Source organism: Anopheles nili, chromosome 3 (genome assembly GCF_943737925.1).
Source record: "Anopheles nili chromosome 3, idAnoNiliSN_F5_01, whole genome shotgun sequence".
In the NCBI taxonomy this organism is placed as follows: Eukaryota; Metazoa; Arthropoda; class Insecta; order Diptera; family Culicidae; genus Anopheles; species Anopheles nili.
The window spans coordinates 58440991-58584034 of NC_071292.1; the positions used below are offsets into that span (position 1 = coordinate 58440991).

General features: G+C 47.6%; 7 protein-coding genes and 1 long non-coding RNA gene across 8 annotated transcripts in view; 4 read left to right on the forward strand and 4 right to left on the reverse strand.

The window, feature by feature from the left end:
• Window positions 1–3346: 3346 nt before the first annotated feature.
• LOC128724691 (dolichyl-diphosphooligosaccharide--protein glycosyltransferase 48 kDa subunit) lies at window positions 3347–4819 on the reverse strand. The gene has a single exon (XM_053818412.1). The coding sequence runs from the start codon at window positions 4817–4819 to the stop codon at window positions 3449–3451; it is 1371 nt and encodes a 456-aa protein (XP_053674387.1). The 3' UTR covers window positions 3347–3448.
• Window positions 4820–5933: 1114 nt separating this feature from the next.
• On the forward strand, window positions 5934–8357 carry LOC128724692 (serine/threonine-protein phosphatase 6 regulatory ankyrin repeat subunit C). The gene is made up of 6 exons (XM_053818413.1): window positions 5934–6035; window positions 6121–6237; window positions 6303–6500; window positions 6579–6785; window positions 6860–7641; window positions 7727–8357. The coding sequence occupies exons 1-6, from the start codon at window positions 5934–5936 to the stop codon at window positions 8355–8357; spliced, it is 2037 nt and encodes a 678-aa protein (XP_053674388.1).
• Window positions 8358–10031: 1674 nt separating this feature from the next.
• Window positions 10032–10880, reverse strand: LOC128725109 (collagenase-like). Its single transcript, XM_053818828.1, has one exon. It carries the CDS (start codon window positions 10878–10880, stop codon window positions 10107–10109), a length of 774 nt encoding a protein of 257 aa, XP_053674803.1. The 3' UTR covers window positions 10032–10106.
• Window positions 10881–12869: 1989 nt separating this feature from the next.
• On the forward strand, window positions 12870–14940 carry LOC128725772 (peptidyl-prolyl cis-trans isomerase 5). The gene is made up of 3 exons (XM_053819543.1): window positions 12870–13071; window positions 13500–13627; window positions 14133–14940. The coding sequence occupies exons 1-3, from the start codon at window positions 12994–12996 to the stop codon at window positions 14533–14535; spliced, it is 609 nt and encodes a 202-aa protein (XP_053675518.1). The 5' UTR covers window positions 12870–12993; the 3' UTR covers window positions 14536–14940.
• Window positions 14941–22322: 7382 nt separating this feature from the next.
• On the reverse strand, window positions 22323–116471 carry LOC128724693 (sodium channel protein 60E). The gene is made up of 33 exons (XM_053818414.1): window positions 116438–116471; window positions 98180–98388; window positions 41996–42204; window positions 41114–41334; window positions 40934–41040; window positions 40770–40852; window positions 40602–40693; window positions 38910–39037; window positions 37746–37880; window positions 37406–37600; window positions 37105–37318; window positions 36550–36701; window positions 35813–36116; window positions 35580–35668; window positions 35382–35507; window positions 35132–35302; window positions 34867–35060; window positions 34688–34790; window positions 34475–34603; window positions 33194–33205; window positions 32416–32778; window positions 30052–32305; window positions 29812–29986; window positions 27736–28051; window positions 26744–27019; window positions 26055–26159; window positions 25510–25856; window positions 25107–25434; window positions 24207–25042; window positions 23838–24137; window positions 23460–23755; window positions 23226–23381; window positions 22323–22783 (listed from the first exon to the last, which is right to left on the reverse strand). Exons 1-33 carry the CDS (start codon window positions 116469–116471, stop codon window positions 22323–22325), a joined length of 9120 nt encoding a protein of 3039 aa, XP_053674389.1.
• On the forward strand, window positions 42877–43740 carry LOC128727665 (uncharacterized). The gene is made up of 3 exons (XR_008410848.1): window positions 42877–42940; window positions 43340–43413; window positions 43498–43740. It is a non-coding gene; the product is annotated as an uncharacterized LOC128727665 (long non-coding RNA).
• Window positions 116472–135540: 19069 nt separating the features above from the next.
• Window positions 135541–138598, reverse strand: LOC128725660 (transmembrane protein 135-like). Its single transcript, XM_053819420.1, has 6 exons — window positions 138583–138598; window positions 137541–137737; window positions 136653–137480; window positions 136442–136582; window positions 136206–136372; window positions 135541–136142 (listed from the first exon to the last, which is right to left on the reverse strand). Exons 2-6 carry the CDS (start codon window positions 137685–137687, stop codon window positions 136025–136027), a joined length of 1401 nt encoding a protein of 466 aa, XP_053675395.1. The 5' UTR covers window positions 137688–137737; window positions 138583–138598; the 3' UTR covers window positions 135541–136024.
• A 1377-nt stretch (window positions 138599–139975) lies between these two features.
• The window catches only part of LOC128724694 (uncharacterized), a 9498-nt gene continuing 6429 nt past the window's right edge, over window positions 139976–143044 (forward strand). Inside the window, exons 1-6 of the mRNA XM_053818415.1 lie at window positions 139976–140085; window positions 140149–140701; window positions 140768–141050; window positions 141116–141373; window positions 141459–141617; window positions 141978–142423. Coding sequence (XP_053674390.1) covers window positions 139976–140085; window positions 140149–140701; window positions 140768–141050; window positions 141116–141373; window positions 141459–141617; window positions 141978–142423 — 1809 coding nt within the window. The remainder of the gene's footprint in view (window positions 140086–140148; window positions 140702–140767; window positions 141051–141115; window positions 141374–141458; window positions 141618–141977; window positions 142424–143044) is intronic.

Genomic DNA, 143044 nt, shown 5'->3' on the forward strand with positions numbered 1-143044 from the left:
AAGATTATTGTATGATTATTTTTTTTGTTTTGAGTTAACTTATTCAGTATCACGAAACCAGCTCATTCTTTACCTTCTCTTTCACTCTCCCACCCGCGTAGGTTATAATTTACGAAACAAGTGAAATCGAAACCAATAAAGCCTTATGATATGTTTACAATTGAATTCAGTTATGATTTTGTTCTGTTTATTTTATTTACCATGTGCTCTTTGCGTTTACTTGCTCATTTATGTTAGGCTGCCCTTTAGGTGCGTTTCTTTAGGATTTAGAATTGCATCGCTCAATTGAGCAAGTTTTGCTATCGCTTTAGTTTTTTTTGTACTATCATCATCCAATATTCATGTATTTAGTGAATGCTTGAGGCCGTAATTTTGATTCTGCGACCTGATACTTTTGTTGCCATTGAGATGAGCGATGGCGTTCGATTTAATATCCACTCCCTCCTGCCCGTTTCTTCTTGTTGCAGATGATGATAAAGATGAGCTGTTGTTCTAAAAAGCGCCCGCTACCACGTGCGGAACTGCCGACAGGAATAAAACTAGGCGGGGAACGTAGTAGCGCGCGGGACGACGTTCTATTTTCTTTGCCCTTGCGACCTATGGCGTCATTTTCCTGGTCGTTTCCTTTGCGCCACTAAAAACCCCGTAAATCACGCACAAATTTTCAATTCTCGAAACAAACAAACTTGTACTAAAAAGTGTTCCTGCTAAAGGAAAAGTGCGATCGTACGATCACGCACTTTTTCGCAGTCCGTGGGTTTTTCTGTTTGTTTGTTTTACGAATAATCGTGGAAGGGCCAAAACGAACTAGGATAGTGGCATAAATTTAGCAGCAATTTGCGTTCGTGCTACCAACCATCGTGCTACCAAAGAGAACAATTCATCCGGAAACTGTAAGGTGTTCAAACGAAGAATTTAATGTTAAAAACGTATCTAACTAACCGCACGCGCGTGTGAAAAGCCGGTTTACGTGGCCGAAAGATAAATCTAGATTTTACCACAGATCGCAACCCACATTTGTCGTCAATTGTTTACGTTGGTTGTAATGCACGCGTGCGTATATAAGGACATGCGATCGAACGATCGCTCAAACGGATAAATGTTTTCATTTGACCGCGGTTTCATGTTACCTCTCGTTTATTCTACGTTTTAACGTGTGGCAGCCGGTGCTTCTGCTGGCGTAGAGTCTGGTCAGCAAGAATCGATCAGTTTTAAGTAAATGCGTCAGGGTGTGAAAGTGAGGGAATATTGAACGAACTTCTGAAGTGTCTGGGAGGTATTGGGAAGCAATAAAAACGCGTATTTGTTGGAATGCACTACTTAGCTGCACTTCAGAAGCTAGCAGGGATATGTTAGGGACACATTTGGCGATGGTATTGTCGCTTTTCGTGGAGATTTTAACGCTACAGTACGAAGGCACACATGCTGACGGTAGTAACGGTTAGAATTTAAATGCTGAACTGAAAGAAAAAAATCGGAACGGGCTTGATTTTAGCGGATAAGGTGTAGCACACGTGAACATGGCAATAGTGCAATCATGGAGCTGGGATTTAGAATGTAAAAGGGCCAGATTATGCAGAAGCTAGGCGAACGAAAGAGAGCATTGTTCCGCGGTAGTTTAGAACGGTTAGATACTCCAAAAGGACACAGGCTGAAGGTAAATGGTTCCTGTTCTTTTTTTTTTTGCGCCACCTAATGCACCTCAGTTTCCTGCCCTTCGAAGTTCGAAATAGGTGTTAGCACACACCTAAAAAACGACCTGTTAGAATCCCCGTTCGTATGTTAGCGTTAGCGTTTGTACTTTGATGTTCTATTCTCTATCGAACCGTTGCGCTTCCAGAAAAAGTTGCCGGATTGGTTGCCCGCAGGCTCGATCGACCGACCACAGTTACGAGTTACATGGGAGCAGAGCGGCTCTTGCTTTAATTAACTGAAGCTAGCCGCGAAACACACAGTCACACTAACATATATTACAGGGTTATTTGAATCACGATCGACACGATCGCGGAAAACAAAGCAAAGCTTCTCACAAGGACCTTAGAGGGTGGTGCTGTGAAAGCATGTTTTCGCTCGTCTAATAATTTCTCGTCGTGCGCTTGCACGCAACGTATCAGAACAGGACATTCGGAAACTGGTAGCGCTTACGTATTGTTTGAGGAGGGTGCAGGTAAGAAATATATAATATACATTGAAACTTATACTAGAATATACTTTTAGCGTTTAGTGCATATTTAGGAGGAAGGATTAGGAACATAAACAAATGAAGCAAAAAAGCCACCTCTTTGGCAACATGTGCTGCAGCAGGCCATGGAAACGTTTCTATCGTGTGCACGTCTGTTGTGTACTTTTAATACGAACGATCGGAGAGCAAAAAATGGAAGAGCATGTCATGGCATCTCGATCTAAATCTAAAACCGTTTAAAGAAGTGCGAAGCAAAAAATCTACTAAACATAAATACACGACCGAAAGGAGCACGTGTGCTGTTTTACCAGTTTTAGTTTGTGGAAGGTAAAATCACAAAAAAAAACGTGATCAATTCGAAGTTAAAAATCTTAATCTTCGTGGCACGCGAGCCAATTAGTTTAACCAATCAACGAGATAGAGAGATTAGTCGAAAGTAGGACAGCTATTTCTAAAATGTTTAGTTGGCGATCAGTATTATTTGAAAGAAGACACAAAATTACCGCTCCCTATAGAAGCTATACGTGTAAATAGATAACCCACAACGATTGGCATAATACGAACAGTTTAGAATCACGCACCATCCCCGAACCCAAAATGGCACAAACAGATAGAAGTACCGAATTGTTGTTTGACCCAAACATATCGTTGTTTGCCGAAAGGACGAATCGGATCAGATCGTTCGCAGATGTTACACCTTGTCGTTGGTTACGTTGTACTCGTTATGTTGGGTTCCCTTTTTTGCCCTTGAACCAGCGCGTTAAGTTTTCCATTTGTTTGACGTGCTATTAGGCGAATGATCGTAGACGATCGCAATCAGCAATAGTACCACGCACGCACGGAGTAGAAGCGAGAATCATCGTAGAGTAGCTGCGTGTACATTACGTATCATCCCAGATGTTGTGTTTTCTTGCCAGTTGCAATGCGATAACGAGAGTTAGGTTTTGGCCTCCATCTCACTCCCAGCCTCCTCCTCCCCCAAAACTGTGTAGATGTGCGACGTGGCACGAGGACTCGCGGTTTTTATCTCCAAACCCGGAGCCGAGCGGAAAAACGAATAAACTGAACAATTAAAACCATACTGTTGCATTGGGAAAAAGACTAATAAAGGAATTACAGAATATGAAATAAGTGTTCAAGCGTTTCTATTGTTAAGTTGTTCGTTTATTATGCGACCGTTTTGCGGTTTACAGTGGTTTATGTGGTGTTTTTTCTTTTGCCACCACCCTATCGGTTGTTCGGTTACTTCAACTCGCTATCTCTGGTTTATTGAGACTTCTTTTCGGTTCCCGTAACCGAGCGGCTCGGCTTGGTGCCATCGTCCTTGAAGTGCAGGAACAGGAACGAGAACACGAACATGCCGACCACCATCGAGAAGGCGCTGGCATAGTACGGGTAGGCGCTGGGGATGAACCGCTCGTACTGTGTGTGCGTAAGTGGCCGGACGGATACCTGTGTCGTCGAGTAGAGGTGCGTGTAGCCGATCCGATCGTAATTCACCTTAAACTGGTACACTCCATACACATCCGGGATGCGGAAACGCGCCTCATACCGGCCTCCTCCCACCATGGCCAGGGTCGTCCGTACGAACGGATCGATTCGGACGAACTCCAGCTGCACATCGGTTGCCTCGAACGCCTTCCATTTGCCATCACCGGCCCGAGTTTCGATCTCGATCGTGTACACGACCGGATCGGTCACGGTGTACGCGGACGGGGGCTGAGATTCTCCCTCCTTGTGGTGTGTAACCGAGCGCACACGGATCACGCCGTTTTCGCCAAACACCCACTTGCTGACGGCCATTGCGACGTCCTGGTTGCCAGATCGCGGGTACTGCTTGCCATCCTGCGCCCGTTGTACCGGTGAAAGGAACGCTTCATCGGAAAAGAAATACAGCGAGCCGGAGAAGACGACACGTGCGTTGTTGCGTGCCTGCAGGGCTGCGATCAGCAACGTGCCTTTTCCGACGGCGTGCGGATACTCCTTGATGGGGGCATCCGGTACGTAACTGTACGCGGTGCTCTCGGCCGTCAGAAGCTGTAAGACAAGTGGATTTTCACGATCCGCCAGCAGTCCAGTGCCACGGTACAGCAACGGTGCCACCGCCGATCGGCTTCCAACGATGATGCTCGAATCGATCAGGTTTTCGGGTGAGGCCACAATCGTGGTGTGGTCGCCGGTATCGGACACGTCATAGTTTAGGTGGTCGATGACAGCTGCCTTCTCCTCGTCCACCTCAAACCCGCACTCGGACGCGAGCTCACGCAGCGCATCTCCGGATGAGGTGCTGCCGGCCACCAGCACATTGCCACCGTTGTCGATGAATTCCGTGATGGCTTCCACGTTGATCAAGCCCCCGAACTCCTCGACGGAGGGCGAAAACAGGATCAGATGCTGGTAGAGGAATTCGCCGTACTTCGAGAGGACGAGATTGGCATCGTCGGCTAGCTTGAAGGTGAGCTTGTAGCCCCGCTCCTGGAGTGATTTGAAGAAGATGGAATGTGTTTCCCGGATGGCCAGGTTGTCCAGCAGGACCAGTGTTTCTCCTGGCTCGGCCACCGCCGCCGAGGGGGTGTAAGCGAGCAGGGTAAGCAGAAAAAGGGCCACAAAGCCGATGCACGCACGATTTACCGACATGTTGGCACGAAACTGTGAAAAGAACTCGTTTGACAGCCGACCGAAATCGCTGGAAAAGCGCAGAATGGCAATTCAGCGGTTTGAAATCGGCTCTGGTCACCCTGTTGTCCTTTCGAGGTTTGAGATCAACTTTCATAGCCCACGGTGAAGCATGGTAAACGATCATAATTAAATCATCTTTCTAAAGGATTTTTTTCATGAAATCGGTACATTTTAACCACAACACATGGCAATTTAATAAGGAAATTTATCATTATCCTAGACACCTTTTTTAGTACAACAGATGCGAGGAGCACATGGTGACCTAACCTGCACTATTTCACCACGCATAAGTCAACAGTGTCAAAACCAACGCCAACACTAAATTGTCAAAATATTGAATACAAATAAAATCTTCGATGTACGCCAAAACCGAGCAGACCGTGGAAATTCTGTTTCTTACTGGTAAACAACACGTTCTATGTGGACTTTCCGTGCTTTCGCTCATGTGCCCAAACCCTTCGCCGTGCGGTACCGGTAGAATTTCGTTCCCAATACGCGCGACCACCGCGAAATTACGATCCTTTTCACTTCCGTTCCACATCCGAATCATTGCTGCACGACGCTGGAGAAGGCAGCTGCTCTGCGAAATTCCTTTACGTTCCAACAACCTAGTGGTTGGCCTCTGGCGCTTCCGGGTGGAAAGTGCACGAAGCCGCATGTTGCGGCGCAAGGTGGCCGCTTTTCCCACACCATAACTGTGGGAAATTTTGGTGTGCCTGAATTGTATCCTGTTGCCTGTTGCCGCAGGGTGAAAGGGCACAGACCGTCCGTGCACGTCCGTGGAGGTGGTCGAACGCGGGTTAAGGCGACGAGCGGAACGAAAGGAAAACTGGAATTTCTGCTTTCGTTTCCCGTTGTGGCGTTCTGCGTGCGTGATTTTTGCGGAAAACTCACCCGTTCTTGCGTTTCCGCACTGCTTCTGCGTTTCCACAGGTCACATCCGTTTCTGTTCGGTAAATTTCACTCCGGCATCTGCACTGTACGCATCGTCGAAGGCAAGAGAAACGGACAGCGAAAGCGCACCGCTCGCATGTACGACGGTACAAGCCGCCTGGAGGAAACCCGAACGATCATGTTTACGGAGAAACTGTTCGACAACCTCGGCGTCGATATGATAGCGAGCAACGATTCCGAGGAATCGATGGAGAAGTTCTCGAACAGCATTGGCGGTGGGGTAAGTGGCCTAGCAATGCTTGCTTGACATCCTTCCGCAAGGGAACTAATCGATTGGATCGGTTTTCACCGATTGGATTCCACAGAAGTATCAGACGGTGATAACGGACCTCGGGAAAGCGCTCCTGCAGGCGGCCCGCATTGGCAACACGGAAAAGGTGCACGAGCTGATGAGCCGTGGTGCACCATTTACGGCGGATTGGGTGAGAAAAGCAATTGTACGGTGTTTTGAGGTGCCATTTACTGATTTTTCCCTTCCAAATACTAGCTGGGTACGACGCCGCTTCATCTAGCCGCACGGTACAACCACATCGAGACGTGCAAAGTACTCCTAAGAGCTGGCATAAGCAAGGACTCGAAGACAAAAGTCGACCGAACGCCACTACACATGGCCGTGTATCACGGAAACCTGGAGGTGGTGGAATTGTTGCTCAGCAATAAGTGTGAGGTCGATGCGAAAGACATGGTACGTAATCCCGTAGCTCGATAGCGAGCTTTTCGTGAATTATCCTACCATTTATACACTCTCACCTCTCGTTTGTAGCTGAAAATGACGGCTCTTCACTGGGCGGTCGAGAAGCATCACGATAAGATCGTGGAAATGCTGCTACAGCACGGTGCTGACCCAAACGCGGTCTCAAAGTTCAACAAAACGCCCATCCAGCTGGCGACGGATACGGGTCAATCGGAGCTGGTGCGGATACTGCTGCTCGCGAACCAGATGCGAGCCGCTAGTTGTGAGCAAGTTGGGGTAAGGAACACAATGTCCATTCTATCTACGGTCTCGTTGTTGTAAGTAAACCAACGCGCGGGTTTGCATTCCAGGTGCAGGAAGCCACGGACAGTCTGATGTACGAGCTGCAGCAACACAAGGAGCGTCATTTGGTTGGGCAACAGGGTGCCGACGAGGAAAACGCCGAAGTAGAGGACGCTATTACAATGGACCTAAGCAACGACAGCAACAGTAACCTATCGGTGCACTCCGCCCACAACCGACTCCACAACACGTCCGATACGGACCTTCTCATCGAGAAGGAGGACAGCCTAAGCGATGCCATAACGAACCTGGTGCAAAGCACAAAGGCGGACCCGAAAAACCTCGACTCGACGACGCTGCAGATGCTGAAGGATCACGGCATCACGCTAATGCCGTCCGACGACACCGGCAGTCTCATCACGTCGGCCATCAAGAGCGGGCGAAAGATCGTACTTTCGGAGGCCGGCAAGTTTGCGCTCAAGGAAACGAGAAACATGCACACCCACCACCATCAGCCCGTGCACCAGCTGCACAAGCAAACGATCCACCCGGTATCGACGGTGCATGGAGCGGGTGGCGTGCACCCAAAAACGAAGACAATCAAAATCATCAAAAAGCAGTCCTCCTCGGCCGGTTCGTACGGCGTCAGCATACCTGGCCAGCAGCACCATTCGCATCTGCATCACGTCCATCAGTCGAGTGGGGGAACTCCACCGACGATCAAAACGAACAAGGTCATCAAGATCCTGTCGGCGGAAGAGTTCAAGCAGATTTGCGGCGGCGAGGTGGGGAGCATCAAGCGGGTCCCGTCGTCGGAGTACAAGAAAGCGGTCACCTCAGCTACTGTGAGGTGGGTGGGCTTTCGATTCGAAAGCTGCAGCTTTGTTCCATGCCGCGATTTAACGATGACGGGTTTTTGTTTCTCCTACTTCCAGAGTTCCTATCAACAGTCGTCCGCACGTTTTACCTGCGCCTGGCGGTGGCTTAAGCACCAAACATATAAGCAAAATCGTTATGACTAAATCGGGCCAGCGAATTCCGGTGATGACGGGCAGCAAATCCGGTAGCGAGGTGGTGCAAGCGAAACTAAACAGCAGCAGTAGTGCCTCCGGTTCCGGTAGTGTAAGCTTAGCGAACGGTCTATCGAGCGGGCACAACCGGCACATCATCACCTCCGCGGACGGTGTAAAGCGGCTACGAACGGCGACCGGCATGGAGATCATCTCGTCACTGCCCACAAAACTGCCCCAAGATACGGTGGTATCGGTGGAAACATCTCCATCGTCCCGCGTAGGGTCCGTGTACCATCGCGTTACGACGCTGGGCAACTCCACGTCTGCTAACTCCTCCCAGTCGAATAGCACGACCCCGGCGTCCAGCCTGATGGTCGAGATGCTCGAACGGCAGCTGTTGGAGGTGAAAAAGCAAACCGAGGACCTGCGGAAACAGTTCGAGCTGTCGCAGAAGCAAAACGAAGAGTACCGGACACGGGTGCAAAAGCTAGAGAAAGAGGTGCAAACGCTGAAGCAAGGCAACGCCGCGTCCAGTATGGTCGAGATCATCTAGAAGCGGCCCCCGTTGCGTCCGGTATACTATGCGGAAGCATTGCGGAAGAGATGAGGACAAAACTTCGGTGCCGGGTGTGCATGACCTTAAAACTGCAACAAATACGTAACGTTGTGGCGCCTCCTTGACACAGCTACCTTTACAAATAGCAATAGCTACATCGTTCGCAAGCGTGAAATTCGTCCAGCGTTTGATGGGGGAGCGTATTTCTCTCAGGGAATACTCTGCATCGTGCGTCATGGGTGGCATAACCATTGCCGGATACATAATTTTCTGCTGCCAGTCTTGTGAGCCATAATTGGTTCCTCCTGCACTGAAGAAGCCATGAATCCAAATCGTTACAAGCACGTGCACCTCAGCCACGCCGTCTCAATGAGCTGCCTTTGAGTGCATACTTGTAGAATCTCGGAAACACACCATGAGCCACCAGGAATGACACTAGCTGCATGTACAGGCTGCTTCGTACACAGTTCATCTAACATTCATTGGAGAGGGATCGCCAATCTGGATGTTTTGTGCGACTGCTTCTCTACCTCGCGTGGTGTGAAGACCTCGGCCTATCTGAACGAATGGACAAACGAAGGATTGATTGCAAACACAGGCGACAGAGAGCATGGTTATGGTGCAGAGCATCCCCATCATACGTCGGACATTCGCTTGATCGAGCGACACACAGGAAAGCAAGCTCGATTTCTTCGACCATTGCTACCCATCATAGCGGGAATGCACGCGGGCAGACAAAGGTGTACAAATAGCGGTAGGAAGGGTCTGTCCCGCGTGCAAAAAAACATTGTTGGTTTTAATTAAGCATACTAGAGTATATCGAACCTACTGCTAAGCACGATACACCCACTAAACCCACTGGCAAGTTCGGTTTGTGTTTGTTTGGACCTTTTTGGATTGATTGTTACTGGCTGAAATCGTTTTGCTATTACTAACCGACATCGTGATGCTTTTGTTAGAAGAAGAGAGGAATGGATAGAGAAAAAAATACATAGTGTTCAACAACCGCATTTGGCGAACGAGAATGCAAGCATTCTGCGCCCTACACATACGCTTCATAGTTGATCGGGAACTGGAATGGGTGCGATCGCTCTTGACTTGCTGGGTATGCTGCGCATAAGTAGCATTTATGCTCACGCCGCAATAAGCATAAGAGAGTAAGTGTGGAGTAGATCGATCGCGCGAAAATCAAGGACCCCTCAGCTCAGAGAGTCGTTGCGTTGAGTTTTGTTACTGCGTTTAAAAAGTGTACAGTCGTAAACTAAGATATATCGGTTAGCATGTAAGGGCGGAAGCGAAGTGTGGGGGGCATCAGCGGGACAGGATGTCGCCCCTTTCGCGAGTAGGAGCATCCTGCGATCGAAGTGTATAAGTTGTCGAACGAAAAGAATGAAGAAAAAAATTAACAAAAAAAAACAAACAACCACAGACAGACCGACACACGCTCACAAACAATAATCATCAGCCTTCCTTCGTGCTCCGAAGGGCACGCTACCTGAGCGAACGTTGTCCTTCGTTGTGAGGATTCAACGGAATGATGGCGGATCGGACTGGACCACACGCGTAGACGCGTGGGCCTCAGTTGGCGTGTGTAGCCAGCGGAGCATACGTTTCGGTAGATCGTAAGAGAGATAATAAACAGATGCATTTCATTTTTCTACTAATCATACGTTGTCGGCCGTTACTGCGTTAAGGACACGTGTGGTTGTGCGTGTTTTTATTCACGTAAAAACGGTTAAAAGCGCCTCACAGTCCCGTGTGCTTCTTGACCCAATCCCTGTAGGAAGTGACACGCGAGAAAGCCGCCGGGAAGCCTCGCTCACAGCCCAATGCATGGCCAAAGCTCACCACACCGACCAGCGTCTTTTCGTCGGCCAGAACAAGCGGACCACCAGAATCACCGTTGCAGGGCGATTGTTTCTCATCACCGCGCGCACACACCGTACTCTTGCGCACCACCAACGGGCTGAAGGTTTTGCTGCATTCCACGTTCGTGATGACTTTCAGTGTGGCGTACTGGAGCTCTTGAGCCACCTCTCCACCGGTCTTCATCAGTCCCCAACCGCTAACGACGACGGGACGTTCCGTGTAGTCACTGTTACCGCTCGGAAGTGCCACAGGTTTGACGCGATCGTTAAACTGAACCTTCTCCGGAAGCTTCACCAGCGCCACGTCGTTCACCACGAACAGCGGGTTGTACTTTTCGTGGGCGAAAAAGTTCTCCGACACCAGCACCACCCGGCCATCGTTGGTTTTGTCGTCGAAATCGACCGCTCCAAGATGCACATCCAAGGATTTCGCCTTCTGCACACAGTGAGCCGCCGTCAGGACCCACTCGTCGCTTAGCAGCGATCCACCGCACAGAGCACGCTGTCCGTTGGCCAGATTCACGGTCAACCGAACCTGGTACGGGAACTGACCCAAGGATGCCGTCTCTCCGTTGACCACGCGCACTCCTGGCGCTGCCCGGACGAGGGCAAGCGATGCCAGGCAGGCAAACAGCACCGTAACGGTTTGCATTTTGAATTCACGACTTTCGATCCGCACGAAAACTAAGGAAAGCGTGTTGTGTGTGGCATGCTCGGTCGGGGTTTCCTTTTTATAATCGATGCTAACGATTGGCCGGGTCTTGCGAGAAGCCGTGTCGGAAATGAAGTTTATCTCGGTTTGATAAGCGACGAAGAAGTTCATTTCGCGGGAAAAAGGCCCCGTTTCTCGGGCCGTTCCATGCAGATTACTACGAGACGGCTTGAAGTGTCTGCCAATGCAGTTGTGAAGTGTTTTGTTTATTATCCATTGACCCAATATGATGGGGCACTACGGTGGGATTGCCCGGGTTGCTGGTGGGAAGCATAATTGTTCATAAGGAGCATCCGGAAGCGGAACTGAAGCTTACCGAAGCTAATACTGAGTGGGAGGTCAAGGAACTAGCATGCGGAAGCACCGCTTCTACGCCAAGTAACGTGATGTCGAGGAGGAGGAATGAATATTTCTGATAATCTAAGTTCTTTCTTATGTCTTTAAATTTAGTGGAAAATATTTTCCAACCATAGATTCTTTTTCCATAAATTACAAGTAAGTGAAGAATGCATCAACCAAGTGGAATCTATGTTACTGGAATCTTTATGAGACATTTCTATTGTTAAGAGGTTGCATGTACTTGAAGACCCAGTCATTAGTTGCTGATGCAGATAATACTGCTGATTAATGTAAAATAATCCGAGCCGTCTCGGTAGTAACTGGACTGCTCAGTAGCGGGATTGCTTTTTATTGACTCCATCGTAACGTTGATTTCATTTGAGATGGTCACATGATTTTTACTAAACGGAGGGGTTTTTTCTTGAATTTTTAACATTGCATTCACGTGGAGTCCCAAAACATTTTATCTTTATTTTGCAAATGCACGCTGGTGCATTTAAAAATATCTTGAAATGCATATTTCATGATTTTTTCTGTCGAAAACATTTTTGTAGTAACAGAATTGATCTATCCATAGAAGTTTCAACGGTTTCAACATGGAGTTGCTAGGCCACTTGTTGCTTAATTCAAAATACAGAAGATTGAAATGGTAAAGACTCATTCTTATGGGCAAGTATGCCAGTATCAACTAGTATCCAGCCACCGAAACTTTCCCGTACAACGAAATGGAGTGGTGTGCAGAACTGTGATGCCACGATGTATTCATCAGACTCGCTAATGTTCCGATAGGCTGGTCGTACTGATATGATTTCGGACGAACGAGCAGGAATTTTTTATTCACCCTCATGCACATAGGAGACGCAGTAAAGAAAAGGTGCCAATCTTTGCCCACCATAAAGATCAAGATTAGTGATTGTCAACCGATTTCGTTCGACCACGTGCGCTTCTTGTGTATACTGTACTCTTGTGTGTACTTTAAGTACATTACAATACTAATTAGTAGTAGAATGTTGTAGCCCAAAGTTTAATATCCAAAGTATTAAAAAAGAACAGTACTTAAAATGGCGCCATAAAACAAACGAAAAAGTAAACGAAAATCGAACGACTCTTGCGGTTAGAAATGAAGAATCAATATAAAATAACTAAATCAAATCGTAACGAGAAGACAGATTCAAATGTGATTCAAATTACAATAAGAAAGAGAATATTATTTAACGATATATCTTAGAACAAATCCGTAAAGCAATCAACCTAGAAGTATGAACCACGCTAGAATACTTTCGCAACATTTGTCGTGTTCTGGCTGGGACTATGCTCCCTGTAATAATGTGAAATACTGATGTGTAGCGCATGCTAGTAAGCATATATTTTTACTCATCTAGCAGAGCACATGTATTCAAACAATATAAGTGTTTCTTTTAATCTAAATTCGTATATTTTTTGAAATTTTACATACACAAAATTGCATACAAAATAGCTATGTAATGGCTAAGAAGCATAAAACAGAACCAAAGCATAAGCGTATGTTGCGAGTGCGACACACTAGTGTTGCCCGTGTAGCGCACGCCGTGAAGGGCTCTCCCGCATGGGAACACAATCCACACAATGAAACAACCTTAATTCTTTAAAAAAGCTGCTCGCGTGCAGACGTTGTAATCCGTAGTTCCGTGCTTTGCATTCCTTCTATTTGTGCTTGTTTGTTGGTGAACCAATTATGAAGTTCCTAATTGTGCTAAGCGTGCTGGTGGCCGGTGCATTGGCCTCCGGCGATGGGCCAAAGGTTACGGATAAGGTGAGCCGGCGCAACTGCTGCATTAGACACATGTTTAGCATAATAAGGAAAAAAAAAGAAGCAAAAGATACACAAAACTTCCAACACATCGCGCGCTGGTGGCAAAAATAGCGCCGGCCGGTAAGATTTGCTCACGTTATCGCCCCAACTCACCATAGTACGAGGCGCATGAACGCCCGTAAAATTCATCCCTTCCCGAAGATTATGATTGATGGTGGCGATACGGAAAGAAAATGTCTACGTGTCCATTTGTGATACGCGAGAACGATAGCCCCGCATTCTATCATCATCGCGTCATGATGCCACTTGCCCCTGGGCAAACATCAAGGCACCACAATTCGACATCCTGTTGCCTAACCGGCCAGCACTGTAGAACATGTTTTAATTCAACTTTCGCTCTCCAAATCCCGTTGCTTTCTCGTGTGTAGGTCTACTTCGATATCACGATCGGTGGCAAACCGGAGGGACGCGTCGTGATCGGTCTGTTCGGGGCGACCGTACCCAAAACGGCACGCAACTTCAAGGAGCTGGCCGAAAAGACGACCGTCGGAGAAGGGTAAGTGCTTTTTTTTGTGGAATAAGTAAAAAAACATACACACTCACACACAACTGCTTATCAAATGCGATTCGTCATTTACGGTAGGGCTGGGAAATTTGCATATTTCATTAACGCAATGTACGCGCGTTTCCCCCTCATCATCATCCCACGCTCAGGAGTGAGGTCAGTCACTCAATTACATCCCCTACTGTGCGTATGAAAAGTACGGCCAATGCCGCGTATGGAAAAGCGATCATGAAAGGGGATGGGAATAAAACCGGATGCTGCCGTGACGTGCTCTGTGCCGACGTTCTCGGGTATCTCGGGCTTTCTCTTTATGCTCAGGCTGTTCGCTTATGGAATAACACAAAGTTCATCACCCCCAACGTCCATTTTCCACCCTTTTCCCCCTTCACACAAAATTACGAGATACGCGAAACACTGGCTATTCGATCTCTAGCGATCATTCTATTTGTGTGCATAAATTATTCATTCTGCCTCGACGCGCACTTCGTCCTTCCAGCTACAAGGGCAGCAAGTTCCACCGGGTTATCCGTGATTTCATGATCCAGGGTGGTGACTTCACCAAGGGCGATGGCACCGGAGGTCGCTCGATCTACGGCGAACGTTTCGCCGACGAAAACTTCAAGCTGAAGCACTACGGCGCTGGCTGGCTGTCGATGGCTAACGCGGGCAAGGACACGAACGGTTCGCAATTCTTCATCACGGTTAAGCAGACGAGCTGGCTGGATGGGCGTCATGTCGTGTTCGGCAAGGTGCTGGAGGGTATGGACGTTGTGCGAAAGATCGAGAACACCTCCACCGATGGGCGCGATCGGCCATCGAGCGATGTCGTGATCGCTGACTGCGGTTCCATGCCGGTCGATGCACCGTTTGCCGTCGCGAAGAGCGATGCCACCGAGTAAGCGCATGAGTGATAGAGCGAGAGAAAGATAGATAGAGAGAGAGAGAAAGGATCTGGGCTTTTCTTTTGATTCAACGATCGACCCACGGGACCACAACGACGACGACAACGACGACGACGACGACGACAAAAACCGTTCCCAGTGAGACGGATTAAGGTGTTGAAGAAGACCCAGGAGACGATATCGATATCTATCTGTACCGGGGCGAGCATCTCCAGCATCCTGATCACCACATTCACCCATTGCCTTACGCCGACGATCGCGTCTTCTCGGTGCCGGACGATGTCGAGTGTGGAGGGTTGGCGTTAGAGACGATAGAACAGTCTGTCTGATACTACATAATTCTCGTAATAAAAGAAAGACCAGGGAGAGATGGAGAATATTTTTACGTAAAATTTACACAAAACCCCAATAGCCGACAGTAGTTTTTTCATTGCTTTTGCTGCGCTTTTCCGAAAGGAAGTTTTCCCAACCAGGGGGGCGACGGGTTTCAAGGCTCCAGACTGGCAAATCATTTCGCTATCTCCGCGCGTCATCTTCGTCATCGTGATAAGCTCTCGAGACGTGTAATTACATGCTACCATCCATTAGCTCTGCATCGATGGAACGTTGGCGATGGTTACGGTAAACAGCGAGCTTGTAATGCAGTAATTAATTATCGGTGTAACGCATCTGCCGGTGATCGATGTTTATGGGCTGTACTTGGGTTTGCTGAACGTGCCATAGGTTTCTGTACAATCTACGCACCGATCCATCATGCTGGGCAGCATGAAGCGTGAAACGATTCTGTCCACTTTCCAACCGCACTTCCGGTGGTGATAGAATTTTAAACAACACCTCATATGTGGGATGAAAACGCTCATCTTTCGGCTTTTGTTCTCTGTCCTCCATGCGGGATGACCGGACCAAATAGATCCACTGGTCCGACCTGTTTTCCCGTTCCTGATGCGACACGGGGCGCAATTCTTTTGATTTTTCCCTCGCTAACTACGCACAATCCGGTTAATTATAGCAACCCCCTATCGGAGAGCCGTGAGGCAACGTGGTTGGATCTGCGGGAGGGGATGCTCGACCCCATTGTAAGGGAAGCGGGCAAGTACGATTCAACGCAACACACGACGAGCCCTTTACCTTTGGCGAGTAAATATTTACCGCAAATACGCCGACGGTCTAGGTCAGGGACTTACCTGCAGCAGCTTATGAATGGAATCAGCAGTAGTGTAGGATTGATTGAACAGAGTTACGCTTTTGTTTCGTTATATCTTTTAATATTTCAGGTTTTATTACTCTGTTTTGTTTTTGTTCCTATGTACACCACTTCCCGCGAACTTTTCTTAGCATCTAGCGACATAAACCCCACATGAACATGGGGAGCAGCTGTTTCTTTTTCACCCTCCCGTTGAGCGGCTCCAACGGCTCTCGATCCTGTAACCGATCGGTTCTCAAACACGCTTTCCAGCGCTGCCCTTTTGTTTTTTTTTTGCATCTCAATTTTCATATTTGTATATGTATGCGTGTATATATATATAGTTTTTTTGGTATTCTCTAAATAATTACACAACCTTTCAAATCTGTTTCTATAAATTTCAATAATTTGTCTTCGTTTCATTTGTTATTCGTTTTATTTCCTCGAGCGCGTCGGGTTTGCCGTTTTAGCTCCCTATTTCCTAGCCATTTGCCTGCTCCTTAGCCGCAGTTAACAGTTTGCTTCCGCATACGAACGTTTCTGCTATCCTTTTTTTTTTTGGAACACTTCCTTCCACGAACGCTTATCATTTACTTATCCCTTCACCCCCTTTTTTTGCCTCACGCTAGCTCTGGCTTATGTATAATTTAACAAAATTCTAACTAACTTTCTACAAAGTTCGCTTAGTTGGTTTCCAGCTTTAATTTACCTTATCATCTTAAGTGTTTGTTGTTGTTTGCTGTTGATGTTGCGGTTGGTTTGTATTAATATATATATATAATTTTGTTATGCTTTCTCGACGCTAGTAATGTGTATTATTATTCTGTTCGCTTCCGTTATCCTTCGGGAGCCTACCTTATTGTATGTATTGTATCTTGCTCTGTGTACTTTTTGTGGTTTCTTTCGGTGAACTTGCGTTAAGTAAGTGTGTGATTTGGTAAAATTTTGCACTCCATGGTCGCGTTTTGCTGATTGTTGCTTTCTTTTTTGCCTGGGATGGGACTGGACCGGGATTGTTTCACGTTGTTTATTAAGTGTTCGAGTGTCTCTGTGTTTCAAGTGTCTTATCATACTGCCTTATTTCAAACTACCCTTACATGAGCTTTTACACGCTGGAAATGTTCAGCAAACCGATTGATGAACGTTTGATAAATATCTACGCAATATTGATGGTACCGAAACGGTAATACTAAGTGTTTCAAATTCTGCATTCCGTCTCCATTTTGCTGCCGCTTCCTACCACCTATTCTTGCTCTTTAGCTTCCATGTGCCATTCGAATTCTCGTCGATCATTGGCCGACGGAACGCCACCCAGCTCGATCAAACAGGCGCGCGAAGATCGCCATTTTCATTACAAACACGACCGTATCCATTCTGGGCGCCTCGAAGCTGGCAATTTTTTTGCATCACCACAAACGCCAACTACCGGAAGAACGTTAGAAAGATTGCTATGAGTTGGTTAACAGAACTGACCCACCTTAAGATGGCTTAACCGCTACATAATGCCTTAATCTCACTAGAGTTTTCGCGTTCTTCATCGCTTATCCTCATGCTTTATTGCAAAAAACCGTATAAAACTACGTAACAAGCGAGGGAACGGAAAACGGAATGGAGAAAACAACGCTCGATTTCGATGCGCGATCGCCTTGCTTCCTTATAATTGTGTTGGGGTTTTTCAATCGTGCACGGTGCATTTACCGGTGCATTGTTATCATGTTACCAGCTAGCTCCTATCAACCGGAACCGTTCTTAATACTAGAGACGTTAATGCAACTCTATCGAGGTGTTTAGTAAATTGTTGTTTTTTTTTCTTCTCCATGCGCTAAGTAATGGCATTGGCTTACTCGAATAACTGGGATCGTAAGCGTAACTGGGTTTTGGGTGGAAAACGACTTTTAACCCACGTGCAATTCTCCTCGAACGTCGTGGGAGCAAAGAAAATGTGTCGTTTTTATGGTTTTATTTGCACACTTTCGCAAAGAAAAGCACGACCCTTGTTGTCCGAATGGCAACGGTGCGGTACGATCGAGAGTACACTTAATTGACGTTGCATGTTATCGATCGTTCTCGTCGTGGCGTTTCCTTTTTGAAAGGAACATCCATCGAGATCGCCCGCTTCGACAGTTGGATTATCGCTCAAACGTGTTATGTACAGCAAAAGGGGCGGTTTTTTTTTTATTTTTCGCCGGCTGCAGAAACATACTGCTACGTGCTACGGGGGCTTCTTACATACATAACTACCTACCGATCGGTAAAGTGCGATCTCGCGGCTGGAAAGGTTAACCTGCTTGCGCTTGCCTAGCTTTTGCGTGTGACGGGAATCGAGTGGCAGAAGCCTGAAAGCGATTCTGAAAAGGATGCACCTTCTCGTGTGGAGCAAAGCTTCTTTTCTAACTCACCCACCGTTTGAACCGATCTAAAGACATCGTCTTAAGATGGTTTTTTTTCGGTCAAGCCATTAATAAACCATCCGTGAGGAATCCTCACGACAAGAAGCCGCACCTCAGCGCATGCTGGTCTTCTCGCGTGGTTGCATCTTTGAGGATTTCGTTCAAACCCCACCAAAGAAGCGTTGCTTGCGATCACGGACACGGGACCATGGGCCCGTCCAATTGAAGGCAATCAACCGCGCTTAAACAAACCCGACCTACTCGATCGTACACCGGACACAACCGGGCGTTGATTCGCTTATTTCGGCGCACTCTGGCTGCTCCTGGCGCTCCTGCACTAAGGGTAGAAGATGCCTCTCTCGAGAAGTAGATAATCACGCCAGTACCACTCGGAATTGGCAGCGAAAAACGGGGTCGCCTCGCCGGCGTGCCATGAAACCGCGGGCAGCTGATCCTACGGATGTGAACGATCGTGATCGTCGTCGAAAAAAGGGTCGCAGCATGGGGCAGGCGCGCATTTTTCTTTCTCCTCCCTCTTTCTCTCAGCTGGCGTCCCAGGGCTATTGTCATTTATTGCTTCGTTGCGTTATTGATGGTGAACCCACGTCCACGGTTCCGGTCCCTCCCACACTCCGGGGATGGATCGTCTTATTTGTTTGGCCGTTTTTTTTTCTTTCTCTTCTTCTTCGCGAGGTGAATCGTTTTTATTGCAATTGAGCTGCTAATCTTCGCAAATCTTAGGAGAACCTTTGTTTCTAGCTTGGGGAGCATGCGGCAACGTGGTGATCTACAAATCATGTTTAAATAAGCCTGCAACGTTCGAAACGCAACCGATTCAAATTCAAAACCACCACACACGTGCGTTAGATTGTAAGCGATAATGTGGCTAAATACGCGTTTAACTCGCCTGCCCTAGTTAGGCAGTGCGAAGTGTTGAGTGCGATTTCTATCTAAACCCTCTAAGGGAGGGAAAAATGGGACCAGAACGAGGCGAAGTTTGATCCTTCCGCCGCTTTGGGGGGATGAACTAGCAATAAAGCAATGATGATGCCGGCAATAATTTTCATTTCGATACGTTAAGCCTCTTTCCAGCACTCTCCCACCTCGCTCTCTGTCTCTGACTATGTACACGCAGCTTCATCGCTTCATTCGTTATAAGGTTTTTCTTCTTTTTTTGGTGTATAACTCTTAATCGCTTTGTCACGCGTGCGCAACAACATTCGGTTGACGATCGCGCCTGTGACAAAGCGTAATCAGTGAACTAAAACAAAACCCAACATCGACAACGCAATGGTCGAAACGAAAACGGTTAGGGAGATAAATATATATGTTTATATATATGTTTCATTTGGTATCTGGTATGTGTAGTACTTGTTTTCCTGTTCCTTGCCTCCTCCTAGTTCTTCTAGTTGCTCTCGTTGATTTTCGGGTCGCGTTACTTTCGCCTTTAAAACTAAATCAACAACATTGCATCCCGCCCGGGCTCGTTCGCTTTCCACGTCTCGCTCGATACCAAACGATTGGGGGAGGAAAACATTCACGCCACGGAGGTAGGGGCAATTGGCTCCGTCACCGTGTTTGGTGTAAGATCCTGCCCGATGGTCTCTAACAACTGTAAACCCTAGAGTAGATTTATTGTTTTTCTTCTCGTTTGTGTGCATGTGTTTTCTCATTTTCCATCACCGTTCGTTCGTTAAGCTTTCTTTTCGAATTTATGCGCTTTTCTTTCTCGCACATACTTAATGTTTGCCATTTGTTTTTCTTATTCGTCTAATAATGTTACTCTACCTTTATGCTTTATTGCAATGAGTTTCTGCTCGCTCTCGCTCTCTTACTCTGTTAAACTTTTACTTGTGATTATATTGTATGTGTTTTGCTTGTTTAATAACGTGTTGTAACGTGGTTAATAATAAACGTTCGATTTTCCGGCTTCTCATCCGTCCGTTCGTTTGCACTTTCCTCTGATGCAAGTTGTATGTACAGTATTTTCCTTCCACTCGGCCCCCCTCTCTCTCTCTCTCACTCTCTCTCATCCATCCCACCCGCATATAGCCGCGCTCTATCATATCTAACAACATTTTGGAAGCTGCGATTTGGAGATGTACTGCCCCCATCAGGCGACACAGGGCCGAACCCGGGATGAGGGCATGCTCGGTAAACGTTCCTAAGGGCTAACATGCTGGCGTACGTAACCACTATTTGTCGATTACTACCGTTTAAGCGTATTAAACTTACCAAGTATTCGTTCACTAACCACTATGCACCGCTTGGCGTCGCCGGGCGGCGGCGGGTAGCATAGTGTAAATTAAATTAGTTTTTCATTAAACAGCCGTAATCTGACTGAGCTTTGTTGTATACAATGTAAGGAATCGGTTTCCCTAGGTTGCTGGTTGTTCCTACTCTCGTTGTGGTTTTTTTTTGCATGTTGCGCTGCTTGTTTTTTTTTGTTTGCAAACTCTCGTTACCCTCCTGGTGGCTTGATGTTTTCTTTTTTTTTAATTTTTCATTTATCTCAAAGTATCCTATCAACGGTATGCGTTATGTGCTCTTAATGCTAAATCGCTCTGTAAGTGTCATCATATATGTATCGAGCTATATACAGAGAATCATAATGCATAATGCAGTTTGCCTTAACTTGGTGCATAAGGTAGCGTCATTCTCGGTAACGTGAGGAAGGTTCGAGATGAATTGCGAATTTAATCGCCTTTATTTCTGCCAGCACCGTCCAGGGCGGAGGCAGAAAATAGGTTAGAATATGCACTTTACCTCCGATAATACACGTCGATTCAAACGTTCCCGGGAGAGGGAACTTTCATAATTTCATGCAGGATGCACAGGATAGTACAATTAGCGTTGATTGTGTTCTGAACAATATACCACGGTCGCCATGAGCAAACCTGACAGATACTACACGCCTACTACAGCTTTAGCCGAACGTTACTATGGTGATTAGGCTCGTTAGCTAGCACTAGCAACTGTTAAATTCGATCGCTGGATTCGCTTCGTTAGCGAAATCCCATCCACCTCAATCCGTTCCCATCGTTCCCACTGCTCACTAGTTTGTGTTAGATAATGTGAGAAGTACGTGTAACTAAGAACTGTGAGGAAATGTGAAAAAATAGAATCTGATAAATAGTCATCTCTCCGTACGGGTTTTGATTATCGTGATCTCTTTTGTCTAGTTAAAGTTAAAAAAATCTTCCAGCTTTATCGCTCCATTTCCTAGCCTACTGCTCTGTGGAAACAATCGTTTTCTACTTTTCTCTTTACCTCTTCGTGTCTCTCAAATTTGAAAAGTCTACTTAGTTGCTAAGAAGGACGATGGGAATTAAAAAAATATATCCACATACACGAAAGCATCGGGTAACGTGTCGCACTGTGTGCACTTGATCCATCTCGGTACTACAGACGAAGTGTAATCACAAACTGATATGTAAGAAGTTTAATAACAATGTTGCTAACGGGCCTGTGTCCCCTGGAGGTCGTTCAGAAGGTGTCGGAAGCGGATTCAAATAGAAGGAAATCGGGAAAAAAACACTCACACACTCCGAGAGATGCGTATCCCCTATATCCAGCATAACCTATACGTCCTGCAAATCGAGGACCTCTGTTCCATTGGAATGAAATGTATGTTTGTTGCACTTTTACGTTTTTCTTTGTCAATGCAAATGTTTAACATTAGTGTGTGTGTGTGGGTGTGTGTGTAATCATTTTTTTGTTGGTACATTTTCATGTTGCCCACCATTTTCATGTTATCTTCCATGGCTTACCACTAGCTGTACATGGGATTATTTGTGCCGTCTTTAAACTTGAATTACTTCGTTACGAGCTACGCACTAAGGAGATCAGGATGTAGAGCGATTATGAACCAGGTTCAACTGGCAGGAAGGAATCTTTGGTAACGCCTAGCTTCCATACAACATACCGTCGTTCATGTTTCAATATATGGTAAATTGTAGCTCTCACGCCTTCAGAGATACATCCCGAATGGAAAACCCAGCGCTGGGTAGTTATCCTGCAGCCGAGCACAGTAAGCGGATCGGACCCAGCAATAATGCTGTACGTTCTCTACTGCCACCGGCCACGACGTGACAGCAGGAAAGGATGAAACTTACTCAAAAAGAAGATTGTCAACTGTCGCCTGACGATTTTCCGTCGCATTCCGAAGCCTTTGCTCCGGTTGCGTGTGGGTCACTTGCATCTTCCGATGGTCAGCTCGATGCTCCATCGGTGTCCTTTTTGGGTGTGCCGGCATCCGGGCGGGTTTTACACTCGATTTCGTTCTCGATCTCAACCGTCGTGGATTCAGCTCGCACAAACTCGGCATTTTCCGGATCGATCAATCCACCGGTGGCATCAGCATTAGAAGCAGCCCCAGTACCGGTCCCTGGTTGGCCGGTCTGATCGTCGTAGTCGTAGAAAATGTTGCTCGTATCCCGCGGCAAGTTCACGTCAATCGGTTCCGGATCGATCGGGATCGCTACCGTGCCGTGATCGCGCACGGTCGCATCCTGCTCCGGCGACTCCAGCGGGCTTTCGACGCAGATCGTCACGACGGGACGCGGTTCGCCCTCGAGACCACCTAGAATTTGATAGTCAACGTTGGTGCCAGGTGAAAGTATGATGTCACTTGCTCGGGACGGATCGCGCGGTTCTTTGACTTTGGGTTCGCCTGGCCACCGGTCCGGTTGACGGTGTGAGCCGAGTTTGGTCGTCGCGGGTGTTTCGGTCCGGGTTCCACCCAAAGCGGGGTTTTGGTCAAAGAAACAACACACAACACACAACAAACATACATCGGATACGGATAGACGGAACGGAACAGAGCGGGAGAGAAGAACATAGAAAGAAGAAAAAAAATACACACACATTTACAACAAAACAAAGGTGCATCGCCTTACGATCGGCATGTGATCAATGTGGTTTGGCTACGGAACGTACGGTGTGTCACGTGGTGTGTAGCAATTGAAATTTGGTGGGTGTATAAAACTGGTTTTATATTTTTGTATAGCAAAACACGTACAGTGATGGAAGGAAAGCATTCCAACCAGAAACAAAACATAAAAAAAACTCAACGCACATCAACGGCCAACAACGCGGAGGTCCTTATTGCTTACCTTTCTCATCCATCTCCGATTGGTACTCTTCGCTTTCCCGGTGCACCAGCACGTGGACCAGCGTTTCACCTGGTGCTGGCCCGGTCGGGACATCGGGCGAAGGCTCGGTGACGAGAATACTTACATCAGCCGCGGACGTTGAGAGTTTATCGTCAGCTGGAAGAAGTTTGGAAGCACAAAGAACTGTTAGTGGAACTGCTTTGAAAACGCACCGAAGCTACAAACGATACTCACGCACAACCGCATTACGATTTAGACGTAGAGCACTTTGCGCGGAAAACCCTCGTTCTAGTGGAGGCTTCTTCTTGACGAAGCTAGTGGCACGCTTTGACTTTGGTGTCGTTGGTGGCGGAACTGGTACTTTATCGAGAGACGCAGTTAGCGATAGGTTCGTGTCACTGTCCTTTAGTGGTCGCTTCTGGGGTTGCGGCGATGAGGTAGACGTTTCCTCGACGGCATCCTGGTGTCTCAGGAAGAACGGGAAGCTGTAGAAGGACTTGCGGCGCTGTGACTTTAAATCCGGGGAGTCCCTATGGGGTAACAATCGGGATCAGGTCGATGTTGAGCGATAAGGCAGTACGCAGGATGTTGGGGAAATTAAATGAATCTTACTTCATTTCGAGACCGTTCGAGTGTTGTTGCTTAACGTCCTTCACCATGTCACTGGTGCCGGACACCAGCATTAGCGGCAGGTTGAGCCACGGACCCGCCAGCTCGCTCAAATCGGACGCATCCGACGCTCGAGAGGACTTTCTCGACGAAGCTCGGCTTGAAGTGGCCGTTCCACGACGGTGTACCTGCAGATGAAGGAAGTTTAGCGCAGAGAGCTTGCTCTGCCATCCACCAGGGCTGGAAGTTTGGGTGTTTTCTTCGTCCATCGACATCGGGGAACGCTCTCGTTCACGCTTGATTCTGGTAAAAGGTGTACAATTCAGTATAAAGCTTTAATTCTGACGCCTGAGACAAAGCAAGGTACCTTACCTCAAGTAATCACGCCAAGCGGTTTGAATAGTTTTGGCTGCCTTCTCCTGCCGTTTCCAAATGCGCGTGGACGATACGATCTCCAGCTCTTTGCGGGTGGGAAACTGCTTCTTGAACTTCTGGTCCATCTGATCCTGAAGCTGCTTGAAGTTGTCCGTTTCCTCCACATGCCCGAGCACGTGTTTGACCAGCGCGTGCAGAATGTCCAGACAGTGGATCTTGTTGCCCTTCGAGATGGGCAAATTGAACGACACCAGCGCTACCGTGTTGGGTTTCGGGATGCCAAGCGGTGGATCAAGCGACGCAATAAAGTCCGACAGCTGATTGAAGTGTATAAACTGGCCAGCGTGGGGATCGTACTTCGACCAGCGAATGTAGAACATCTCCAGATCGTCCTCGACGATGCCGATCTCCTCCTCCTGATGCGCCTGGTTGAAGTTCTCGAGGATGATGGCGATGTACATGTTGATCACGATCATGTAGCTGATAATGATGAAACTGGTGAAGTACGTGATGGCCAACAGTGGATGGCCACAGTCTCCGTTGATGGAAAAGTCCAGCGCCAGTTCGCAATCGGGTGGTTGGATCATGAGCGATTCCAACACATCGTTCCATCCGGCCGAAGTCATTAGCCGAAAGAGAAGCTGCATGCTGCGTCCAAACGTTTCAAAGTTGACCATGTCATCTAGGGCGCCCTGTTGCCGCACATGACCGAACAAGGACATCCCGATGATGGCGTAGATGAACGTGATCAATGCCAACAAAGCGCCAATGTTGAAGAGTGCCGGCAACGAAACTACCAACGCAAACAACAGCTTACGGATGCCCTTAGCCGCCTGTTGGATGACAAAGAAAAACGCTCAGTAATATTCAAGGAGCGATAAACCGATGGATCTTTACCTTAATCAATCGTAGAATACGTCCGATACGAAAAACGCGCACAACGCGAAGCAATGTCGGTGAGATGGGCAGATCGATCATGATGTCCTCCATGAGAATGCCGAAGATCGATGCGAGCACCAGCAGGAAATCGAACACGTTCCACGGCACGGTGAAGTAGTGGTAGCGTAGACCAACAATTTTCACGATGGCTTCCAAGCCGAACACGGTCGTGAAGAAGGCGTTGCTCACCTCCAGCACGAAGAATACTGCATGCGGTTGATCGTAATGCTCGATACCCATGGTGAGCATGTTTAAAAAAATCAGCACAAATATGGCGATTTCGAACCTGCGAATGAAATCAAACAATCCTTATATCCTTTTCCCCGTGTATCGAGTTAAAAAAGGGAAAAGCTTCTCTTACCGTCTCGAGTTAGAGAGATCGTAGAACATAGCGAGGAACTGATTGATGGGACGTTTGATCACTTTCTGGGGTTTCTTGCGACCGAGCTTCTTCATCGCCGTGTAGTAGTGCTTCTGCGACTCGGTGAGGAACATCTCTAGCACGCCGCCCTCGTACTTCTTCTTCAGCATATTGAAATTATCAATGATAACTCCGATGAAGAGATTCAGCGTGAAGAATGATCCACAAACGATGAATATAACGAAGTACAGGTAGGCGTACAGGTTGGCTTCCCGTTGCGGTTGCAAATCGACTCCACGTGCGTCGACGGCATCGGCCATCACTTCCATCCATCCTTCGAAAGTGGCCTAGTTTCATGACATTACATTACACGGCGGCAGAAAAAGAAATTCGTGCGAAATGATGGTTAAAGCAAAACAACTATGAACCAAACGTTGGATTGTGTAGCAAGAAGATTGTCTGTTTCTAGGAAAGCCACAAGATTGGTGGACCAAAACTCGTAGTGTAAGAACGTAAAAACGGGTATCGAAAAAAGTCATACTTACAACTTGAAACAACGCTAAGTAACCCATTCCGACGTGATCGAAGGTGATCTTCGAATTTACCCAGGTGTAGTTGAGCGCGTAGCATTGCCACTTGTCATTGACGATCTAGAAGTACGTAAGTCGGTAACCACGGCAACACAACACAACACAACAAGAAACGGACAAGAAAATCGCAACGCAACGTAACCAAGGAGTTGTTCGTAGTTTAGCAATGAAAAAACCGAAAAACAACCGACGTAAGACGAACGAAGAAGACAAAATAAAACGGAAGATGTTAGAAAAGGTAAAATGGAATGGCGAATTAGAAAGGGTTCGGTTCGATTTTGGTGAGATCGTACAAAATTCCCCCGTCATTAGCACCAGTGTTAGCAGTAGCGGCAGCGTTCATGACAATGATCGTGGAAGGATACGTGTGAAATCGTGACTGAGGAACCCCGGGAGGTACGGTGGAAAACACGGGTTCGAGGTGCAAGGAGAGGAAAAACTGCGAGGTGGATTTTCGCGACATGATGCGATAGCAGATCTCTCTCATTCGCCCCTATTTCGATGGAGATAGCATGCAAAGCGAGTGCAGCGTGTTGCAGCCCCCCCAAATGCTGGTGGGGGCGAGTGAACAACATCCAGCGACTCACACGACAGGACTCGCCGGATGTTCGCCCGCAGGATCGGACCCGCACCCGCATACTTACGTGGATCGGCAGAAGATCGCCGTCTTCGTCGACGCACTTGAAGAACTTCCCGCCAAAAAACTGCACACCCATGATCGAGAAGATCAGCCAAAAGACGAGACATACTAGGAGTACATTGAAGATGGACGGTATCGCATACATCAATGCATTCACTACTATTCTCATGCCCTGCCAGCGGGAGATCGCACGCAGGGGCCTTAGTGCCCGTAGGGTTCTTAGCGAGCGTAGTACTTTCAAGTTTTCGTTTTCCTCGATCAGCAGCGAAAATACGGACACCTGCGAAAGAACCGGTAACGTATCAGCTGGCGAAGCAGCGAGAACAGCAGCACCGCCGCCTCAAGGGAGGAAGGAGAGTTTCGTTTCTTGCAGCGGGACACAGTGTTGTGTGGGTTGGTCTCATCAGCGAAGAGAGAGAGAGAGAGAGAGAGCGGGTGTTGAGAGATAGAAAAAAGGACACAGGTTGCACAGTGCGCAACAGATTGCCTTTGAAGCCTATCGTCTGCTGACTACGTGGAAAAGATAGCCAAGGGGTTGATACACTAATGTGTTTTTAGTACGCTAAATGTGGTGAGTAAAGGCTGAAGGAAAAACTTCCACACTATGCGGAGTTTTTATGTCAATGTTGCTGTGTGCATAGGACTACAACGTGTAATCATGTGTGTTAGACAATACAGTGTTCTGTACAGGGACATTTTCACCATTTCGTGGAAATGATTGCTCGTGCAAAGTCGTGAATAAGGGCAATTGGCTACTTCATTTATAGTTACATCGTAGATGGCATCAATGTTTGCTTTCTACAGCCAAGGACATAAAATGCAGTTTTCATTGATACAGTGAAAATGTGAGTTACCACGTAGTGAGTCAATTGGTGTGATTAAGGATAAGAACAGTTACAGACAAATGTAATAGTGGGATTACAGAAACAGATAGGGAGACAGACAGAGAGAGAGAGAGAGAGTGAGAACAAACCGGGATGTCCGGGGAATACATACGAATACGATCACAAAGTCCAGGATCGTCCAGAAGCTGGAGAAATACTTGGTAAACCCCAGCGCGATCCACTTCAAGAACATTTCGATGATGAAGATCATGCAGAAGACGAGATTCGTCCAGTAGAGGATACGCTTCAGATCCTTGTTCTTGTCCAGGTGGATGTCCTCGAAGCAGAGCGTTATGCTGGAGGCGAAGATCAGTACTAGCACAAACCATTCGAACGCGGGCGTGTCGACGTACTGCAGGATGAACTGCCGAAATCGATACCACCGCTGCCCGAACTCGGTCTTGAGACATGCGTCCCAACACTTGCACCTGTACCGCGCGGTGGCGGCGTAGTCGAATGGAGAACGGAGGAAACGAAGCTTGAGTAATGGCGGCCACACGGGCGACGCTTGGTTCGTCGTGCCGGTGGTGGCCGGTTCCGGTCTACCCGACCCGGGTGTTTACAGAATTGGATGCATGCGAGTGTACTGGCAGGTCTAAGATACATCGTGAGGGCACGACACAGATACCGGAAGAGGGGAGCTTATCTAGTGGATCACACAAAAAACGTTACACATCGATACACATCGAGGGTGGAGTGAGGGGCAGTCCTCGATCGCTGGTACCGAGGACCGCAGACGTGTGTGGGAAAGTTGTATGCAGATGCTTTGTACTCTGTTATGATTTGCGGTGATGTGGAGTGTGCTGAACATGCCTACATGGGCTCCAGCTATAGCCCAATCTACCGGGATTATGCTGAGGGGCACGCTATGTAACGGGGTTACTATTTAACACGACATAAAGAACACGGGTTTCGCGGGGCTTTTTCCAATCAGTGTACAGCAGAATGCTGTGCTTTTTGTGTGCATATCGGGGTGTCTTTCGTTTGTTAGTTTTGTAAGATATATTGACATTTAATTTACAAAAATACCTTTTTTGTTGCAATGTTTTTAATTTTTTTTTATTTTACATGCACTTGATCTGTAATTTTAATAAAGTTGTTTGTTTTTTTTTTAACATTTAAAAGCTGTACGTGGCGTGCATAGGGAAAAAATTTTATAGATAAAAATATCAGAAGGAAAAAAAATCAAAATAGAATGAACCTGTTTATTAAGACAATATAAGTTATGATACAAGACATTTCAAATACAAACATATCAAAAGGATCACAGGAATAAAGAAATTCTCAAAAATTGCATGAAAAATACTCAAAAATACAAACAAAAATCGTATGTTACACAGTTCGTATCTACAGTTCCTGCTTTTATACAACGCGATTGAAAAATTGGTGCAAACATGCATCATGATCAAGCAAATGAACGAAGTAGCGTCCGCACACACACACGCACTCCCAAGCACACATACACACGCTCGGACATCCACAGTGTGATCCACTGCAAGCCCACACACATTTCGTAGGTCGAAAGGATGTGCGGTACCGTGCGAGTGAGAGAAATGCTGTAGGATTTCATGGGGTTCCGAAAATCGGTAGCAAATCAATGTGGTTCATCATACGTGCTCTGTACCGTCACTCAGATCACAACATGCTCATACTGCTCGCGCCGTGTACTGGAAAAAAACATTCAATTCCTGATTCCATCGATTAGCTCTCGGGTGCAAAACGTGCAGTTCGCTTTTCCATCGTGTAGTCAAATGCTATTCGACTCGGTATGGTACAACAATCGGACAAAAGGACATGTGGAACGAAAGGATGGAAAACGTGTGAATACGAGAGCGGCAAAAAAGAAAACATAAATTAACATCAACTCAAATGCAAACTCATTAGCCTAGAAAGTATGATAAACACTCAACAAACGGATCACTTCGGTTAACAGGAAACAGCTGAGAACGCTGAGAGTGTAAAATTCAAAGGAGCAGTTAAGTGTTCACGTGTCTGGTGAAAGTAGGCCGTTTTGCATTCTCGCTTAAAAAGGAAACATATAGAAACAAAACACACACGCACGCCCACACACGCACAAGGCGCAAGGTGAACACACACACGCACACACACACACACACATAGAAAATCCGGTAATCCACTACGTTTGAAACATCGAGTAAGGGGTAGTGGACCCGCCAGCACTACTCACTTTTCGTAGCACTTTTGGGGAAAGCAGTCTTGCGGTATTTTCGGTGCCTTGCGCCGCCCGAAACTGGGGAAAGCCATTGGATCCTCGTAGACACCTTGCGAGTTACGACGACCACCGACGGTGATGTCGTCCACGTAAGACACCAAACAGTGCCAAGGCTTTCCCGCGAGGTTCACTGAAAAAGAAGGTAGCATTTATCATTCACGTGGCCCCTCGGGAGGAGGCGCGTCGTGTACTCACGTGGGGCATCCGAGTCGTAGCTTTTGTAGGGCGTCCGCTTGGGTGTTACGTGCTGGGAGCCATCCTGCCGCGAGGTGTCACCATACGTGACCGTTTTCTTGAGTGGTGCCTTCTTATCGCCGGTTTGATCTTCCGCAGCAGGTCCTCCAGTTTGACCGGTCGGTACCGGACCTGCTTCCTGGCCGATGGTACGCTGGAACTCCTGGATGCTGATCCCGAACTGGCGAGTACCCTCGGTTAGCGCTTGGTTGGTGTTTTCCACGCTGTAGCTGCTCTTCAGCGATAGCGTCTCGAGCCGATCCTTGGAGAGATTCTTTCGCGGCAGCTTTTCGCTCGACACCTTGGGCAACGGTTGCGTCTGGTGTTCCTCTTCATCTCGTGCCTCTTCGACGCGTTCGATCAAGCTCAACCGCTTGATGCGATCGAAGCTGCTGTGAAAGTCGTTCTTGCGGCGAAACACGATCGGGATCGTGCTGATGTTACTCGTTCCCAAGCTAATCCCATTGCCGCTGTGTGAAGTAGGTTCATTAGATGTTCCACCGCCGCTCGTTGAAAAGGGCGCTTGAAGTTGATCGCAGAGCTTCTTGATCTCAAAGCCCATGTTGAACTCCTCATCCGTGATGTTACGCTGTTTTTCCAGGCTACGCCTCTTCGAAGCCTCACTGCGGTTCTGCTGGCCACTTGCATCTGACTGATCGGTAGTGCCACTGCCACTACTGCTGCCACTGTTCCGATTTGCGGCACCACTCTGCCCGTGAGCAACTCCTCCACCTGCTTGAGGTGCGCCTTCGCCACTGCGGTAGTTGCACACCGTGCTGGACTTAGGACGACGAAGCTTTACCACCTCCTCGAGGATCTGCGGTCGCACCGGACAGCTGTCGGAGTTGCGACGCTCGCGTTCCGGCGATCCTTGATCCGTCTGTGACTGACTGCGGCCCAGTGACAGTGACTTCAGACTCTTCAGCTCCGTATCGAAACTGTGAATGATCTCGTCAAACTCGGACGCCTTCACGAGCGATTCCTTATCGTCACTTTCCCGCCGTGACTGCAGACTGCCGTTGTCGATCGCGATCGTGGGACGTGGTGGTACTGGTGGCAACACCGGGTGCGGTTTGCTGCTATCGACCTGCGAGCTACTAACGCTTCCACCACGACGACACTCGAGAGCCTGGAAGATCGAGTTCGAGATGCTACTCAAGTTCGACTTGAGGCTCCCGTTCGAGATCTTCCGATCGGGCGAGTAGATGACGTCCTCCTTTCGCGAGTGTCCACTATTCATCAGCAGACTCTCGGTGTCCGCATCAACGATCGCGCTGCTGAAGCCAACGGTTTCGCTGAAGTAGTTGTTGCTACCGTCGATCTCGTCGTTTAGGAACTGAAACAGTTCCTTCTGCTCGCAGTTCAGCAGCTCGTCCTTTAGGTTCATCTGGTTGATCAGCTCGTCGTGGTCGATCGAGAGCGTGTTGAGCGAGTGATCCGAGAGTCGGTTTGCGGCGGCGATCGCTTTCCGCAGACTGCTGCTCGTACTCGGTGATCGTGGATGCCCACCAGGACCGCTGATCCCCATCAGCGGCGATTGTGTGGCCGAGGTCCCGAGCGAAGGTGCCTGGCTGGTGGTTCTATCTGCTACTAAAAAATGATTATCCTCACGTCTAGGTACTGCGGGCGTTGGCGGTTGGATGAGCGAGATGTTGCTGTTCCTAAGATAGGTCGAGCCAGCGTTCAGCACTTCCTGCATCAGCGGCGAGTGGCACTTGGCGGCGAGTGAGTTCGCGAGGGACGAACTAGCGCTCGACGTCTTGGACGAGATTTTGTCCAGTGACTTCCGATAGCTTGGCGAGCGGTTCAACAACGATTTCTGGTACTGCAGGTACGCCTCATCGTACGGTTGAGCCGTGTCAGCGATGTGCATCGACTGATCGTTTGGATCAAACTCAGCCGTCGACAAGGGTGGATAGTTGCGCAACTCCACCGACTCACCCGGCACGATCGCACCCGGTTCGTCCTTGCTTTGCTGCGTGCCGAAACCGGAAGACATTTGATGCAGGATCTTACGCTCCACGTCCGTGATCTGTTGCTGCTGTGGACCTCCCGGATGCACGCTTGATTGCTGCACACTGTCGTCCCTTGGCAGCGCCTGATCATCCATCTGCGATACCGTCTCCTGGCTGCCGGAGATCGTCCTCAACGGTCGATCCTTGAGCGGGATGTCGTAGCAAAAATCCGACCCAGACACGGGACGGTTCAGGGACTCCTGTGGGAAGGCATGGATAAAATCATAACGAACCGAGGATCAGCGAACGCTACCGAGCGTAAAACAACAGGCATTCCAATAAACACCGATCGCACTGGGCGCATGCTTACAACAACTTGAGGTCGGTCCTCTACCTGATAGCTTTGGCTATAGATTGGTCCGCCCGGGATGCGATAGTCGGCAGGTACCAGGTCTTTTGGCAAACTCATGTACTTTTGCTGCTGGTGAGGCTGCTGCAGATCGGTTGCCGGAAGTGGCGGTCCTCCGGGTTGCAACTGCTGCAGCTCGAGCGTCGTGTGTTTGTGCTTGTGCTTCTTCTCTTCCCGCTGCTTGATCACGATCTCGTTGACCAGCTGCTCCAGCTTGGTGTTGGCGTAGTTGTCGTTCTTCTCCTTGTTGGCGTTGCGTTTCTTGCGCACGATCGAGCGTATCCGCTCGAAGCTACGCGCGAGCTTAGAATCCTCGCCAACTTCCTGCAGTGCGGAAGCGGTGAGAGTAAGCCCGGGGGGAAGATACAATTGATGGCATGATAGTTTACATTCGCAACAAAAGAAAGGGATATTTTATCGGAACTCGGAAAGAAAACCTTGCTAAATACAAAACCGACTACATCAAAAGGTTCTAAGCTACACAAACCATAAATCTATGTACAGACTTTTTGTCACTACTCTGTTGCATACACTAGAGCAAAGTTTTCATCTACAGTTCTATGCATATTACAAACGAAACATAGCATTACAAAAGAACCATCTTCTAACGATCATCCAACTAATAACATCCTCTAGATCGAGTACTAGAACGTCAGTGCTACTAGCATATTTGGTGTTTAGCGGTTGCGGAACTTCGGGAGGTCCTCGCAAACCGGTTAGTGGAAGTTTTGGAATTTACCTGCTCGAAACTCTATTTCACATTGTAATACAAACACGCACACGCAGGTGGTTGCACGCAGATGCAAGGAGTCGTGCACAGTGACGAAGGTACAGGTTGTGGTGGTACGGAAGGATCGTAGGTAGCAATAGTACAAGTTGTTGGTGTTTGCAGTAGTTTTGGTAGTAGTAGCAGTAGTAGTAGAGATAGTAGCAGTTCGTAGAAGATAGTGGTTGGAACACATTGGCACAGTTACAACCAGGCAAACACAGGCAAACCGGGCGCGGGTAGAAGGATATTTTTGGTTTTTTTTTGTTTGTGGTGAATTTCGATGGAACAAGCCAGTGGTGGCCGAATTGGCGGTGATGTCGATAGTAGTGTTGCATGGCATTGTATGGTGTGGTGTTATTTATTATTATTTTTTTGTTTGAAAGTTGTTTTTCAATGATGCACAAAATGTACAAAACAGATTTCGTTCGTTCGTTCGATTTTTTTCGGTTGCGGTTCAGGGCCATCGGTACAAGAACAGGGAAGAAGTTGGTCGAGTAGAGATGTGGTTGGGTATGAATTTTGAAGAGATAAGAAAGATATATACACACATATATTGTTACACATATTTGATCGAATTGCAGCTTGATCGGTTTGATGGGAAATTTGCATATTTAGTCGAGCGGATGAAGCGGCGACTGTGGTGAGTGTTGTGAAAGTGTTTGACCTCTTGCAGCACGAAAACACACGCTAATTTGGTGTGGGAAAGCATGTGTCGTCTACGGAAAATATTATGTTGTTTTTTCTTTTTTTTTATCGCACGAGAAAAAGGACTTCGCTTTGTTGCATATTTCGCTTGCAGCTTCTAAAATTAGCGCACGTGCCGCTTGTAAGAGCGTTTCTCGAACCATTTCCAGTGTAACTATGAGCGGCTCTTATTTGTATTTATGCAAATAGGACTGTGTGAGGGTGTTGTGTTTGTGTGATTTCTTGTGAAAAATATTGAGTGTTTTTTAACTCTGTCGGCAATGAATGATAATGTGACAAATTCCATCATGAGCTAACAGCATCGTACGATCAAAATTGATCGCGCGGGACCTATATGCACTATACATCCAGGATACGTACACTAATACACATACATACACGCACACACGTACACACAATGGTATCTAGGGACACATACAACTAACATAGAGCGCAAAATGCATGAGACAATGGGAGCTGGTCGCCGAAACACAGTATGAAACACGGTATGAGGTGATGCACAGATATCCTTACTATATCCTTGGCGTGGGTTACGCGCGGGCTTACCTCCTTTTTCGATTTTAACTCTTCCGAGTTGAAGCTGTTGAGCAACAAGGCCAAGAACAAGTTCAGAACCATAAAGTTGCCCATCACCAGTGCCGGTAGGAAGATTGCGAAACACGACGATGCTCCCTCCTGCAAAGCATTCGAAAAAAGGAGCACACCGAATGACTTCCGTGCAGTTTCGGTTCGATCTACTTGATCATGCAGGACACGTACCTCTTGTTCCGCTCGCATGCAATCCCACAGGGGTTCGATCCACTCTCCGCAAAGAATGCGAAAAATCATCATAAATGAGTGAAAAAAATCATTGAAGTTCCATCTGAAACGGGCACAAGTAAGACAAGCGTTAAACCCTTCCGCAAGATCGTGCGCTGGAGACGGACGTTGGTGCGTACCTTGGCACCGGATCCGGTGCAAACTTGTCCGGAGTGTAGTCCTTCGAGAACAACTGCATGCCGATAACAGCAAAAATATAGATAACAATCACCAACACGAAGGTAAGATTACCTAAAGCACCTATTGTCGATATGATAATACTTAGCAGGACCTTCATCGTGGTCCATGATTGTGCTAGTTTCAGTACCCGTAACTGTGGGGAAGGATAAAAAAACGTGTTTTTATTACTTCCATCTGCTGGGGTCTTGCGCTGGGTTTACGTACCAATCTTAAACCTCGTAACACCGTCAGTCCCTCTATCAGCTCGAAGATCAGATCGAGCAGACTAACCGAGACGATGATCAGATCGAATATGTTCCAACCGCACAGGAAAAAATCCTTCGACAGTGCCAACACCTTCAGTATACATTCTAGAGTAAAAATGGATGTAAAAACCTACGGGCATGGGCAAGAAATAGAATTAAGGATAACGAGCTCATCTGTGTGTTGGTTTTCGAAACACCGATTTCATTACCTTATTGCCAATATCCAACGCATCGCGCACGTTAGCGTTCATCCCATGGTGTTCTAGTGCTAAAAACATTGTATTTAAAACAATACATACTGTGATACCTAGCTCAAACAACGGATCTTTAACAATCTGAAAAGGCACGAGATAGAAACAGGATAAGATGGAGCCATTTTCAGCACGAACCTTACGCTTCCTCCGTACCTTATATAAACAATTTTGAAACTGCAACCATCCCTCGTAATCGATGCAACATTGAACACAGCTATCACAATTTCTATCAGGAAGATCGTCTTCTCCATTTCGGGACCAAGTGCAGGGTTTTGGTTGGTTTTTTTTTTGCAAAAAGAAACAACGAACGAATAAACACAATCAGTGTAGCGAAGCGTCCGGAAACAAAGCATCCTTGCCCTGGAGTAGGCCTCCCCCTAACTTACCTAGTACAACAATTTGAGATAAGTACTCCGGATGGAGACCGTACACGTTCTGCTGTTTGAGTTTCGCGAGATTTCCGTTACACTTGATTATCCTAACCTCCCTCGGTGATAACGCGAGCGTGACGGGAGTTACTTCCCGCTGTTGCTGTTGCTGCTGCTGGTGTGTTTGCAGTGGTAGCGTTAGATGAGCCTGCGGCAGTGGTTGCTGCTGCTGCACGGAAGGTTGAGGTTGCTGCTGCTGCTGCTGCTGGGCCAGCTGGGACATTGGATGCGGCCCGTGTTGTTTGTGATGTGGGGCGGCGGTCTGGGAGCGCAATTAAAGAGCAATCACAAGACGCCAACGGTATGAAATGGGGTGAGTATGTTTAAACGGAAGTCCAGTCGGTGAGGAGAACATGCTGGCCAAACGGGGGGTTTTGCAACGTGTCTTAGCAAAAGCACCAATTAAAACGACCGGCAAGATGGACGATGGACGTGGCCATTACAAGACACCTCCTTACAAGTGCCAAAACCCCCCACGGGTATAATGGAACCCAAGTGAAACGCGACCCATTAAGGAGTGGAATGAACGAACGAAAGGATTTCGCCGGGCTGGCACGGGTTGAACAAAACAATGAAATGCCGCCCCCGGGGGTGGGCCACGTGTGTGAATGGGATGAATGTGTGAAAAATGATTTGGCCCTCGAGAACCGTGCAGCTTCTAGCTCGGGTTACCACTTGAACCGTACTTCACGAACCTGCTCGCTCGGATCACCGGTAACGTCCTGCTCCTCGTGGTCATCCACGACACCGGAATCGTCCAGTGATGATTCCCGGTTGGCGCCACCCTCGCTGGCGTTTGAGCTTCCCTGACGGCTTGAGAGCAGCAATTGACCCCGATAGTTGGGTCCTGTTTCGAGGATGAGAGAGAGAGAGAGAGAGAGAGAGAGAGAGAGAGAGGGAGAAAAATGGGTGGACAAAAAGGACACATTTTTAACAGTTGCTTCCACTAGCAGCAGGTCAAAAGGACACTCGGGATGTGATAAATCACATCGCACGAGTGGATAATTCGAGTTTGGGACGAGGACAGTTTTTATCCTTCCCCTTCACAGCGAGATTGATGTTTTCATTAATGATGATTGATGATCTGTTATCGAATGGGTTGTTTTTTTTGGAAGTGAACGCCAAAAAAAACACTACTTCTTTCCACTTCATGAGCTGGAATAAAGCATCTAGAAGTTATTTCTTTCCTTTCTACCGGAACTTTTAGCTAACTCAGCTAGACAGTTAGATAAGCTCCGAGACAAACTTACCCAAAGGATGCAGCGTGTTATTGTTCTGCTGCTGTGCTTGTTGCTGCTGTTGCTGTTGTTGTTGTTGCTGCTGCTGCTGCGGCACCGGTGGCGTCGGTACGGATGGACCCACGGCAAGGATGCCCTTCGTCCTTTGCACGGCCAGTGCCTGCGGACGCACGATGCTGTGCCGTGGGCTAGGACTGGGACTTGGCGTTACGGAGCGACTCTTACTCTGTCGAAATCGAAAGCGAAACAATCGAAGCGCGTTACTGGCGCGTTCCATTCCATTCACACAAAACGTGTGCCTTTTTCCACTCACATGGTTGTTTCCGTTGCCTTCCTTGCCCTTTTTCCTTCGGCGCGTTTTCTTGCGCGAGTAGGACGCTAGCAACACGCCCTTCCGGGCATCGATTTTCTTACGCTGCTGCTTGCTGAGCTGCTTCACGTTCAGGCTGGCCGGATCGAAGCTGAACGTCGAGTCGTCCCGGTGATCGATAAGATCCTTGCGCCGCTCCTGTATTGCGTTCAATCGAGCAGAAATGTGACATCCTCGTCAAACCGCCGGAACACGGCGTGGAACTCAAGCAAAAAAAAAAACAACACAAACACACACACACAAAGGAAAAGGAAAAAGTGGCGGAGATACGCCAAATATTTACCTCCTGCGTTATCTCGGCTTCCTCTTCGTAGCTCAGCGCCACGACGGCCAGCATCAGATTAATCAAATAGAACGAACCGAAAAACACAACGACCGTGAAAAAGGACACGCTCATGGGACCGCACGTGGCCAGGACCTGCGAGTGGAGCATTGGAAAGGGCAAACGCAGCGTTAGCATGCAAATTTGGGGCTCCGTTCCGGGCTGCAAACGGGACATGGCAGCTTGTATTTATTTTCGATAGCGAATCCGTGCCGCAGGATGCTTGGCGATTGTGTGCAGCATTAATATTGCCTTCTAGCGATTGTCTCTCGATCGATGCTAACGGTTGGAGCATTGTGTGGAAACAAAAAAGGAAACCTCGAACGCGGAATGACACGGGCTGGGGCGCGCGATGTTAAGCAACAACACCAAAAGTTAAACACTAGCAAAGATTAATGGGCTCCGAAGCGCACGGCAAGCGCAGACAAATTGCTTTTGCACAATCCCACAAGCCGGTCGGGTCGGGCCGGGGTGGAGGCAAAGATGAAGGATGGCAATGCGGGTGCTGGTGTGTTTAAAAGGGCCCAAGGCAGGAGAGCAAAAGAAATTTTTTTTCAATTCAGCTTCCACCGCAGCGAACGACCATCCGTGGCGTTATCCCCGGAGGCTCGGGGCTGCCGGTGAAAAGTGTAAAATAAAACATTGGGCTTTTGCTTCGAGGCTCAAATGCTGGTGCCGGTGTGTGTGTGTGTGTGATACATTGAGGGAAATAAATTTCACTCCCGGGATCGGCTCATCCGCGGGTGGGCCGGATTTCGTCTTATTATTTGAGGGAGAACGGCTTATTCGCCGGTCCGCGAACGCTTTCGGGTGCTTTTGGGCGATTTATTTCCGCATCCTTGCGGTTGCGGTTTTGCATTCTCACGGCGGCAGCTCAGCATGGGGAGGGAAAAGGCCAATATTCTTGCACTGATCCAACGCGTTGCGGAAGAAAAACGAGTCTTAATAAAGCCCATTACCCGTGGCAGGATAAAAGCATGCGCTAAGAGAAAGACACATACGCTACTAAACGATCCTACCGCTGGGCCTCACGAGCGAAGGGAAATAAAAATAAATAGCAAGCTTCATGTCAGCAGCACGAAATGTTAATGGTATCGGTCAAAATCGTGATCCAAAACGTCTCACCATATTATATACATTCTCCCAGTAGTCGAGCGTGATCAGCTGGAAGGTGGTCAACATTGACCACATGAAGTTGTCGAAGTTTGTGTAGCCATGGTTGGGATTCTCCCCGATGCAGAGGCACGTGTACTCTGGAACGACAAACGAGGTACGAATTGGAGAAGGTTGCTTATCAAATCAATTCTGCCCGTTGCTGGAAAGGATCCGATCACCCCCGGGGGTGACGATGAGATGACGACCTTTTCACAACGCGTCGAGTCCGCGCACTATTGTATGCAGGATTATGGGTTACGTAAAGTTTGTGACCATCTTTGCCCTCCTGCAGTGGCCCGTTGCATTATACATGCGCCCGAGCGGACGAGCCGTTGTCAGCGGATGCATCAGCCGCCTAATCGAATGGGTGATTGGCTTGGGTACACCGTCGGATCCTCGTTACCGGTGCACAATCGGTGTCGGGACGGTATGCGCCTGCATGCTAAAGGAGTGAATTTTCAATAAATAACCGTAAACATTCATTGAATGCAATGAGCTTCCGGTGGCTTCGTTGATGTTCGCCAGCGCTCGTGGTTCAGCGCGCTCGATCCGGTTCCCTGGGAGTTGTAATTCGATCGATCAACTGCAATCTGTGTGCGAGAGTGTGGGCCATCATCCGACCGCACCCTGGTGGCGAAGGATTAGCTTCGTACGACGGCAAACGACGAGGATGTAGCACCAGCTTCCGTTCCACTGCCGATGGTGAAGCCAAAATGTCAATTTCGTTGATCCGTCTACCAGCTGCTCCGTCGTGCATGGGGAGGTGGGCGTTGATGCACACATACTACACCGCAAGCGATTTATTTGTCCACCGGATTCGATAAGGACACGGTCGAGTGGGAAGCCGGTAAAATGCGGGGCCGGGCAATGGGGATGTATGTTTTGCATTTTCAATTCTTCTTTATCGGTTTGATCCACCGCTGCTGCTGATGCTACAAATATGCATTCGATTTCAAATGCAAAGCTTCGATGAGCGTTAGTGCATGCGGGAAGGTCACACAAACGGGACGTTCCCATCCGAGATTGATTTTGTAACGATGCACCAGCTTGGCAACCGGTCACGGTACATTCTCTCACGGGAACCGTTGCGTTGTAATTTGATTTGTTACCCGTTTCGTCCTTGAAACGTTGCCGCTCCACATGTCATCAATTAGTTTTTCCTCCCCCCAAGGCGGTGGGTGGTGGGAGTTATAATAAAAGCACTTCTCCGAGATGCACTGTCTTGTGGTCGACGGGAGCAAGGACATTTCAAGAAAATCGTTCCCAACATGATGCACCGGAAAAGCACCGAGCGAGTTAGCTAATGCGTCGTTCGTCCGGTCTCTGGACGGACATGGTGAGATTGAATTCGTCCGGGTGATGGTTAATTTTTTAGACCAACTCGTAGGTGGAGTGTTTGATTTCTAAACACGAGCCGTTGTTGTGTGGAACACATCGTCCATTTCCCGATTGGAATGTATGTAATTTAACCGCAGGAATTATTCATTCATTTCCTCCCAGCATCTGAGATTATGCGAGTTCGATTTGTCTGACATTGTACTTACTTTTACGCTCTGCTGTATTTCAACTATGTGGTTTAAGCACTTAGTAAGGAGCAATAAAACGTTTCCGTACCGACGCGTTTCTATGGGATGGTTCATATTAGTGGGATTTAAAACATACCTGGTGGACAATGACGCGCTCCAGTGAGATTCCCGCACAGCATCGGTAGATCTTCTTCGTCGTAGATCCAGTTTTGCGTATCGTTGACCCACCTTTGAGGAGTTGTTTAAGTAAAAAGAAGCTTATCCCTTTGGTGCGCGAAAAGTATCTCCTAATATTGATACCTACATGTACCATTCCTCGTGGGTAACGTTCGTCCAGTCGTTTGGAAGATTTTTGACACACTTGTTTCGCAGCTCCCCCATGTAGACCTGCAGAATAGAAGTAAGATACGGGTGTGTTGTGAAAAAGAGTAGAAAAAGCTACTATTTTTTTCTACGGCAACATCTCACCTGCAGAGCAAATAAAGCGAACACCATCAGGCAGAAAATGGTCAACGTCATGACCTCCGCCAGCTGCTTGAAGGAATGCAGCAATGCGTTGATGATAGTTTTCAAACCTTACAGGGCGGCAACAGAAAGAAGAATGGTTAATGCTTTGGTTGCTTCTAATCACAATCACGTCCTGCTTACCCGGCATAATTGAGACCGTTTTGAGTGCCCGCAGGACACGAAACGTTCGCAAACCGGCCAGATTGCCGACATCTAAGGCTATCGTTGCATAACCGCTGGTTATCACTACAAAATCCAGCCAGTTCCATGGATTGCGTAAATATGTATACTTATTTAGTATAAAACCCTTAGCTATCATTTTGATTATCATCTCGGATGTGTAAATTGCTAAAAATATATACCTAAAGGGAGGAAAAGAGTTTGAAAAAAAGTAAATTTGTATGAGCGGAATTAATCATAGTCCACGCCAGCGGTGTAAAAGTTTGCCCTTTCGGCGTGTGAAGTGCATCGAACTTGTGTCATCAGTTTGGCAAGAGTATCTAGAGTTATGATAATCATAAAACGAAATTCGAAGCACGTTTCTTTTGAGCTGCAGCGTCTACTCTTGGCCAGAATGCAGCTAATATATTCGTAATGCAGTCAGAATCGAGTCAGCTACGCTGAAGCATTGAGAAAGTAATTTCGCGTTGTCGTAAGACATGCTCCTTGGTTCATGAACGCTGTTGAAAAGAGTAATCAGCTGTAAAACCGAATAATGGTACCGGTGATGGCACGCAAAAATTCATTTTCCTGCGACCGGCTAAGAGAGCGATGTCCCCGAAACCCCATTAAACGCGTGGTTATCCTAGGGCCATTCCGCCAAGGATGCAATTTTACTGTTTCAATTCATAAAATTTGACTAGCTGCTCGATTGAGCTCCTAGATGGGAGAAGACGTCCTAGATTCCAAACCACGATAAGCTCTCGTCGTGGGAGCGCCATTGTCCCAGGGCATGTTGAATGCAATTCATCTTTGTGCGACTTGGAGAGGATACCTCCGGCGGTATCACGCTGGGGAACTTACTCTGCTTCCTCGATCGTTTCCGACATCGCTAGGAAGATGCAGTTGAACAGAATGGTGGCCATGACGAAGTAGTCAAAAAACTGATTGGTCGCCAAGTAGACGCAGGCACGTCGTGTCGGGCTCCACGGGGTGAAACAGAACAAACTTTTCGTGCCCGTGAACCGATGGATGTAATTCTTCCGAAAGCGCTTCGATACCACGCAGAAGGTCTGTGAAAAGCAAGCAAACAAGAAGAAAACATATTCAGCATTTTGTAAAAACACGACATTTTACTCATTTTTTTTAATTTAGTGATAAAAAATATAGTTATTGTTTATGCAAAGTATTTCTATGGAAGTTCAAAAAGTTTAAGATGAATAGTAAGAAAATATATAAAATATTAAAAAAAAAATAAATTATAAAAAATTTTAAAATGGTCAAAAGGTTAATCATGATCATCATGATCATATTCCAAACTTTTATATTATAGATTTTTTAACATAGAATATATATTTTACGAAACACGTGGCGCATTATGAAAATCGGAGCCATTTCAAATTTATCCTTTGCCGCTACGCGCATGACAGTTTTCGCCGTTAACATTACGCAGGAGAGCCAACATAAAAAATATAAAATTGTGCTCTTCCCAAGCAAAATTAATGTGCTGAATTATTTTTTTGATGAAATTTTGATTTTAGTTACTATTATTTCGAGATAGTGTTTTATGCACATAAAAAGTTTAAAATTAATTTTTCATACACATGCTTTCCAGAGAGAAGGCGCTCAATGACGTATCGCTCATTTCGCCGCAACGCGCATGTCAAGTTTTCGCCCCATTTTGACCGCTGCCAAAGCGCAGGGAAGCCAACCTAGCAAAGCGCAACTTGAAAACTTCCTCTTTCATTCAACGTGTTTTGAGCTGTGCAGACGTAAAATCGTCTTTGCTGCCGTGAAATGAGAGCTAAGGTATTGATTGTTCACAATTTGCAGTGAAAATCAAGTATTAAATTAAGAAAATTGTGTAACAAGTTTCGATTCAGTTTAAAAATGGCATTTCGGTTGCAGTTTTGTGTGAAATTTAGGGCGTTGTTGAAGCGGGCTTGTGTGCCGTATCGGCACATGCATTCAACATGCGGTGTTTTATCTATTTCCTTCGCAATACTTGTTCCATTTTTCTACCAAAAACATACGTATGTTCAATGTGAAAGATTTCCTTTGTACTACCACGATACGTTAGTTTACTTTGAAAGAGAAAAATTTTCTATCTTCGCCGCTCACGCATCCAAATTTTACACGCCAGAAGCCATCTGAAAAAGTGCTCCCACATCTTAACATTGACCGGTTCCCATCATTTTTCTTTTACAGTGGCGTAAGAAGCGTATGCGGAGGTTGAAGCGTAAGCGCAGGAAGATGCGTGCGAGATCCAAGTAAACCCCCGGGTAAGTTATCCTCGTAACCCCAGGTATTCGAAGAACCGGACGACTTGTGGCTTATTCTTGCCTTTTTGTTTTCCTCTTCTCTAGCCGGTATTCGCTACCATACAGCTGCGCGGCGGACCTCAACAACCGGAGAAGTCGAACCAGGGTGGCCGCATTCCAGACACCGCCCGAAGGAAACGATTTAAAATTTCGTGTCCATCCCAGGTGTGTTTGCTCAGACAGTTTGCACTTGGACTCGATGTATTTCGTTCCGAATAAAAGCGAAATGAGTGAACAATGTGCTTCCGGGGACGATGGAACCGGATGAATATTGCTAAAACATACTAACCAACTGATGTGTTGCGGTTTCGTTGATCAAAGAAGGGAAAGAAATTTCAGCCATGCATCGTGGTTTGGGCTAATCGCCAGCAATAGTAATTTATCGGTAGTTGGAATAGTGTCGATCGCAACATTGTGCCCTTGATAAATTCGAAAAATCTATTTCGAGCGCTTTCACTCATAAAAGATTCTGCTAGTTTTTGCTAAAAGCAATATTAATTATCCAATTGTTCTTTGAACGACGTTCTTCGGTAGGTCGTATACTTTAAGGATGATATATAGTTTTGTTTAAAGATCAAAAAATAACACTGTCTTGCTCAACGAGGTACTATAAAAGAGTTCTATTAAAATATTAACGAACGCCGTCTCTGAACTAAGTCTAGGTTGCATTGAACTTGAACTTAGTGTGAATTTAGTCTAACCGCTATCTTTAAGCTATTTTAGTTTCGATAACGGCACCGAGATTCTAATTATAAACTAGAACCTTCAAATATTCACGTTTCAATGGTTGAATTTCGATGAGCTATCACGTTCATTTTGAACAAAAATCACCAATTTTTTCTGCTGCTCTATTTTATATTGGGGTGGCCCCAGCTAATCATGAATGATATTTACATCAATATAATATTTGCCTGAAGTATTTACGATTCTATAAAATCGTGTTTAGTTCAAACATTTCATCTAGAAATTCATGTATTTTTGAATTACTATTCAAATAGCAGTCGAATTTCAAATATCTTTTCTTATATCAAGATGTTAGATAACAGATGAATAAGTATGTGAAGTTTTCGTACCAGCACAGCAGCACGCCTGCTGGTTAAATATCCCAATTTGCAGTTCATTAATATTGACACTCTCTTAATTCCACATCGGCAGATCGATACGGTACGGTTCTGCTGGCCATCGATATCGAGCCCAGCTTTGGCGCAGAATTAATGCTACACTTGATGCGATGAGAATATGTAAGTCCCATCCGCCCAACCTCGCGGCAAATCGCCTTTAACAGTGGTACTTGATTAGGCTTTTACAGCCAGCCTCGATGTCATCGTTACAGCACACGTCCGCACCGGGATCCATCGTACCAGATTTAGCGGCCATCCGGTAATAGGGAGCAAATAGAATGGGCAGCTGCTTCGCGGAGCACACCCTCTGCTGTTCTCGTGCGGACTCCTGTTGGAAGGTAATTATCCTCGCCTAACACTCAGCTGTTGCTGTCGGAAATGATTGGGAGATGGCCTCGATATCGATCCGAGGGGGACCCGTAATGGGTGGAAACGAATGACGTATCGCCCGCTAGGGCGGGGGATTCGGATGAGATCAAACCGCCCGGCACAGAATCCTAAACAAGCAAATTAATGCTTCTTTAGCTGAAGGCTGTTTTTGTTGTCGTTGATGACCGCAGCCAGGATTAAGATCCTTACTTAAGGACCACAGTAGAACAAGCGAAACCATGCCTCACACAGCCCCAGGCTAACATGTGACGTTTAGCTGTTGATTTACTATCGGTTTCATCAATTTACTCACCCGTGCCTTCCGGGAAAGCTTTATTGAAATAATAAACGCAACTGGACCCGGGCGGCATTTTGTCACCCAAGGCGAAAACCCTTTGGATGGTTCTGAGATGTAAATCGTACTCGAACGTGCGTCTCTCGAAACATTCGTTGGAGTTACTTTTGGGTGTGAACAGTCCTAATTTTGCTGATTATTTGACAAGGATTCTTTCTCCGACACAAACGCACTTTGTACGATTTTTCGCCCTGATTAATTAACAGCATTTTGAAACCCGAGATTATTTATCACCCTTGTGCTCACATTCGACTAGAGATTTTGATGAACGCGCACTATACCCGGGCGTAAATTCCATCAGGAAAACTTCGTCCTGCTGCCGAAAGCGTACCTCTCAGTCGCTGGTACGCCGGGTGACCGCAAGTGCCGCATTTTTCGTCACTTGCGGTCGGCTACAATTAAATCCAACGCGAAACAATAGCATTTTCCCTTGCGAAAAGAAACGTTCTTGCCGGTGCGCGCTGACCCAAAGCGCCATTGTTCGATCCCACCCGGTCAGGTTCATTTATTTTCCTTTCGGTGGAAATAACACAGCAAAAGGAAAATGATCAAAACTTTGTCAATCCACTTTGGTCATTTCGACGAGCGTGATTCCGAGAAACCCGGCGGGCTGACCTCACGTTTTTCCCCGATGGGGGTGGTGGTCACTCCGATGGTGGCTTCGGAATGATAAAAAGCAATCTTTCAGACGCTCGTGAGCAGCGGCTTAGCTTGTGGTGAGGATGGGTGAACGGCGCAAGGATGAGGATTGAGAGCAATTTTTAAATTACGTGCTATCAACACGTGAACATAAGCTTCACCTGGTTCGGGCTCGTCTTATGCTTGCCTTCCCATTCAGTAGCCGCTTTCCCATCAGGTCTTACTGAGGGGCCAGCGAAGGAAAGTTCGTCAATGGGTATTGCCCTCGTTTGGAACGCCATTGCACAGTGGGTAACAAAAGCAGAAAGAGGAAGAAAAGCAGCACGGAACATTGTTGGAAATAATTTCTTTCATTGGATAAAAGTTCTTCTTCATTGGTGGTGCTTGACCTCTCGCCTCGTGCAATGTTGGTGAAAAAAAACAACCCAGCCCAGGACGAGTGAACCGACGGAAGACATCCTTCCGATCGTGCGAACAAAGGCACATTAATAAATGAGCAACCAACTAAATCTCCTCACACGTGCGAAGTGAACGCACTTTGCTGTTCGCTGACATATATCGACAATTTTATTCTATTTTTTATCCACCTTTTCGGTCTACCACCAATCATCAATTGTGTAGTGGGCGTGATAACACTTTTACTCATGAACAAAATCTCACAACACGTGGGCTGTAAGCAAACGGTTTGAACATGCTGCCAGGTCTTCGCTCCATTCGAATAGGCCTCTCGCCAAACAAGCACCACCATTACCATCACTATTTAATGGAATGGCCATTTCCCGGCGCATGTCAGCGTGTGGCCGACCTGATCGGTGCGAGCAAAGCAAGCGATTGAAACGCCCGGGCTCTGCTCGGTCGGCCCGGACAATGACCGCCACCGGTGCGCCACAAGTGGCCCTAACTGGGGGGAACCGGGTGTCTGGAACCGGGGAGGGGGAGGTCTCACAAACCCATAACAAAATCTCGCCCACCTCCCGGGGCAGCATTTGCACGGCATTACATTTTACGGGCTTTTCGTTAAGGAGTGCGCTTTTTGCTGGTCTCGTTTGGGGGTCTCGAGCGACCGCCTGTCAACAGCGCCTGTTTGGGTGATTGATATTTTTTTTCTTCCACCCCAACGCAGGGTCGGGCGTATTCGAGCACTCGGACACTCCTCCCTCACACAAAAGGACATTAAAATTCGAGCAGATCTCGAACCGGTCCGCGGACTGGGTGGCAAACATAATAAACCGCTATAAATTAAAAATTAATCCTTGCCGAAGCGCCGACCGCCTGTTTGTCGTCACAGGGTGACGGAAAGGGCCACCCCATGGTGAGGGTGTAAAAAGCTCTTCGTGACCGTGCGGTGAGGTGAAGCGAAGCTTTTTTGGGAGCTTTCGCGGTTCCACGACTTTGTTGTGCGGCTGCACGTCACCGGAGCGAGTAGTGGAAGTAGTTCTCGCCCCACCCCCCAGGTCCGTCCTGAGTTACTGGCGTGTTTTTGCCGCTTCGATGCCTGCATTCGGTTGGAAAATTATCGTAAAATATATAGACTCTCATTTTCTTTTATCACTCTTTTTTTTGCCCACCTCTCACCCGGGCCCGGCCAGCTGCTGCTTCTCTTTTGCGCTCATTCGCTCGACCGGAAGGGCGAAGGACATCTGCGCGCAGCCGGTTCGTGTCGGGTTTGAGGGTGGGAGGGTATACTCTCCCCCTTCCCCTCCCACAATCGCCCTTGCACCGAGTCTAGCGTGTCTCATATCTTCGTTCGTTTTTTACAGTTCTCTTTGCTCCCCCACCCCGAAGAGTGGGTTGGCTTCCTGTGGGTAAAGGGGCACAGAGGGAGCAACAGGAGAAAAAAAGAGAGCTCCAAGAGAGAGAGAGAGAGAGAGAGAGAAACCGAAGTAAAATCGTTACGAATTTTTACCACGGTACCACGCGCGCGTCCGCGAGACGAGGTACACGCGAGATCGGGTGGCCGCGCGCAGGAAACCGGCATAAAGGTTAGTGTTCGCCGGCATGATCGAGTGGAAATCGCCGCGCACCATTTTCCGCATTGTAATGCCGCATTGGCGGTAATCCGACATTAGCCAGCAAGGGCCGCCTCCCCACCCCCCGGGGGGGGGGAAAGGGGGAGGTGCCGGGCGAAAAAGAAAAGCAAGAAACATCGACGAAAAGGAGCGTCGAAATCGCGCCAACAGCGAAACTTAAAAAAAAATGGCAACCAGAAAGCCACCCGAAAGGAATGGACGTTGATGAAATTTAAATGAACGCAAGCGGGACCACAAGACAGTGAGTGAGAGCGAGAGAGAAAAGGCGAGAGAGAGAGAGAGAGAAAGACAGATGAAAAATGAAGGACGAAAGTGAGAGGCGGGTTTTTTTTCCATCTGGCCACCAGTTGGGCGACTGTTTGCATAGGAGATATGTAATTAAAGAGCTTCTTTGTATTCTAATGTTGTAGTTTTGGGGTTTATGTGCCGCTGCTGGTTTACTGGTCTGGTACTGCTGTTGCAGAATCGGCCCTCGGTTCTTCCTAGCTCGGGTGACATTTTGTGTTGGGCAGAAATTTTCCCGACCAAAGCCCACGGTGAGGTGAAGAAAAATGATAGAAACGAGACACGCCACGTCCACAGCCAGTCGGGAGGATCAATATTTGTCTTCCGCAAGGGACCTCCGTCGGGGGCCCGGAAGGGATTGTTCCGCGTTGCCACGATTTGGCTCGATTTCCCGTGCCAGCTGTGGCGTGGTTCCGCCGCCCGTTCACAGCACAATCGCTGGCCGGGTGTTGAGCCTCAATAAATCGAAAGATGAATAATCATTTCTTGAAGCGAAGCGACACGAACGGCGTGGGCGTGGGCTCCTGGGAAGATGATTTGTGGTGCGGCACGCGAAACGGTGAGGGCGACGAGGCGACCCTGGAAGGACCCTGGGATCCGTAGAGCGGACCCGGATTCGGAAAGTGGAACCGGATGTTTGTAATTTATTGCTATTCGAGCTACTCGAGGTCTCGGGTCTCGGGCTGCGACTGTGACGTTGGACGATTGTCTTGGGCGGCCTCGTAGGACTTTCGCTTTCGATAAGGAGCGCAAGCGATACAGGCGACGAGACTGGGAAACATCCCTTTGGTTACTCGTGCCGTTGTCGACCCGAGCAGTGTTTGCTGCTTATCAACGGACACTTCTGTAACGATGTGTAACCACCCCTTTAAGACGATGTTCTGGAAATGAGCCCAAACGATTTTCCGTCGATCGGGTTGAACAATGAGTACTGAAGATCCTGAAGCAGTGTGGCGCAAAATTTAACAAGCACTTCGTGTGAATCATAGATGACCTGCTCATTGCAAACCATTGCCGGATTTGCCGGCACATTCCAATTCGAAGCGTACTTCGAGGTACACTCCGTATGCGGCCTTTCTCGATCGTATCGTTTAATCGAAGTAGTGCTCGAGTTCTCGCCGGAACGTGCCCCATTTGTGGGTGCTGCTTCCAGTGGTGCTTCGGTGGTTCCGTTGGCTCCCGAGGATTAGTGCCACACGCACCCCCCGGGAAACGAGGTCACGATTTGCCCCTGCTCTAGCGGAACCGGCGAGGTTTGGAAAGCGAAGCAAAAATGTCCTCTCGCAAATCGATTAACAACATTCTAGCCGAACCCGGGGGGGCTCGCTTTTTCGTCGGGTGGAATATTGAACAATCGCAAAACCCACCCTAGAGGGCAAGGTTTTGCCACCGGTTTTCCACCGTCACGCTGCTGCGTCCGGGGAATCGATTGGGTTAGCGAACCAGCCCGTGAGCATAATGATGATGATGATGATGATGATGACGATGGCGCGCACGATGATGACGCCCGGTGACGGTCGCTGATAACTGTGACCTGCTGGACTGCTGCCGCGGGTCGGTTGGAGTTGCGTGCTTCACGCACTCGTTCGCTTCGATTGCACACCACAAACCGGGGCCGTTTTGCATGGAACCTCGAGGGGTGGGGGGGTGCCTCGGGGTGACCACAATCGATGAGGGATGCGAGAGCGAACGGAAGCAAGGATTATGGTGTCGGCTCGCTGTGGGTAATAATATTGAAATGAGCACAGGCGGCACGGTGTTGGCTCTAACTTATTCATAACCACGCTGGCTGGTTGTGTGAGCGTTAAGGACATTTTTCCCTCGTGTGTGTGTGTCCGCGTCCGTGTGTGTGTGTGTGTTTGGGAATGGGCCCCTTTTGACCAAAAGGACACCAGCTCCGTCATGCTCCGGTGGGTGCACCGATTAAGGCTGGAATGTGTAACGAGACCGCATGTGTTAAATGCAAGTATAATGCCGATAAAGTTATCCATCTACGTGGATGTTATCGATAAATGAATATCGCTAAAACATGCGAGACGCATACTGCGTTTTTCGGTGTGGTGAATATTTGAATTTGGTGAATACGACGGTGACTTTTCTTTTGCAAAACAATTATAGTGGAAACTCGGTATGTTTATAGCTTTAACTTCAAGGTTTAACAAGGGGTATTTAGTCGCAATCGAATATTTCTTCGTACAAGATTGATTTATGTTCGTGCGAATTCGTTCCACAAATATATTTCCCATCTTTAAACCACCTGTTTGCGCTCTTCAAACCACGCTCTTCAAGTATGACCATCGAGGACGAGGCACTTGACCGTCCCAAGCACATGACGGCATCTTGATGTGATACTTTTAGCTCCATCCAAAGGACACACCGAAGTGATTAATGTAACTGCGTTCGGATCTTCTCGGACACCACCGAAAGGCAGATCCGCGTAGGGTCCACCCTCGGCCGTAGAATATCAATTTCTCCACCACAAGAGACGACGTTTGTCAATTTTCACGTCATAACCCAGCGACGTGTTTGGGAGGGCTCGCGGCCACCACCCATCCCCAGGAGTGATGGCGTTTCTGGCGTCCGTTTCGGTCACATGTGCCACATGGGCGCGTGGTAGCGGACCATAAAACACTGTTGGCCCACCCCGGACTCGACTGTGTCCCGTACCGTGGGTGGGTGTGTTTGCGCTCGGTCCGTGCCGCGATGCCATCGAGCAAACTTATAAAAATATTTCAAGTTTACACTCCTCCATCTCGTTCTCTCATAAAAACCCCTCGTGCCCTCATGTAGGGTGGCCTCGTGTAAGGGCCGGCTAAAAGGTAAAGGCAGTAATAATGTAGTGAGCAAGAAGCAGGAGCAAAACGGGAGGTGAAAAAAAGGAGAAAGAAACTGAACTCGGCGAAACGCAAGTCGTACGTTTTCATAATCATTAAAGTACCGAGCTACTGGCCGGGGTGTGGGTACGTGCTAAATTCGTGTATCGACATAAAAGCTTCGCGCGCGCCGGAAAAGCGGACAGGACAGTTTTTCTTGTTTTCCCTTCCGCTTCCATTCGTTTCCATCGGCTGCTGGGAAAGTTGCGCTGGTTTACGAGCCTAGCGTCACCATCGAACCCTCCAGGCTCACTTCTTTTGGCGCGTTGAAACGAAACGACTCAGGATGATGACGATTTTCAACGCTTCGGTCGCGTGTGTGCATGTACGTACTCGCGCGCGCGTGCGTGCGTGCGTGTGTGTTTGTGTCACAGGTACGAGCTCGTTGGAAAAAACGAATGCGGAATCTGGGGAATGGGACACGATTTTCCATCTCGCTTCATGTCCTGAAGCACCCCCAACCAGCACACTAGCTCCACGGAGCTTGCAGGAGGACTTTTCATTCGGCTTTTCCCAACGCCCGTTTTCCCTTTCGTCGCGCGCGCAGGACAACAACGACCCGTGCCTAGTGGCCGGGTGCCGAGATTTACGATTCCTGAAGACGCTCTCGTGTCTCGTGTGTTTGTCACCGGATGCGTCTTGCTCCTTGTTGGTCCCCTATGCCCCACGCTACCGACGAGCAACGGTTTCAATTTTCACTGACGAATTCGTCAGACTTTTTTTTTGTTATCCGTCCCTGCTTTTGGGCGTTTTTTCGACTTTTGGCTGCCGCTTTACGGTGGCCCGTCGTTGCTGTGTTGTTTTCTTGTCCTTCCAACACTCCCATAGGGCTGAGCCGGAGCTGGCACGCCGGTTGACGAACATCTCGCCGGCACACCGCTGCTGATGGAAAGCTCACTCTAGCTCCGCATGCCAATATGGGAACGCGGGCTTCACCGTGGGTCGGGGATTTTTCCGTCCATCCCTGAAAACGCTGACAAACTTTTGCCCGGGCCGCAGTCGCCGTGCTCTCTCTCGGTGTATAGTTTATTATCCGCACAAAACGTCCGCGTCCCGGGGAAAAGGATCCCCGGCCGGCAAGTGCGCGATTTCGCGATATCACAAAAAACCTCGAGCCGCGCGCGCTCGAGCAAATCTTTTATGTATGAAGTGCATCATTAGTTCGCCTTGTGGTTTGGGGGGAGAGAGAGAAAGAGAGAGAGAGAGAGAGAGAGAGCGGACCAAGGAGTGTTATGGAGGGGGATATCCGGGACACGAAGCCCGTTAGCCGGCTTCTTTCATCGTGGGCGGAGGGAAATTCGTTACTTTCGTTCGTTGAGTGTTTTGTCGTTATCTCCGGTAGCGGTGGAAAGCACAGACAATGCGCTCCGAAGTGGAGGCTTGAGACCGGTCGGACCCGGGGTGGTGGGGTTGAAAGAAGGAACACAATGGGCTCACCCACACACACACACACATACGCACAAACAGCGCGGCCCTCTGATGTACGAGAATGGTACATCAGAAGGAAAGTTTGCTAATGAAACAGTAGCAACAGCTTCAATCACCTGTTATGAGGCATATTCAACCGTCAGCCGAACACGGGGGAAGCGACCAGGGCCGTCACATGCCTCAGCTTTATTTACACAAGTCCCGACAGTTATGTTTGTTAGTTTGTGAAGTTTATTGTCCCGCGCTCACTCCCCGCTCTTGCGTAGGGCGCAGCTGCGCAAATATGTGCCCCGGGGAAAGCACGTTCACACGTTCGCGTTGTGAAATTCGACCGTCGGTGCGACCGATCGGATCGGTTCCGACGACCGAATCGTTCAATCTGGCAACCGACTGAGGACGCACAGCATAGCATCCCCGTTTCACTTTTTACGGTTTCGCGCGCAAATGTTTTCCCTGCAAATATATAATTTTTCACGCAGCCCAGCCGATCGTGGGTGGGCTGTTTGAAAATGGTCGATGAGGTGTTCGTTTTATGCATGCGAAATGAGGCGCGAAATACGCTTCAAAAGACACTTTTTGTGGGCTTTTATTATTAGCGATGGCATCTTGGAAGGTTGGTGGCACACCGCGGCAGCGTTATATTTAGAAGCAATGCTTTTTTTTGTTGTTATCGATTGTTCGATCCATCCGGAAAGGGGAAATAATTTCGGATGGAAATTGAAAGATGCCTTCCAGCGGTTGCGAGAGGAAATTTGCTTCCAATCGCGTGTACGAGATCGAAAAGAAAGTTTCCGGTAAAGAAGAAGAAGCGAAAATACGCCCTCCGCGAGCTGAGCTTGCTCGGGGAAGCACCAGGTGGAAAGGCTTTGCATTTCGTTTTGTTTTTCCAGCCATCGCAAACCCGATTGCTCTCGGCAGGAGAGATGAGAGATAAAACAGAAGCTAACACGCTGTTCGCGCTGCGATGCCGCACTTCTATCAGCTGACTAATCGTGGTTTACCATCGCTATCTCAGGATAAGACGCCCACGCCCATAAGTCCACCGGCAGCTCGCGTGGAGGATGTTCGTTGTGCCAGCACTTAACCGGCTTAACCGACATGTCGCTGTGCTTCGGGTTTGCCTCGGGAGCTGTGCACCATCTCGTCAGGGATTTGCCTGTGATACGTGCCATTATCGTGTCACACACAGACGTATGCCCACGAAGAAGGGCTTGTTGGCGTCCAACCACGCCGATTGGTACCGAGCGCCAATTGGTTTTCGCTTAGCAAACAGCTGACACCGTTCTCATCATGCTTTTATGTGTTCATGTATCCCTTTTTTTTGTCGACGAGCGCCGCGTCCGTTCGCTCACCGTGTGTGTGGAAGCCATCCGTTCCGTACTGGTGGCTTCGTTTGATTGCCAAGCCATCACGTGTGGGTTGCCCGGTTGACACGAGATGTCGATTGCAAAATTTAATCTTCGCTTTGGATTGCATTCCACCAGTAGGGAGTTTTTTTTTGCGCTCCCTTCGCAACAAACTGCGAGTTTCATTCGAACCCGCTCCCGATGGGAAGCTGCAACATTCGGCGTGCAGATATTTTGTCGCAAATCGGTTGGTGGTTGGGTTGGGGGGGGGGGTCGAGTTCTGATGAAAAATTGCGTTTCCACCCACTTTTGCACCGTTCCACACGTTTCGGGGTCGATCAAACGATGCTGACGCTTCCAAAGTCCCTCGATGTTCGCTGACCGACGTACGTTCTCTCTGGGGGCTTCGTAAGCGTTTTTTGGGTGAACCGAGTAAAAACTAATGAGGAAACGTCGAGCACCGGAAAACCACTAACCGAGCGAGACCGGGTGTGGTTCGCATGAAAAGTTGTAGTTTTATGAACTATTAAAAATCGTTCAGAGCGGTGCGTGGAACTGGCCACATAATGCAGGATGACGATGGTGCGCTTCCGGAGAGGAACATAAACAATTCGAACACATCCCGTCAACGGGGCAGAGCAATCGATATCAGATTGGTTGGTGTTGGTTGAAAGTGAGGTATGGCGAGTGGATTGGTACCGGACTGGAGCTGGTGCTTACATGAAAAGGTACTTAATGTTTTACTGCCCACGACCGTCATTGCACTTTTGATGGTCGCCAACGACGCGTCCGGTTCGAGTGCAAACTGTCCGTGTGAGGATTTGTGGTTTCACCATCACTTTATGTAATATTGGCGTGGTGTTGATCGACGGCTGGTGGTTGCTCTAGTTTTTGCTGATTTTTGCATAGGCACCGATAGTGAGCCGATTAATTTATGCGATGGTTTGAAATTCGTTTTAGTGTTTGAACCACGTGCAATAAAACCAGAAGCCGTAGTTGTTTTATCATTGATTCGAAGGCTCGATCGACTGAATAGCTTCAAACTTCACTTAATATGCTACGAGTGTAGCACACACGAATCGGATAAACAGCAACGCGGAAGAGTTGGGGTCGCGTTTGATCGCACCTTGATCCTTTTTGCCCGTCCATGTTACGGATGAAAATGAGAAGGTTAAGCAATATACCCTCGCTTTGAATAAAACATTCCCATTCAGGTGCGAAAAATCAACCCACGGAAGCGACCCTGCTATTCAACCCGTTCTTGAAAGGACCAGCACCCATAGAAATGGGTCCGCTGAAAGGAGAAAAAAAAGAGGATTAAAGAAGCATCTCGTTCACTTTTCAACGCGGTACCAGATCCTTGGTCCGTCATGAGGACGTGCTTGGGAAACCTCGGATGATTCCGATGCGGTTCCGATCCAATACTTTCCACTGTACGCATCCTGTGGCTGGCAAAGGAAAGGCACCTTATTGATATTGAGCAGCCACGGCACGCCGCATAAATCGGTTGTATGTTCACTTATTTGCTTGTCAGCCAGGACCAGGACCACAAAGAGAAAGAGAGTGAGACGACTGCTTCTCATCTAGGTTAACAAACGAGCTGCAGAACGGCAAACGAGGATAACGGAGCTACGCTAGCTTTCCCAAGAGGAACTACGTCAAGTGGTTCTAAAGAATGTTCGTAATCCGCTTAACGGGTTCGCTATCCCACATCGCCACACGATACCTTTCCGCAATGAAAGCAGGTGATTGAGGGAAAAATCAGCTGCGGTTAAAGCCTGGCGCAAAGAAACCTCGAAAGCAGAACCTGCGAGAAAAAAAAAACGGCTCTCCGGCACATATTGTAATCAGACCATTCGTACCGCAACAAGCTGATATTGAATGCGTTTTTCTTCATTCACAATAGCATCAGGAAGGAGGGTAGTCAGCTTAAGGGAGGAACAAAAAAAAAATCCCCACCACATTGAGAGCCCCGAAAATGCCGTGAACGTTAGCCCGGAAGGGTCGTGCTCGGGTCGGGACGTTGGGCAGGGTCGTTCCATATAAAGCAAAGCTGTTTAATGGGAGGAATAAATCTTGATAAAAGATGTGCCCGGCAAAGTCCACAAATCACGCATGCTGCGTATCGTTTTCGGTAGGCTAAGCGAACGTATCCTTTGGCTCGTTTCTCATCAGTAACATTTCCGACTGCTGGTCATAAGGGGGGTTGTGTTTTTTTTCTGCGCGAGGAATTTATGTAAAGAATTTGGGGCCATGCAGTATTGAAATGGGGTAAAATTTACAGGTGGTTCTTTTTCATCGGTGGATTGGATTATTTAACGGATTCGTTAACATTTCACGTCTTTTTCTTACATGCGTACAAAATGTTGTGCTGTGTACAAGGGACCTGATATAGATCAGGATTAATGGCTTAGATGGCGGATTAAGATGTTAATTTGATATTTTATTTCAGGTTTAAAACAATAAAAAACTACTACAGTTATTGCTGTAGTTATAGAAGTTATAAAGAAATCAAATTGTAAATTGAATGAAATCTTTATGTTAAAATAACATACTGTGTTGGTTTGCTATTGAACATATTTTTTTGAAAAATGTTCCATTGTACAAACCACCAGGCGCCTCCATCACATATGAATCGTTTTTAAAATGGCTCTTAGATTGTCATATAATGTTTTTAATTCTTTCGAAAATCTATTGAAATGTGTTAAATTAGCCTAACCTGCTGCTTTTTCAACATATAATGTTGATTGTTTGGGTAAAAATTGGATTCTAAGTATTCTTTGCTGTTATAATGTACAAACCACCAGGCGTCTCCATCAAGAATATATAGATTTTCAAAGTTTTATTTCACGGTTGTTTAAAATCATAAAAAAATAGTAAAACATTTATTTCATACATAAAACCAATCGGATGAAGTCACCGTAATCTCCTACTGATGTTACAAGTGATGATAATTACTACTGTAAAAAGTCTGTTTCCAGTGTTTTCTTAAGCTATCCTCGTAACATCAAGACCGAATTGATTGCATCTTTTATTGGCTCGGGCTTACTGGTCGATTAGTCGATTACAAATGTCTTTTAAGTGTGCACCGTCACTAAAGCGAGCACAAGCAGAGAAAGATAAGATGTTCGATAGAATCAACAGATGTTCGAAGTCCACGCCCTGTGCATGGTTTCCGGCGAGTGGTTTGCAGTGTGGGCTGTCGTAAACGATGATTTAACGATGTGATACTCAAATGAAATGGAAGTCGTTAAAGAACAGAATACTTTGATCGGCACTGTGGTATAAAGATTAAAACCCGCTAAATGATGTCAAAGACATATCAAACATAGCGATTCATGCTGAGCAATTTGATTAGAGTAGACTCCGTAGCATGGTGCTAAGAAAAACCAAGCAAATTCATAGAAACATCCGTGGAAAACACTCCAGCGTACACACAAATGAAGCAACTCGTTTTTTTTAGCTAACGTGCATCAAACCCACAACCAAATACGCTCTGTAAGTTTCGTTTCCTTAGCTTGCCATTTTCCCCGCAGGTGGCAAAGTAAATAATGCACTGATAAATGCGCACGTAAATTAAAAAAGATACCACCCAGCTGCACCGCCATGATAAATGGCAATTCATTAGCTGTGCAAGCGCCAGGCAAGCGCCAAATTTCATTTTGCGCAATGAAGATTTAGCGTTGGTTAGTTAGCTGGACAAAGCAAAAAAGCCAACGCCGGGGGAAGTTGGCGTATTCGTGCCGCTTCAACCCACACGAAAGCGAAACGCGAACACTCGTTTCGTCTAGTGACTTACATACGGAACCGGTAGTACAAAAACGAGAATCGTGAAACGGAATATGGGATTGTTTGCCAACGTTGGTTTTTCTGCGAAGTATTACTTCATCGCGCAAACGCTTGTTTTTATATGTTTTTCAACAGGAAAACTTGCGAATGTTAAATAATACACAACATGCATAACAGAGCAGCATGTTTTGCCACTGCACATACAAACATGTCGTAGAATTTCCTGAATAATAAACGTAATCAAATGAAGGTACAACTCGAGTACAACGTTTGGAAAGTCAAATATGTGCATCATTCCCACGGGCCATCGGCCAGTGGAGCGTTTTCAAATAAGCTCGTTTCGTCAACCGTTACAACGCTGGGGAGAAATAATTTCCAAAAGGATAAGCCAATTTGCAGAAGCAACCAACCGTACGGAACCGTCCACACGGGATGCAGACGGGACGAAGCCCCGTCGTTCGGGATCGCATTATAGTGTGATTCGATTTCCACGATGTTCCACCGTGGGGATAATTGACAGGAAGCCAATGTCGGGCGTAGGAATCGACGCTTTCGCCATTTCCCAAAAGCACCAGCACCGTTCCAGGTGCTCGCGTAAGCTTGATATGGGAGGTGCTTGTAGATCGGAAATGGTTTCGATTGCTTAAAAAACTACTCAAACACACGAGACAAACAGGGACGAACCCGATCGCTAACAGCTAACCGGTCAACAATTTCCATTTCCGGTGAAGGATTTCGGTCCTGCGAGGGCATTTATTCTACAAACAATGCTCCAGCATCCTGCTTCGATGGAGTGAACGAAGCACGGTGGTAGCCTGTTTCGGAAAGACGTTTGCGCTGGAACAGCAGGTCCGGCGCCTGTCGTTGAGTTGTACTTCCGGTGACGACCGGAGGAGCCGGTCAGCTAAACAGCTCCTGCGGGTCTTTCCAGGCGTTCTGGTGAGTGGATGAAATGTTCAAACCTAACAAAGGATACGGCTGCAGGGGAGATTTTGCGCCACAGAGCGCGACAATAGCCAAAAAGGTTGTTGTACTAGCGCTGGTAATTCTAGCAAAATGTCCTTGGAATAGCGAAAATAGACAGCTGAAAGGGACATAAAAATCGAGATTCGCCTAAAAATGTCTTTTCTTTTTGCTGAACCCTCATTCGAAGACACATTACCAAGAGTGCAGTGAGATTTTACGGTCGATTTTACGCCGAAAGGAAACTGATTTCCTGTCAGGGAACAAAAAACTACTGCCCCATTTAAGGAAGATCGGTTCACAACTTTGCTTCTGTGCTTTTCGATCCCTTTCCCGGTGTGTCCCGTTCGGCCGTTCGTACTGGTCGTGCCTTCGTTGCGCCGACCGTCTACTGGAATGGATGTAAGCTAAACATTTTAGCGACATTTCGCCCATCCCACTAGGCCACGCGCCAGCTTCCTTTCGTTATCTTTGCTCAACCACAGGATGCACTGAGGCCCAGCCCATTCGGTGTCCCTTCGTACACACGTCCAAGGGCGAGATTTTTCCACCCGACTACTGGCGCACACCAAACAAAGCACACACATTCACTTATTCATGGGAATGGCTGAAAATAAACTATTAAATTATTTACCAAGCCAAACGGCCACCGGGCAGCTGTTTCGGGCAGTCACAGATTAAAGCCGGACAGCTGCCGATAGGAAACAACGGAATGCCCCCGGGCGTTCGCCGCTTGTGGTAAAATTGAGCAAACAAAAAAAAAAAGAGTGAAAATGGGAGCCTCCATTGCTACACATAGGTTTCGTGGAAATCAAAAAGGAAAGTTTCAACGCGCTGAAATTGTTTCTATTCGTTAAACAAAAACTTGTGTAAAACTGTATCCTACAGCTCAGCAAACTATGCTTTGCACTTGTCGTGGCGCTTCGTTTAATGTATTTTTAGCAGTCCTGGGTTTTTTTTTCGCCGTATCCACCACCCGCACAGGGCTTTCGACATGGCATACGTTTACACTAGGGCCGTGGGGACTTTCGCAAGTCACCAGGATGGGTGCCCGTGCCCGTGGCTGCTAGCTGCGAAGTGACGCGTTTTTCAGCAGCTGTGAAATGTTGGATTATTCATCAGCTCATCGTCGAGACGCGGCACTGGGACAGAGCGAGTGTCATGTTCGACAGAATGCAAAGCGGGAAATAAAACCGGCACGACCGTGGGTCCGTAGGGGCCGTGGTTTTTTTCGTCTCGTCGTGTGTTTCTTCACGCGAATGTAGCGACTGCGCAACAGCTTAATGGGTTTTTTTTTTCTGAGTAGCGACATTGCGACTTGTGTGATTAAAAGCAAAGCGCATGTCATTTTTATTTTTCATAATTAGCGCACAGCGCAAATAAGAACTATCCTGTTTCGTTGCATGAACGCGTCACATAACAACGTTGTGTTTGCTAATTATTTAACGTAATACAACAACAAAAACTAATCGATTAAAATGAACATAACACTACGATGGATAGTTGTATATAATGGTTTGAAATACACTGCGGAGATAAAACGTTACCCAATCCAAACGATGGCCACTTAACTTTTGTCGGTGCGTGCGTTCCTACCCTTTAACTACTCGATCATTTATTAACGACCTCCAACCGATTTCTTCGCGCCCTTTTTTTTTTTTTTTAGATCAGCCTTTCCTGCGTTTCCATATCGCAGCAAAACTCGACGAATCTCTAGCCCACAGATCCACACACACAGACAACAGACACAGCACACACTTTCAGCAAAACAAAATTCGCATGCGTGCCGAAAGCAATTATGGCACGCGAATGGAGAGCTTTGCCCGGGCTGCCCCTAAATGAAGTTCACCCCCAAAAATGCCCAACGGCACGCACCGGGCGAGCGAACCCCGGGGCATTGGTTTTTATAGCCCGCCGGGTTCGCCTTGGTTTTGGGAAGGCTTATACATATATAAACATTTTTTCCCTCCACCGTGTTATCCGGCTTTTGATTTACGCATTCGCCCGTTTTTGTATATCCGTTTCATCTGGCACGGCCTTACGGGCGTCGTGTGGTGGTGGTGAGCTTTTCGTGGGAATCTTACAAACACGGGGTTTTGGGTTCACTCGCGCCCAAGACGGGAACCGGCGTAAAATCACACTGCACAGGTTTGGCCAGATTTTGCGTGCCGTCGGGCGATGAAGCGCTTAATTAGCTTACACCAGCGAGATGCAGGGTGAATTTTCGTTCCCTCTATCGTTTGTAAATCGTAGCTCATTCCAGTTTGAGTTCGTGTATGATTTTGTACAAATGTAAAAATGGCACCCATTATGCGTTGAAACAAGTTCAGCTTTGCGAACGTAAACGAGCAGGAAACGATTTCAAACAATTTTCCCTTTTTCGTGTCGAGGACTTTTTAAAAAGCGGTCACGCGTCTTCTGCCCACCGGTGGAAAACCATTAATCAGTGGGGAACTTAGCTCGGAGCACTTTTATGTCTGCCTTGCTGCCACTTGTCATCATTAATCGACGATGCAGTTCTCATCGGTGCTATTGCAGCCATCGGTACCAGATGCGCCGAAGCTTCCGTTCCGTTCGGCTTAATTACGGTCCGGGTGGCATTCTTAAACGGTGGCCCCTCGGGTGGCTTGAAGTTTCGGGCACGATTTTCCGGGGGCGTCCGAAGTAAATTCACTTTGATCGAGCAACCCAGCCCAGCGTTTCGTGGAAGAAAACGCTAAAGGTCCACGTTGGAGCTTCGCAAAGCCAGAAGGGTGTAATTAAACAGAGCTGGGAGGAAAAAAGGATAGCCGGGAACGACGGAGTACGCGCGAAACTTTTCCTCAAGCAGGTAGCCTTCTGGTAAAGCTCTGGGTACATGTTTTTACTACCCCGTGCCCCAAACCGGTACCGGGAAACTCGGTTTCCTTCGCGTTTTGCCACCGGTGACTGCATCGGAACGACGCTTTGGGCTGGGCGGAATTCAGCAAAGTTTTTACTGCAACCTCTCGGGGTGAAAACTTTCCACTGGGCGGTGTGGAAAAGTTATAATTTATGTGTAGCTGTTCGCTTTTGTTTGCATCGCTCTGTATGCACGGTGCGCATCGTCGTAGCTTATGGACGGATCGGTGCCGTTTGTTGGCCGGTATCTCACTTGCGCCCGGACACGGTTTATCATTTTCCTCGGCTTTTCCGTATCTGCAAGCAGGCAGCGGGAAATGTGTAGCTCAGATTTCCATTAAAGCGTCTGCTCTCAGCATCAAGCGCTGCTTCTGGCTGAAAATTGGCAAGGTCAAAGCAGTCGAACGGTGGCACAAATCTCCGGATTCTCGGTTCCGGTTGGCATTTTGCTCCAGCCAGTTCTCTCCCGGTCCGATCATAAGCGTAGACATGTCATACGAACGGTGCCGTCCTTAGGTGGGTTTGAGTGCGTGCCGTTTCGTGAAATCGTGGATACGTGAAAGTTTTACACAATATCAAACATGTCACCACGTGTGTGTCACCTGATGGGGGCCTGATTCCACAAAATCCCTGTCGCAGCAGCAGCCTTTAGTGTTTTCCCCGGGCACACAGGGCAAGTGTAGGGCCATCGACCAAACCCGACCACTGATTTGGGGTCCGGGAGGACGAATTTAGGGTTGCGTTGGTAACTTTTCAAGCACATCCCGCTACTGGTGAGCACTGGTGAGGAAAATGTTTCAAAGAAATCACCCTCCCGAATCAAATACAAAAAAAAACCACCTCTGTCCCGAACCACCGGCCGCTGTCCGATGGTGAAAGATTTTCTTTTCATGTAATTTGCCCCTTATTGTTGTGGGAGTTAAGATGCGCAGCTTCATCTTATCCGAGGCGTCTCCCATCACTCCTTTCAGCGTTGACGAGGGAGAGAATTTCGTGCACTCTCGGCTGGGAAGTTTGGTGGGTAAGTTGATTTTCCAGTTTTCGGGCCCAGCAGTGCGCTGCGTTCCACAGGCAACACCCAGCGAACCACAGGCGCACAAACTTTCCAAGTGACAACTTGAGAACGATTTAATAAGCCTCTGGGGTCGGAAGACCACCCGGTACGGGGTGGTCCTTTTTCAAGTGTCACAAGACAAGCCAAGTGCGGTTGTGAAGCCGTAGGAATAGCGTTGGCTTTGGACGATCGGCATGGGGATAGTGCGCAGGTGATGGCTTGAAATTGGTTTTAAATTCTGCGACAGCTGGACAGAGCATGTGCCAATGGTGTCGAGCTCGTTTTGACAGGGGAACATTATAATATCACAAAGTAGGGGACCATGGTGAGCGTGAGAAGTTGTCTTCGTAGAAGGAAAATCTATTCGTATAAGACTAGGGAAAAGTTTTCATAAGCTTATGCATATATTTGAAATAAATTACTCATTAAAAGATGATAATTTGCTAGCAGCTACGTTTGTTCGTTTCCGTCTTCAAACGCAAAGCGTAATCTCAGTGGAATGGCACTCGTTTTTTTTTTGGGAAGTTGCATAACGCAGCATCATTAGGAAATCACCTGAAATCAATCATTAGCATATCACCGAGGCATTCGTCAAATTGACAAGCCTACCCCCCCCCCGGGTCCTATCAAACCTTGTACAGGTCCTTTCCATCATTGGCAGCTTATTTGCTGCCTGAAATATGCACATGCAATTACTGGCCCACCGAGCATGGCGTGCGGTAAACTCTCGCGGTGCGACTATTGATCGCTGACTTAATAGGCTAATCATATTATACTAATATTTCACCCGTTCGCCAGCAGCACCAGCCAGCCCACTGGTTTCTCGGCTGCGTTTGTCAGCGCAATTTTCGGTCACCGCTGGCAAGGATGGACCGACCCCCGGCCGACCGTCACGTTCATCGGTTTGTTTTCGCAGTTGACACTGTCAAAACAAACGTCCGCACAGTGGCTACCGCAAAACGGCAACCGCAACAGTGGCGGCAAACGTAGCCATCCGTATGTGGGCCGGGCGTTTAAATTTAATCGTGAAATTTTCACTCCCGGCACCAACAGCGACATAGCCTCATTAATTTTCGGCCCCCAATGTTGCCGCCGCTGGGATGCCGGGAGATAAAAAGGAGAGGGTGTCTTCGCACCTTCCCGTAAAGCTCCACGAATGGAATATTTGCAAAGTGATTAAAACATAACGGCACCGGCGTCGGTTGGATAAATTATGCGCTAATCAATTTATTGCCCCCTGTTCGCTTCCGGCAGGCGAGTTCGGGTGGCGTAAATCCGGGGCACGGGAAAACAAAAAGACACTGCACCCTTTCACCCCAAGGGGGAGTTACCCGTACAACTGGCAGACAGCGTCAGATTGGGGGTTGGCCCTACGCAGCCAGGTTGAATAAATACCCACACCGGTTGGCACAAACGGAAGCGCGCGCTCTTCTGAACGACGCAACGGAAGCGTGCGAAATTGGCGCCGCGTGCGTCAACTACCAAACTTATTCGCACGGACGCAAATTGTGACTGCATCAACACACATTACGCCTCAGCCTTGGGTTTGCGTCGACATGATAAAATCCCTCCCCCGGGAGGCGTGCTAACCCATCGGCACGATTCATTGTCGGGTTGCGCTTCTCGTTTTGTTTTTTTTTTTTCGCTTGCTTGCTTGGGCTTCTTCCTCGTATCGCTTCTTTCGTGCTTTTCACCATTTTCCTGCACCACCGTTTTGCGCGCTGATGGTGGGTCCTCCCCCAAGGGGAGAAGCGTTTTCTTTTGTTTTCGCGCGTCAAGGTTGCGCGCCTGACGCGCCACGCCGCGTGCCATACACATGCACCCACGTGCCCCATCCGACGCCCGCAAGGCACGCGGGATCCCACTGCAGATGTAGTAAATTACGGCAGCGGCTCATTTGAATTCATAAATAATCATTTCCCTCGCGTTGGTTTCTCGCCCAAGGTTCGGGCGGCGCGTATTGACTGCCGGCCCTTCCGTTGACTGCACTGTGGGGAATTAGCTACGCGCCAGTGGCGCTTTGTTGACCTGGCCCAAGACGTGGCTCTGGGTGAGTGGCATCTCGCTGCATTACTGCCGGGAATGGGCATGGGAACGGCGTCCTTCTGTGGCGTTTTGGGTTTCTTTTTTTCACCTCCCAGGATGACGTTGGTTTGCGTTTTCGTACACCAACGCCAGAGGGAAAGCGATTTTGCGTGGGACCGAGAGTACGATTCCGAAATTCGTGTGTAAACATCGTTGGTTATTCAAGATCGCCATCGTTCGTCTGTCAAGGCCCATGCACCCACGGTCACATAAACGCGGAGATTGTGAGCGCCGATAAGACGAAGCGCATTTCGAAAGCGCTGCGAAAGCGTGTACAACGCCGTGAAACATGCACTGGAACAGGGTTTGTGCTTTTTTTTAAAGCACTCTTCAGTGCTGCCGACTGGCCTTGGTCATTTGGATATGAGCCGTTAGTCGTCGAACGTGTGCCAGACATGCAAATAGAGATAAAAGATAGTGTGGCAAGTCGGTAATTTCAGCAATAAGTTGCCCTTTTCACGCTTTTGGGAGGAGGACGGAACATTGCGACCTTTGAACTGTACTTAAGAGCTTAAAAATGAAGCATAAATAAAGCATTTATATTGCTTTACTGTTTCAGATGCATAAAGTTAAAGCATACGCAAAACTTTCATCAAGTTAGCATTGACCATCACTAACACCACTCGAACCGGCAGGAACGGCAGGAACAGCTCGAATCCAAAAGTCAAACATAAAAACACCGAAATGATGCGAAATCGATGAATGACAGCTCCAAGCACATCCGTGGCACGTGTTTGGGATGTTTCAAGTGCGATTAGCCTAATCTTACATCCCGTGTTTGATTGGTCGGAAATTTCTACGCAAACAACAAAACACCCAGGGCACACAATAGACCGGTCATTGCTTTTCGCTTCAGCGCAACGCCAACCCCATCATAGTTCTGTGCCGCGGGGGGGGGGGGGGGCGTGAACGAAACTTCTCCAAAGTCCCTCACATGCACACATACGCTGGTGAAAGCGTGGAAAACCACCGGCAGCGGAAAAGCCTTGTTTCGGCAGCGAAAGGCGATGCCAGAAACATTGCTGCCTTCGCAAACACCCCACTTGCATTAGGTTACATGCTTTACGGACACGAGCCGAAGCGTGAACTTTTGTTTTCCGTTTTTTTCGCTCTCTCTCTCTCTCTCTCTCTCTCTCTCTCTCTCTCGCACTCTCACTTCACCTACTCTTTTAGCTAGTCAAACTTTCACCGAGTGGGTTCCGAATGTCGTCGAAGCTGCAAACCATCGGAAAGGGCCGATGTGTGAAAAGCAGCCTTCAGCCAGCTCGTAACCGGACGAACAACGGAACACGGTGCGGAGAACGTTAAGAGAAAATAACTTTCCTTTGCACAGCCTGCTCCGCCGGCAGGAATGCACGAATTCCGAGCCTTCAATCGGTTGTAAGCAACACTCGATAGCTTATTCTGGGAGGGTTTTTTTTTCTTCTCTTCACTTTCTCCCTCGCTGCTGTGAGTCCTTTTTCCTTTGCACATAAGTTTCCGGCCCCACCGGTAGCATGTGTTTTCTGTGCCCTGGCGGGCGTTTCTTGATTGTTTCCCAGACCGCAAACGTGTCCCGGTGGGTGGCGTTATGATTTCCCCGTGAATGACTATCGGTCCTTGCGCAGCTTAGTGTTGCGAGGAATGCGATAATGCGGAAGAAATATGAAGCTCGATAGTGCCGTCTAGGCCGCCAAGGAAAGAGATCTGAGAAAATACACCTGGTGGTTGGTTGGGCTTACAAACACTTACCGACGGCAGTGGTAATGGAACAAGCATTCAAATGTTGGAAAAAACATCATACCTAGAATGGAAAAAGGTGAAGAAAATTACATCAGTAAAAGGTGTCATTCTAGCTGAAAAAATTCCAAAAGTAGTATTGGTTGAGCAAGTTAAAAAACCCTGATAACTAGACGCTCGAAATGGGAACCACATGGCCCAAGATGTCATTAGGAGCTCATAAACATAATATTCACTTTCTTTTACGCCGTTTCGACCCACCGATTCGCCATCCGTCGGGCCGCGGACGATCAATAATGCCACCGTAATCACCCTCACGGGGTCATTTTGAGCGCAGCGGACAGGCGGATGAACCATTCGGTTGCGGAGTGTCGTGACCAAGCGGATGAGCATGATTGACCACTAAATTCGGTGGGTTCTAGTTTCCCGGCGTACCAGCGGTGGCCGACCGGCGGTGTGATTAAGCCGACAAACGGACGGAGAATTAACGTGGCCATTAGGCAAAAAAAGCGGCATTTCGCAGCCTAGTCAGCGAAAGCAGACTCCGAAGCTGTTAGCACCACAATAAGCAACTCGATCCTGATTATGCGCTGTAGGCGCTGCGGGAGCGTGGATAAATATAAGACCCCATATTCGTGGAACGGAGTTCGCGGTTCAGGGGCTACATTTAGAGATGACACCTATTAGCAGTGGATGCACAAAACTAAATACCATGTCTTTTATCTCGTTTGCTAGTGCGCCTAGCCTAGCCACACAGAAGTAGTTGGAATTTTTCTTGAATTAACTTTAAGGATACGTTAGCAATCCCTGTACAATTTTTTTTTTGGGGATGTGCCTTTTTTCATTCACTCCCTGAATGATGTTATTGAAAAGATAAAAAAAATATCTCATGCCTCCATACATACACCGGCTAATTTCAATAACTCACGTTTAACTATTCGTATTTTAATTAATTTGTCACCGCTTCCGTTTGCTGCAAAAGCTCAAAAAAAAAACAGCACAAAAACCAGTGCTCCCAAAAGATGGAAATTTATCGCCTCCCATCGTCCCCACGGCGAACAGGACATGCGTCATTTTTGCTCTCCTAACGTTGTGCAGCAAGCTCCCTGTACGCATGAACGAATTAACAGCGGGTGTGCTTAGTGCTGTTAAAGTTTTACCCACCGTTGCAGCGCCGTTTGGCTTGCGGTTTGGAACCCCACACGCCGTGGGATTTAGCATAATTCGTACCAGCCAAGCATCGCCGGGGCTTAAGTATGCAAAGTAATGCGACGACAGCGCCGTACCGCGATGTGTTCCGGGAGTGGGCACATACACAAACGAAACGACGGTGGACGCATGTGCGCGAAAATCCAAACATCCGGAATGCGATGGAAACAGCCGGGGTAGCGCGCGACGCTAGTGGAGGAATTTATTGGGAGTGGAAAATTCCCCAACCACCAACACCGACCGAGCCGGGCGTACGGGATCAGGAAATGCGGGATCTCATCATCAGTGCAGGACGAACGCGGTGACCCTAGAGACACACTGCCCGTCCGTGCAGTCGGTTTCCACGGTCCGGATGGCGCATAATTTAAAACGACGTAAATTACCGCGGCCAGTTTTCGGTGTGTGTCCTCCCTTCCCGACAAACCGACCCCGGGCAAAACTGGGCCAAGAGCTCGAGCTAAGCAGTTGAATTATGAAAGCCAAAGGAGCGAACACTGGGATGTGGGTTGGGTTGGGTTGAGTGTGTGTGTGTGTGTATGCCGCAAACGTGCCATATGGTCGCGATCTGAGATGCGTCGACCATTCGCATGCGTGCGGGTGCGTTGGGGATTCAAAAGGACGAACGGGCGGTGATATTTATACGCTCGGCGCTTTAAAGGAACGCGGTAAAAGTCGACCATAAACTAGCACGGGAGCGATAGTGTTACTGCAGCAACTGCCGGTGACATGCTGGGGTGGAACCCATTTTTAATGCGCCTTGAATATGCTACCTACGGCTGGTGTATGCTACCGGAAAGCAATGAGCGTGTGTGTGTGTGGGTGTGATAGAGGGGGAGTGGTTGCTACTAAAGTAATTATTCCACATCAAGGACATTGCTTTTTTTTTGCTGTTTGACGTGTGCGTTAATGGATGCATGTATATATATCTTGAAATGTCCTGAGCGAAGTTTATGACTATTGCTTGTAAATTACAAGCATGTTACAACGGCTCCATAAGGAGCGACGTGAGTAACTCATCAAAAGCGTCCGGAAAAGATGAAAAGTTCGGTGGAAAAAAAAAAACGAAAACGATTGCGGGAAAAAGCTTCCGACAAAACGGGACGAGGGAAAAATATCTTACCCACAGCCAAGAATAAAGTGTGCATCACTTCATTAGGATACAAAGGACACGGCTTGCGGACCGTGCATGATGGTTTCCGGACACTCAGTGGCCTCCTCGCATGCGCCCGTTCTTCCGTTCCAACTGCCCTCATCAATCATGCGAAAACTTTTTTCCCCGGGACTACTGACCGTGTGCAAGAGCAGACCGGTCCGTGTTGCTGATACGCTTTCTTAATTTGATTTTGCTCCATCGGGCCCATGGTATGCTGGGTCATCGCTTTTAGGGCGAGCAACGTTTGACGTGGCAGAAGCTTCCCGGAGGTCACGTTCCCGGCGACGGGAAGACGCAGTTTATTTTGCTTACCGTGGAAGAAAATGGAGGTTCTAGATGAGAGTGTTTTCCACCATTCGAGCTTGAAAGTGTGTGGAGTCGCCAACTAGCAAGCATAAACGGTGTAAAAAAAGGACTGCTTTGTTTGTACGTTTGTCGCATAATATATTGCTTATTGTATTCAGCGACCATGTTGAAATCCATTTTTTACGCCCATTAGCGATCTGTTCGTGAAGCAACACCGCGACTGCTAGGCCGGTACTGCACTGCTCCACGGTCCTGCTCATTCATCATCGACAATTAGCATGTGTTTGATGGCTAATGACATCCACAGCCCGTGGGCCTATTTGCCCTTCCGCGTCTGTTCCGGAGCGATCCGGTCGAAATGCTCCATAAAGAGTCCTCCCACACCACACCGCCCAAACGACGGGTAAGAAAAAGCCAAACGAGCCCGTTCGTTCCTTTTATGGGAGCTTCGGCGTCGGTCACGGTCACGGTGGAAGCATGGGCACATAATTTAACGATCATTTCGCGGTTACTCGCAGCCCATTTTCGGATAGCAGGGCGCATTATTACAGCACGAGCCTTGCGTTGGGGCTGAGTTGCGTCGCAGAAACGGAACACACATTTCCTTCCGCTTTGTTTTAATGCCGCGTTGGGGTGTATTTTTTTTTCGTTGTTGCTTGCTGGCGTTTCATCCGGTGCACCTCATTAAACCTTGCTCTGCAGGGATGGCGCCACAAGATGGCTGCGCTACGGCAACAATGTATCGTTTGCCGGTTAAATACGAGCAACACCGAAATCCAATTTTCCGCCAGCCACCGGCACACCGACTCGTGCTTGCGGAACAATTATTCGCGGCATCCGCTTCGACGGCGTAACTGAATTAGGGCTTTTGGGTGGCGTCTCTCTTGCTCTCTGCCGAACACAAAGCGTCCTAACGAATCTATCAACTCAAGCGACGTGTAAGATGGGTGAACCTTTTTTTTTGTTGTTGCTTCCTTCCTAATTGCAGTCTATTATTGCTCACCAAAGCGAAGCGAACGTTTGGAGACAATGGTTTGATGTAAGAGACCAACCAGCTGGAGCGTAACAAGATATGATATGAAGACTCCTCGCTGCAAACATTTCATCGCATTAGCACAGCTAACTTGCACACACATACCGGGGGTGGCTTGATTTTTGCTGCAGGTAAACGGAAGTGCTTTTGCAGGCCCATCCACTTAATCTAGAGCGCCGTGTAAGCACCGGAAAACGCGCCCACGGTTAAATAAATAATGAAACCAGCTCGTCGAAGCCATAGTTGTTTGTGCTCGGCTGCTCTCGCCAATCCAATCGAAACGCACTACCGGACGATTCGTGATTCGTTTCCAAAGTCATGAGTTTCCAAAATTGTTTGCTACTCCGCCGATGGTACGTGGTGGGTTGATAAGAAAAATGTAGTGCTGCCGGTGGGAGTGTAATGTATATTTAACACAGGAAGCTCATGAATTTTCCAGCGAGACCAGCCAACAGCACGGAAGCAAACTGTGATAATCTTCCTATTTGCTTCCTGCAGCGTAATGGTAAAGCTTTAGGAAGTTCCGATGGTCGTTTCTCCTTTTTTTTTTTTGAACGCTATTCCAAAACTGCTTGGATATTAGTTCCGAAGGATTAAAGTGAATGCTTCAAACTCTCGCAATATACCGGCGGTTCGGTAGCGCAGTAAGAGGCACTTTCTCTGCAGTCACTTGGTCCCTTGGTCGCTTAGCTCCAAATTATTGCCCTCACGTACACAAACATATGCTGTAATCAAATTATTCCATGCACGAGAACAAACTGATTAAAACCGTACCCGCCATCCGTCTGCGTGAGCTCCATCAAACCTAATAAATGGGCGAACGGTGGTGGCAGAAAAGTCCCGAATTGCGCTTTCAGCTGGTTCTGGGCCGCAATGCCGTTTCAGGATGCCGATCTCGCTTACTCTCTCGGTCTGTCGCAACCGGTTAATTCAATTCATCAGCCGCAGCCACCGTCGCGCAGACAAAGAAACAAGGGGGGGGGGCCCGAAGGAAATGCGAACTCGACTCCTGGAGGAAGTTTCCTCGTAACGGTACGAGCCAACCGAAATGCGTCTGCCAATCAGCACCGCATCGAGCTTGGGACAGTTGTTAACCATCGACCGGAGCTTACGGTGCGAGCTCTTGGGCGCGACCATTTTCGGGTACCGCGTGGTCGTACCACCGGAAGTAGATTGAGTTAGTGAGGCGTTTTTGGGTGAGCGAAAGCGAAAACCCTCGCCCACGGATCGGCTCCATTTGGTGTGTGTGTGTGTTCGTAAAATTGCAAGTAATTTACTGCCATCCTATTGTGATGCTTGATTTGCGGTGATCAAAGATGATTGAAACGGGGAGAGACAGTTTAGTTTTACGCCAACGTATTTGTTTCCCTTTACTCTTTGGAACCGGTCGAGATCAGGCTTATTGGAATGGGTTTTTATTTAAATCAGATTATTCCAGAACCGCTCCGGCGGGTTGTAATGATGTTTTATCGAAGTCATTTTGGTCTGGTTTGAGAATTGATGGCACCTCTCACGTAGGAGCTCTTAAAGAAGCGTAAAAAAATACATGACCCTCTACATTTCCCATCAAACGGTCGTTTCCGTTGAAGGACGCCGAAAGGAAAAAAAATAACGACGAGTGCTGTCAATATTGCGAAAGGAATATCAAGCACACATCGGGCCAAGCGTCCATAAATGTACTTTTCCGCATGTCGTAAAATTGGCGAACGGTCTGGGTGAGACGGTCACGGGACCGGGTTTTGCATCCAAACGCGATTCTGATGAGCGTTCGTAATATGATCGTTAGTCGTTTCTTTACTGCGGCAAACGAGACCAACTATTTGTCGGTTTTATGATCAAACAGCGAAAACGCATAGTAAGCGAAGATCGTTGATACCGCGCAGCCATCAAGTAGGCTTTGGGAAACTGCAAATGCTTGGTTATTTATTTGTCAACGGAAACCAGTACGAATGGGATTGTGTTTAAAACGAGAAATGGCAAGCGAATTGTCGATTCCTGATGAGAAAACCAGCTTCCCCAATGTGCAACGTAATTGATGATTGACGTTTTAAATTACATTTAAACGCTTGAAATGGTACGAATCGGAGCACCAGCTCCATTAGATTAATGTTCAATAACTTTTGCTGCGTTCCTTCAGCCACGCTTCACTTGTCCGCACCGCTTTACGGTTGCATTAGTGTTTGCTGTTTGCAGCTTAACACTGTAAATACCCCCGATGGCGGTGTCAAAATCTTTTCACCATTAAACGACAACCCACCGGGTGACAAAAAATGGAAAACCAAGCCGCACCCCGGGCGCGCAGGGGAGGGATGGTGTTTTCGTTATTAGCTTTTTTTTGTGGCGAATGGCACTCCTTGCCGGCGGTACTACCGTCCCGTTCGCCATAAATATTCATTAACATGGCACAGCTCTATTTCTCGGAGAAAAGGCAAAATAAAAACGCCAACACGGCCCCAAACGCCACCAAAGCGAACAAGGATGCCGCGCGCCGGCTGACGCGAAGTGCTGGAAAATGTTTTCCGCGGCACTAGCCGGCACCCTCGTCCGCACTAGCGGCACATCGCCTCGGGACGGACGTTCGGCATCCGGTTGGAGTGGAAATCTATTTCAGACGCGATTTTTCAAAAACAGATCAGGTAATGAAGTTTAATAATATGCAAATTTTGCCGGTCGCTTACACCGGTCGATGCGCGGGTATAGGTAAAAATATGGCCGCGAGGCTAATATGGCGCCGAGTCAACCGGTTGGGCGAAGCGAAAACAATCCCCATTCTATTTTCTCTCGATTCCCACCGGGCGAGGATGATGGATGGAATTGCCAGGACGTAATAGACGAAGAAAAACCAAAAAAAAAGGTCGCCATGTTTATAGGTGGATAATAACCTTATTACGTGATCGGGACCAAATACTGATCAAATATTGCGGAAAAAGGAAAGGTAAAGGTCGCCGAAAAAGGCTGTTTTGCTGTACGCACCATCATACCATCGCACTTTGCGTTGAATTGAGAATGGTGTAATGCCACCTTGGTGCTCGTTTAAATTTGTAATTCAGTAGCGCTCGAGGATTAGGTGAAATATTTTTCCCCACCCGGGTTTTCCATTCAATTACGAGTCATTGACACCAGCAACCGGCGCCTGTTCGTGCTGATGACTGTGCGTGGAAAGCTTGAACCGTGCTCTCGCGCGGTTCTTAATTACAGCTTCCCAAATGCCGTGTTTGCTATAAATTGTACATCCAGCTGCTAAGCCTCCGGTGCTTCTTTAGAGGCCTTTGTATTCCGGAGTGCGGAACGGCACAGCAACAACGCTTCATGCTCAACCTCCCCGTTTCCAAGGAAAACACTTCGATAAATGCCACACCGGGTGGCAGATCGTGCCATCGGAGCCGACAGCACAAGCGAAACCATAGCAGGGCCGGGGAACCGGCTCGAACGGTTTCGATTATCAGCGCCAGTTGAAATCCGTTCAGCACAGCTTATCCTGGAGCGCTCGCAGCTCCATTACCCGAAGCCAATCCTTTTGTGTCGGTTTTCCGGGGTTCAGAGCAAAACCGGCTGGTGCAAACCCCGGCCAGCCCGGCCAATCGAGTGCCCGTTTATCCGACGCTCCGTTTCGCCCGCTCGACGCCCGCATTAATCTGCCAGCCTACGATCGGCATAATCTCGTCGGTCCGGGCTCTGGCTGGATGGGGATGTATCGCCAACAGACGGTATCGATCGCCGGCCGTCTTATCCGGTTACCGGTCCAATAGATTCGGTATCATGTTTACATTCTTACCCCGGGAACCCGGGGAACCGGTCTCCGTGACTTCCGTTTTCGGGAGCTGCTTTGCGAGTGGTCTGGTTACGGGTGAGCTTGTGCCGTTTGTCTTGCTTAGAGAAAGAGAGAGAGAGCAAAACACACACACAAACACACTCACTGGATTTTCTTGTCTTCCTACGCAAAAGGACGATGAGTTTAATCCCATCAAAAGCAAACGAGAATCATGTGGAAGGATATGCTGTTTACTTTTTTTCCCCTAACTAAATACAAATCCCCATGAAAGCTCTGCCTTTCTAAAGCAACTAATTAATCCATTGATTGTGTTTGGCACGACTGCTTTCGAGATTTATAGAAAAAAAAAAGTACAACGACAAACCCGTCGCGCGAAGATGCTTTAGTAATAAATTTAAACCCCCTCTGCATACTTTTACGGTCAATATTTGTAACACTCCTAACCGGCACCGGTGTTATCCGGTGCCATAAATTGCAGCCCACCCACGATAGGCCGGCGATTTGGGCTCCATTTTTCATCTCCAAAATTTACTCCCAACAAATAGCTCGCTCATGGGCGAATCCTCCGAAACAGGACCTTCGCTCGCGCGACCGGCACTATCACAGCCATCGGGGCTGGTTCGTGAACCGATTACTCACAGGCCCCGGGCATGCTGTTTCCCGTTGTTATTGTCACGATAAATATTTCACAAATTTCACCAAAACCCACCCCCGCTGCAGGCGAGAAGGATCTGGTTGGTTGCATCAGGATGCTAACGGCAGCATGGGGCATAATCCACGCTGCGGGACAATGAATGCATCGTTTGTTGGTGAGTTCGCTCGATAATAAATGACAACCAGAGTGATTGCATTCTCGATGAAGCTTGATGTATGGTCGGAACGAACGGAACGAGAGCGTCATTTCGATGCTACCGAGCTCGTTCCGATAGACCGTGCGATGGAATTCCAATCGGTTCCGATGCTGTGCTTTACTCGCAAAGCTCATTAGGGGATAGAATTTTACGCGGAAACAACGCGAACGAGATTAAGTTTTGTTGGTTTGACTGACCGAAGGGATGCTGGGATAGCCGAAGGGATTGCCGACAGGGATCTCGTTTTATTGCTCCGAACCTTACCTCAAATGCGTACCAAAAAAGGTAGCGTAAATAATTGGCGTTTATTTGCGGTGCGGTTGGGCGAAGGTTCACGATACTATTGACGAATTTGGGGGTGGCATTAACATTACAACCCACCCTGTTTTCTCACCGATTGGGCTGGGCTGGGCTGGTGGTTGGAATGATTAATGAAGTGGAGGCGTTATCTCGAAGGAAAATTTTCCCTATAAGGACCACCCACCCGGTATTCGTACGTTCGTTCGCCACCATGCGGCCCAAGTTTGAACATGCAGCGATAGATTGCCCCGGTTGCCGCAATTGAGCAAAACAATATAAAACTCTCGCGTTCGGCCATTAACGCGCAGCAAAATTACACCCAGTTTCGGGGCGCAAGGCAAGGCGCCAAGTTCGCATAAATCACGCGAGTAGGGATTTTCCCTGTCAGCGTGTGTATGATTTAAATCAAGTCGAGCCGCTCGCGCGGACTTCACCGGGGGCGCCATTAGCAGCCGGCAGCAGAACTAGAGTTCAGCACGCTCGTCTGCCCGGGCCTGGTTGGTGATTAAGGCGTAAATCATTCGCGGGAAAATCGATTTCATCTGCGCGCCCGTCTGACCCGAAATGGCTAGCACTCGACGCGAGACGTCGCGGCCAATCGTGCTAGCGCGATTCATGGGGCGCCATTTTTATGCGGCGCGTTTGAGAGACCTCACGGTGGCACCGAGAGGTGGCAAGCTCGAGTAAAGCATATTCTCAACAAGTTCTGCCATCAAAGCTTCGTGCCCTTCAGTCTCTGTGCCGACCGACCGGATTGGCCGGGGCTAGGGAAGAAACCTTCGGCTCGGTTTGCGTCATTCCAGCCGTAAAATGGTCGTCCTTTTTGCCGGCGTGGCCGTTTCGGAGAAGCGGAAATGGAATTAGAAGTAAAACGCCTCCTAATGGGAGCGAACGGGCATACACACCACGAGCGGAATCACTCATTCGAGGTCCGGTCATGGGAGAAAAGTTTAATGTCGATAATTTAATTTAATTGCTTAATTTATCATTTCGAGAGCCATAAGCGGCTATCTGGAGGTGAGAGCCCATAAGAGAAAGAGAGAAAGAAAAGGGCCTCACCGGCTGGTTTTGGCACCTGTATCCGAGCGAAGAGAAGTTCAATATTATGCAACAAGTTTTAGCCATTAGCTACAATGGGATAGATATTTTAAATCATCCTACCGGGTGCCATTGGTTTATGAGTTATTCGCGAAAAGAAACGCAGATGACGCAATAAGTTCGCGCAAATAAAATGATTGGATTTCTATTTTTGGTATTCTCAACACTCGCACACACACACACAAAACACATACAAAAAGCGCTGCATCACGAAACGGACCAAATTGCATTATTTTCCGGGAAAACATCTTCCCATTCGCTCGGCCCACCACGGATCTCCATTGTGCTGCTGCTGTTCCAGCCACCATGGCTCTCGAAAAGGGGAAGAAAATAACATCGTCAAGGACCCGCCATTGAGTCGCCAAACAAAAAAGGACACCGGTGCGCGGTTCACAGGAAGAAACAATGTGCTTATCTCTGTTTGCCCGGTTGAAAAATTGGACGCCCTTTCCGGATGAAGGTCCGAAAGGAACGCGCGGCACGGAAGCCGGCCGAAGCTGTTGCATATTCAAATTTATGCGCCACGGTACAGCAAATTGCGCTCGCTCATTAAACCTATCATGGGGCCAGCAGTACGGCTGGCTCGTTGTCACCCGGTTGTCGTTGCACCGAGCATGCTTCTTTCCGGCGATGCACTTGTTGTGTCATCTGGTGGTTGTGCACTTATATTTATAGCACAAAACTGGTGTCGCGTGTTCCGGTTGCGGCATCGGCATTATTTTCCACAAAACCCGAACGTAGCTTGCAAGATGCAAACGGTCCGAAAGCGAAATAATACCACCGTTTTCAAACACGGTGCACCAGAGCGAACCATTAGCGAAGTGAGAACCTGCTGCCATTCTACCTTACATATTCTCGGTGTAGCGTGTGTACAATTGCAACAAGAGCATCGCTTCTTTAAATCGCCATTCTTTGATAACGGCTAGTGCGGGAGCAACGATAAAGCGGACGCTCTTTCAGTGCAAAAGTAGCAATTCTGAATTCGCAGAATTTTGTGACCGTTTTATTCGTTTTGCTTTATTCCACCAACCAACGCAACATTGTACAAAATTGAAAGTGACGGTGTTGATGATCCGCTGCGGGCTACCAACGCGAAACGCAAGATGTCCGGTCGGAGGACACACACAAAAAAAACTAAGCGTGTAATGAAGATGATTTTTGCTCCTGCAAACAACACCGTGTTCTGCCTGGGGGAAAGCGAACAAATAGCGAGCTGTTGCAAAGCATCAGCTTCTATCAACACCTTGCTGGTTGCCTAAGGGATGAAGAGTTTTTCCATTGATCAAGGAATGACGGAAAAAAACAATTTAACTTAGGTTAGAGGTTTAAATAAAATCCAAAAAATAAATTAAACATTCCGGTACATAGTACAAGCATACTGGAAATTTAGTTTTTCGAACAATAGTTAAAGTCAAAACTATGCTTAACGCGACTTGCAAAATCTATTCACCCACGGTCGGTTGTAAAAGCAAAATTGAATTCAGAAAATGCTGCTCCCTTCATCCAAAAGCACAAAACGCACACGAACGCTCACGTGCGCAGGATACAATCTAATAGTCTCATCCATCATTCCGCAGTCCATCAACGGTGGGCTTTTTGTGAGTGAGATTTGTTCATCATTCAAATGACATTTCCTTTCGCTGGGCAGGATAAACAACATTCAGCGGCATTTTTCGAGCATCCACTGTCCGGGAAAATCATACCGTAGTTGTTTTTTTTTTGTTACCGCACCAAAGAAAAAAAAACAGTACGATCCTGTTTTTACCCATCCTGCCGCTGAAGTGGCCCGAGCTGGCGTTAACAGAATCGTGAATTTCATTCACAGGGAATTGAATAAATACGTTTTAGTTGGGAAGCTTGGCAGGCAAGGGGCAAACAAAAAAAAAACGACAAGAAACAAACCACCGGCATGCCAACATCATCCGATGTCATCAACTATCGTCAACAAGCGAACGGCCAAAAAGCTTGTCCTGGTTAGCCGAAACACACGGACGATCTCGTCCGAGTGCGCAGTCCAGCGGCTGGTAGATAATGCACACAATCAATCTATCAAAACGGTTCGGGCACACAGGAAGAACCTGGCAGCGAGGTGACCATGATACAGGAGCCTGCAACGAACATGCTGCATCTCGCCTCCCGTATTTTGTTGTTGTTGTTGTTGCATATCAACATATCCGGCATGATTGCAATCGGAGGTGGAACACAAAGGACGATACGGTGAAAATCATCACATCGAAACGGTTCGAGGTCGATGCGTTTTCGTTCCTTTTTTTTTTTTTGCTTCCTTTCTCTTCGTTCATCCTTTTTTGTCTGCGTTTCTATTAAACCCGTCGGCAGCCGTGTGTCGAAGCGGTTGAACGACGTGCAAAACCGTAAGCAAATATAGTTGCGCCGGGATGCACATGCGGAAAACTGACGAATGGCGTAAAACGGGGCGTTCCGAGCAGCAGCAGAAGCTTTGAGGCGGAAACCGGAACACACCCGGAACGATAGAGGCGCTTGCGAACTCGTCCCAGCCACCGTTCCCGGGGTGTGCCCCATAAAGGGCACCAACGAAAAGCTGCTACTGACGTTGGATGGTGCGTCTATGAGTTTACCGGATGGAAAGTCCATATAAAAAGCGTCCACCGCTATGCCGGTGCAGGTTTTTAGTCGTTGGGTCAAAACAGTATGGTCGGAAGCTGGGATTTTTTGCATACCAAACAACGTGGAAGCTGCAATGGATTATGTTCGTACGGTAAAATGTTGCATCAGTGCTAGCGCGCTGCCTAGAAAATAGGATGCGGAAGATAAGCTTTTACATTTACCTACATAACCTAGCTTTTGTTTTGGAAGATATTTTTCACTGGGATGCGTCCCGTGCTATCCTAAAGCACTCAATTTCATGCCAGTTAATAGCAATTTGCAAAGTCCCACCCAGCATCCCTAAAACGAGGCCAAAACTCATTGATTTAAGGTCAAAGTTGAGCGGAGTTTGTTGATCAAAGCTTAATTGGGGGGGGCGACGGTTGATAAGCGCTGCCCAGGCCATTTCTCGCTTTCCCCCATCAAGACGCTCGTCACCTCGGCAAGGGGCAAAAGTTTCGAGGTCGAGAACTCGCGTATATTGACACCCAATCCTCGATCTGGGGGACCGAGACTGGATCACGCAAGGGGTTACGACCGAAATTCACCAGCGTTGTGAAGCATTCATCCCGCCGTATCATGCTGTTTTGAGCGCCCTATGCGCTGGGGGTGAGCTTTTCGGATGGATTAGCCCGCTCGGGATTTTCCCCTTCCCACTGGGAGAGTCGATACAACCCATTCTCATTAAAACTGTGCAAAACTGTGTGGCCATAATGAAGTGAGGCGAGTTAGCGCGCTGATTTTAATTGCATCAGTTTGGAATGGAATACATGCATGATTGTGAATTTGCTGATGGAGCTTGTGTGGCTTGTGAACTGTGGGTTCTATCATTCACGACGGCTCTTCTCGATGGTGACGTAAATTAGACTCGGCTCGAACGGGGCCAGTTCCCTGGTTCACACCGACACCGAGGTCCTGGCGCTGCATTAGCTTATGCCACGCTAATGTACGCCCAAGTACGTCACGTTGCACAGCGCACTGTTTGACAGGCGCCTGTTCAATGATGTACGACCGAGATTCCTAACTCCGGACACCGTGCCCTTCGGGTGACTTCCCGAACGACACGCATTCATTAGCCCAAGTCGTCCGGTGGAGGTGGTGCAGAGTCCTGTCACACATGTCACCGGATCTTGTGCGAGCATCCTGGTAGTCTCGGGCCGCACATGTCTCACAGGACACACATTGAGATTTATAACGATCACGAGCTCTCGCGAGACTACCCGAAACATGACCCCCAGTGCGCGTGGCTGCGGTCGGGTTGCCGGTATCTATAAATCATCGAACGCGCCACGGCGCTCAATTTGTCAGATGGCATTTGGCACAGATGAAGGCCGGCCGTGTTTGCGTTCCGCCGGGATCGGGACGGTTTGGATTTAGGGTTCATAAATTCCCACTTCCCGGGTGTGGCGCGCGTGCAAACGGCGAAGTGAAAAGCCGGCCCGCCCCGTCGACGGGTAACAACCGCTTTTGAAGTTTTCCATTTGGATGAGCGAAAAGTGCCTCCCGGTGGTTTGCGATCAGCAAGGTGCTCCGTCAAGATTACACACAGCGAAAGCTTACGATGAAAAATTATGCCCACCTTCGTGTCGTTCGACGTCGGCAAGATCGTCGCGAGCTCGAGATCAGCCAAATTACGGTTCGATGTGTCACTTTGTTTTGCTGGCGTTGCGTGACGGGACGGGCCCTGGAAGATGCGAGCGTTTTCCGCGAAAGAAAGTTCGGCCAACTTTTCCCTCAGCAAACAACCCGGCTACAGTCGTGCTTGGTTGGCGCTCGTTTGCATATGCCTGTGCCTGTGGATGCTAGTGAGCGAGGGCGAGGTGAGAAAAACTTTGCGCCTAACCGAACCGAATCCTTAAACTCCCTTGTGGATGTACGCGAGTTCGCTGGCGGCACACAAAAAGTGACAAGTTTAGGACGCCGAACTTTCGATGTGGCAGGGGCCGGTTAACGGTGGTTAATCCTGTGGCTCGGAGGAGAGTGGCAATACTTTGCGAAGATAAATTAAACCGACATAACCCGGCGGAAGAAACAGCACATTTTTTGCTCAAGTTACGATACGCTGATTGAAAACCACCCTTTTACCAGTCTGCTTTTTGCGTACTAAATTTAGCTTCAGCACACCATTCGCGCGATCATCAATCACACGTGAGCGTAGACACAATGCAGACGATCGCAAACAATATGAGGGAGCTCATTTCGCTGGATTCACTGGATCGTCCCCGGAACGGCATTTTAAATTGCAATCGTCCGAATCAGTGCACACCTAGCGCCTATCGCCGCAGTAAATTGTCGAGGAAAACGCAACCCAACGGTGCAAGTTGTCTCTGCCTTCCGGCACGCAGCCTTTGTGCACTGGCGGCCTTTGAAAGCCGGATAAAATATGAGCAAAGATGACCCCGGAACGTTCACGAGAGAATGCACGCCACCGGGCCGATTCGTGTGGGTCGAGTTGTGCAACAAATAAATCAACAGAACTTCGAGGGTGGACCTACTTCCGATAGGAAACCGAGCAGCCAGAGGGTGAAGGCGTATTGGCGGCTTGCAGCGATTTGTTTAGTGCAGCCGTGCTCGAAACCGGCACACGCACCGGTTTTTGTGTGTGTGAGTCTGTGAGGTAAGCACAAACTAACTTATTAGCAACCTGCAGCTATTTGCATTGCACAAACGGAGCAACTTCGATATGTGGGAAATAGCAGAAGGATGGGAGTGAGACATTGTCGTTTTGGAAATACTACTTCAGCTTAGATGGAGCCCTGAAGTCCTGAAATGGCAGCAGGGAAAGTTTAACTCACCACCCAGCACTGCGTACCGAGTGTCCTTAGCCGGAAGGTCAATGGATCGGGTCAGCGGGACAAGATATGATGCGACATATCGGAAGCGGAACACTACTGATAGCGAAGGCCTGCGCACTGCCACTGCCCGGGTTGTGTGTTGAGCCTTAAGCAGCATCGAAACGAAAGCCACCGCTACCCGAAGGAGCAACGACAACACGAAATTTCATAAAACACTCACGGGGTGGTCTTATAATGTTCATTGTTTTAGCATTCGTAGGCTTCCACGGGCGTGCTACGATATCGCTGGAGCCACTGTGGCGAACCAATTGGAAGCAGCGCTCGCAGATTACCACCAACCAGCTGTGGGATGCTACTTCCGCCGGCTGACGATGCTCGAGGGTGCTTCTAGCTTCAGACAACACTTTTGGTGCGGGGAAAACTTTCGCCTATTTTCATCAGCAAAGTACCCGCTTCCTGCCCGGACGATGTGATAATGAACGAAGGGAACACGTATGGCGCGCGAGAGAGAGAGAGAGGGTGGCTTTCCTGGGTGTTTTCGAGGACCCGGTTCAGTTCCTGGCCCAGTTCGCAAGGCCTACGCTGATGGCGACGATTACGGGAAGTACCGGAATTTCTCGGAATGAAAAAGTAGTCCCATCGGCACCGCCATGCTTTTATTTTGTCGCATTAAACGAGAACCGTATAATTACGGGTGGTGAAATGAGAAACGATGGTTCGTTGGTTTGTTCGTCGCTATTTGGCAAATAAATGTTTGCTACCAACTTGGACTAAGCAGATCTGTTCCGTTCTTTGTGCGGCTGCGTTTAAGGTCCACAAAAACATTCACTTGACCATTTGCGGGGGTCCGTTTGTGTTGCGTTTAATATTTTAAAACGATACCGGATGTGTCCCATCGTCTGTTTTTGGATGAGGTTCCCGGTCATCCTGATTTATGCCGCACACATATCGACGTGGACGGACGGAAAAATGGTATCATGAATTTCCACCTTAATGTCGCTGCATTAACACATAGCATTTTCGATTCGCAAAACCAGCACTGAAGTAACGAAAGATCTAGCCACGATAAAGCGAGACGCATAAAAAGCACGTTAATATACGCTTCAGGACGAGAAAACGAACTGCTCGCCGGGAATGCTCGCCACCCATGTGGCGCTAGTCATTGTTGTGCTTTCAAATGTAAATGGTGCACAATATGTCAACCGGATGGTGTGCGAGACAGGGAAAAATGACGAGCCATTTTTAGCAACATTCCGAAATCTCACACACCGTGAAGCTGATGATGCTCGATTGTATTCAATTTGGGTGCTGCTGTGGCAGACGAGGGTCTGGCGACGGAGTCCTCACATGCAAATGATAGCGTATCTTCATTCGATCGGTTCGGCCAGACGCTTACGGAGCGCTTTTTAAGCAGCCTGCCAGACACCTTTTGTTGCTTCATAACAGGTTCACGGGATGGGATGAGTTTTCATTTCGCAAATGCTTCCCCAATCAGTATAAACAGATTTTTGCTTTCTTTTTCACGCTCGAGACGGACGGAAAAATGGTATCACATTCCTATGCTGGATGTATTTGGGAATTTATCGCACGAACCCGGAGGAATAGCATCAGCGAGCGAGCGAGCGCAAAGTTGGGACAGGGCAAATTGACCACCGAAATTAGGTCCCCAACTTTTCCGATGACTTTCCGCTCCAGGAAACACGCGGTGACGTAAGCGCATCGGAACGGCCGAATCATTTGCATAAACGAATTCATTCACATTTCCCTTCACGGTTCAAACCTCAATCATCCGGCAAACTTCGCGCTAGCCGTACGAGACGACACTCCGGCATTGGGGAAAGGATGGGATATTTCCGAGATAAATTTAAAACATTCCCATCAATTCCCAAATATTGTTACCCTAACGTACCCATCTCAGTCCCGATAAGGAATGGATCCCGGGATAAGTTTTCACCACCTCGATAACCCGTCGGACGGGGTATAATGAAATGCCCAAAGGAATTTCCGGCTACGGTGCGTAAATGTCAAACTTTGGGAAGGAATCCTTTGCTAGGACTTCTCGGTAAAGAAAGCCTGAATAGGCGCTCGCAAGAAAAGGGAACCGTTTGCTCGATGCCCAACCACGATAAGGCCTTTGAAACTGGGAAATTGAATGGCCTTTGTAGCAAAGCGTAGGGAAACGCATTTATTTACGCCTGGTAGTATACAAACTCGGGACACAAATTTAGAAACGATGCGTGCTCTTTAAAGGGGTGTCGCTTTTAGGCCATTTTTCATTGCCCGGGACAGAAAAAGCTGTAACTGTAGCATGCTCTAGAACTGTGCCACGGAGCTAAGCACATGCTTGAAAGTTAATAAAGTAATCATGCCTCGAGCACCGGAAATATCGTTCTGTCAGGTCGTTAAAAATACACCCCCCACCTGGGCCGCTGGTTTAAAGCTATTAAATTACGTCCGCAAATTTCTAAGCCACACACATTTAAATCGTGTTTCACAGCTCACGACCACCGGGGGGCGCATACCTACATAAATGCATAATCTCTTAATCTCACCATCAATCATACCGGCACGATGATCGCATCTCTTACGAGCCCGCGTAAGGCTTACCTGTGTGGGGGGGGAGTGAAAAAAAATATATTCCCAAGAAACCTGAGCACCCGGTCGGTTGATTAATTCAACCGTTCTGACGTACATCCTGCCACGGACAGGATACATAAATCAAAATACTGCTGATTTTCGATTCATCAATATGCGTACCGGCGAACCCGCCCCGCGTGGTGTATCCGGAGATAATATGTTTACCAGATTATAAGGAATTACATGGAATTCTTCGGTGCTGCTGTAATATTTTTTTTTCTTGCTTCTTCTCATCGTTGCGCCATCGCGAACGCAAACACCCACGCATTAAGTCGTTGGTGTGCTGGAAACATCACGTTTCCATCCCCAACAAGCGGTGAAGCGGCGCCCTCGTGGGCCCATGGGGTTTTCCACGAAACGCACCACCGCAACTCTTTTTGTATAAACAAATCACGTTCCGGAGCTTCCGGCAGGAGTGGGCCCGCCTAAGGAAATGCTGGTGAACGAGATAATTGGGTCGCCGCATGTCAAAGTGTCGGAGGTGCTAATGGAGTACGGTGAAGAGAAAAAAGACATCCCCTACCTCAACGTCGGAATCCAAATCCAACGGTGAATGTGTCACACGGTTTATCACGTTTTACGCGCGCGCGCGCTTGGCAGCCAGGGAGGAAGTCGAAAAGCTGTGGCGTAAGATCTGAGAGGAGCCCCGAAATAGAGCGGAAAAGAACGAGGCCATTTTGAAAAATCTTGAGCGGCACGTTCTGCTGTCTTAATTATATTGTAGGCTACAATCTGGGGCGTAGTAGAATGGTGTCGCCGTGCGCATTCTTGCTGATTCATAAATGATTTTGTTTGTGACTGATTGGATATTTTGTGGAACAGCTCGTCGGTATGATTATGCCGTCCTGCTGCAAGTCAGGTTCTAAACCGATCGAAGCGAGCAATAAAGAAAGAGACGAATCACCCACTATAACGAGGAAGCTTAATAACGCTGCTTTCTTTGGTGATGGAAGAGGTTTTCCTGTCACCCACCTCGCACGGGAGCAAGTGACGCAAGAGCAGCCGTTTGTCGCGATCGCTCTTTGTTGGACGCATTCCATTTCCTTTCGCCGGAAGAGCATGGCCCCATAAATGCGACCGGGGCTGTGAGGCTCAATTAAGCGTACATTGAATTAACCATCCGCACAGGTTCCTGCACCCGTAGTCCCGGTACGCGAAGAAAGCGTGAAGAAAACTAAAGCCACCAGACCCATCGAATCGCTTCCTTTCCACCCACGACCAGCATATGCTTTGCAACCGGCCCCACCCGGGTTGATTCGTGACGTCAGTGCACCAGACCGGACATTGCAGTGCCTGCATGCGAGATGCGAAGGGCGTGGTGTTAGGGCCGTAAACAACGATTGCCCGGGTGCGATGAGCGAGAACGGTCCCGGTCGGAACCACCGGTTTCCCAATCGCAACCGGAAGCAGTTACGATCAGATACGGAAATTGAAGCCATCATTAAGTTAAGTACCTTCGCTGCCCAGCTGGTCAAGCGAGCGCTTCGGCAATAAGCATAACGTACGGTGCGATGGGAAAGCGTATCTAAGGCTGAAGCGCATTATGAACGCCATTGTTCGGGGCGGGAAGTCAACGGTTCCACGAATACAGGAAGCCGTACGGTGCCGGTGGGTGCCCTGTGCCACCGATTGCCGATTGTTGGCAGGAAGAAAAGGCGTACTCCTTCGCCAGCCCGAATGGGGTTTGTGGCTGCCTGAACGTAAACTGCGGCCTAATCAATTGATTACCATCACGGCGAGGTGCTTTCCTCATCGTTCACAATAATCTGCCACTCATTTCATCTCTCACAAAACGATTAATAGCGAAATGTCGTGAAGAGCGTTGAGCGTACGCAATCGATAAAAAGCTCAACTCTGCTACTGTTGATTGAATTCAATTAGCGTGCGTTCTCTGTAAGCACACCCAGTTTAAAGGAGGAGGTGATACCAATGGAAATTAATTCTGGTAATATGATTAACTTCGGTAATGAATGCTCTTAATGTAGCAATTATATGCCACCATGTGAAGGGTGCCAAAAAGGGAAATTAAAGCATAATTTAATTAAGTTTGAGCCATGTGAGAAACCGAAAGAAGGAGTTAATTTAACATAGTCGGTAAACGTGTTGTCACTGTCAACTTCATAGCATGCTAGATACGAGTTTACTTGGGGATGTAAACCAAGCTTGAGATATATTGCTAGTGGAGTGACATTTCACGGCCAACACGATGCATTTTCAGACTCAAAAAAGCTCCCGCTTTTGTTGTCGGTGTAGCTTGGCGTCAGTAGAAAGCACACGGCGTAAGACGTAAAAAAAGCGCACCATGGTATTTGTTTTGCTTACAGATTACGAAACGGGATGCGGTGTTATGTTTGTTCATATTGCCTCCTGTGAAACAATTGACCATTTCCATCCATGATGTGCCGTGCTATTGTTTGGGAGCCGGGCTCACGCGAGCCGGTTCCGAGATCGCAACCTTGGACTAAAAACATCCCAAAACGAACCATCCGACAGGACGGCGCTTTCCCGGCTTAGCTTCAGCTTCGAAATAATATCACGCCTGTCTCTCCCCCGTACGGCCAACTCGCCCAACGGGCAGGAACGTGAGAAAAAGAGAGAGAGAGAGAAAGCGTGATGAGGAAATCATATCTCTGCTACATCAACTCGCCTTTACATCACCTTCGTGCGAGCACGCCACCTCACGAAAATCATTTCCTCGAATGCCCCGACCGAACAAAACAAGATTCTCATTTCGTTGCATCAGCAGCTTGCACTGCTTTTGATTATTTTTGCTGCCATTCCGCAACGATTCTGCCTCGGGCCGCCATCGTCCGGGTGCACGGGAGCCAAGGTTTCAATTTGTTTTCCTTTTAGCGAAGGGCAAAAGGAAACGAAAAAAAAACACACACCCCCACCCGTGAGGAGCGAAAAGCATCAGCATCCTCATTCTTCATCTCGCAGCACAAAAAACCGAGGATCCTTCCTCTTGGCCAGAGCGAAATGCATGTGAAAGCGTGTGTGTGTGTGTGGGAGTACTAGCGCGTATGTGTGCGAGCGAGCGTATTAGGAAGCTTGGATGCGTTTCTTTTATTTAACGTCTTCCATCGTGCGCCGTGCTTGCCTGCGCTGGTGTTGCGGCACGCAAAAGCTAGCCTTCGATACGCTTTCCTTATAGCAGCGCGAAGATTCGAGCAAGAATTTTATCTCCCAAGCCCACCCACCGTCAGTACATCACTACGTCGCCACAAAATGGTGGAGTAGCTCACGTAGCGATGTAGGTGTGTGTTGTTATGTGCCGGGAAAGATGGGATGAAATAGAGATAAAAAAAGCACACCATCGCCAAATCGCACACGTTGGCCTCCGGCGTGGGGTTGTCTCATTTGCTTTCCCGGCTGAACCGAGGGTGGTTCCGTACGGTGCGGGCTCACAATCCCGTCTGCCGCTTCCCAAAATTCAAACAGTTTCATATATCTGTTTGCTCACCGGTTGTTGGGAAGCGGCGTTCGGAAGCGCTGGTCGGCAGCAAATATTCGGACCTTCGCAGCTTTTGCCAGCGCTGGGTTTGTGAGGGAAAATCGGGCGCAAAGAAACGATTTATTATTAAAATCTCATCTATATTCTGTAACTGCGCTGTGTGTGCAGTCGGGTGTAACCGACACACGGCTGCCTCGCTCACGTGGCCACACTCCTGCCACCGTGGCTGGGTGTGTTGGTGCGCGTTGCATAAGGCGATCTGGAGGATGAAGGACGAAGCAAACATCGCCGTGATGATTTCGCCCCGGAGCGCTCCTTATCGGTAAGTAAGGAAGCGAATGCTCTCCGATCCGGTGACTACACCTGGCTGGGTGCCAGGATGCAACCCGAAGTTTACAAAAAAAAAGTGCAGCAAAACCACGGATGCACCTCGTTGACATGAGTCTTGCGTGTTATCTGTTGAACTAAAAGTTAATTGCGCTGGCTTTATGCAGCGACTTTTGAAGTCGAAATCTACGTATGCATAGTAAAAGATTGTAGTCTAATATATGTGAAACTAGTAGCTAAATGTGAATTGCCTTATCGTTGTTAAGCCCCTTATCGTTGTTAAGAATTGAAAAAGAAATGAAAAAGCCTTTATCGTTGTAAAGTATTTTGTTAATATTTTAGTTTTGGGGCTCCCGGTGGGTAGTAACATCGCTTTTTAGGAATTACAAAACAAAAACTGCACATGCAACAAGTGAAAGATTGAACCGAAACATTCCACATCTGCTTCATATACTCACAAGCAGCCTATATAACATTATTAACCAAGAAAAATGACTGAAAATATGACATAAAACATATGCTTTATGGCTCTTTTTGAGCTACTAATTTCGGTATTGATTATCAAAACCCTGAATATAACCAGCCAAAGTCATTTATCCTCTCAAAATTCTATTAATTCATTTTTCCGTTCTCATTTTTCCGATACTTTTCATTTACAGCACCCGAAATCCTAATTTCACCGATCCAGAAAAGACAGAAACACCCTGTGACACTGCTGCTGAGCGGAAGAAATTCGACGTTGGATTTCGCTATCCAAAACCAGTAAATAACAGGAAAACATCATGATCCAAGGAGGCTGCATCTAACTGGTACCTCTACGCATGTGATATCGATGGTCACTCAAGGAATGCTTCGAAAATTGCAGATGATTCCTTCTCACTTCCACGCATTACCAAATTTTAATGTTATCTCCCTCTAGTGCTATCAATCCATATCGCCGCTCACTCTAGCGCATGATAATCCACATCCTACATCGTATGTCTTCTATCTTATCGTTCTAAGCGAACTATGAGATAGCGGCATCGATCTTGGTGGCCATAAGTTGTGAGTTTTTAATCAGGTTTTCATTACGTTGCCAATCATAAATTTCATTTTGAGAATAAAACAATGCAAAAAACTTTATATGATGTGTTTCTGTGTAATAAAGCAATGTTTCGCACAGCTTTGAGTATCTTTTTGAACGAAACCAGATGAAATTACACCGTAAAGAAATGCAGTGTCCGTTTGTCGTACGCGTCAGTTCATAGTGCGGTTAGACCAATCACGTCGCTCGAGAACATTCATCGAGGAGGCTGCACGCTCCTGATACTATCGATGATCCTGCTTATATACTTACGCACCCACGTGCCATATGCAAATGATAATTTTTAATTGCCATCCAGATAGATCCAGCATTGCCAAATGGGCCTTCGTACTGGACGGTCACCGTGCGCTTGAATATTCCGCAAAAAATTAAAACGAGGCCCCAAAAAACGGCCCGATTTTGATGGATTCTGGCCACTTTCGTACCGAGAGAACATGCGTCTAGGAGGCTGCACGCGCCTGATCCTATCGATGATCTTGCTGTTCTGCTCATGCACCTGATCCTATCGATGATCTTGCTGTTCTGCTCATGCGCCCACGTGCAATATGTAAAATAATCATTTTTAATTGCCATCGAAAAAGGTCAACCCAGCAGTGCCAAATGTGCCTTCGCCGCGGACGGTTACCGTGCGCTTAAATATTCCGCGAAAAATTAAAACGACGCCGAAAAACGTGCCAAAAACGGCCCGATTTTGATGGATTCTGGCTTCGTTAGTACCGAGAGAGCATGCGTCAAGGAGGCTGCACCTAGCTGATACCTTGGGCAAGCAATCTCGAAGGTCACTCCAGGGATGCTCTCGCTCCCACGCATTGGCAAATTTGATTGCTTTCTCCCTCTAATGTTATCAGCACATATAGTCGATCGCTCTAGCACGTGCTAATCTGCACCCATCTTATTTACCTTCGATCTCATTGCTCTAAGCACACTATGAGATAGCCGTATCGATCTTGGTGGTCATAAGTTGTGAGATTTAAATAGAATTTATGTTGTTTTTTCGCCTTCAAGTATTATTTTGCACGCAAAACGAAGAAGAAAACTGTATGCGACTAATTTCTGTGATGGAATTCAATATTCTCGCTAGCTTTGAATATCTTTTTTGTACGACACCAGATGATATTACACCGTAAATAAATGCAGTGTCCTATTGTCGTACGCGTCAGACCATAGTGCGGTTAGACCAATCACGTCGCTCGAGAACATCCATCGAGGAGGCTGCACGCTCCTGATACTATCGATGATCCTGCTTATATACTTACGCACCCACGTGCCATATGCCAAATGATAATTTTTAATTGCAATGCAAATAGATCCAGCATTGCCAAATGGGCCTTCGTACTGGACGGTCACCGTGCGCTTGAATATTCCGCAAAAAATTAAAACGAGGCCCCAAAAAACGGCCCGATTTTGATGGATTCTGGCCACTTTCGTACCGAGAGAACATGCGTCAAGGAGGCTGCACGCGCCTGATCCTATCGATGATCTTGCTGTTCTGCTCACGCACCTGATCCTATCGATGATCTTGCTGTTTTGCTCTCGCACCCACGTGCAATATGTAAAATAATCATTTTTAATTGCCATCGAAAAAGGTCAACCCAGCAGTGCCAAATGAGCCTTCGCCGCGGACGGTTACCGTGCGCTTAAATATTCCGCGAAAAATTAAAACGACGCCGAAAAACGTGCCAAAAACGGCCCGATTTTGATGGATTCTGGCTTCGTTAGTACCGAGAGAGCATGCGTCAAGGAGGCTGCACCTAGCTGATACCTTGGGCAAGCGATCTCGATGGTCACTCCAGGGATGCTCTCGCTCCCACGCATTGGCAAATATGATTGCTTTCTCGCTCTAATGTTATCAGCACATATCGTCGATCACTCTAGCACGAGATAATCTGCAACCCATCTTATTTACCTTGGATCTCATTGCTTTAAGCACACTATGAGATAGTCGTATCGATCTTGGTGGTCATAAGTTGTGAGATTTAAATAGAACTTATGTTGTTTTTCCGCTTAAAAGTATAATTATGAACGTAAAACAAAGAAGAAAACTGTATGCGACTAATTTCTGTGATGGAATTCAATATTTTCGCTAGCTTTGATCTTTTTTGTACGACACCAAATGATATTACACCGCTAAGAAATGCAGTGTCCGTTTGTCGTACGCGTCAGTTCATAGTGCAGTTAGACCAATCACGTCGCTCGAGAACATTCATCGAGGAGGCTGCACGCTCCTGATACTATCGATGATCCTGCTTATGTACTTACGCACTCACGTGCCATATGCCAAATGTTAACAATCCAAATAGATTATATACCATCATTGCCAAATGAGCCTTCGTGCTGGACGGTCATCGTGCGTTTGAATATTTCTCAAATATCCCAAAAAAGTCCCCAAAAACGGCCCGATTTTGATGGATTCTGGTATCGTTAGTACCGAGAGAGCATGCGTCAAGGAGGCTGCATGCGCCTGATCCTAACGATGATATGATTGTCCTGCTCCCGCCTTGATCACATGGTGTTCTCCCTCGCAATGATAAGCCGATCTACCGTGCTTTCATGTTCGAAAATTGTGAGTGTGTGATAAGCCTGATAAACCAATGGCTATTAGTAGCGAATTAGTAGAGGTAAAAAACTAATATTGATGAGTGGTAGGGTGGTTTAGAACAGGTTACCTCTTCAAGCCATGCGACCCTCTTACGAATCCTGTCATTTTTAGCTCGATTCGACTCGTTTTGCGGTCTCGATTTCGAGGGTTCTTTTTCAGGCCATGTTTTGAAAATGACGATATCTGTTCAAATGAAGACTTTAATCAATCTTTTTATGAGTAAAGCCGAATTTAAAATGTCATATCACTTTAAAAAAATCCATTTGCATTGTCATTTGTAAAAAGACGCAATTAGCAATATAATGCTGCTCAATTTGATGATTTCTCCATACTCGTTGGAGAAAATTGCCAAAGAGATTGATAAATTTTTGACACGCTTCATTACATGCTGCAAATGAACGAATTGAGCAGCTGAGGATAAACTTATCTGCGTTTGAATCACGTATTAACGCGTCAGATGCATTTCCATTTAATGAACGCTGTTATAATCCTTGATTCAATTTGCGAACCGATAACGCTCATGGGTATTCGATAAAGCATCAAAGAAACACAAAACGGGTTACCGACATGGGTGACGTCGAAATTCGATAGGATTTAATACGATTGTACTATGTGTCCTATATGTATATTTCGAGTGGTTAACTTCAGAGAATAAATGAATCAAAAGAGCAGAAATAACTTTCAAATTAATTAAGCTTTTGGAACTAAAAAATCGATATCGAAATACAACTCGTGTAACATCTCCTAGTAAGTGAATAAGCATTTCCCCAACTACAGCAACAGTTGATTTTTTTAAGCGTTTTCCTCCCACCGACGGTCGAAATTCCGCGCGTTTTTTACTCACTGTTCTCAACGACCCTCAACGCCGGGCTTTTCATAGACCATGGATTTTTCATTACACCCACTAGAGCCATAAACTCGAAGCATTGAGTGCTACTTTCGAGTGTGGGTGGGCAGGAGAAGTCCCTGGCACGGGGGGGGGGAACAATTTTTTCATCGCCCTTGCTATCGCATGCCTGAGGTTACTCGCACTCGGCAGTCGAAATATTTCCCCACCAGCAGGCGTTTATTTACCCTGTTTCAAACATGGGCAGCTGTCCGGTCAAAATCCATCGCACAACCGGTCAGTCACGACATAGTTAACCCATTTCGCTGGCCGTGCCGTGAACAGCGCGACACGAGCGACCGTGACACGTTAAGCCCTATTTACCGATTGAAAACCCGAGGGCGAATATTCAGAAAAGCTCGATTCGGCTCTCCCCCGTAAATTGTTAATTACGTCGGAGTTTATTTTTGGAACTTGTGGTGATTACTTGCGGTCAACCTTCACAGCGACAGTTGGCTGCGCTCTGGTGAGTAATGCATATTAATTTAGCCATTTTTGGCACGCGCGAATGGAAAGCCGATTCGCTTCTCCGTGACAAACCGATTCAGCCACGCGGAACAGAACGGGCGCTCTAATAAAAGTGAAAAGTTTTTAAAATTATGCTCATTGCAGTTCGGGTGGGAGTTGAATATGGAGAATCGCACAAAAAAAAACCAACCAAACGTTCAGCAAGGCCTGGGTAAATTAAAACGGCAGTATCTCGGTAGTTCATTCGCTCTGTCATCTAACTTTGTGGCGGCGGATAGAACCCAGAGTAAGTAATTGAAAACATTCACAGCCGGCAGCCATCGAGCAGTAAAAGTGCGATCCTACTAGTGGCGCCACAGTAATTTAAGAGTTGGCATGAAAATCCTGCGCTCGCTCTCGGGTATGTTGCGCGATAAAACGCAGACCATAAACCCGACCGAACGAATGCCGTTCCGTGAGCGATAGAACTTCAAACTAGAGACCTGCCACAAGGACCCCTTCACCGGTGTCCCCGGTGTCAACCTCGGGTTTATGTGTTTATGTCCTCACGGGACCCGCATAGTGTGTCACACGGTGAACGCAATAAATGTGCATGCTCCGAGTGGCTTTCCGCTATCTGGCCGGTTTGTGCGAAACAAAGAATTCAATTTGGAATGCAGCACCACGGGTAGCACATATGGTTCTGTGCGGGCCGCCAACAATGGTGGTGGCAAACCACAAAAGCAAGAAGGGGGAAAAAATATATATACACTCGTGCCATCCGCGATGCGATGAAATAAAAAACACTCGAAAAGGGACACTTTAAAGCGACGTCTATATCGGAAGCGAAAAATTGTGTTTTCATTTCATTTTCAAAACAAACCATCGCACATAATTAAGAATCGCCTAATAGCATGAAAACGAAAAGAAAACCAAACACAAATAAAGCTTTGATGTTTCGGACACTGCGGTATAAAAAGCGGCGCGTGGATTGGGCGGCCATTTCCACCGCCTCACGAACGACACGCGGCGTTCCGACCACCATTGCCACCATCTCGGCCATCAGCTCATACTCACGGCGAAAGGATACGAGCGGGAGAGGAAAAAAAAAATCAAAACCCCACATAATTAACCAAATTATTCACCTCTTGATTCGTTCGGCCGGGCAACGGAACGGTGGTTGGTGAAAATTAATATCATGCGCCAAAAGGTCAGCGTTGAAAGGGCGCGCTCGAATTTTCGACCTCGCTGAGGCTCACGGCTCACGGCGAAACATGTGGTCACGCACCGGCAAAGTTCCAACCCGCGTCGTAGGCACGCAGTTTTGCAAACTGCCTTCTTGCTTTCGCCTGCAGGGACGCTCCCGAAGCAAGCGAGACAGGTGAAATAATGATGGAAAAACGGATTAGGTATCACGAGTGTTGCCCGGGCATATGTAGCTTTCCATTTGGGCTCGCCCTTTCACCTCTGTCCGGGCGCCTATCAGCAACACATTCGGGTGGATCGAACATGGATTCCTTCGAGCAAGGGCCTGGATGAGCCGGTAAAAGCCTGCAGCAGCACAGGACGGCACAGGACACGGATGGGCTAGCAATTATCGCAGCATAATGAGCTTGCTCACCGTGTGTGGGTGATGGATGAAAAATAGCTTCGTTTCGGGAGCGTAGGGTGGACCATCCACTCAAGACTACTTCTTTTTTTTTAACCCTTCGTGCAAGCACCCGTGGAGACCCCCCCCCCCCACATGAACCCGCACAAGGCCCTCCCTTGGCCTATTTTCACGAACAGCTGCGAGAGAGAACGCCATAAAATAATTATGATTCATGCTCACGATGCCCGTGCGCACGTAAGTGGCTTGATCGCAGTCGGCTGTGACGACGCACACTCGCACATCGTGCTTAATTATATGGATGAAAAGTGAACCACCCCCATTAGGCGGAAGCGCAACAAACACACGTACACAGAACGCCGGAACGATCGGTCCGAGCGCGAGTGAAAATGGTGAGGCCATAATTTTTGGAGCTTATTTAAGATGAATCACCCGCACAATAAATCCTCCCGAGCTTGCGGGGTCGATGCGAATTTTATACCAGTTTTATTTCGGTTGAAGATTAGCTATTAAAAGAAATTGGTTAGCATGCCACAAACAATCTCGGACAAAAGCTTGCTTCGGCAAAGTTAAACGCGGTGAAAGATTATAATTTCCCCCGGTAAATTGTCTAAGCCGCTTCCGCTTCAGTTAAGGATCAGTTAAGGAACCGTCCGGTAATCATGGACCACCGCTATAAGCTGCCGTAGTTGAGCGAAAACATAACAAACATTCGGTCGAATTTCTGTTTTCCACAAGAAATCGGTACGATGGTGAGAAAATCCGATAAAAACGAAAGACAACGCAACTGAAGCGCCATAAAAAAAAGGCGAACAGCACATCTAGCGGTTCTTCTCGCTCTACTCTCGGCACTCAACTATCGCCGACTGCAAAAAATAGGGTTTATTTCGTTTCCTTCTTCATTGGCAGTCCATCCTCAGAGCACATTCCGAGATGGCGAAGCGTAGGAAACGAGAGCATTCGGGTTCGTTTAAAATTGACGACGAAAAAGAATCTACATCTGTCTTGAGCTGACATTGTTGCCGAGCCTTGAATGAAGTCGCCAGAAGGAAAGCAATTGTCATTTGAACCTTTTTCCGGTCGAAGAGATAGGAAAAATTTAATCGACAGTCGAACGAAACGACTTCCGCAAACCGGGGCTTGCCCTTTTCGGTGTGTATGGAAGGCTCGTTCGGATTTGCAGCTCATCGAACGCAGTGATGATTGGAAGCAGTTTAAAAAAAATATCATTATATCCATTTCATCCGCACATTTAACAGCCCGTGGAAAAGCGTCTTCGCGCGAGGGTCTACGAGGGCGGCAAAACGAGCAACTGGGCCGATGTGTTCATTAACAATTACTATCGATAGTATCAGCGGAGATTAAGGAAACATTTTGTCGGAAGCGAACCGGTCCGCTCCGGTTGGCAAGCAGGCATAATGAGAGGATATCGGTGGATAATGAAAATGTGATAACCCGTAAGACCCCAATGTGGTTTCGCAAAGGACCGAGTAATCCACCGGCGAAAAGTAACCCGACTGGGAACCCAACGGGGGCAAACTCTGGTGAAGGCACACCAAAAAAAAAGAGAGATAGTGATAACCACCCCATCCGGTCGAAGGGTTCGCTCTCGAGCGGTTCTAGTTTTCCTCTGGACGGGTAGAGTGGAAAGCAAGTTTTCCCACTCGAACACCAACGAGTGCCGGCGAGCCGTTTATGGTGGAAGCATATGTTTCCCTGTCGTTGGAAACCCGGCTTGGCAGGGAGGGATATTCGTTCCTTTTTTTTTGTGTATGCATGTATGGGTGTTTTCCAACTCATAGTTGTGTTGGGATCGTGTTTTTTCTCGCCAACCTCCGACTACTCTGTTCAGGCGTATCCTGTGCATTCTGGACAGTTTTCCTTTTTTTTCGTGTTTTGTGGATAATCAAAAAGTTTATTACGTTTACCCTTAGGAGGAATCCCTTAACGCTGTAAATCGTTGCTAAATTGGATTAATGAATTGGAGTGGAAAATGATTTTTAATTACGCACTTAGCCCAAGCTCGGACATCGTACCAGGCCGGGTGCGCGCGCGCTCAACCTGGGAATCCGACACCGGAACCGTTCTAATAAAATAATAAATTGTCATGAATCTTTTCAAAACTTTCACCGACCGCCGCTGGAGTGGCGTTTTCCCTCGAGGCCGATGAATCGTTGTGGCCGAGATTTTATCCCTCGTATGTGGCGATGTGGACTAGTCGCCACCGGAAAGCTTCTCGTTTTCATATTTCCTACCGCTTGCTAGCGTCATCAACGCCCAGTGCGGGACGAACGTGACTTGAATGTTAATTCTTCGCGATGTGCTGGGATGCTTTGCTTTTTTTCCCGTTGTTGTTGCTTCTTCACTCTCTTCATCACCTTTATCGACGGTTGGGTTTATGTAACGTAACAAAATTTAACGCCACACACAAAACCCACGCAGCAAATCGATAAGTTGGAAATATTACCACCCCAAGTAGTTCGAGTAGAACGCGAACCGTTCCAATACAAACGATCGAGCTGATCGGCATGGGGAAGAAAAAAACATCTCCGTAACGTAAAGCAGATCGAATCACATTCCGGCGGCAGAATATCCCGTAAAATATGAGCGCGCTATTATGCGCCGCGGCATAGCATGAATGACGGGGAAAAGCGAGTACCTTGCACCGGTTCCCAGCCCGTTCCCAAACCGTTTTCAATCCCCAATAGCTTCCGGCGAGCGGGGTTGAAAAGTCCGGACCGAAAATTTAGCCCGAATGGACGAGTGCCAATGGCACGGGCCGACGAACGAATAATTTAAGGTATTATAACAAGCAACAAGCAGCGGAAGGTTTCACACGGCAACACGCTGTTGATCGGGGATCCGAGAGCTACGTGAGTTATCATAAATCACTTCGTCCCGCCCGGCAGGTTCTTGGCCTTTGCCCGATGGGAGGTGGTAGTGGTGGTGGCGAAAAATAGAACCGAAACACAACACAACAACAGCCACCTTGCACGCCTTTGCTGGCGGACCTCGAGCTCAACCTCGAACGCCCGGCCCCTGTCGAGAGCTTTCTTTCTGTTGCTGGCGAAGGTGATTAATTAGAAATTCAGTTCGGAAGTTGCTTGTTTGCATACGACACACACACACACACACCGTGAGCGAAACAGAACCGGGTGGGCATAAATATCGAACGCTCCGGAACGGCACCGGAATGGACGAAAGCACCCAGAACTGGCACGGTGCGCGTTCGACAAGGGAAAGTATTCGCCTTGGGGGGAATCGCGAGTGCCAACGAGAGAGCTTGCGCGTTGATTGCGATTTCATTGGAAAAGCTCGATGTAAGCGTGAAAGCAGGAATTAGAACGGCTAACACTCGTGTCGACGAGGGGTGAAAATAATTGAACTCATGCCAAATGTTGCTCCCGTTTCCGGTTTCGTGCCTGGGGGAAGGTTTTGAAACCGTGCACGTATGTGTTATCTGCCTCACGAATCTTCGCTTAGATTGTTGGAAAAGTGATAACACACGGCAGAGTGAAGAAGGGCTGCGAAAAACTAAACCACCTGTTTGGAAGCATCTCGAAAGTTCGATAGCATCGCAACAAAAAAAAAGCAGGCAGCACTTACCTCTTCGTAGATGAAGTTATCGATTTCCTCCAGCGGCCGGCCGTACATGTCGTCGGGGAAGGGTTCGAATTTGCGCGGCAGCAGGGCACCATCCTCGACCTGTACCTTCGATCGAGGATGAAAGCCGTACTCCCGCACGAGCTGAATGTGACGTGACTCATGTTTGTCCTGGGACTTTTCGGTATACGCAACAACCTGATGCTTTGCAACTGCGTGAGAGAGAGAGAGAGAGATGAGAAGAAAAAAAAACCGTTAGCGAAGTGGGCACCGAAAAGAATATCAGTGATAAATGTAAATGTAATCATGTTGCGAAAAAACAAACAACCTCCCCTGCGTCGGTTACAATAAGCGATTGTCGATTGTGTGGTGTGGTTTTATTTTTCGGCCCACAAGAACAAACCCTCGCGACCACACGGAACGGTTGGTTTGGTCGAGTCGAAGAAAACCTGCCGGTGAAAAGCCGTTCGAATCGTACCGTGCCAAACTCCTTTAAACGATCTGTCAAACGCACAACCACCGTGGGCATGGGCTGGTTGTGCCGCGAACCGGTGCAAATAATTTTAAATGACGTCGTATCAATTTGCCTACATCGCTCCCGATGGGCCCATGCCGTGAAGTTGTTGCGGTTTGCGTATCACATTTACCAGTGAAAGCAAGCAAGCGATCGCATTTGCCCCGGGGTTGAGTTTCTCGTCTTAAGGAAAGCCCGACACCTTTGCCAGTGCCTGTGGTCCTTCATCCGGACGCTCGGATTGATAAAGACTGTAAATAACAATGCGCTTCGAGAGTCTTCGTTGGTCTTCGAGACCGTCTGAGTGTTCGCCCTGCCCGGGCATGAAATGATTCAATTCCAATTCACCAACCATAGCCCGGGTGCTATTTATATCGCCCACGGACGCTCACGGAGACGAAAGCCGGCCGGACCGTGGGGGATCATCATTCAATAAATTATTTTCCCGTCAACGGGCTGTTAAACGGTGTGGAAAGCGCCAACGACTACACGGGCCATTTTACGCAGCCCACAAATGGTCACACCGAGCCAACTCCAAACCGGCAGCGGTCAATTTTGGACACTGTTTGGTCATTTCCTTATCGGCTTGGCGTGAAGCGACCTTTCGCTAGCGGGTTCTTTCCCACATGGCACACCGTTGCCGTGAGATGGGTTACGGGTGACGCCATAACTTACACTGGTGATAGGTTGTAAATTTATCTGCACCACATTTCCAACCGGAGCAATAAAGCCCACCGGCGAAGGATGACGCGGTAGCTCGTGCGGGACGCTGGGTAAACGACTCGCACCCGTGAATGTCTGGTGAACAGGTCCGGAATTCAGTGTGGTGCTATCGAACCGGACAGGCGTCAGTTTGGCGAACGACACGTTCATCCAGCGACTGCCAGTTTGCCGGTATCGGTGGGCCGTGTACGAACGTATTGGCTTTAAGATTCGGCCGCGAAACCACGCTAACTGCGAGCTATTTTACAGCGCCCAACTCTAGTGGATGATGAGGTATGATAAATCTTCTAAACGAGATGTGGCCCACAGCTGCCCAGTATTGGCTGGTTTGTAGTTCAATGTAAAACGTTTCCAAGGGTGCTGCGGGCAAACCTTGGAGCTTCAACGCTTCAACACTCCGCAGCCGGAAGAGTCAACCATAATTTATTTTAATTGAAGCACGTTGGCAAAATAAATAACATATCAGCTTGAGCAGCTTAGTGACGGTGCCACGGGGACGTTGTGCTATACGCCCGTGAGTGGTACGTGTGGGAGAAAACCATCCCACGATCGTTCGCTCAGCATCGATGGAGACGCCTGGTGTTTGGTGGATTTAGGTTCGACAAATTGAACGTCATGCCTTTTGATTGTCGTGGCTGGTTGGTGAACATGTAGCTTAGCTTCGGTTCACTGTTGTTGCTCCTTATCAAACACAAACGTTCGTCTAGCGGACGTGGAGTGTCGAGCTGGACCGGGTGCTGGTGATACTGAAGTCGTGAGCCATTGTGAATTGCAACAATATCCTTGGAATTAATTATGATACCCATCAATTAAGCACATTGTCATAATGGCCTTTAGCGTGGAAGCGCAAGCAAAACTATGATAAAGCTCTTGAATCGGTTTCCAGGAGGGATAATACGCTTGCTCGTTCCACCGATAATCTTGATGGAATAAAATTAAATTCAATTATTGCTCACGTCTAAATTAAGCGATCTGCCAGTTAGTATAAGTGGAAGATAGATGGTAAGCAATTAAGGTTGCAAGCAACGATATGCCATATCAGGCGCTTTGACATATCTAGTTTCAATAAACTGTCAGCATAATCAACTTCAAGGGTATGTTTGAGATTCAGCTAGAGAAAACTACTCTCCCGAAAGTACTAAAAACAGCTTGTCCCTGTAACAAAAGCTATCTTCCATCGAGAAGTTCGAGAGAAAGCTACTTGACACGGAAGAATCACTTGACATCATTCAATTGCAGCACCGTAATGAGCTGACAAAGCGTGTTTGCATTTGGTGCTGCGCGATAAGAACAAAGTCCTGCACTATAACAAGCTGCTTCAAAAGGGTTATTAAGAAAAGAACACACAAGAGCAGCACCGTTGAGAATGTAGGCAGATATAGCGCACTATCGATTGTTCACCACTACTCGCTGGAACGTTCTGCTTCGAAGCATGACACGTGCTTGACACACCATCCGCATGTGTCGAAACATATTTTCCTAACAGCTTGCCTTCCAACGAGGTGTGTGTGTAATTTTGCTTTTGCTTCCACGCAGTCAGGCGTTTCCTCATTATTCATTATATCACTACTTTGGAGACCATGAGTAGAAGCTTTCTGTGTATTTTATAGGATGCGCCGAAAGGGCTGACTATAGGAAGTATTATAAGAAGCTTTTACACTTGCAACATTTTTTTTGGTCTACACAAACACAAATTTTAATAATTTTAACCAATACATATTATATTTATAATCGTTTAAACTAAAGAATATATTACTCTATATAGATTTTCGAAACAAATCATTATCGCTTAGCCATAACAACTCATGAAGAAATACCCAAAAACTTCTCATATTTCAACTCTCATTTCATCATTATACTTAGACCATAGACCTTCACACATACATCATTCTTTTTCCCATGGTTGGTGCGTCGTGCCCACTGCATTGCACAAGAGCTTCATGCAGAAATTTCCACTCGGAGGTATCTTCAAAAAAAAAAATGATAAAAAATGAATCCATCTTGTAAAGACTTCCTGGCAGCTGATAGAGGACAGTAAGGAACTCACTGATACCCGACAACCGTGCTTCTCTGCGCTGGTTCAGCTCCGCCAACGAAGGTATGACATAAACGGAAGGTACGGTGTAATGGCACTCAACGTGAGCAGGTGCAGAAGATTCAATTTTTACGCTGTCACTTCCTACCAGTCTCAGAGACGCCAAGATTGAATAGCTGAGCTAGCTTTTGCACCTTGCCAATCGAAGCACCCGATGCACCTTGTTCTACATTGTAAATTATCGCGAAGGATCTTGAGTATCTTGCATATTTTTTTTTCCTTAGACCTTCCAATCAGTCTTTTGCAAAGAATCTTTTCACCACTATTCGCATTGATTTTCTCGCCGAGAGTCCAATTACATTAGAGTTCTCTTTTGTGCATTCCTTAGATTACAAATGCATCAGGCTATTTTGGAGAAGCGAAAAAACAAACACGTGGCGTATTTTTTTAACTTATAAAAATGTAAAGTATAAAAAATTTCATAGTATATACATAACACTAAAATCTCCTCAAACCGTCAACTTCAGCTACTTGCAGCATTTAGACCAGCACTTTTGATATTGCAATCGATTTATCGGAAATGACCATAACTCTCCCTCGGGAACCATTACTCTTCATCTTCTTCATTTCATCATTCAATCTCCGGTCCTTTTATCGGGCTAATGGACTTTTCAGGACTTGTTTTTTTCGTTCTTCACTTTCGCGTTTAATGCCTGACGATTCTGATGCTCTCGTTTCAAAGTTCTTTGCTGTTTGTGACTTTTCCTCGAAATCCTTTTACGAGCGCTCGTGTAAAATATTACAGGCAGCTGTGTTCTATACGAACAGTTTGAAGCAATCAGAAAAGTTAAAAGAATTTGAATGTTCTTTTTTGCTATGACACGTACAAATTCATTCGTCAAAAATTCTTCGCGTTTCATGGATGCCTCTCAAATGCAAGCAGATGCAGATGCGCATTCATCGCACCTCTTCCGGAAAAGTTCAAGGTCGTCGGTATTCAGCATAGTGTAAAAACTGATGACACCATTCAGAACAGCTTTCCTGCCGTTTGGAAAACTTTCCCCACGGATTGCTCACCCCGGACGCGGGCCAGAACGACACCGCGCTAACTTTACCCGCAAGAATGCAATTGCAACCGGCTGCAATGGTATCGTCATCAACAGGCACTGAGTGTGGCTGAATGCCGCTCAAGAGGAGTGGGAATAAAAGCGCACACTCACCCACGCTAGGGCCCACTAGGCCGTTTGCGATTGCAGTTGGAGCAATCATCTTGAGCACGATTGCAACCCACCATCACGGTTGAAGTTGCAGCCCAGATGCCAATAAAAGATTCCGCGAACAGACAACAATGTGAAAGTTCACCATTCTGCGCTGGATTCCGCGTTTTCTCATTTGTGGTCGAGCCGAGGCGGTCGTAAGTCGGCAGTTATATATTCTGATCGAATGAAATCAAGATTGTGAAGTTGTGCTTTCTTTGCTCCGGAGTACCGGAGCTTCCAAGATGAAAAATCAAGGCTTCAGGTTTGAGTGTAAAAATATCGCAAAAAAAAATGTCTACATTGCAGTACATATTGGTGCAATTTGTTATCAAGCGCAGCTTAAAAATACGAATGACGTCAATCGTGGGCTTTTTTTTCAAGAATGTGATTTGGTTTTTATGAAATAGAAGCATTGATGGGCCATTTCGTTGAGCTTAGATGCTTTGTTGAAACTTTAAACAAAATTCCTTACAATATCTTGCAGGTGCAGTAGTTTCGTCCTTGACGTTAGAAAATTCAAAATATATTCATAGGATGGATCATCGTTAAATAACACCTGGAAGGCGGAAAATATGAAACTAGCAGCATTTGAATTCTGATCAGCCATCAACAGCCCTAAGCGACGATTGCATCGTTGATCCATCGAAAAAACATCTATTCCATGCCAGGCCCGTTCTCTTTTGTCCATTTCTTCAGTCAAAACGCTCGAAGGCAGAAACAGAACTGCTCATGACAAGCTTATTACAGTGCGTAGGAAAAAAAATCCCTCCATCCCACGATCGTTCGTGAAAAAGACGGCATTTCAATGTCATTCTCATCATTTTGCGATGATTGGTTTGATAGGCAAGCGAGCAAACGATAAATGGTGTATGGATAAACGCGGCTGCCTTACCGACGCACGGACGTCTTCGCTTTCTGTCGGTAGAACCTTTTTAACGTTTGATATCCTCGTTTTTCTGTCACGCACAAAAAAGGAACACCAAAAAACTCCAACCGATACAATGTCAATTTTTGTCCGGGTCACAATCTACGGCTCCACATCACTGCCCGGGTCGCAGCCAGGGACGGCATAAATCTTCGGGACGGTAGGTCGTCCGTTTTTTTTATATCTTCCGATTCTTCCGATAATCCAATGATATGGGCGTGAAGAATTTAGCCCAGATCCGGGGCATCTAATTCACAATAGAACCTGAATCCCCTTTTTGCTGCGTTCGGCGATTCGGCTAATTCTCCACCGGTCGGAAGAGGCTGAGAAGGCGAGATTGCTATTTCTTATTTTTTAACAACATCAGCACACGGTCAGACACCGGAGCTCTAACGAACCTGTTGAGGTAACGAATTGCGATCGAGAGCGGAATTTCATTTCGGGCACAGCTCAAGTTATTGAGCCATCTTCGTTTGGCTGGAATGCTCCGAGATAATCGATTTTCGCATTGATTTGTTAGAGCTATCCAAACAATTTGCGTCAACCGTTGGATCGATGTGCAAGGAGTCAGTATGAGCGAAATTCAATTTTCGGTGAGATTATAGCCATTTTTCACGGTAGAAGATTTGAGAATGTCTATAATCTGCGACATAAACGCTAGCAACGCAGTAGCAGAAGCGTTTTATTCACAAATTATGCTTAAGCTTGCTTAAGACTGCTAAATTAGCAAATGTTATTACCACGTTACTTACTAAAGCGATGGAAAGTGATGCACCAAAGGAGTAATTAATCCTCGATAGCCCGCTTAGCGGCACGTCTCATCTCGCAACATGTTTAGGAACAACTTAAACTGAGCTAAACGCTTATCGTACTATTTTTTGCAAGCGTCCGTTTACCAACCCAAACGAAGGCATCACGGTGGAAAAGTACGTAACCCGCACAAGTGGTCAGATTTATTGTGCAAGAAGCACAAACAGACTGGGGCTCAAGCCACAAGTACGGTGGTTGCCGAAACCAAACCCTTCCAACCGAACCAATTTTCCGTAAAACCAAACTCCGTACCGACCGAGGATGCACTTGGAGCGCTCACGATGGCTAAGGATAAAAATGCTCACCAAAAATTTCGTTATGCGACCAAAAGCCACGCAATCCCAGCAACCAGTGCCAGCTGAAAGGGTATAGGTGAACCATTCGGGCGATGTGCACGAACCACCGTCATCATCATCATCATCATCATCACCATGCACCATAAAGCAAGACCAGCACTAGAGGGAAACAAATCCTTCCACTTTTGACTGCTGGCTCGGTGTGGGTTCCCCGAAACGGGAATCCTTTACCGGGAAAAACGGGATCACTGCGAACGGGAGCAAATTTTGATCGTGGTGGAAAAATCCTTTAACATGTGATGCACGAGCGAAACAAAAAAAAACACTTACACGACGTAAAACGTGCCCCAGCAAACGATACGGTATTAACGCTCTTATTCCTGCACCGTTTCGCTAGCGGCTGTTCTCGCCAATTCCGAGCCGAAGCAAATGTATTCCAACCTATCCCGCTCAATCAGTTCTATCGGTGTGGGTATTATTTTTGGCTGCGCCGGAAACCCAACGGAAGCCAAAGGTCTCCAAGGGACCTTCCTTCGCCTGCCAATTTGGATCGAATGGAGAAAGAAATCATTCCTAAATGTACCGCCCCATCCGTACATATGTCGTGGCCCGCTCGCTATGTATTGCCTGCGTGGTGAGTAACGGAAAAATCAATGAAGCGTATAAAATGGAGCGATATTGAATTTTTCATTCAAACCACCGCAGCACTAAAACTGAACCGGATCTCTCATTCCCCGGGTGATCGTGAGAAATACGAAAATTTGCCGCATGTTTCCGCTACGATTTTTTCTGTTCTTCTTCTTGGTCTTGCCTTGCTTCCTTATCCTCGGCCCCAGTCGAAAGCGAACTAAATCGCACGGAAAAGTCAGCCGTCTCAGCGTCTGCGGTCTCGACCCCGGGGTGAGTTGTCGTGTGTTCTTGCTTCTTTTTTTTACCCCCGGTTCGCGATGGTTCCTTTTCGTCGCCACGCGGTGCGCGTTTGCGCTAGCGGCAGCTCGATAAGAAATAATATAAAAATCATCCCTTATTATTTACAATCGCACAGCCGGTTCGGTGCGGGTTTGGCTCCACCGATGGTAACCAACGCCCGAGCTGGATCAATGAGCTGAAGTGTGCTCGCTCAATGAGGTGAATAGAGAGAAATGAGGTCAACGCAGTAGCGCCAGGTTTTATGACAAAAACCCGATGGGTAATATTAATAATTTAACGACCGATCGGGATCGAAGGAGGCGGAAAATCGTAGCCAAACGCGCTCCTGCTGGTTTCCTTTTGTGCAGCAGTTGAGCAGCATTTTTTTTTCTCTAGCAGCTTTTCTCGAGCTTTCCATCCATCCAAATATTTTGACACAACGGTGCTCCATTATTTCTAGCATTCGAACTTCATCAGCAATTTCGGGGAGGAGCTTTTGTGTGTGTGTGTGTGTGTGTGTGTTCTTTTCACTATCTTCCGCTCGACGTGTCGTGCATGTCATCGAAATATGTGCCATCGAGGAAAGCCTACGCGTCTACTCGATTATGCTGCGTCATGAGGCTGTCACACGGTGAAATTCATTTAAAACGACATCCAACACATTAGCTGATGGCAGTGGTGGTGATGGAGGCCCTAATCATTTATGCTGAGCCCATCATCTAGCCCTAAGCGGCAGATTTTATGCTTTGACCTTCGGGATCGCAGATTCTTTCGGCTTTCACGATCCATTTCTCATCCTGCACCGGTCTGCGCGTCGATGACTATTCTTAGCTGCTATTTTGGCAGGAAATATGCCCGCGTGCGAAAATTTCGTCCCTCACTCGCTTAGCTAGCCTTGGCCAAGACGCGTTTGGGCTAGATTGTTTCCTCGCGTGAAGGCTTTTACCTCTAACGGGCACAGCAACATACGAGCCACACAACTCGATCTGACACATTTGACAATATTAAATTTGCTACTGGTAGCATGCGCTTCAAAAGCCTAAAGTTTTTTCCCCATCCGTGTTTTTTTTCCTCCCACTTTAAGTCATTCTTTTCGACATTTTTCAGGCTCGAAGATGCTCGCTGATTTTTTTTCTTTGTTGGGGCATTCTTCCAGGTGATCGCTTTATGTCAGGACGTCACCGTACACGGGCTGGGATAAGGATACATATTTACACGACTCGACGAAACCAATCATGCCGACGTCAAGTGTAAGCCCTTTTTTCCGAAATTTTGATCGGATTTCTCCGGCATCATCGCAAATCGCCGATTGCTAGTCAACTTTTCGCATCTTTTTCTCGCTCTTCTTCGTTTCAGCTTCAGCTTCATCCCACCTGTCACACTGCCGACAGGTTCGGATTCTCCGGACATGCCTCCGTTTTCTCCGTCCAATTCATCACAGCTCAATATACGGAGCAGCGTCAGGCGTCGACCGCTATCGCGCTTCTGCTCATTGTTTGCCCATCGTGCAATCGGCGTCGTTGCGAAAACATTTGGGATGGTGCAAGAAAAATATGTATTTAGGATTACCGCGCCCCATCTCTTCGGTTCGCACCGCCGGGAAAAAAGGGTTGAAACTTGGCCAGCCGTCCGTCAGCCGGTTCGGGTTTCGTTAGAGAGAAAGCTTTCCATAACGAAAAAAAAAAGAAGCACTCGTATATATAGTAGCGCCCGCAGGACAGGCCACTGTCAACCGCAACCAACCCGACCGGCTCCGCTTTCGGCCGAGAAGAATAATATTGCTCTAAGGCCGCCCTTTCTTTGCAGGACCAGCTCCGTCGGAGGGGAATATTTTCAATGCTTCGCCACACCATGGCTATATCTATCATGATTTGTCCGCCCATTCAACTGGCCCGGGGTAGATGGATGAGATTTTCGAATAAAAATATATGCCCCGACCGCTACCGGGACTGCCGAATCGTATTTCTAGCCGATAAGGCCGGGACCAAAGACACTGCCGGCAAATTTACTCCTTTACTCCTACACCCGTGCACAGACACACTGTCAGTTCATTTTTTCGAGTTTTTGTACATTCTCTCTCTCTCTCTTTTGTTCTCGCTTTAGCTCTTTTCCCGGCGTACCCAATGTTCCAAAATTTGCTCCATTATTTTCTCGGAAGCGTTTTGACGAAATCCGGATGCTCGGAAACTAGCTGAATCGGCGAAAGGCTGTGCACGGAGACGAATCGAGCGGGTGGCCGAAGGTCGGTTAAATAACGTATCCTTGGGCCCGGTCCGCAATCTTGCACCGATTCTCCCACCGACGCAATCAGGGAGAGTTCAGCCTCACGTAAGCTGCCACCAACGGCCCTGGGTTCGCATCCAGTTAACACCATGATCCGGTTTACAAAGCGCAAAAAAGATAAAAGCCAACCGTCAGGCGGAACGGACGAAACGCACGAGCTAGGAAAGCTGGGAGGTGGTTTTTCGCGACCAAGAAAAGGTTACTTTTGTGGTTAGGATTAGGCTGGTTGGTTGTTTTCGTTTTTTTTGTTTTGTTTTGTGTCTCTCCTTTTTGTGTATCACTCTGTTGCCCGAAACCCTTTTTGCTGGTGGACCTCTGATCACCGTACCGCGTTTGGAAAGGGCTCGTAAAACTCGAGGAAAATCGTATTTTTCTGATCTATTCATACCGAGCGGACAGTGAAATCGGTCAAAAGCCACCACAACCAGCCAGCGATGGGACGACCGTACAAATGGGACAAAGCATCGGCCGGAAATCTTATGTACGGCTTTATTTAACGATCTAAACTATTGTTAGTGAGCGTTCCGAGTGGAAGCAATTACAGTTGTGATGCAAAGCAAACACAGTGGAAGAGGAAAAATACGTTATTACCCGTTCCCTCCCCACCAATCGGTACGCATTTTTCAGTGAAATTGAAACGCGATTCCGCTCCAAAACACCCACGTAAACTCGTGCCTACCGAGAATACCTGGCTGGGCAGATAATTTCAAAATTAATTAAACCAAATTGCTTCTCTCGAATGTGCCGTTCTCGAATGGAACGATCCGTTCTTCGGAACGCTGCGCACCGGAAAATGAATTAAAAAAACAAAGAGTTACCTTCCATTCGAGAGCGTAGGCGGTAGGGAGGCTGAGCGAGTGACAGTGCTCGATGAAGACACGTCTAAGGTTCAGAATTTTTCCGAGGCATTTGTGTCCGTCGGTACCGGTGTGGCGCATTCCACAAGCACAGTCCAAAGTGGAAATGGTTGAGCCAGGCTTTCGGAAACGGATAAGCGCTCATGTTGGTCGGTGCTGTCGATGAAAGAATCAGCTCGTACATCGAGCGACGAAAACCACACACAGTACACGTGTTTTACTTCTTTTCGCACCCAGGGCAGCCGTCATCGCTTTCGTCGGTACTTTTTAATTCATTTCCCACCTTCAGGTGGAGGAAATCGATGCGGTGCGAATCATGTGCACGTTCATGAGGCGTTCTCGTCCACCGAGCGCTCACAAACGCACCATCATGTCACGGTGCGTTCCATGGGCCGTTTCGAATTTTCCCCGGCATAAAGCACTACCGAGTGGAAAACCCTAACTGCCAGCCCAACCTGCCGGAGGGTTTAATCAAAAATTCTTCCAATTCGCAACACGCACCGGAATGTGCGAAATGATCCGGTGGTGTTGCGACGACAGCAGGTTTGTCTTGACGAGTTCCAACCATTGCCAGCTGTAAGGATCAAATTTATTTCGTGTACCGATGGGTCGAAAACTTACAAACGAAAACCGTCTCGAGCATTCGAAGGCTGGTATCGATTTTCTGGCTGAGGGCTATCCACCCAGCTACCGGCTTCGGCTCTTGACGCAATACTTTTACTCCGGTCACTGTACGAATGAACTTGAATGGTGTTTATTCTTGCGCATAGTACCCCTTTGCGAAAGTGTTCGGAGAAACTTTGCTATTCCGGAATTAGAAAGTATCTAATTAATTGAAGTATCCCCGAAATATAGCTAGCATAAATACTTTCCGGGGCTTTAAACCTCCTTCAGCAGTTCGCAGCGATGCGCGGGCAAGAATCATGCGAACATAAATAAAACCGAAATTAAGATCCATCCCTCGCGCAACCCGCACCATCACAACGGCTTTCGCAAACATGCCGAAACCCGGGCACCCGGGCTCGAAGGAGAAAACTTCAAATTTACTCGAACCGAAGAGTGGCAACAACACGCCGGTGGAGCGAGAAAGTTGAGAGAGTTGAGATTAAAAAAAACACTGCCTCATTCACACAAACGCGCCAAACATGCACGGTTGTGATTACTGTAAAGTATCCCAGCCAAACCTCAACGAAATAAAAACAAACGCCCTGCCATAGCTTGCAGCGCGATCTTGCCAGAAATGGGAAAAGTTCAAACAAACGCAGCTGGCACTCTCTCTCTCTCTCTCGGTACGTTTCGCTGCGCATTAAATAGATTACTTTGCACCCGCAGGGTGGATACGCTGGGTAAGAATTATTACAGATAAAAAAAGAGATAAGAAAAGGTAAAACAAAGAAGAAAGAGTGAGATGAAAAAAAAGATAGAAAGAGAGGGAAATAAAAAAACTGGCAGTGATAAGGAAGAAAAATGGGAACACTCTTTACGGTGCTAAAATTAATTAATTGTGAAGCAATCAAAATAAATTTCATTATCGCGTGGATTCGCTGCCATAAAGCAAATCTGCGATTGTTTTCAAAATCCGACCCTATTTAAAGTCGGTATCAATAACTGGAATCATTTCAATTAATTTTGTTGTTCGAAGCGTTCGCTGGAACGCTTCGCTAACATCTTCCACCAGATGATGGAGGCGCCTGGTGCTTTGTAGTAGGAAGAGCAATTTTAACCGAAAAAAAAGCACCCTCATAGGCTTCAAGGCTGCAAACGATGCCTTAAGGTATTCCATAGCACATGGCTGGTAGACCACGAGCTCCACAAAGGACCCTGCCGTACCAGACGCTGATCACGTACCTTTGGACCGCGCTGGTCATTATTCATCCGTTTCAATTACAACCGTGAACGTGAGTTCAGCTTCAGCGCACAGTAATAAGTATGATTAATAAATAAATTAAAATAAACCGAAACGCACATCCCGGGGCGGGGAGGTCGAGCGTTAACTCACTTCGGGACAAATTTTCACAAACAAATTGCACCGGCTGGGAGCTTGGGAGGTGACCCGCAGAACGACGCTATGGTCACGTAGCGAACGTAGCTGATGGTGGCCCTATCTGTGTCCTGATGTTTTTTTTTGAGTGCAGGGTGCCTTACTAGGTCCCGGGTCATTGCATAAATTATTCTACACTTCATAAAATCTGCACCTACCCAAACCTACACCAAACCCCAGTGAGGAGAGGCGTCCGTTTTTGGGAAGCACAAAATGTACGGAAAATGCAGCACACACAACAGCAACAAAAACCGGCAGATCTAGCACACGACTAACTAGAGCCTGGTGCTGAAGCTAAACATCCCGAAATTGAATCAATTATAACTTAAACCATCGTTTTATATGTTAACGGTTTTCAATTACGCGCACCATGTGCTGAATTAAATGCTGTGTTGATTTGGAACAACCGTGACTGCGGATTTCAATTTGCTTGTGGCCCTCTAATGGGTTAGGTTTTGAAATTATGGCATTCTACAAACGGTTTATCAAATTAAACCACGTGATATATTTTGAAATTCGTGCGACTCCGGAAACGTAATCGTATGTCCCATCACTCACATTCAATCAGTACCGCACGGTGGTTCGCATCGGCTTATCCGTACGGTGGCAGCATTACGGCGCCCATTAGCTGCTCGTCCGACTATCAGCGACCTTCGTAAAAGTGAGTCATTAATTTTGCTTCACTTTTCCCGTAGGCCGTGCTTGCGCTCGTGTTCTAGCTTGCTCGGCGCTCAGAAGGCGCTAAACTTCCGCCAATGCCGGTATGACATATTTTTATGGGCAGTTTCCAGCAATGTGCTAATCCAGATGGCTCACGGCCGATATGGCAACAGACACGGGGACTCGCGGGACCGAGGTTCGCTCGCAAAAGCAACACCGCAACTCCAGGCCCCGATCGTGCATATCCACCAGTGTTTGTGCGCGACGTGTTGTGCTTGGAACGTTTGCATAAAACGTGAATAAACCCTCATAAAGTCACGAAACTTACACGCCCCGGCCAGCTGAGGTCCGGTAAAGGAACGACCCAAACGTTTCCGGCGACCGAACACATCCTCATGGGACGCAGCTACCACGACGGTCGAGAAGTCAGTCGTGCACTCGTCGAAAGCTCGTCATTCGTAAATTTGCACTGTTTATGTGTTTACCCATCGACCGACGTTGCCGGTGGTGTGTTCGTATTTTAGCGTTCCGTTGACCTGCGGCCTGGCTCAAGAGATGTTACCCTCTCTCGTGCCAAATCTAGGGGGACATCATTTTGACCACATTCTACCGACCAAGCGGGCAAGGGACTCCCTGTATGACTGGACGGGTTTGAAAATTAAACAGCGAGAAAGACTGCGTACACCTTTGGGCGTTTTTATGCCCTCTTTTTCTGCCCGCTTGAAGTTTCTTCGCATCGACGCACGTTGGTGAGGTGGCAGCTTTGTGCTGGTTCCGAATTAGCGCACGACGTACGAACCCACAACCGTACGTGCTGAGTCACCCCGTTTTTGGCCATTTGCGCGCCGGAACCAACCGGACGCGTACGCGTAATCCTGCGGCCAGCTAACTCACGTCCGTGCACATAACCACCGTTCACCGGTGAAATGACGAACACTTCAATGAGCAATCGTGGGAAGAAAAAAGCGCCTCGTTTTGCTAGGACCATAACCAAACCAAACGCTGCTCTTTTTTCGCAATTTTCGGCGCCATCACGGGTTGGCTGAGGTGAACGATTTCACACAAGGTCAGCACGCGTAACTATAATGTTCAAGCGCTCCATGTACAGCAGCGGACCTGGTCAGCAAGTGTGACGCAAAGCTTTAGCTGGCACGAAACCAACAATCGATCGGTAGCGAGTTTGTTGCCTTTTGACACTCTGATTGTGATGATTTTCTTTTGCGAACGCTTTCCCAATGTACTATGGTTAACTTTCGTTCTAGAAATATGATGCCTCTTTCACATATACTCATTCTGACCCAAAAAAGCTCATCAACCTGTGTGAGTTTTAAGATCAAGACTTACTTCATTGCTTGAAAGAAAGCTTTCTATACTAATGTGATAGTACGCCACCAAAAATATCCAAAACATCGGATCCCGTTGCATAATCGATTAGATGAGAAGCGACATTGGCCGACCCCCGCCTACTAGACTTGTTGCACTCCGCTGCTCTGCCGACAAATGTCAACACCATTTGGCAGAGATTTTGTGATCCGCTCAACGACCGTAGAGGGTTCGTTTTCAAAGCTAAATGAAGCAAGACAATCCGATCTACAAGTGCCTGGTGACCGTGCGCAATGCCTGCCAATCGAGCGTCGTTCCCGTCCGCTTCCCCAAGAGAATTCATTTCGAGTTAAAAACAATGCTCAAAGATTCTATTCTACCGAAGCCGATTTTTTGTGCCCTGTTAGACCTAAGGACATTCATTTCTTTGTTGAGCATTGCAATTGGAGTATTGGAATTAGTTTCGGATCGATGAACGGCACACTGAGGCTGAAAGAAAATCATATTAGAATGCCTGAAAGACTGCAGCTCGCCTTAAGCCATCTCTAGCAGCTACATCCATTCGAAGCATAGAGCCCATGCTAAGCGATGTAAAATCGCCATTTTTATTGCATTCGTACCGCAAACGGCTTAATATTCCATTTTGCAGTTTTTAAGCAAAACACAAAAACGCCACAAACGACAAACTGAATGTATTCGTTTCCTTAACACGCTCGTTCACTTTAATGACGTAATTGTACGTATATTGCAATTCTCTTTCTAGAGTTTTTTGTTTGCCTCAGTTTAGCTATTTGTTACGCAGGGGGGTGGGGAAAATCGCTATTCATTCCGGCAAACCGGCCACCTACCACTCAGCGCTAAGTAGCAGCCGCATTCTTCCACACTCACGTAATCGTAATTAATTTAGCAACCACCGTGGCTAGTCGCCGACGTTTTTCATTTTTCTGGCCCCTAGTTTATGAGCTGGGCCGTTGCTAATGCTGCCGGTAAACGGTACGAAGTGAGTGAAGATGAAAGAGAACCGACGAGAAGAAAAAAATAAAGGCCAACCGCGGAGCAACGGCACGTACAAACATAATATTTTCCCGTCTTTGGGGACTTCGGAGCGAGATCCGGGGACGATGGAGCAATCAAGCGGTGAGACTCGCAGTAACATTTCACTGAACTTTTTCCACTTAGCTACTGCTGCTCTGGGTGGGAGGTCTTAAAACACTATGCACAAAAGGAATTAAAATATGCAGCGGAAACAGAAGCAATGAGAAATGAGCTCGAAATAGAAGATAAAAAATAACATTTCGATATTTCATTCGTTCAGGGTTGTACGTAGGTTATAAAGATATAGATTGTAGAAAGCTCATACAGGTGAATAAAATACAACTATTAACAAGCAACAGTGTAGTGTTATTATATCTCTCTTTACAAATGTCACCCTTAGTTTATGTACTTTATATACACACTTTTCCACTGAACAAAATAGAGCCATTAACACATTGTATAACAAAAAACTACCCCATTCGAACATAATGGAGACAAATCCACCTGCAAGGAGCAGTGCAACACTGGCACTGGCGGTTTATGACAATTTATTGATCCATTTTATAGGGCACGTAACCCGCAGAGCTCAATTGTAGCCATAATACGTTTTCCCATCTTCACCTGTCATCGTAAATTATATGCATTGCCCCATATTGCGGGTGTGCTCGTAGTTTTATGTTTGATTCCATGAAATTCCTGCTGAATTGCACGTGGAGTTACAATTTACTCTTCAGTTTCAGGTTACTTAACACTCATACGAACTATGGAAATGTAATGAAGAATAAAAGTTTTAATATCATCGTTTCATGTCTCCATACATATTTGGTAGCTCCTAACTATTGCCATTATATATCTCTCTCTCTAACCACTGGGCTTTAAATACACACTGTATTACTATACTGCTTTACTGGAAGAATTCCTTTATCAAGCGTTCAGCTGAAGCTTTTATAAATGGAACCTAAAACGCATCAATTTTCGTGGAAATGAGATGTGCTCCAATTTCCACATGCTGTTGTTTTTTTCATGCACTAACTGCAACTCAACGTGCATAGTACAACCGTATTCGTCGTATTCCTTCATTTCCGCTCACGTACGTCAGAGCGGAAGTACGTACGGAGAAGCACGCATGAAAGCAATCTTGAGCATACATTATTGAGAAATTCACCTCAGTCATCGTTCATGGCTGCTTCTCCGGGTTAGAAAACCACCAACCAGAAGTCAAGCAGTCAGGTTTCCCATCATCCACAGTACCAGAGCGCCACACCAGTAGGAGGAATATAATTTTCAACCGTTTCACAGCCGTTGAAGGAAGATTTTGGCATCTTCTTTTACGAGCTTTCATCTAACGTCGACCCAGCCAGCGTTGGTTTTTGGACCAACGAATACACCTTGGGTACGACATATGCGCTTATAATTTTGCACATCAACGAACCAACAAACCATGCGCCGAACCAAGACCGTCAGCCCATAGGCCGTAGGACGAAGATCAAAGCAACGTCCCGAGCCATTGGTTCGTTCCTCAACCGTGCTGTGAACACAACCTGCCAAATGCCTTACCAGCGACTCACCGGCCCAGATTACGTCCAGTGCGTTACTAATGTATGAGGCTGAAAATTAAGCAGCGTTGTGTTTTTATTATTCCTCCGGTATGGCGCCGAAGCGAAATGACGGTGGGTTAACACGCAGGCCAACCGACTGAAGCTGCCGGATCCATTCAGCTACTCAGTGGCCGAACGAAAGAACCTCACTTTTTGTGGGCTTTAAAATGTTTCTATAAGCTTTTGGCATGCTTGGGCTTTGTCGAAAGCAAAACTAAGCGGAAACAAAATGATCAATTTCCTGTTCACTGTGTGGCACAATGTACGTTCGGTTTAATCGTAAACTATTTATGCAAGCATATCCGTGCTTACGGTCCAAAATCACTCAATAGTCGCGTTTGAAAAGCGTTGAATACATGCAATATAACAGCGAAAGGTAGAAAAAAATCCGTACCCCTTTTAAGTGCACCACTAACGGCCAATCGTGGATGGGCTGCATAATGGAATCGTTCCATTATTTTCCAGTTTCCAACCACGCTCGCAGGGAGTGTGTTTTTTCGGTCTCTTTCCAACCGGCGATCACACGAACCGGTAACAATTTTCGAACACCCGAAACCCCGAACGGACCAGCAACGTGGCCCGACAAACGCGTGAAGCGAAGAAAATCACCACCAATCGCATCGATTATAGAACGCGCACGAATTTCGTTTCACTGCCGTTCACTCCAATGACCGTTTGATTGCTGGCGGTTTACTGATAGTGAAATGAATTATTTCCACCCACGATCAAACGCTTCGAGTCCTTAATTGATTGAAATGATTCGTGGCTGAATCGCTGGATGTGGCATTTCGGTGCGATAAAAAGAGCGACACGTTTATGCCGGGGCTTTGTACCGCTGCCTTCCGGACTGACACGGTGAGATCAATCAAACGCACGCTCGAAATGCCAACTTATCGCCGCACCAATCACCGGTGCCGGGAAATTGGACACCACGATCCGGGAGCGTAAACGCGCCGCAGATAACGCCCAGCCTACTCAGCCCGGGCTACTCACCTTGTCCTTCATTTGGAGTGGTTGCATCGGTCATTTTCGGTGTTCTTTCTTTGTGGGTGTTGGCTTGGGTTTCGCTCGTCCACCACTCTCTGGTACCACGCTCGGTAGCTTGTGCTGGCGTGTTCACTACAAGATCAAACTGACACTAACGGATAACTGTAACGCTATGGTGTAACATCGCGGCGATTAAGGATACTAATGCAATGTATGCTCCGCTTACGCGGCTACTGACAAGCGTTGAAACACGATTTGCTTAGCGGCGGAAAGTGCATTTTACAATGCAGCACAATGCATTGGGTGACGATTAATCTTAACATTACAGCACTACTGCTCACACATGATGGGTAATTCGAACGATTTAACTATGCAACATTTGAACGACTAATCCTTTCTAGCGTAAGCACGGGTAGTATTAATGGCTGCAAACTGGCGTTGGAACAACTTTTATTTTTCGATTACTAGCTTTACTGCAACACTTTTATATACACTTTAATACATCGCAAGTTCATCCGAACTTCCCAGCTACCATTCGTATCCATTTCAATCACCGTCAAGCACTGGCTTGCGCAACCCGATGGAGGCGCCTAATCTTTCACTTACGTTGCAACGGCTTTTTTCACGCCAAACGGGAAATATCGAAACTTTTAATCTAGGTATTATTGCTTACATGATATTCACTTGACTTAGCATATTTTCTCACACTTCACGCACTAAAGGATGAAGAATTTTACCGTTTCACCGTTGGTTTCCGAAGCAAGATTTATGGTAAGAGTTTTATTGTGCGTTAAGACGTGCAAAAATTTTAAATGTCGCACCACAGCAGCACCTACTGGATACGCTGCATTTCCACCCGTTAGTGCACCTTATTTATCAGAGCTTGTATGAACGCTTTCCTTAGGGGACACAATTACGCCAACAGCAAAGCGGGAGCATAGGAATTAAGGATAGATTATCGTGCACTCATGCTTCGTTTATTCCACACTATTTAACCCAATCTGCACTCTGCTCGGTAGCATGCTGGCATCCTTTTCAGTGTTTAGCTTCGGAACATATACACGTACACACATACACACTAACGTTAGCACACTAGCACTCGCGGTGCGCGTTCAGACACGTCTCGCTATCTTGCTTCGACCGTAGCACACACCATTTGCCCGACGACACAAAGCCCTCTCGCCATCTGGTTGGGCTTCACTTCCGGCATCTTCCGATAGGGCATCGTCACCAGCGATCGCTAATTTCGTGACACAATCCCGCGAGCACAATTTTACCGCGGCACAACATAATCCTTTAGCTTCATCCCTGCTCGCTCGTTGTCGCCCGACAAAGGACAATGTTGACTTTAAGCGCCAATTTCGCTACGTGTTCTGCATCGAGGGGTTGTCACGGAGTCATTCAATGATTAAACTACGTTGATACTTGACGAAGACGAAGACACTAACACTGACCTGCCATTGTGATTATTTTTTCCACCTACTTTGTCATATGTTCACTCTTGTCACTGTTTGCTATCAATCAATTGCCGAGCGCTAGAAATATCGATTTTCCACAAATTTGGAAGCATACTCAAACGCGTGGCAATGGAACACGGTTGAAAATCCAGCTACTTTTTTTTAATTCAAATTTGCACACTCTTCGTTGCCCACAACAGCAGCAGGACATGTTGTTGAATGTTGAACCAGCGAGATGGCAAAACGTTGAAGCGTAAGTTTCAGGCTATGTACAGCTGCTTTGGCTTCCAGATTCTGAAATTTGAAAAGAGAGAGAGAGAGAGAAAAAACCATATCGATTGTAGATGTTGTTTTCTGTTGTCACGCCAAGCATACACTACGACTCTATAAGGAAGTTGAGCATTCCAGGTGATAAGGATGGAGCGGTAGGAGAAAAAAAAAAGGTCACAGTTCAGTACGAGCCCTGCTTTCAAGCTTCCAGTGCGCTGGTTCGGAGCATTTTCAACTGCATCTCCAGAACACGCGCTTATACGCGGGTGAGTTCACAATTATGGGAATGTTTATCGAAACATTGTCACATCTCGAAAACGACAAGCGGCACCGTACACGTCGTGCCAGGTAACCTGTTATGGACGCTCCACCGTCGAGAGAAAACACCACCCGCACATGACAGCTTATCGACCTAGTAAAGCGGCATTCCGTCTCTTTGTCGCCAGAAACCGGGAACATCCATGCCACGATGAAGACACACACGGCCACCGTCAGCGGAACCGGAAGTACCCAACCTTGTCGGGGAAAGTAGTTCCACTGCAGTACGCTCCTGTCTTCCTGTCGTGGAGATGCTCTCGCAACACCGGAGATGGTGGTGTAGCGGAAGGGCACCATTATGATCACGGCTGGCAGCACACGGTACACGGGACAGATGATGCACGAAGTCCGCAGCACCCGGGCGGATGGGCTGGTGGTCGCGACCGGTGCTACCGCAGCCATTGGAGAAAAGATTAAATTTTAAAGCCCCTCCTTCCAGCGGGATTTTTGCTGTATTATAGATATCCTAGCGCACATGGTACGGCCCGCTGGCCAAACACTACCTATTTGCGATAGCACGTACTGACGAGCGTTAGAACGGTTTCGGTACGGGTTTCCGGAGGGTGGTGGCATAAAATATGCAGCAATTCGGGCCCTCTAGAGGGGAGTGCGGGGCTTTTGCGACGAAGGAACTCGTCATATTCCGCAAGCCCACGTTGTTGCCAATTCCTCCACGCAAAAGGGCCAACGGAAGACGGCCACGCCACCTTTCACTGCGGTTCGCGCGCACCAGCAAAAAGGATAAAGGATTCCTGATGGCCGTGCGAGATAAAACGCTCGCGCCGCATTTCCCATGCCGCTCGGGTATGCAGGGAATGAAATAGCGAAGAAAATAATTACCCAGGACCACCAGGTGTGCCTGCGACTGCAGTTTTCCAGCTGCAGCAGCTCGTTAGTGCTGGTTAATATCGACTGTCACCCATCCCACCGCGCGTGCAACGCGTGCATATTCATGCCACGTTCGCCGACGTGTTCGTTTTCTGTGCTTTCGCTTCCAACGCGAACCGCCAGCGAACGTTATCATTCTAAAATGGCGTATGGCGTGCCGTCTAACCGCTCCATGCACCTTTGGGCCCCCCCCCCCCCCCGTCCCCCTCAATCGGGAAGGATTGAAACGTTGAACCGCGTGTGGAACCCGAACCAACCACGCGGAGTGCCAGAAGAGCGACACAACAAAAAACAAAAAAAACACAGGCGAGTATGGCCATCGATACCCACACACAAAGTGTGCCACAACGGCGGCCATATGCAAATACTACAACAAGTGGTCCCCGTGGTCCCGTTCGCTACATCCCTTCTTTTCGCGTCCATGTGAAGGACCCGGGCAATAAGGGTTCGCTGAAGTCGTTATGGTATCGTTACAAACGCGCCATTCCATTGCAGCCACGTTGCGGTCGTGCAATCACCCGAAAGCCAGCCAGCCACCCGGGGGCCAGCCCGGTGGAAAATCGAAACGTTTTATTTCTTCTCCTTTCGCTCACGCCCACCCTTTCTTGCTTTTTTTTTTTGGTTTTGCTCGCTTTCACACCAGACTGGACCTCAAGACGTACGAGAGGTGTACAGCGACCAAGCTCAACAGGGCAATTGCGGAGCGCTGAAATAGAATAAAAACGCAGCAAATCAATTCGATGGCGCAGTAACGTCGTGCGTCACTGACGTGTGCTTTCAGGACCCTCCTTGCAATGGGGGTGGTACAGAAGGAGAGAAAAAAAACTCCTTTTCTCGCTTGTCCACCCCCCGGGGGGGCCGTTCGATCGGTGCGAATGGTACGATGAAAAAGCCAAAGGTACGCTCGTACGCAGCAACAGTACGGCTGTGGCTACCAATGGTATGGGCATGAACGTGGCCTCCTGCTGCTGCTGGTGCTGAGACCCGCGGTCCCGCACAACCATGCGCACTGGTACGATCGATTGAGACCTTCTGCAGCAACAACCGAAGCCGAAGCTTCGGCTCACGCTACATGGCATGCGGCGTTCGGCATTCCGAAAAAAGCTCGAGTGGCGGCCACGCCGGCGAACGAAGGGTGAAAGTTCTTTCGGTCGGGTTTTTCTTTCCCCGCCCCCTCCCCACAAAATCGTCCTCATTTCCCTCGCACGCGAGTCGACACAGCTCTGCGGCCAAAATGTGCGCGCGATGGACGCGTCCAAACTGGTGTTAGGATGTCGTACCGGCCGCAGTGTTTCATCAGCGTTCCGGCAAAGTTGTTACAAAGTCAGCTCACCTTTTATTTCTTCTCGTCTCTTTTTTTTTGTATGGTTCACCCCCTACGCAATCCCCTTCAAATCCAGCCGCATTAGGTGTGTGGTTGGGAAAACTTTTCCCCAAACGCGGGGGACAGTAACACCGTGCGTCGGTACAGTCAACAGGCCAGTGCTGTGGTTGGCACGATGAAACTATCAATTGCCGGCAGATGGCGTTGCTGACCGCCTCTCGTTGTTTAATTTTCTTTCTTTGCTTTCCCGCGGTTTAGTTGTGTTTCTAACTTTACCTTTTTTTTTTCATCTGCGATAGCATTTCCATTTCCAAGAGACTCCGTGCACAGTTGGCATTGCGTGTTTCGGCTCTTTGTTTGTTGAATCAATCGCGGTCAGCGTCGGTTCGCTCGTGTATCATTAGTAGGAATATTTTAAATTGCTATTAAAGGTAATTAAAGCTAAAGCGCTACCTGGCATTAGTTTTCCCAGCTAAGGGAAATTTATAATAAAACTTAATATTTTGTAACACTTCTCTATGTTACGAAAACTAAAAATTATCCATATTCCATGAAGCAGCAGCAAAAAAAAACTGTGTTACATATAATAATGTACGTTGCCCGAAACAACCCATTCAGGCTCGTAATTGATGTCACGCCACCGGTACAAATGAGCGTACACACCGTTTGCCAATGAATTTCTCGAGTTTATAATTATTGATGGTATCGTAAAATGTTCATACCATTTTCTCAATACAACAAATTTAGCGAAAACTTTTCGATCCGGTAAAAACGAGCGCAAGGATACGGCGTACGAGCGCAAAGTTGTCCATGCGCTGGCACCATTATTGGTGCCATTTCCGAGATTAGGGTACGTTATTTACCGTAACACCTATTTGCCTTTCGCAAACCTGGCCGCAAAATCCACCGCCTGGTGCCGTACGAAACGTGCGGCTTAGGAGATTAGCTGTTGCTCTTTTAACCTTTCGTTAATTTTTACGCTCACTCTACCGGGCTCGACCACGAAATGGGTCTCGCCCGGATAAGGAGCGCCGATCGGCTCAAGCTTAACCGCACCAGCTTTTTTGCGTTCAAACGTACATTGGAAAGAGCTTATGTAATGCGATTGTTTCACGCGAAATGAAACAATGTGGCACAAATGCTGCCACATTCAAAACCGTTCCTGGAATTGCCCATATTGCGTTTCAAAATTCCTGATCTGACCGTTCTGCCTTTAACAATAAAATGGGAAAAGCATTTCGTAGAACCTCGCGAGTATCATATAGTTTACAAAAAAGAGGCGAGAACTGCTACAATTTCTGAGCTGAAGCGTTTTATTACTTCCATTGTATTCAATGAACCCCCGCAGATGCATGCGTTTCAGATGGTGGTGGTTCAGAAAAAAAGCGGTATTGTTTTCTGTTAAACTCTATCTCGAGTTCAAATCATTTCTCCCGATCGCTGGCCCCGATCCAGCTTAAGCATGCCCCGAGAAAGGTTGTAAAATTTTCAATTTTCTCTCTCCCTACCGCGAGTTGCGGGTTGCAAGGGAATAAAAGATTTTACGGCACATAATCTACGGTGCATCAGAAATTCCTGGAACGCGGTTTAAAGCGAACCGAACAGATGCGAAGTGTCGGTGAGTGGAAAACCCATCAAGCTGTTCGCGAGAAGTGGCTCAAGTGGCGGGACTTGTATCCTCTCAAGTTTAACGAAGCTAAGATCGCGTTTATTTTACAATTTATTCAACGGCCATCATCATGGGCCACACCGTTGGGTGGTTTTTATTCTACGAATTCACGCGTAACTACGAAAACAATCTGATCTGAAATGCGTAAGCAAATTATTCTGCAATACTTCGGCAATTTATGCTCCTTGGTTGTATGCTTTCTGGTACACCGTTACACAATGTCAAGCGATTGCTTAAATGACACCCTTAACAAAGCATCTACGACCCGTAGAACAGACGGAGCAAAATTAAACGCGTCTCGGTGACTCTGGGGCGAGCGTAACGCGCTCCATTTTGCAACCCAAGCACCCAACCGCTTCATAAACGCTACACGACAGCTGTATTCATGCAGTAAGAATCCGTGACAGCCTTGTTTAAATGCCGTCCGGTGCCTTTGGGAGGAGTTGGCTCGCTTGCAAAAACTTGAGCCCACTTCCTGGTGTGCCATTTTAAACACTTTTGGGTAAGAAAAATGTCTCTGCTAACAAGCTACGTGCCGTGCATAACGTGCATACGTATCCTTCCTCACACGAGAACGGAAACCTCGAAACAAGAAGGGTGCCGTTGCTCTCATCCCACAAACACACGCTGAAACCTAAGGTATCAGTTTTAACAACTTCATTTTCGCCATTATAACATTAACCGCGCACGGGAACACGGCGTCCCCGGAAGTCACCGGCTGGGAACGCTCGGTTGCAAAGGTTTTAACCTTTTTTTGTTTTGCTTCATTTTTTTTTCTTTTGGCTCCGGTCGCTCATGAAAACAACCCTCGGGAAAACCGCATTCTCTGTGCCTGTGTCTAACCCGGGCGTTTCTCCGGTGTGGCCCGCACACGAAAGCTAATCCAATTTCGCCCCAGTACCGAAAGTAATTTTATTTAATTTTCATCGTAAATTATCGGCTTTATTGCAATTATTTGTTTTTAGGTTGGTTTTTTTTTTGCCTTCTTACATTCCCACCACTGAATCGCTTTCCACACGTGCGAAAAGCGAACAGAACGGTCTCGATTGTTTTCGTCGGAACATTCGCATACGGTCTCTCTTAAAGGGCCGCCAAACGTTTTTCGGTTTGGTTCGCTTCACGGTACGTCGTGTACGCCGCCCGATAAGGGCACCCGTGTTGTGCCTGGCGCTGCCTGCACATGTGGTGATAGGAATGCCCTTTTTTTGTCCCTATTTTTCTGCCCTCCCCCCCGGAACAGGTTCCCAATTTATCCCATTGTACCACTTTACCGGTTAGCGTTGCTCCAGGAACGAAGCTGGCATAAAATTTTCTGTGCCGCACGGGCACAAAAAGATATCAAATTGTTTAGAAAGTAAAATTCCATCGATACTCACGGGCGCTTTCGCTTCAACGCGCACACCCACCCACACATTCCTTGAGCTAACACGTGCAGCCGAGGTTGAGCTAGTAATAATAATAATAATGTCGTCAAAAAGGAAAGCTCAAATCCCTCGCGTTAACTCGCATCGGCCCCCGAACGGGCCACACACACACCGTGTTTTTTCCCGTGAGATAATAAACTTTTGAACGTGGCGCTCAATTTTCTGCGTAGCCCTTGTGTGAGGGTGGCTCTTCCACCCACTTTACCGTGTTTCTTTATTCATGGTTTGGCCTATTTCGCACTCGAATCAAAGCCGAACCGCACCTAAAGGATGAAGGGCTCGCTAAACGCAAAGCACCTCGAACAAGAGTGCTGCTGCTGTTGCCACGCTGGGGCATAAAAATGTATTCAACATTCTTCGCTCATCATCATCCCGCAAGCACTGGATCATGGGCCGTGTCGAAAAGGGCCACATTAAACCTGCAGCAGTGGGTAAAATATTTCCACCGTTGATCCCGGTCGTACTTCGAGAGGTAAGCTGCAAAGGGACGACCTGCGAGTTGTTAGACAACCCACCGTCGAGAGACGAGCATCTTGGGCACACGCTCGCAGGTCCAGCGTGGGGAATTAATAACGCCGAGGACGAGATGAGGTTATCTGTCGCAAGGGATAGCCCGTTTCGCTTTTACCACCTACCAGCGACGATGATGACTAGCGCGGGCGAGCTGACTGGCTGGTGCTTTTTAGTGCAATTAACACGATCATGGTATTAGAAAAATGGAGCGCCTTTTTTTCTGTAGCTCAAAGTGATGAGTAAGATTAAATTTGTGCACCGTAAATTCCAACACCCTCGTTCGGGTGGCACGGCAAAACAATGCCAGGAATGAAGTGTACGTTCGGGTTTCGGAGGTGTTGAAGGTGAAGTTGAAACTCATTTTACGATGATTACCGCGAACGCGCACCGATAAGCCGGCAAATAAAACTATTTCGAATCGGTGGACGTTTTACGTTTAGATCGCTTTGGAGCGCTTTTGCAATTTGTTCGCAACAGCATAAACTCGTTGCGGCTAATGGCTTTCCACTCCGGTAAACGGTTCAAAGTTATTTGTTCGAAGAAAACAAACACAAAAAACAAGACAAATAAAATACGCGCCTGACATTATCACCTTGAACTAAGCGCTTGACGAACGCTAACTCTAACCGTAAAACCCGATCATATAAGGCGTCATTCACTGGTTTATCGGCAGCAAAATAATAACGACGGTGCTGCAAATTGCCTGCACCGAGTTGTTACCGGCTTTTTAGCCGCCTCGTTCTGCACTCGTTCTGGACGGGCTCGACGAAGGAACAGCACCATCGCTCAATGCTACGTTTTCCACCAGGCGGTGGAACTAATAAAGCCATAAGCTGTCGCTGGGAGAGCGAACGAACGAGCTTTTGAACACCCAAAAAGTTTGAACCATGCCAATCCCGCACTCGACACACCGATTGAAAAACACCATCCCCGCTGCTAATGGCCCTTCTTGTGAGGGTAGCTTGTGAGTGAAGAAAAGAATTTCCCATCCCGCGCTGGGCCGGGAAAAACTACCATCGATACCGGGTCTGAGTTGGGCGCGCCGGAAGAAGGCAAAAATTTCACTCAACCTCATTTAGCTGTGGGAAATCAGTGCGCAGTCGGGGATGGTAGAGCCGTGGAAAGTTCTTCCAGCGCCAGCGTGTTTTTCTTTAGCCGTACCCGAGGCAATCCCCCACGCGACCGTCACTAAGCCGCGGACAGCAAAATGGTGGGCGCCAAGCGGAAGGAAATGGACGGATTAGCGCCGTTCGAGCTCGTTCGAACGGTGCTTTCGGCGGAAGCCTGACGCGTTTAAAGCCGTAAAAAGCGAAACAAAAAAAGCAAACCCCGAGCACCCTGGCAGTGAGTGGGTGGTTGAAGGTGGCACTTGACCGGTGGTGGTGGTTGTGGCAGCGCCACGGGATTCCCGGGAGCAACGCCGGAAATAGCCTGCAGTCAACCAACCGGTTGCGCTCTGGGATGGTGGCCACCTTTCAGTGGAAAGCGTTTGGATGCCGAGAAGGACGGAAACGAAAATAAAACAACAAAAAAATAAATAAAACGACACCACAAGCTGCTCGTAAAGTGTACCGTCGTTCGAAGCGTTCGTTACAAAAAAAAAACCAGGACCTTCCCACCTGCCGTCGGTTTGGCCGCCTTGGCGTCGTCGCGCTGCAGCGATCTGGCCGGCCGTTGGCGTGTGCACACGATGGTGTAAGGGTGCAAATTCACAGACGGGTCGGGTTTTTCCTCGGTTTGATTGGCTTTCGTACTTGAGAAGCCTGGAGGTTTGGGTTTGCGCTATGTCATCGTTCGATTTTTCCAAACCGGCTTTCTCCCACGGGAGGCATAAACTGATTTCCTCATCAGCAGCAACTTTTTGCCACTCGGGCCCGGCCTCTGCGAGAAGCAAAGTTTACACTTTTCAATGTAAAGCACACGCCCACCACCCCCAAACAAACAAAAAACAACGATCCTCGATTCTCGCCCACGTCTTATCACCCCCGAAAAATTGCACTTTGAAATGGAAGCATTTTTATGGGCCTTTTTTTTTCAAACCTTTTCTCCTCGCCAGCACACGTTCGCGGGGGCGCGTGTGTTTTATTCAAGGACGCTGCGCCTCTAAGGAAAAAGGGCGAAAAGTCACACAAATCCCGCCCACGGATGGGATATTTCGACATTGTTGTTTGTGGTTCGTGCGTTTCGTTTTCGTTCGCTTTTCCGGAAACGATTTACGATGTGTGGCATGGGGCGCTTCCGGTACCAAACACACACATCTTCGAGGGGTTTGCGCATTATGCAACGATAAAATAATAAATTAAATCTATCAGTGCAAAAGGGAGCGCTTAAATGAATATTGAACGCGTCTCGGCAGCGGAATACATCCTGCCCCGCTTGACGCTCCTGAAAGGATAATAAAAGGAAGAGATTAATCTCACGCGCTGGAGCGCCGGTTGCGGATGCTAAATGTAAAACGTCCGCTGATGGAACGGTTTGAATTTTTAATAGCACCCACCCGATCACCCGAAGCCCCTTCTCACGCCGTTGGTCGTTGGAGCGTGTGCGTTTTTTGCGTCGATAAATATTTAAGGTAACGCTTCGATACCTAGCACAAAAAACAAACACCTTTTTGCAATCCTCGCCTAACGCCCGGCCACTAGACGTCAATTGGTGCGGCTAAAAGGTGCTTGACTTCACACTTTTGCAAGAACAACCGCATGGAGAGTCGCCCCAGGAGCCTCGATTAACTCGCAAAAGAAGAAAAGCAAAACGAAAAAAATAACACTCTCACGCCCCCACCGCGGCCGATTCCACTACACACATTCACTGCGCGGTGGGAAGATGAAATTTTGGTGTGGCTTTTTCTGTTTCTTATCGTTACCCGCTTTTCCGCAATCGGCCCCCGTCCCGATGCAAATGGTTTGTTAATCGCGAACGCAAAGAAGAAATTCGCAAAGTGCTGGAATTTGAATAACAAATTTACCTCTCCAGGCACGCAACAAAACCACAGAGCATCCGGTTCCTCGAAAGAACTCACCCCCAGCAGCAGCAGGAAGAAAAAGGAAAAGAAAACAAAAAAAAACCCTCACACAAAACGATGAAGAAGATAAAGCAGCCAACAACAAGCAAACCAAACCAAATCGGAAGACAAAAAAAAAAAAGCCCCCTCAAGCGCCTGGCGAACACGCGGCTGGGGAAGCAAAATCCAAAACGAAAAGTTAATCAAACTCTATCTGTTCGCATCATCGCTGGGGTCCGACCCTCGAGGTCCTGGCTTGTGCATCCTTGTGGGAAGAAAATCGATCATCGTTCGAGAACAGAATCCAGCCTGGGATGGGTCCCTGAATCGATCGACCGAATTCGGGACGTGCCAGGGACCAGGTTCTTCGTTCGACTGCGCTCCAAACTTCTACCGTGGGTTCTGTGTTTTTCCCTCTTTACGTTCTTTTCAACTTTTCTAAACTTCTCCCTAAATCGCCACCGGCGACGGCTCCCTCATCAACACCGCAAGCGCCACTCAAGGGTTTTAGAGCAATTATTTCCCCACTCCAGGCACGGTTTTGATTAAAAGAGAAGCGGCAAAAAAAACATGCCCACCAGCAGCTACATGTTTAGATCCGGCAGCCCCCACGCTTCCACGCTATCACCGAGTTATCGATTAGCCTTTTTTTTTCTTTTTTGCTCCCGCCTTCTTCTAAACGACCGCCCCACAAAAATATCTCATTTTAATACCGCAGCTAACCCGGCCATCCATCTTCGCGTGCCGCGGCACCCGGCGGCGCTTAAGCACAAACGGTCAGCGACGTTTTATCGATTGTGAGCAACTTTACGAGCGTTACTTTTTAACGACACTTGCCCGGGCCAGTGTGAACGAATGTGTCTGCCCGAAAGCGTCGGACCCAGGCGCCAGCACGACGACCACGACGCGGACGCAAGCTGATGAGAAGCGTTTGGGGGATGTTTCACTTTCGCGGCGCTTTCGAACGCATTTTCTCGCGCCAGGCGTCGGCCTTAGCGCACCGGCGCCCAGGTGCAGGGATGGATAAGCTGAAAATTATTTCAAATCATTTTCCCATTCCCCACGGCTTTGGCGAGAAAATTTTGGAAACATCTTGTTCTGCTGGGTGCAGTGTTTTATTCTTCGTTCTCTTCTTCTTTCGCGCATTTTGTCAGCAAAATATTCCATCACCCACGGGCTGACAGCGCACGGACCAAGTCTCGGACCTTTGGGGAGGGGGGGGGGGGGAGAGATGGAAAGGAATTTCATTAGTGTGCCCCCACCCACCACCCCCAAATGCGGATTGTGCGCGAATGGCAAATGTTTGCAACGGCCATTTCGGCCAATCGAAAAACCATCGCCACCGGAGCGAGCGCCGGAAAATTCCTTCACAACACCAGCATGTTGGTGGGGGAGGGAACTTTCGCTGCGGTGTCAATCAGCCCCAATCTCTCCTCTCCCACCTCCCCCCTCCCCCATCCCACGGTAAATCCTCACGCCCTCTCAAGCGAACCGGGTGGGTTTTGTGAGATTTTCTGACTGCTCCAGATAGCTCGGATTTAATGAGTGGTTAATGAAGTCTGCCGGTAAATTTCAAATTAATTCCATGGATGGATCAAATTGAAAGCATTTCACACCGCGAGTTCCGTGGGTGGATGGAGGTGAAGTTCGTCCACTTGGGAGATGGGTTGCGGATCTAAAATTTATGCATACACAGTGCAGCATTTTGTCGCGCTGATAAACCCCCAGCCGGGGGTTGTGTTTTTTTTTGTTTGCCCGGACCCGGCGGATAGGCCACAATGGCTTATGCAGATAGGCCGCGGAACAGCGCGTAACAATGTCGAAACGGAAGCTCGCTCCTCTACACAGAACCCGCCGAAAGCGGCCAGTTGAACCGGTCCGGTATCCGGTCGGATTAGATACTCGGCACCCGGTGCACGTGTCTGTGGGCCTGGGCAAAAGGACAACCGCGCTGCTACGGTGTCCTAGCGCACCGGAACGACCGGTGGCCCGTTTTGGAGCGATTCCCCGAAAGCATTATCTGTTGATTGTTTTTAAGTATTCATAAAAGTTTTTCCCGGTGCAGGAAACAATGCGCCCGACAATTCACCGCTGCCCGTCCGGTCGATGCTTTGTCGAACGAAGATATTCCGTTTCCGTTTTCGCTTAAGTTATTCCTAGGCTACAAAAAGGGGGTTCTGAGTTTTTCTGGGGTGGGCGCAAAGAAAACGATTCGCCAGACCCCGGCTGCGAGCTGGTTGAGTTGGGTAATCGCATTTTAGTAAATAAAATGTTCCCAAGATCATCCCAACCCTTCGTGGCGTGGTGGAATTTGATGTGCGAAAGGCTATCGTAAAGTTTTCGTGCGCTTTCGTGGTTCACTAAGGGTCATTTTAAGCGCTTAAATATTTCCCCGCTTTTCATAAACGTGGCTGGTGGTGGTGTCCCCACCACAGGCAGACATCGAGACCTGCTCGGGGGTTCTGAGGCTCACGAGACAGTACTAGACGAAACAAGAGCATCCCTCTTTTGATAGTCACCCCGTTCTCGTACGGGGAGTTTGTCCCTTGCGGAGGACTTTCAGGCGTCTTTTCGCCAAACTCCAGCTAGTTACTTTTTACGCGCGTGTTTGCGGAGTTTAATTAACCATCACCCTCTGATGGTCTGATGTCGCTCGTTGCCAGCCTCCACCTGGACGTAATATTCAAGACCGCTACCACTTTTTGATATGCCCCCCTATACGCAGGACCACATCAAGCAGCCAATTCGGGCAGTGCGAAAGCAGCCGAGCTTTGTAAATAGTGATTATACACATGCCGCCGGTGAAGCCTTAAAATTAGGCAAGCACCGTAGCTCCCGAGCAACAGGCTTTTATGAGCCGGCTGGGGAGTACTTTTCAGTCATTAGCCGTGCTCTCGTCGCGAGTCTCGCGCAAACAGCAGTTTTTGAAATGACACAACACTCCTACCTTTTGGTCTGGTTAAATTTTTCAAATGGAGAAAAACCCACCTCTCACGCGCACACAGGACATTAATTGCACGGCCATTGCGATAGCGCCACTCGAAGGGCTCAAGGGTACAATCAAGTGAATGATGGCTCGTTGACAGTCGGTGGGTGGTGTTTTTGTGCCGCGGACAGAAGCGAAAACGAAACAAAGACCACATTCGCACACAGAAACGAGCCAAAAGCACGCAAACGTTGTACCGACGACTTTTTTTTTATTTTGTTCGTGGGGTGGCATGGTGGTTGAAAGTGTCCCTGTTTCAGCGGTCACAGGTTTCTCAAAATCGCGCGAAAATTAGTATTCACCCCCGAAAAAAAAGAGGCTATGGGATAAAGATAAAACACGCTGGTCCGGTGGCACATCTTTCCAAATTGCGTGACATTTTCCCCGCAGCAGATACAAAATGTCGTTTCGGTGGAGAGGGTGGAAATTCAATGACCACCAAATCGTAGCGCCACATGTGTAACGATGGCGCCTCCACCGCATAATGGCGGTCCTCCCATTAGTCATTCGCACTACAAAGCGGAGAGAAGCAAACCCCGATTGTCTCAAGCATGCCCGAACACATTAAAGGACATCGTTGCCGGCTAATGTTCGGAGCGTTTCCCGCTTATCTTCCCGCTGCCATCAGGGCGCTAATACGTCGGATTCCACCCGCCACAATGAAAGCAACAATTACACCGAACAACGCAGTGCCAGCAACGTCACCAGCAAAAGCTCCAAAACCGAGATCATAACCGTCCCCATCCCCGACAAGATGTATGATGATTCTCGAACCCCCGCCACAAGCCAAGGGGTGGACAAGATCATTAATATTACCCTCTCACCCTGGTCACCCTGTCTCGTGGCTCGTGCGGCCATGCAATAAGCGGTACGGGCTCACACACCCGAGGAAGCTCGCCCGCACCGGCAGCAACCGGTGGCCGCCACCACCGGTGGTGATGAGCGTGCGGTGTCTAGTTTTATCTGTAATTATGCATCAAATCTACTTACCCACATTACTCGCGAGGGCAAAGGCGAACGCGATTACAGTGCAACCAGCTCCTGGGAACCGCAAACGCGCAACCGAGAAGCAATAGTTTCAACTCGCGACCCTCACGTTAAAGCTCCGGCGGCCATGTTGGAACTAGCGCCACAGGATCCCGGCATCCCTCAGTGCGGCACCGGCGTGCGCCCTTCCAAGCGGGCAACAATTTGTCGTCACTTGTCACACGGGGGGGGCGCGTCACGGTGTGCGAAGAACTTTTTTTCACCACCACCACCACGTGGCCTGCTTAACCTCTCTGAACGGGGGTTCTTTGCTGGTGGTGCTAAGAAACGCCACGGCCTACTAGGGATGGTCCTTTGGAAGGTGCTTACACGCGCGCGTTTTTTTCTTTCTTCTTCTTTGCCTCCGGGCGATGTGCGCGATTAATTTTCCATTGATTTCTTCTTTTCACGCACGTTGCACGCTGACGCGTTGACGATGATAGGACACACTATGGGCACGCTTTTGTACCACATACACACACACACACACTCATGCACACACGCAAACACACATTCAGACGGAAAAAAAAGGGATACGGGGCTTTTCGGTCGTCGTAACGAGGTGTCGTAACGCTAGCGGTCAAACAAATCAAACAAAACAGCGCGCACACACTCGCACACACGGCTACGCGCGTAGCCGCCTATTGCTTTTCCGTACTGGCGCTTCGGGAAAAAAACCAGCCGCTCGTTTTCCGTTTCGTTCACAATTTCATCACGGGCACATTTCCCTACGCGAGGGAGGAGGCGAGGACGCTGCTGCTGTACGCGTGTGGGGGGGGGGGAGGCGTTTGGGTCAGGGGGAGGGCGAAAAGAGAGAAAGAAAATAAAATTGTAACACCATCTCTCTCGTTCTCACGCACGCACTCAGTTCGCGGTTTGCGAGGATCGATCTTCCCACGCTAAAACAAAGCAACCGCAAAACCGAACCGCACAATAAGTGTGTTCCTGTTCATGTGTCTGTGTGTGTGTGGATGGGTGGGTGGGTGTACGTCGACCACCAGGATGCTAATGATGACGGTGCGGTGCGCTTGTGGTCTGTCTCGGGCAATATTTACACCCCGGCCGCCATCGTGGAGGCGCCAACCCACGATATCACCACCCCTGAACACACACACACACTCACACGCAGCTTTTCCACCCACGCGCCTGGCCAATTATACGCCCAGTATGGGAACGCATCCGATCTCCACGCGGGCCAGGTGCCATCAACCTCGGTGTTGAGTAAATATGGGTCGCTGGACGACATGACCGGCCTTCAAACGCAACAAACGGTCGTGCTAATCCTTGCCTTGCTTGCTTCCCTTCCAGGACCTTCGTCGATCCTGGGGGGGGGGGCTAGAGCCCATTCTAGCACACTTAAAGCGGGATGGGATCATACACACACACGCGCGGACCCTCTGGGCGTTGCTCGTTTGCGGCCGTTCGCAATCTCTCGAGCCCAATCGTTTTCGTTCCTCGCGTTTGTCCTTTTTTCTTTTGTTTTCTTTCTCCTATCCACCGCTCTCCCCCCTCCCGATGGTCCTTTTGAACAGCGAGCGCGACAACGATCGGAAAGGGAACGCGCGGGCGCTAGCGCGTGTTCAAGTGGAAAAGGGATACGAAAACCGGCGCACTATGGAAATGAGGTTAGATACACATGTTGCTCCGGAAGGTTTCGTTCGCTCGAGCTGCCTTTGCGCTAGAGCCGAGTTCAAAACCCCGCGTTTGGCAGTGATAGGCAAATGAGTTCACCCGTTTGCCTGAACTGGGCCCCTAGGGTGGATTAGTTAGGCGATCAACTGCGGATGAGCCACCCCCACACCGTTTCGGCAGCCCGGTGCGGTGATTATCGGTGCGGGCCACTTTTGGGAAAGCGAAATCAGCTCAACAAATAGACACGTATTTTTGGTGCTCCAGACCCCCAGCGAAGGACACCGTGGGACAGGAAAAATCGCGTTCGCCATTCCATTCGACCCGGGCGATTTGGAATGGTGGTGTGGCGTTGTGCGTCGGCGTTGCCTCGCGGGAACGGACAATCACTTCCGGTGATGGCCTGCGTGCCTAGCGACAATTGTGGACACCTCGGAAGGACAGCTTCGGGCTCACTTTCCGCTTTCTTTTGTGAACGTGGAGGGCTTGTATGTGTTTGCTTCTTTAGCCTTATTGCAAAACCAGCGCCAGATCCTTCGAAGCTTTTCACCCCCCTCGCTTTGGCCGCCCCGGGGAAAGCAGGCGAGAATTTTTCACACCGCTCAATGTCAAGGAATTGTTTTTTATCTGATTATTTTACTCGTTTTTTCCGTCTTTTCTTGCTCCTCGGGTACAAGGATCTGGACACCATTTTCTCATCTCAACCAACTGTATTGTCCGCAGTTTTTCCTTCGCCAAACAGAAAAAAAAACACCCACACACAATGGTGTCCACGAATAAAAGAAACAATAGAACGCATACATGCGTGCCTTTGCGCGGTCCCTTTTTCCGAGGACCTTCCCCGCGAAGGACCTCCCATCAGCCGTCCTCTATGTGCCTTTCGTTTAATAAGCCGACGACGAAGGGCGCACCAAACGATCGAGCGAAAAAATCGTGCCACAACGGTATTCACCAATAAAACAACAACTCTCCCCCCGCGCTCCCAACCCCCCTGCCCCCCTCCTCCTCACCCCATCCATTCGCAGCCGACGCACGCAATCGAACCAACGCGACACAACGTGCCAGTAAAAAATTTGCCAATTCGTACGCCCGAACGACGAATTGATCCTGCGGTGGCCACGCTCGGCAGGACCCCCTGGTTGACGGTGTTCCGGTCGATGACTAGTGTGCGTGCGTGTGTGTGTGCCCGTGTGGGTGGTTCGGGTGGATGAGGATGGTCGGAGGTTACCGCTCTCTTGCCAACGCCAGCACAACATAATCGAAACGTTGGCAGGAACGTGCCAGTAATGACCGCTGGCGGTGAAAGCAAAGCAGAAGGGCTGGTCACGAACCATACTCGGTGGCTCGGTGGTTTCGGAATAATTCCTCCCGGATCCCGCGTATCGGTCCAATAGGGGCACCCACCGGTCGGTGCGGGCATGAAAGGAACAGATTAAAGAAAATAAAAATAAAACACTATTCATATTTCACGGCACACACGTACGCGGCAGGGCAGGTCACACGCTCCGGTAAGCGGCCGCGCGCGCACACACACACACACACACACATTCTTCTCGTCCTTTCCGTTGTGCTTGAGTATCCTGGATCCCCGGGGCCACGGTCCGACACCGTTACCGTTGTAAGCGCCTCCACAAACGGCCAAATTGGACACCCGTGGAGTGCTCTTCTTTACACAATCGTGCGCGCACATACACACACATACACACACACCACCCACGTTCAAGTGACGAAGATGGCACTCGGGATGGCCAACGTGGCAGCGAACTCGATTGCACTCTATTGCTGCAACTGGCGCAAACAAATTTCTTCCTTGCTACTAGAGCGTGCTTCCGTTTGGCACTCGGCGCATGGTGCTGCTAATTCTGCTCCACGAGCACGATGATCCCAAACAGGGCACCAGAATCCGGTTGGGCTGAGATTTTTCTTGTCTTCAGGTCCTGGTCCAGGTCCCACCCGGTGGTTTGCTTTCCCCTCACGTTTCCACTAGATGTGTGTGGCCAGTGTGGAGCCTTCTGCACGAACGCACAGCGGCAACGTCTACCAACCCGCATGAAATCTCTCCGGCTACTGAGAGCCGACCGAGCGGCCGGTTCGCGAATCCGGATGCCCGCAGGAACACTCGGAAGCGCACCGTCCCGTTCGCGCTCGGGTTTCGCCACACGTTGACGTAATAGCGGTTGGGTCGCTGCGCCCCGAGAAGCGGCCAGACCCGAACCCGAACGGCAGTGAAAAGCTCACCCACCAGCAGCAACAGCCGACCGACCGACCGACCGCCTGGCAGGATACGCACGAAGGGGAAGGCTCGGAGTGTCCTTTTTTTATGTGCGCGCGGTGTCGATCGATGATGACGTAGGTGAGAGTGGGACGGCAACAGTCACGGCACCGGTCGTGGTCGGTTGGGGATGCCACCCCCGGAAAATGCTCTCATTTGGGGGAGCTTTGTGAAAGCTTTCTTTGCATGCAAGTGGTGGAGCTTTTGCTTGCGATGGTAAATGCAACGCTAATGCACGTTTATCAGATACTTACGAATCGGGGGGAAAGTGATTCGTTTCGGTGAGGAAATAAAAAAAAAACAAAAAAATTCGTACACATTCGATTGCCCTTTATTTCTAAGCAAATTTATTCCGACACGCAACGGATAGTCGGGAGCATACAAACGTAACATTTCTTCGCAGCTTCCAATGCGCGTACCCCTGCAACGCATGTACAATTCCGCTAATGAAGAAACCATACACGTGCTGAACTATTAAAAAGCAACAAAAACACCCCATGTAACAAAAAAAAATAACTGTGAATTTAATTCTTACGACTATATACCCGCATTTGTTAAGTGCGTCGGTTTCTTTCACGCGTTACTATCCGTAAGCTGCGGAGCAGTAATCTATCGGTAAAGGTGATTGAAATGATCGTGCTAAACCGTTTCATGCCACGCGAGCCTGTCCACTAATCTTTGAAACTTAAAAACGCATTCTGACACCCAAAGCTCACAGCTTACGGGACAGCCAAGATTGCTTGGTTTTGGAAATCGTTCAGAAATTATATTTCTGTGATGTTTTCTTTAGAAAGGCATTATTTTTTGTTTTCGCTCTCAGCTCAATCGTCCCTGCAGGATTGGTTGCGTTTTGCATAGTTCAATCATGTTTCGTATCTGCCCGGTGGTGTTCATCCCGTACACATCAAACCCGCTGCGATCCATAATGGTGATTCTGGAAGTAGGGAAAAAGTTCTTGCAGCATTGCATCCTCAAACCACACATTCCGCTTGCTTACCTGCCACCGGAAATTGAGTACAAAAACTTCCAATAACTTGCCCGCAGGCTTTCTGGTTCGATCGTAGCGGCGTGGAAGAGCAGAGCGGTGCTGGTGGCATACAGCAGGACGGTAAAACCGGGCACCTTTGGTAGATATCCTTTATCTATACCCCAGTTGTATATAATCTGAAAAACGTAGAGAGTGATACATAAGACATTATCACGCCTTCAGAGCGCTCGATGAGTGTAACATACCTGTAATGTTTTCCACATCACGTACAAGGCAATGGTGTTGTCAGAGTAAAAAGCGAACGCGACGCTTGCTAAAAGCCCACTAGGGAAGGCAAACATTGGACTATCACTGTTGGTTAGATGACGAAGCAAACAGGAAGACATCTGAAACGACAAATTGAGACTCAGGTTGAGCGGAAAATTAAGCTTGAAACGGATGAAATGGGAGACGTACCTTATAAATAGAAGTAAATCCGCCAAGGAACAGCCCCAGTTTGGCGATGTCCTTGTTAAGGAACGTTTTGCGTATCATTGCCGGCCGGCTAATGAACTTGCGCATCTGCAGCACTAATTTCATCACAACTTGGATGCCCAGTCCCATGGAAAACATGCGCGCACCGCTAGAGAGCGTATCGTAGAGGCAACCGTGTCGATGGCGGCAGAGCGTATGCTTTCCCATGGCTTTCAGGCGTCCGGTCAACTGCGTGTATGCTTGAAGAAAGGCTTGAATAAAGGGTAACGGGAACTTTGGACTCTTCGTTCGCTGGTTCGCCCGATTCTTTCCGTCCGTCGTGGATGAGCTGGATCCCTCTACCGATGCCACCGGTTCCGGTTTCATCACCTCACTGTCGCCTATCGCAAATCGAACGACGTCAAACATCGAATCCCGATAGTCCAGCTGGCGGTTTCGGCGGAAGCAGTACATCAGCACCGAAGTCGAAATTCCGAAGATAATGATCTCTCCATACGGTATCGATCGGACGAGACCTCGCGCTTGCAGCATGTTCCAGAAGGTTTCGGTAGCCACATTCGATACGTAGAGAGCCAGCATACCCCGCCGGGACGATCGTTCTATCATGATGGAAACAAGAGCAGCCAGAAAGGCAGGCACATACGAGACGGTGTAGAAGTTAAACGAGCCCAAAACTCTCCGCAGCAGACACATGGCCATGGAGTAGCTGTAGGCATTGGTTGTGAGGAAAACGGTCGATTGTAGCCAACCACGCAGCGTTTTCGTCAACTCGGGTAAGGACGGAATGCGTCCACGCATTGCCAGAGAGAGCTACAACGAATAAACAATCAAATTAACGTTTTTGTAGAGCAACGAACGCGTTCTACTTACCGCATAAACGGCTGCGTAAATTCGAAGGCAGTATTGCACGCCGACGATCATGAGTTCCGCCGTCGCCAGCGTGCATGACGGCGTCCACGGATGCACGTACTCGAGGCAGGTGACGGGCACCGAAGTCATCTTGCTCAGCACCTGCATCTTGCGTCGGTTTGGGCCGTGGCTGAGCAGCTAACCAACCAAACTAGTTTCTTAAGAAAAAAAATGGTCGTATTGGTTAAATGGATACCATAGTTAGATCGGGCGAACGATTAGGCTGATTCGAGCAAACAACAAACGTGCACACGAGACCGTACGTTGCACAAGCAATAAAAGAACTCCTGCGTAGGGCACATTAAACCGTAGGCAAAGCTCGTAAACCCATTAAAAACGGTCAATCCCTTCCACCGTGCTCCCTACTACATTGATTCGCTTTCTCTTGCTCTCTCGTTATCGTCATCGCGTCATTATCCCAGTAGGGCGAGTGTTTCAATGCGGCTCGAAGTAAGTCAAGTTAATCGCTGACATAACACCATGCTGTTGGTCTGCGCGGCTCCATAGACCAACGGCGCAACGGTTACTTGATCGATGACCGCGATGCGCGTTGCTTTGAATTTGTTTACTGCCGCTCACCCGAAAGTCGTTCGTCGTTCGCTTTGATTGCTGCTAAACGCATCACAGTTCCTTATCAGTCAAGACTTAATATTTGGAGGGGTGGTTGACGATAACTTTTATCAATCATAGAAAGGCGTGGAACAGTGATAGAAATAAATAACACGTACGTCAACACGCTAGATTTGGTAAAGTTTAAAGTTCACGCAAAGGCACACGTTTGCCAGTCCACTTTTACTTGACACAAATATTTGCTTAATTTTTGATGAATTCGTTTCAAATAGCAAGTTTTATGGGTTTGTTTCATTCTACCTTTCGTTTGACGCGATCATTAAAGAAGCAAATGTATTCCACTGACTATGCTTCGATTAACCGATTCCAAACAAGGCCCAAGTGAAGTGGCTATCATGCATGTCTACTTGCTTGGTTTACTAAATATACTGACCTTTGCTGACCCGTCCTTGTAACGTAGCCGTAACGTAGTTCTACGGTGCAGACGAACTGCGATTAATTATCGGCTACTCGACAACTTAACGCTGCGATTTACTCTAGCACACTGATCCAATAATTTGTGCATGAGCGCTAAGTAAACTTATCGGACTTAAATCCCTTTATCGCAGAGTAATCCGTGATGATAATGGAATTGTTGCGGTGCTACTTTGTTGCGTTTGTTGACAACAAGCTAAGTTATCTTAGATCCATCTCCTGGAGCGGGAGGATTTTATTTTCACTTCATTTCTTTAGCACACTACTCGGTAGAGTGACCACCGAACTATCAACACAGCTGATTCTTCGCTTGCCGTTTTTTACCAGAGCACAACACATTCGCCTTTAAGCGCAAGCCACCGATGCTGCGCTTGCTGGTTGGGGAAATGGACACACTATTAAGTAACACAATGCTGAAGTGATATGTTGCTTGCGTTGATAAGAAAACGGTTTCCTTTTCAAGCGGGAAAGAAAAAGTAGATTAAATTTCGTATTCTATTCAACTTGTAAAAGTAGGATGTATCATTTAACGTTAGTACAACACGTGGTAGAATGCAAAACTCCTGTCAAGCTCTGCCACTTTTTGAAGTTTTTCAGTACTTTTAGGCTACAAATTTTGTTTAAAACTCGCTCAAAGTTTAAAAAAATACGAATTCCTTTACAAACAACAATATCAACCAAAACAATCGCGCACATACCCATATTGCAGTAACATAACGTCATTTGAAATATGTCACTTCGCATTTGAATTTTTCGACCGTCACATCTATTGCCGTTAACTAGATTTCATAAGTTTATTCGTCTTTAAAGCAAAAACTGCTACAAAAAATGAACTTATAAAGATAATTTCTCACCATAGTTGCTTTCAATGCTCAAATAATATCACAGAGAACTAAATGCAGCCAATACAAAATAGAATTCTTCAAAACTATATAGCATGAACTATCCGACTACAATCCGCAAAATTTCATTTGTTTTTCAATTGCTTTTACTATATTAATTACTCTTACTATATTATTTGAACAGTTTGAACTTCAAATTCAAGAAATATTTCAACAAACAACAGTAAAAATCTAAACAGTTATTCAATACATAACCACATATTTCAAACTACATCGTATTTTTAAATCCTGTCACACTCAAACAAAAATTCAATCGATATAGACACTGAGATTATTCACTGATAATCTATGATTGATGTTAGCTTATTCAATGCAGTTAATTATGTTTAGGCGTCTTTTCAAAAAAAAGTGTTTGTGCTTGGATATGAAAAGCGGATATGAATAAATAATGCACCCTATTGTAACGAATACTCATATAAATAGCACCACGTGCGATGTTTGCTTGCAGTCATGGCGCTCTATCGGTTCTCATTCACGAAAAGTATTCAAAATGTGCTTGCACAGACCAGTTTGCATGGGGTGTTTCATCTCGTGCACAAACGAAGTACTTACGTTGAAAAGTGAGTATGCATTTCATAAGGCTTTTGGGGTTATTTTAAAAACGAATACTATATTTGTTCCAGAACAATTTGGTTTGGTATAATTACTTTGGCAATAACAGCCGGGTGTTATAACGTGGGTAGTTTTTGGGTGCGCTATTGGACGAATCCTACGGTAATCGCGTTAGATCGTGATTACCATTTGTGGAATACGACGTTTCCCAGCCTCACCGTTTGCTTCCAGAAGCGTTTGAGTGAACGAGCACGTGAGGAAATGATCGCTCGCGTTGACCCAGAACTGGCTCCAAGATATGCCGAATTTCTGGACACGCTGTTGGAAAGCGATATCGAAAATGTTGGCCGTTTGGCAGAATATGATGAGTTTGAGGGTGTCGATTTGAGGCAGTTACTAAATGAGATAACCGACCGACCGAATGCCATCGTCACAATGGAAGGTGATCTGCAAGGAGTTTTGATAAGATCGCTAACGGAGATGGGAATCTGCTACACATTTAACACTGCAATCGCTCAGTATTTGAGTATAGATAATTACGATGGTGACGACAAACTGTACGAAGTTAGTGTTTTTAATGGAGAAGCATCGGCAACAATTTCGAACTGCACCTCAAATGGCAATGTAAGTTAAGGCATTTTCATTTAATCTCAAGCCCTTAAATGATATCGGAAAATACGCGTTTTGTAGATATATTTTCATAGTCCTTATGAAATGCCAACTATTCGAAAATCGCTCCTGATTGAGCGTGGCTTCTTCACATTCACCAAGATGGACTTTAATGCTCTTGCGATCACTTCAATCCCCGCCATTAGAAGCTTGAGCATAAAGCAGCGCAAATGTCGATTTCCTCACGAATCAAATCTTAAATTTTTCCCTGAATATTACTCGTATGGCCTTTGCTTATTGGAGTGTAAATTCTATTTGTTTCTGAAGCATTGCGATTGCATTCCTTACTTTTATCAAATCGCAGGTAATTTAAAGAAACCATTTACTTTAATTCAATGTTATTGACACTTAGTTGCATGCATTTCTCAGATCCCTCGAGGTATTGTAAGCTTTCCCAATTAGCCTGCGTGGAGTTATACCAAAGCTATATTTCGTTTCTTACGGCGGATGAGCTCCGGGAAATCTTTGGCGCATGTAATTGTATGAAAAACTGCGACGACGTTACATTTACGCTTCAGCAGTATGGATCGACGTTCTGGTTTAATGATCCTGTTGTCAAATGGAGCATTCGTATACCAAAAATTCGCTACAGTCGTAGAATTATTTTCGACTTCATTGATGCCATGGGTAAGCTTACTCATAAGGCCACATTAGTTAGTTAGCATACTGGTCAACGATTTTCACATTCAGTGATTTTTTATTCAAATTTCAGTTTCTACCGGAAGTATCTTGGCGTTTTTCGTAGGCTTTAGCATCTTATCTTTGATTGAACTTGGATACTTTTCTATTAGAAATCTATTGTTATCATGTTTTCGTATTAAACTGGTGAGAAATCTTTGCAGAAGAGCTCAAAAGAAAATGAAAAAAGCTGGTAAAACTGGTCAAGCTGCTCAATTAATCTTAAACGGCAAAGGTAAAACAAAGCAAATTAAACCAATTAAGTAAACGTATTACATACAATTTTTAGTACATTAAGTGAAGTTAATAAGTACAATAAGTGCAGAACTTTAAATAATGAATTAATTAGAATTTCAAACCATACAATTGGCACAATTGTTTGTCATCCACGCGGTTATATAAGAACACTGACAGCACCGTCAGCATTCTCTGCCTAGTGTCACTTCAAGCGTGCTGCTTCATGAGAATTACAAACTGTCGATTTTTAGCGGAATTGATTACAATGCCAAACGAACGCCCGTGATCAGGGAATAACGGTTTAAAATTGAAGAAGGCTTTCTTAAAATGTCGGAATACTCAAACGAACTGGAAGTGTTCATTGCCAAACAAAAAAGGCTATTAGAGTTGGATAAAGTACGAATGGAAAGTACACAAATAATCATTACTAAACAACAAGTTCGACCACGACAACAGGTGAAACCGCGAAAGGACAATGTTCCCGACAAAGTGCAAGAACGGCGTACTGTATCCGCTAATAAGGTTTCTAAAGAGATAGCTAATTCGCAAAGAAGTAAAAAGAACATCCCAAAAGCGTGTGACTCCCGTTTAGAAGTGACTAGTGCCCGAATGCATACCGCTGCACCACCACCGGTTCAAAGTGCGATCGATTCAGCAAATAGTGACGCATCAAAGAACGTGGATAAACCATCAGCGTTTTCCACCGAAGAACCAGCAACAACTCTATCATCACAGCATGCAACACAAAAGCCTCCGCAACAGGTGAGTCCTTCAGATTATGTTATACTTTCCCGAAAAGGCACAACAGCGCACGAAACGAGAACGGATTCGGCGCAGTAACGCCAAGGCTTACACAGTCGTATGGGTGATGTCAGGATCATTTTCATCCGTAGTCTGTGGCTCGCACCGTGCAGGTCGGTTCTCGAAGTTAAGAAGCACGAATGGTCAGTGCGTTGCAAGATGTCCTCTTGCTAAGACATTGTTGGCGTCTCGCGGTTCTCGATTACGTGCTGCCTCCCGGTTTTGTGACACGTCTTCCATACGCGTAAATTTCAAATTCCGTTTTCCATGTGCATCAGAAGCGCTAATAAAGTACTGTGAAAGTGCTTCGTTGAATAGTGCTACTTGAAAATGCTTGAATGTTGAAGGATGTTCAAAGAATGTCATATTCTTAAGTGTTTTTCGATTTCCATCAGATCTGCCATCTGACCACTCGGATTACATCAAACTTCCTTCGGGATTGTAAGTAAATTTTTCTCTTAAGTCGTCAAAAATGTCCTTTTTTATATCTTTGCATAAATAACAATATTAGTTGTTAAAATATCATGAATGGGTATTCTGAAAAATCTTCCATCTTTACAAACAAAATATTGTGCAATTCCC

What these genes read in the sequence shown, in the direction of transcription:
- LOC128724691 (XM_053818412.1), bottom strand. Translation starts at nt 4,819, where the DNA reads ATGTCGGTAAATCGTGCGTGCATCGGCTTTGTGGCCCTTTTTCTGCTT.
- LOC128724692 (XM_053818413.1), top strand. Translation starts at nt 5,934, where the DNA reads ATGTTTACGGAGAAACTGTTCGACAACCTCGGCGTCGATATGATAGCG. An exon ending in CGAACAGCATTGGCGGTGGG is followed by an intron (nt 6,036 to 6,120) that starts GTAAGTGGCCTA and finishes TGGATTCCACAG; the next exon opens with AAGTATCAGACGGTGATAAC. An exon ending in GTCACCTCAGCTACTGTGAG is followed by an intron (nt 7,642 to 7,726) that starts GTGGGTGGGCTT and finishes TCCTACTTCCAG; the next exon opens with AGTTCCTATCAACAGTCGTC.
- LOC128725109 (XM_053818828.1), bottom strand. Translation starts at nt 10,880, where the DNA reads ATGCAAACCGTTACGGTGCTGTTTGCCTGCCTGGCATCGCTTGCCCTC.
- LOC128725772 (XM_053819543.1), top strand. Translation starts at nt 12,994, where the DNA reads ATGAAGTTCCTAATTGTGCTAAGCGTGCTGGTGGCCGGTGCATTGGCC. An exon ending in GGCCAAAGGTTACGGATAAG is followed by an intron (nt 13,072 to 13,499) that starts GTGAGCCGGCGC and finishes TCTCGTGTGTAG; the next exon opens with GTCTACTTCGATATCACGAT. An exon ending in AAGACGACCGTCGGAGAAGG is followed by an intron (nt 13,628 to 14,132) that starts GTAAGTGCTTTT and finishes TCGTCCTTCCAG; the next exon opens with CTACAAGGGCAGCAAGTTCC.
- LOC128724693 (XM_053818414.1), bottom strand. Translation starts at nt 116,471, where the DNA reads ATGACCGATGCAACCACTCCAAATGAAGGACAAG. An exon ending in AAGCCGAGATAACGCAGGAG is followed by an intron (nt 37,601 to 37,745) that starts GTAAATATTTGG and finishes AACGCAATACAG; the next exon opens with GAGCGGCGCAAGGATCTTAT. An exon ending in AAGGCAACGGAAACAACCAT is followed by an intron (nt 37,319 to 37,405) that starts GTGAGTGGAAAA and finishes CGATTTCGACAG; the next exon opens with AGTAAGAGTCGCTCCGTAAC.
- LOC128725660 (XM_053819420.1), bottom strand. Translation starts at nt 137,687, where the DNA reads ATGCAGGTGCTGAGCAAGATGACTTCGGTGCCCGTCACCTGCCTCGAG. An exon ending in GATTTACTTCTATTTATAAG is followed by an intron (nt 136,583 to 136,652) that starts GTACGTCTCCCA and finishes TTGTCGTTTCAG; the next exon opens with ATGTCTTCCTGTTTGCTTCG. An exon ending in TGATGTGGAAAACATTACAG is followed by an intron (nt 136,373 to 136,441) that starts GTATGTTACACT and finishes TACGTTTTTCAG; the next exon opens with ATTATATACAACTGGGGTAT.